The 124418-nt window shown below is 44.6% G+C and overlaps 1 protein-coding gene across 2 annotated transcripts; it reads left to right on the plus strand.

Annotated features, from left to right (window-relative positions):
* The first annotated feature begins 44915 nt into the window (after window positions 1-44915).
* Window positions 44916-104228, plus strand: LOC129827461 (TSC22 domain family protein 1-like). 2 transcript variants are annotated; one of them, XM_055888344.1, is made up of 3 exons: window positions 44916-45669; window positions 101649-101700; window positions 102558-104228. In XM_055888344.1, the coding sequence occupies exons 1-3, from the start codon at window positions 45332-45334 to the stop codon at window positions 102840-102842; spliced, it is 675 nt and encodes a 224-aa protein (XP_055744319.1). In that variant the 5' UTR covers window positions 44916-45331; the 3' UTR covers window positions 102843-104228. The 2 variants fall into 2 exon arrangements, with proteins under 2 accessions (XP_055744319.1, XP_055744320.1); XM_055888345.1 differs by lacking the exon at window positions 44916-45669 and adding an exon at window positions 88876-89133.
* Window positions 104229-124418: the final 20190 nt, after the last annotated feature.

Raw genomic sequence — 124418 nt, forward strand, 5'->3', positions numbered from 1 at the left:
GGCTCCTCCTACTAGATGTCATAGTCAGAGTAGTGGCTCCTCCTACTAGATGTCATAGTCAGAGTTGTGGCTCCTCCTACTAGATGTCATAGTCAGAGTAGTGGCTCCTCATACTAGATGTCATAGTCAGAGTAGTGGCTCCTTCTCCTAGATGTCATAGTCAGAGTAGTGGCTCCTCCTACTAGATGTCATAGTCAGAGTAGTGGCTCCTCCTACTAGATGTCATAGTCAGAATAGTGGCTCCTCCTACTAGATGTCATAGTCAGAGTAGTGGCTCCTCCTACTAGATGTCATAGTCAGAGTAGTTGCTCCTCCTACTAGATGTCATAGTCAGAGTAGTGGCTCCTCCTACTAGATGTCATAGTCAGAGTAGTGGCTCCTCCTACTAGATGTCATAGTCAGAGTAGTGGCTCCTCCCACTAGATGTCATAGTCAGAGTAGTGGCTCCTCCTACTAGATGTCATAGTCAGAGTAGTGGCTCCTCCTACTAGATGTCATAGTCAGAGTAGTGGCTCCTCCTACTAGATGTCATAGTCAGAGTAGTGGCTCCTCCTACTAGATGTCATAGTCAGAGTAGTGGCTCCTCCTACTAGATGTCATAGTCAGAGTAGTGGCTCCTCCTACTAGATGTCATAGTCAGAGTAGTGGCTCCTCCTACTAGATGTCATAGTCAGAGTAGTGGCTCCTCCTACTAGATGTCATAGTCAGAGTAGTGGCTCCTCCCACTAGATGTCATAGTCAGAGTAGTGGCTCCTCCTACTAGATGTCATAGTCAGAGTAGTGGCTCCTCCTACTAGATGTCATAGTCAGAGTAGTGGCTCCTCCTACTAGATGTCATAGTCAGAGTAGTGGCTCCTCCTACTAGATGTCATAGTCAGAGTAGTGGCTCCTCCTACTAGATGTCATAGTCAGAGTAGTGGCTTCTCCTACTAGATGTCATAGTCAGAGTAGTGGCTCCTCCGACTAGATGTCATAGTCAGAGTAGTGGCTCCTCCTACTAGATGTCATAGTCAGAGTAGTGGCTCCTCCTACTAGATGTCATAGTCAGAATAGTGGCTCCTCCTACTAGATGTCATAGTCAGAGTAGTGGCTCCTCCTACTAGATGTCATAGTCAGAGTAGTGGCTCCTCCTCCTAGATGTCATAGTCAGAGTAGTGGCTCCTCCTACTAGATGTCATAGTCAGAGTAGTGGCTCCTCCTAGATGTCATAGTCAGAGTAGTGGCTCCTCCTACTAGATGTCATAGTCAGAGTAGTGGCTCCTCCTCCTAGATGTCATAGTCAGAGTAGTGGCTCCTCCTAGATGTCATAGTCAGAGTAGTGGCTCCTCCTACTAGATGTCATAGTCAGAATAGTGGCTCCTCCTACTAGATGTCATAGTCAGAATAGTGGCTCCTCCTACTAGATGTCATAGTCAGAGTAGTGGCTCCTCCTACTAGATGTCATAGTCAGAGTAGTGGCTCCTCCTACTAGATGTCATAGTCAGAGTAGTGGCTCCTCCTACTAGATGTCATAGTCAGAGTAGTGGCTTCTCCTACTAGATGTCATAGTCAGAGTAGTGGCTCCTCCTACTAGATGTCATAGTCAGAGTAGTGGCTCCTCCTACTAGATGTCATAGTCAGAGTAGTGGCTCCTCCTACTAGATGTCATAGTCAGAGTAGTGGCTCCTCCTCCTAGATGTCATAGTCAGAGTAGTGGCTCCTCCTACTAGATGTCATAGTCAGAGTAGTGGCTCCTCCTACTAGATGTCATAGTCAGAGTAGTGGCTCCTCCTACTAGATGTCATAGTCAGAGTAGTGGCTCCTCCTCCTAGATGTCATAGTCAGAGTAGTGGCTCCTCCTACTAGATGTCATAGTCAGAGTAGTGGCTCCTCCTACTAGATGTCATAGTCAGAGTAGTGGCTCCTCCTACTAGATGTCATAGTCAGAGTAGTGGCTCCTCCTACTAGATGTCATAGTCAGAATAGTGGCTCCTCCTACTAGATGTCATAGTCAGAATAGTGGCTCCTCCTACTTGATGTCATAGTCAGAGTAGTGGCTCCTCCTAGATGTCATAGTCAGAGTAGTGGCTCCTCCTACTAGATGTCATAGTCAGAGTAGTGGCTCCTCCTACTAGATGTCATAGTCAGAATAGTGGCTCCTCCTACTAGATGTCATAGTCAGAGTAGTGGCTCCTCCTACTAGATGTCATAGTCAGAGTAGTTGCTCCTCCTACTAGATGTCATAGTCAGAGTAGTGGCTCCTCCTACTAGATGTCATAGTCAGAGTAGTGGCTCCTCCTACTAGATGTCATAGTCAGAGTAGTGGCTCCTCCCACTAGATGTCATAGTCAGAGTAGTGGCTCCTCCTACTAGATGTCATAGTCAGAGTAGTGGCTCCTCCTACTAGATGTCATAGTCAGAGTAGTGGCTCCTCCTACTAGATGTCATAGTCAGAGTAGTGGCTCCTCCTACTAGATGTCATAGTCAGAGTAGTGGCTCCTCCTACTAGATGTCATAGTCAGAGTAGTGGCTCCTCCTACTAGATGTCATAGTCAGAGTAGTGGCTCCTCCTACTAGATGTCATAGTCAGAGTAGTGGCTCCTCCTACTAGATGTCATAGTCAGAGTAGTGGCTCCTCCCACTAGATGTCATAGTCAGAGTAGTGGCTCCTCCTACTAGATGTCATAGTCAGAGTAGTGGCTCCTCCTACTAGATGTCATAGTCAGAGTAGTGGCTCCTCCTACTAGATGTCATAGTCAGAGTAGTGGCTCCTCCTACTAGATGTCATAGTCAGAGTAGTGGCTCCTCCTACTAGATGTCATAGTCAGAGTAGTGGCTTCTCCTACTAGATGTCATAGTCAGAGTAGTGGCTCCTCCGACTAGATGTCATAGTCAGAGTGGTGGCTCCTCCTACTAGATGTCATAGTCAGAGTAGTGGCTCCTCCTCCTAGATGTCATAGTCAGAGTAGTGGCTCCTCCTACTAGATGTCATAGTCAGAGTAGTGGCTCCTCCTACTAGATGTCATAGTCAGAGTAGTGGCTCCTCCTCCTAGATGTCATAGTCAGAGTAGTGGCTCCTCCTACTAGATGTCATAGTCAGAGTAGTGGCTCCTCCTAGATTTCATAGTCAGAGTAGTGGCTCCTCCTACTAGATGTCATAGTCAGAGTAGTGGCTCCTCCTACTAGATGTCATAGTCAGAGTAGTGGCTCCTCCTACTAGATGTCATAGTCAGAGTAGTGGCTCCTCCTACTAGATGTCATAGTCAGAGTAGTGGCTCCTCCTACTAGATGTCATAGTCAGAGTAGTGGCTCCTCCTAGTAGATGTCATAGTCAGAGTAGTGGCTCCTCCTCCTAGATGTCATAGTCAGAGTAGTGGCTCCTCCTAATAGATGTCATAGTCAAAGTGGTGGCTCCTCCTACTAGATATCATAGTCAGAGTAGTGGCTCCTCCTACTAGATGTCATAGTCAGAGTAGTGGCTCCTCCTACTAGATGTCATAGTCAGAGTAGTGGCTCCTCCTACTAGATGTCATAGTCAGAGTAGTGGCTCCTCCTACTAGATGTCATAGTCAGAGTAGTGGCTCCTCCGACCAGATGTCATAGTCAGAGTAGTGGCTCCTCCTACTAGATGTCATAGTCAGAGTAGTGGCTCCTCCAACTAGATGTCATAGTCAGAGTAGTGGCTCCTCCTACTAGATTTCATAGTCAGAGTAGTGGCTCCTCCTACTAGATGTCATATTCAGAGTAGTGGCTCCTCCTACTAGATGTCATATTCAGAGTAGTGGCTCCTCCCACTAGATGTCATATTCAGAGTAGTGGCTCCTCCTACTAGATGTCATATTCAGAGTAGTGGCTCCTCCCACTAGATGTCATAGTCAGAGTAGTGGCTCCTCCTACTAGATGTCATAGTCAGAGTAGTGGCTCCTCCTCCTAGATGTCATAGTCAGAGTAGTGGCTCCTCCTACTAGATTTCATAGTCAGAGTAGTGGCTCCTCCTACTAGATGTCATATTCAGAGTAGTGGCTCCTCCTACTAGATGTCATAGTCAGAGTAGTGGCTCCTCCTACTAGATGTCATATTCAGAGTAGTGGCTCCTCCCACTAGATGTCATAGTCAGAGTAGTGGCTCCTCCTACTAGATGTCATAGTCAGAGTAGTGGCTCCTCCTCCTAGATGTCATAGTCAGAGTAGTGGCTCCTCCTACTAGATGTCATAGTCAGAGTAGTGGCTCCTCCTACTAGATGTCATAGTCAGAGTAGTGGCTCCTCCTACTAGATGTCATAGTCAGAGTAGTGGCTCCTCCTAGTAGATGTCATAGTCAGAGTAGTGGCTCCTCCTCCTAGATGTCATAGTCAGAGTAGTGGCTCCTCCTACTAGATTTCATAGTCAGAGTAGTGGCTCCTCCTACTAGATGTCATATTCAGAGTAGTGGCTCCTCCTACTAGATGTCATAGTCAGAGTAGTGGCTCCTCCTACTAGATGTCATATTCAGAGTAGTGGCTCCTCCCACTAGATGTCATAGTCAGAGTAGTGGCTCCTCCTACTAGATGTCATAGTCAGAGTAGTGGCTCCTCCTCCTAGATGTCATAGTCAGAGTAGTGGCTCCTCCTACTAGATGTCAAAGTCAGAGTAGTGGCTCCTCCTACTAGATGTCATAGTCAGAGTAGTGGCTCCTCCTACTAGATGTCATAGTCAGAGTAGTGGCTCCTCCTAGTAGATGTCATAGTCAGAGTAGTGGCTCCTCCTCCTAGATGTCATAGTCAGAGTAGTGGCTCCTCCTACTAGATTTCATAGTCAGAGTAGTGGCTCCTCCTACTAGATGTCATATTCAGAGTAGTGGCTCCTCCTACTAGATGTCATAGTCAGAGTAGTGGCTCCTCCTACTAGATGTCATATTCAGAGTAGTGGCTCCTCCCACTAGATGTCATAGTCAGAGTAGTGGCTCCTCCTACTAGATGTCATAGTCAGAGTAGAGTCTCCTCCTCCTAGATGTCATAGTCAGAGTAGTGGCTCCTCCTACTAGATTTCATAGTCAGAGTAGTGGCTCCTCCTACTAGATGTCATATTCAGAGTAGTGGCTCCTCCTACTAGATGTCATAGTCAGAGTAGTGGCTCCTCCTACTAGATGTCATATTCAGAGTAGTGGCTCCTCCTACTAGATGTCATAGTCAGAGTAGTGGCTCCTCCTACTAGATGTCATAGTCAGAGTAGTGGCTCCTCCTCCTAGATGTCATAGTCAGAGTAGTGGCTCCTCCTACTAGATTTCATAGTCAGAGTAGTGGCTCCTCCTACTAGATGTCATATTCAGAGTAGTGGCTCCTCCTACTAGATGTCATTGTCAGAGTAGTGGCTCCTCCTACTAGATGTCATATTCAGAGTAGTGGCTCCTCCCACTAGATGTCATAGTCAGAGTAGTGGCTCCTCCTACTAGATGTCATAGTCAGAGTAGTGGCTCCTCCTCCTAGATGTCATAGTCAGAGTAGTGGCTCCTCCTACTAGATTTCATAGTCAGAGTAGTGGCTCCTCCTACTAGATGTCATATTCAGAGTAGTGGCTCCTCCTACTAGATGTCATTGTCAGAGTAGTGGCTCCTCCTACTAGATGTCATATTCAGAGTAGTGGCTCCTCCCACTAGATGTCATAGTCAGAGTAGTGGCTCCTCCTACTAGATGTCATAGTCAGAGTAGTGGCTCCTCCTCCTAGATGTCATAGTCAGAGTAGTGGCTCCTCCTACTAGATTTCATAGTCAGAGTAGTGGCTCCTCCTACTAGATGTCATATTCAGAGTAGTGGCTCCTCCTACTAGATGTCATAGTCAGAGTAGTGGCTCCTCCTACTAGATGTCATATTCAGAGTAGTGGCTCCTCCCACTAGATGTCATAGTCAGAGTAGTGGCTCCTCCTACTAGATGTCATAGTCAGAGTAGTGGCTCCTCCTCCTAGATGTCATAGTCAGAGTAGTGGCTCCTCCTACTAGATTTCATAGTCAGAGTAGTGGCTCCTCCTACTAGATGTCATATTCAGAGTAGTGGCTCCTCCTACTAGATGTCATAGTCAGAGTAGTGGCTCCTCCTACTAGATGTCATATTCAGAGTAGTGGCTCCTCCCACTAGATGTCATAGTCAGAGTAGTGGCTCCTCCTACTAGATGTCATAGTCAGAGTAGTGGCTCCTCCTCCTAGATGTCATAGTCAGAGTAGTGGCTCCTCCTACTAGATTTCATAGTCAGAGTAGTGGCTCCTCCTCCTAGATGTCATAGTCAGAGTAGTGGCTCCTCCTACTAGATTTCATAGTCAGAGTAGTGGCTCCTCCTCCTAGATGTCATAGTCAGAGTAGTGGCTCCTCCTACTAGATTTCATAGTCAGAGTAGTGGCTCCTCCTACTAGATGTCATATTCAGAGTAGTGGCTCCTCCTACTAGATGTCATAGTCAGAGTAGTGGCTCCTCCTACTAGATGTCATATTCAGAGTAGTGGCTCCTCCTACTAGATGTCATAGTCAGAGTAGTGGCTCCTCCTAGTAGATGTCATAGTCAGAGTAGTGGCTCCTCCTCCTAGATGTCATAGTCAGAGTAGTGGCTCCTCCTCCTAGATGTCATAGTCAGAGTAGTGGCTCCTCCTACTAGATGTCATAGTCAGAGTAGTGGCTCCTCCTACTAGATGTCATAGTCAGAGTAGTGGCTCCTCCTACTAGATGTCATAGTCAGAGTAGTGGCTCCTCCTACTAGATGTCATAGTCAGAGTAGTGGCTCCTCCTACTAGATGTCATAGTCAGAGTGGTGGCTCCTCCTACTAGATGTCATAGTCAGAGTAGTGGCTCCTCCTCCTAGATGTCATAGTCAGAGTAGTGGCTCCTCCTACTAGATGTCATAGTCAGAGTAGTGGCTCCTCCTACTAGATGTCATAGTCAGAGTAGTGGCTCCTCCTCCTAGATGTCATAGTCAGAGTAGTGGCTCCTCCTACTAGATGTCATAGTCAGAGTAGTGGCTCCTCCTAGATTTCATAGTCAGAGTAGTGGCTCCTCCTACTAGATGTCATAGTCAGAGTAGTGGCTCCTCCTACTAGATGTCATAGTCAGAGTAGTGGCTCCTCCTACTAGATGTCATAGTCAGAGTAGTGGCTCCTCCTACTAGATGTCATAGTCAGAGTAGTGGCTCCTCCTACTAGATGTCATAGTCAGAGTAGTGGCTCCTCCTAGTAGATGTCATAGTCAGAATAGTGGCTCCTCCTACTTGATGTCATAGTCAGAGTAGTGGCTCCTCCTAGATGTCATAGTCAGAGTAGTGGCTCCTCCTACTAGATGTCATAGTCAGAGTATTGGCTCCTCCTACTAGATGTCATAGTCAGAGTGGTGGCTCCTCCTACTAGATGTCATAGTCAGAGTAGTGGCTCCTCCTCCTAGATGTCATAGTCAGAGTAGTGGCTCCTCCTACTAGATGTCATAGTCAGAGTAGTGGCTCCTCCTACTAGATGTCATAGTCAGAGTAGTGGCTCCTCCTCCTAGATGTCATAGTCAGAGTAGTGGCTCCTCCTACTAGATGTCATAGTCAGAGTAGTGGCTCCTCCTAGATTTCATAGTCAGAGTAGTGGCTCCTCCTACTAGATGTCATAGTCAGAGTAGTGGCTCCTCCTACTAGATGTCATAGTCAGAGTAGTGGCTCCTCCTACTAGATGTCATAGTCAGAGTAGTGGCTCCTCCTACTAGATGTCATAGTCAGAGTAGTGGCTCCTCCTACTAGATGTCATAGTCAGAGTAGTGGCTCCTCCTAGTAGATGTCATAGTCAGAGTAGTGGCTCCTCCTCCTAGATGTCATAGTCAGAGTAGTGGCTCCTCCTAATAGATGTCATAGTCAAAGTGGTGGCTCCTCCTACTAGATGTCATAGTCAGAGTAGTGGCTCCTCCTACTAGATGTCATAGTCAGAGTAGTGGCTCCTCCTACTAGATGTCATAGTCAGAGTAGTGGCTCCTCCTACTAGATGTCATAGTCAGAGTAGTGGCTCCTCCTAGTAGATGTCATAGTCAGAGTAGTGGCTCCTCCTCCTAGATGTCATAGTCAGAGTAGTGGCTCCTCCTCCTAGATGTCATAGTCAGAGTAGTGGCTCCTCCTACTAGATGTCATATTCAGAGTAGTGGCTCCTCCCACTAGATGTCATAGTCAGAGTAGTGGCTCCTCCTACTAGATGTCATAGTCAGAGTAGTGGCTCCTCCTCCTAGATGTCATAGTCAGAGTAGTGGCTCCTCCTACTAGATTTCATAGTCAGAGTAGTGGCTCCTCCTCCTAGATGTCATAGTCAGAGTAGTGGCTCCTCCTACTAGATTTCATAGTCAGAGTAGTGGCTCCTCCTACTAGATGTCATATTCAGAGTAGTGGCTCCTCCCACTAGATGTCATAGTCAGAGTAGTGGCTCCTCCTACTAGATGTCATAGTCAGAGTAGTGGCTCCTCCTCCTAGATGTCATAGTCAGAGTAGTGGCTCCTCCTACTAGATGTCATAGTCAGAGTAGTGGCTCCTCCTACTAGATGTCATAGTCAGAGTAGTGGCTCCTCCTACTAGATGTCATAGTCAGAGTAGTGGCTCCTCCTACTAGATGTCATATTCAGAGTAGTGGCTCCTCCCACTAGATGTCATAGTCAGAGTAGTGGCTCCTCCTACTAGATGTCATAGTCAGAGTAGTGGCTCCTCCTCCTAGATGTCATAGTCAGAGTAGTGGCTCCTCCTACTAGATGTCATAGTCAGAGTAGTGGCTCCTCCTACTAGATGTCATAGTCAGAGTAGTGGCTCCTCCTACTAGATGTCATAGTCAGAGTAGTGGCTCCTCCTACTAGATGTCATATTCAGAGTAGTGGCTCCTCCCACTAGATGTCATAGTCAGAGTAGTGGCTCCTCCTACTAGATGTCATAGTCAGAGTAGTGGCTCCTCCTCCTAGATGTCATAGTCAGAGTAGTGGCTCCTCCTACTAGATGTCATAGTCAGAGTAGTGGCTCCTCCTACTAGATGTCATAGTCAGAGTAGTGGCTCCTCCTACTAGATGTCATAGTCAGAGTAGTGGCTCCTCCTACTAGATGTCATAGTCAGAGTAGTGGCTCCTCCTACTAGATGTCATATTCAGAGTAGTGGCTCCTCCCACTAGATGTCATAGTCAGAGTAGTGGCTCCTCCTACTAGATGTCATAGTCAGAGTAGTGGCTCCTCCTACTAGATGTCATAGTCAGAGTAGTGGCTCCTCCTACTAGATTTCATAGTCAGAGTAGGTGCTCCTCCTACTAGATGTCATATTCAGAGTAGTGGCTCCTCCTACTAGATGTCATAGTCAGAGTAGTGGCTCCTCCTACTAGATGTCATATTCAGAGTAGTGGCTCCTCCTACTAGATGTCATAGTCAGAGTAGTGGCTCCTCCTCCTAGATGTCATAGTCAGAGTAGTGGCTCCTCCTACTAGATTTCATAGTCAGAGTAGTGGCTCCTCCTACTAGATGTCATATTCAGAGTAGTGGCTCCTCCTACTAGATGTCATAGTCAGAGTAGTGGCTCCTCCTACTAGATGTCATAGTCAGAGTAGTGGCTCCTCCTACTAGATGTCATAGTCAGAGTAGTGGCTCCTCCTACTAGATGTCATAGTCAGAGTAGTGGCTCCTCCTACTAGATGTCATAGTCAGAGTAGTGGCTCCTCCTCCTAGATGTCATAGTCAGAGTAGTGGCTCCTCCCACTAGATGTCATAGTCAGAGTAGTGGCTCCTCCTACTAGATGTCATAGTCAGAGTAGTGGCTCCTCCTCCTAGATGTCATAGTCAGAGTAGTGGCTCCTCCTACTAGATTTCATAGTCAGAGTAGTGGCTCCTCCTACTAGATGTCATATTCAGAGTAGTGGCTCCTCCTACTAGATGTCATAGTCAGAGTAGTGGCTCCTCCTACTAGATGTCATATTCAGAGTAGTGGCTCCTCCTACTAGATGTCATAGTCAGAGTAGTGGCTCCTCCTACTAGATGTCATAGTCAGAGTAGTGGCTCCTCCTCCTAGATGTCATAGTCAGAGTAGTTGCTCCTCCTACTAGATTTCATAGTCAGAGTAGTGGCTCCTCCTACTAGATGTCATATTCAGAGTAGTGGCTCCTCCTACTAGATGTCATAGTCAGAGTAGTGGCTCCTCCTACTAGATTTCATAGTCAGAGTAGTGGCTCCTCCTACTAGATGTCATATTCAGAGTAGTGGCTCCTCCTACTAGATGTCATAGTCAGAGTAGTGGCTCCTCCTACTAGATGTCATAGTCAGAGTAGTGGCTCCTCCTCCTAGATGTCATAGTCAGAGTAGTGGCTCCTCCTACTAGATTTCATAGTCAGAGTAGTGGCTCCTCCTCCTAGATGTCATAGTCAGAGTAGTGGCTCCTCCTACTAGATTTCATAGTCAGAGTAGTGGCTCCTCCTACTAGATGTCATATTCAGAGTAGTGGCTCCTCCTACTAGATGTCATAGTCAGAGTAGTGGCTCCTCCTACTAGATGTCATATTCAGAGTAGTGGCTCCTCCCACTAGATGTCATAGTCAGAGTAGTGGCTCCTCCTACTAGATGTCATAGTCAGAGTAGTGGCTCCTCCTCCTAGATGTCATAGTCAGAGTAGTGGCTCCTCCTACTAGATTTCATAGTCAGAGTAGTGGCTCCTCCTACTAGATGTCATATTCAGAGTAGTGGCTCCTCCTACTAGATGTCATATTCAGAGTAGTGGCTCCTCCCACTAGATGTCATAGTCAGAGTAGTGGCTCCTCCTACTAGATGTCATAGTCAGAGTAGTGGCTCCTCCTCCTAGATGTCATAGTCAGAGTAGTGGCTCCTCCTACTAGATTTCATAGTCAGAGTAGTGGCTCCTCCTACTAGATGTCATAGTCAGAGTAGTGGCTCCTCCTACTAGATGTCATAGTCAGAGTAGTGGCTCCTCCTCCTAGATGTCATAGTCAGAGTAGTGGCTCCTCCTACTAGATTTCATAGTCAGAGTAGTGGCTCCTCCTACTAGATGTCATAGTCAGAGTAGTGGCTCCTCCTACTAGATGTCATAGTCAGAGTAGTGGCTCCTCCTACTAGATGTCATATTCAGAGTAGTGGCTCCTCCCACTAGATGTCATAGTCAGAGTAGTGGCTCCTCCTACTAGATGTCATAGTCAGAGTAGTGGCTCCTCCTCCTAGATGTCATAGTCAGAGTAGTGGCTCCTCCCACTAGATGTCATAGTCAGAGTAGTGGCTCCTCCTACTAGATGTCATATTCAGAGTAGTGGCTCCTCCTACTAGATGTCATATTCAGAGTAGTGGCTCCTCCTACTAGATGTCATAGTCAGAGTAGTGGCTCCTCCTACTAGATGTCATAGTCAGAGTAGTGGCTCCTCCTACTAGATGTCATAGTCAGAGTAGTGGCTCCTCCTACTAGATGTCATAGTCAGAGTAGTGGCTCCTCCTCCTAGATGTCATAGTCAGAGTAGTGGCTCCTCCTACTAGATTTCATAGTCAGAGTAGTGGCTCCTCCTACTAGATGTCATATTCAGAGTAGTGGCTCCTCCTACTAGATGTCATAGTCAGAGTAGTGGCTCCTCCTACTAGATGTCATATTCAGAGTAGTGGCTCCTCCCACTAGATGTCATAGTCAGAGTAGTGGCTCCTCCTACTAGATGTCATAGTCAGAGTAGTGGCTCCTCCTCCTAGATGTCATAGTCAGAGTAGTGGCTCCTCCTACTAGATGTCATAGTCAGAGTAGTGGCTCCTCCTCCTAGATGTCATAGTCAGAGTAGTGGCTCCTCCTACTAGATTTCATAGTCAGAGTAGTGGCTCCTCCTACTAGATGTCATATTCAGAGTAGTGGCTCCTCCTACTAGATGTCATAGTCAGAGTAGTGGCTCCTCCTACTAGATGTCATATTCAGAGTAGTGGCTCCTCCCACTAGATGTCATAGTCAGAGTAGTGGCTCCTCCTACTAGATGTCATAGTCAGAGTAGTGGCTCCTCCTCCTAGATGTCATAGTCAGAGTAGTGGCTCCTCCTACTAGATTTCATAGTCAGAGTAGTGGCTCCTCCTACTAGATGTCATATTCAGAGTAGTGGCACCTCCTACTAGATGTCATATTCAGAGTAGTGGCTCCTCCCACTAGATGTCATAGTCAGAGTAGTGGCTCCTCCTACTAGATGTCATAGTCAGAGTAGTGGCTCCTCCTCCTAGATGTCATAGTCAGAGTAGTGGCTCCTCCTACTAGATTTCATAGTCAGAGTAGTGGCTCCTCCTACTAGATGTCATATTCAGAGTAGTGGCTCCTCCTACTAGATGTCATAGTCAGAGTAGTGGCTCCTCCTACTAGATGTCATAGTCAGAGTAGTGACTCCTCCTACTAGATGTCATAGTCAGAGTAGTGGCTCCTCCTACTAGATGTCATAGTCAGAGTAGTGGCTCCTCCTACTAGATGTCATATTCAGAGTAGTGGCTCCTCCTACTAGATGTCATAGTCAGAGTAGTGGCTCCTCCTACTAGATGTCATATTCAGAGTAGTGGCTCCTCCTACTAGATGTCATAGTCAGAGTAGTGGCTCCTCCTACTAGATGTCATATTCAGAGTAGTGGCTCCTCCTACTAGATGTCATAGTCAGAGTAGTGGCTCCTCCTACTAGATGTCATATTCAGAGTAGTGGCTCCTCCCACTAGATGTCATAGTCAGAGTAGTGGCTCCTCCTACTAGATGTCATAGTCAGAGTAGTGGCTCCTCCTACTAGATGTCATATTCAGAGTAGTGGCTCCTCCTACTAGATGTCATAGTCAGAGTAGTGGCTCCTCCTACTAGATGTCATATTCAGAGTAGTGGCTCCTCCCACTAGATGTCATAGTCAGAGTAGTGGCTCCTCCTCCTAGATGTCATAGTCAGAGTAGTAGCTCCTCCTACTAGATTTCATAGTCAGAGTAGTGGCTCCTCCTAGATGTCATAGTCAGAGTAGTGGCTCCTCCTACTAGATGTCATAGTCAGAGTAGTGGCTCCTCTTACTAGATGTCATAGTCAGAGTAGTGGCTCCTCCTACTAGATGTCATAGTCAGAGTAGTGGCTCCTCCTACTAGATGTCATAGTCAGAGTAGTGGCTCCTCCTAGTAGATGTCATAGTCAGAGTAGTGGCTCCTCCTCCTAGATGTCATAGTCAGAGTAGTGGCTCCTCCTACTAGATTTCATAGTCAGAGTAGTGGCTCCTCCTACTAGATGTCATATTCAGAGTAGTGGCTCCTCCTACTAGATGTCATAGTCAGAGTAGTGGCTCCTCCTACTAGATGTCATATTCAGAGTAGTGGCTCCTCCCACTAGATGTCATAGTCAGAGTAGTGGCTCCTCCTACTAGATGTCATAGTCAGAGTAGTGGCTCCTCCTCCTAGATGTCATAGTCAGAGTAGTGGCTCCTCCTACTAGATTTCATAGTCAGAGTAGTGGCTCCTCCTACTAGATGTCATATTCAGAGTAGTGGCTCCTCCTACTAGATGTCATAGTCAGAGTAGTGGCTCCTCCTACTAGATGTCATATTCAGAGAAGTGGCTCCTCCTACTAGATGTCATAGTCAGAGTAGTGGCTCCTCCTACTAGATGTCATATTCAGAGTAGTGGCTCCTCCCACTAGATGTCATAGTCAGAGTAGTGGCTCCTCCTACTAGATGTCATAGTCAGAGTAGTGGCTCCTCCTCCTAGATGTCATAGTCAGAGTAGTAGCTCCTCCTACTAGATTTCATAGTCAGAGTAGTGGCTCCTCCTACTAGATGTCATATTCAGAGTAGTGGCTCCTCCTACTAGATGTCATAGTCAGAGTAGTGGCTCCTCCTACTAGATGTCATAGTCAGAGTAAAGGCTCCTCCTACTAGATGTCATAGTCAGAGTAGTGGCTCCTCCTACTAGATGTCATAGTCAGAGTAGTGGCTCCTCCTACTAGATGTCATAGTCAGAGTAGTGGCTCCTCCTACTAGATGTCATAGTCAGAGTAGTGGCTCCTCCTACTAGATGTCATAGTCAGAGTAGTGGCTCCTCCTACTAGATGTCATAGTCAGAGTAGTGGCTCCTCCTACTAGATGTCATAGTCAGAGTAGTGGCTACCTGCTACTAGATGTCATAGTCAGAGTAGTGGCTCCTCCTACTAGATGTCATAGTCAGAGTAGTGGCTCCTCCCACTAGATGTCATAGTCAGAGTAGTGGCTCCTCCTACTTGATGTCATAGTCAGAGTAGTGGCTCCTCCTACTAGATGTCATAGTCAGAGTAGTGGCTCCTCCTCCTAGATGTCATAGTCAGAGTAGTGGCTCCTCCTACTAGATTTCATAGTCAGAGTAGTGGCTCCTCCTACTAGATGTCATATTCAGAGTAGTGGCTCCTCCTACTAGATGTCATAGTCAGAGTAGTGGCTCCTCCTACTAGATGTCATAGTCAGAGTAGTGGCTCCTCCTACTAGATGTCATAGTCAGAGTAGTGGCTTCTCCTACTAGATGTCATAGTCAGAGTAGTGGCTCCTCCTACTAGATGTCATAGTCAGAGAAGTGGCTTCTCCTACTAGATGTCATAGTCAGAGTAGTGGCTCCTCCTACTAGATGTCATAGTCAGAGTAGTGGTACCTGCTACTAGATGTCATAGTCAGAGTAGTGGCTCCTCCTACTAGATGTCATAGTCAGAGTAGTGGCTCCTCCCACTAGATGTCATAGTCAGAGTAGTGGCTCCTCCTACTAGATGTCATATTCAGAGTAGTGGCTCCTCCTACTAGATGTCATAGTCAGAGTAGTGGCTCCTCCTACTAGATGTCATAGTCAGAGTAGTGGCTCCTCCTACTAGATGTCATAGTCAGAGTAGTGGCTTCTCCTACTAGATGTCATAGTCAGAGTAGTGGCTCCTCCTACTAGATGTCATAGTCAGAGAAGTGGCTTCTCCTACTAGATGTCATAGTCAGAGTAGTGGCTCCTCCTACTAGATGTCATAGTCAGAGTAGTGGTACCTGCTACTAGATGTCATAGTCAGAGTAGTGGCTCCTCCTACTAGATGTCATAGTCAGAGTAGTGGCTCCTCCCACTAGATGTCATAGTCAGAGTAGTGGCTCCTCCTACTAGATGTCATAGTCAGAGTAGTGGTACCTGCTACTAGATGTCATAGTCAGAGTAGTGGCTCCTCCTACTAGATGTCATAGTCAGAGTAGTGGCTCCTCCCACTAGATGTCATAGTCAGAGTAGTGGCTCCTCCCACTAGATGTCATAGTCAGAGTAGTGGCTCCTCCTACTTGATGTCATAGTCAGAGTAGTGGTACCTGCTACTAGATGTCATAGTCAGAGTAGTGGCTCCTCCTACTAGATGTCATAGTCAGAGTAGTGGCTCCTCCCACTAGATGTCATAGTCAGAGTAGTGGCTCCTCCTACTAGATGTCATAGTCAGAGTAGTGGTACCTGCTACTAGATGTCATAGTCAGAGTAGTGGCTCCTCCTACTAGATGTCATAGTCAGAGTAGTGGCTCCTCCCACTAGATGTCATAGTCAGAGTAGTGGCTCCTCCCACTAGATGTCATAGTCAGAGTAGTGGCTCCTCCTACTTGATGTCATAGTCAGAGTAGTGGCTCCTCCTACTAGATGTCATAGTCAGAGTAGTGGCTCCTCCTCCTAGATGTCATAGTCAGAGTAGTGGCTCCTCTTACTAGATGTCATAGTCAGAGTAGTGGCTCCTCCTACTAGATGTCATAGTCAGAGTAGTGGCTCCTCCTACTAGATGTCATAGTCAGAGTAGTGGCTCCTCCTCCTAGATGTCATAGTCAGAGTAGTGGCTCCTCCTACTAGATTTCATAGTCAGAGTAGTGGCTCCTCCTACTAGATGTCATAGTCAGAGTAGTGGCTCCTCCTACTAGATGTCATATTCAGAGTAGTGGCTCCTCCCACTAGATGTCATAGTCAGAGTAGTGGCTCCTCCTACTAGATGTCATAGTCAGAGTAGTGGCTCCTCCTCCTAGATGTCATAGTCAGAGTAGTGGCTCCTCCTACTAGATTTCATAGTCAGAGTAGTGGCTCCTCCCACTAGATGTCATAGTCAGAGTAGTGGCTCCTCCTACTAGATGTCATATTCAGAGTAGTGGCTCCTCCTACTAGATGTCATAGTCAGAGTAGTGGCTCCTCCTACTAGATGTCATATTCAGAGTAGTGGCTCCTCCTACTAGATGTCATAGTCAGAGTAGTGGCTCCTCCTACTAGATGTCATAGTCAGAGTAGTGGCTCCTCCTCCTAGATGTCATAGTCAGAGTAGTGGCTCCTCTTACTAGATTTCATAGTCAGAGTAGTGGCTCCTCCTACTAGATGTCATATTCAGAGTAGTGGCTCCTCCTACTAGATGTCATAGTCAGAGTAGTGGCTCCTCCTACTAGATGTCATATTCAGAGTAGTGGCTCCTCCCACTAGATGTCATAGTCAGAGTAGTGGCTCCTCCTACTAGATGTCATAGTCAGAGTAGTGGCTCCTCCTCCTAGATGTCATAGTCAGAGTAGTGGCTCCTCCTACTAGATTTCATAGTCAGAGTAGTGGCTCCTCCTACTAGATGTCATATTCAGAGTAGTGGCTCCTCCTACTAGATGTCATATTCAGAGTAGTGGCTCCTCCCACTAGATGTCATAGTCAGAGTAGTGGCTCCTCCTACTAGATGTCATAGTCAGAGTAGTGGCTCCTCCTCCTAGATGTCATAGTCAGAGTAGTGGCTCCTCCTACTAGATTTCATAGTCAGAGTAGTGGCTCCTCCTACTAGATGTCATATTCAGAGTAGTGGCTCCTCCTACTAGATGTCATAGTCAGAGTAGTGGCTCCTCCTACTAGATGTCATAGTCAGAGTAGTGGCTCCTCCTACTAGATGTCATAGTCAGAGTAGTGGCTCCTCCTCCTAGATGTCATAGTCAGAGTAGTGGCTCCTCCTACTAGATTTCATAGTCAGAGTAGTGGCTCCTCCTACTAGATGTCATATTCAGAGTAGTGGCTCCTCCTCCTAGATGTCATAGTCAGAGTAGTGGCTCCTCCTACTAGATTTCATAGTCAGAGTAGTGGCTCCTCCTACTAGATGTCATAGTCAGAGTAGTGGCTCCTCTTACTAGATGTCATAGTCAGAGTAGTGGCTCCTCCTACTAGATGTCATAGTCAGAGTAGTGGCTCCTCCTACTAGATGTCATAGTCAGAGTAGTGGCTCCTCCTAGTAGATGTCATAGTCAGAGTAGTGGCTCCTCCTCCTAGATGTCATAGTCAGAGTAGTGGCTCCTCCTACTAGATGTCATAGTCAGAGTAGTGGCTCCTCCTACTAGATGTCATAGTCAGAGTAGTGGCTCCTCCTAGTAGATGTCATAGTCAGAGTAGTGGCTCCTCCTCCTAGATGTCATAGTCAGAGTAGTGGCTCCTCCTACTAGATTTCATAGTCAGAGTAGTGGCTCCTCCTACTAGATGTCATATTCAGAGTAGTGGCTCCTCCTACTAGATGTCATAGTCAGAGTAGTGGCTCCTCCTACTAGATGTCATATTCAGAGTAGTGGCTCCTCCCACTAGATGTCATAGTCAGAGTAGTGGCTCCTCCTACTAGATGTCATAGTCAGAGTAGTGGCTCCTCCTCCTAGATGTCATAGTCAGAGTAGTGGCTCCTCCTACTAGATTTCATAGTCAGAGTAGTGGCTCCTCCTACTAGATGTCATATTCAGAGTAGTGGCTCCTCCTACTAGATGTCATAGTCAGAGTAGTGGCTCCTCCTACTAGATGTCATATTCAGAGTAGTGGCTCCTCCTACTAGATGTCATATTCAGAGTAGTGGCTCCTCCTACTAGATGTCATAGTCAGAGTAGTGGCTCCTCCTACTAGATTTCATAGTCAGAGTAGTGGCTCCTCCTCCTAGATGTCATAGTCAGAGTAGTGGCTCCTCCTACTAGATTTCATAGTCAGAGTAGTGGCTCCTCCTACTAGATGTCATATTCAGAGTAGTGGCTCCTCCTACTAGATGTCATATTCAGAGTAGTGGCTCCTCCCACTAGATGTCATAGTCAGAGTAGTGGCTCCTCCTACTAGATGTCATAGTCAGAGTAGTGGCTCCTCCTCCTAGATGTCATAGTCAGAGTAGTGGCTCCTCCTACTAGATTTCATAGTCAGAGTAGTGGCTCCTCCTACTAGATGTCATAGTCAGAGTAGTGGCTCCTCCTACTAGATGTCATAGTCAGAGTAGTGGCTCCTCCTCCTAGATGTCATAGTCAGAGTAGTGGCTCCTCCTACTAGATTTCATAGTCAGAGTAGTGGCTCCTCCTACTAGATGTCATAGTCAGAGTAGTGGCTCCTCCTACTAGATGTCATATTCAGAGTAGTGGCTCCTCCCACTAGATGTCATAGTCAGAGTAGTGGCTCCTCCTACTAGATGTCATAGTCAGAGTAGTGGCTCCTCCTCCTAGATGTCATAGTCAGAGTAGTGGCTCCTCCTACTAGATTTCATAGTCAGAGTAGTGGCTCCTCCTACTAGATGTCATATTCAGAGTAGTGGCTCCTCCTACTAGATGTCATAGTCAGAGTAGTGGCTCCTCCTACTAGATGTCATATTCAGAGTAGTGGCTCCTCCTACTAGATGTCATAGTCAGAGTAGTGGCTCCTCCTACTAGATGTCATAGTCAGAGTAGTGGCTCCTCCTCCTAGATGTCATAGTCAGAGTAGTGGCTCCTCCTACTAGATTTCATAGTCAGAGTAGTGGCTCCTCCTACTAGATGTCATATTCAGAGTAGTGGCTCCTCCTACTAGATGTCATAGTCAGAGTAGTGGCTCCTCCTACTAGATGTCATATTCAGAGTAGTGGCTCCTCCCACTAGATGTCATAGTCAGAGTAGTGGCTCCTCCTACTAGATGTCATAGTCAGAGTAGTGGCTCCTCCTCCTAGATGTCATAGTCAGAGTAGTGGCTCCTCCTACTAGATGTCATAGTCAGAGTAGTGGCTCCTCCTCCTAGATGTCATAGTCAGAGTAGTGGCTCCTCCTACTAGATTTCATAGTCAGAGTAGTGGCTCCTCCTACTAGATGTCATATTCAGAGTAGTGGCTCCTCCTACTAGATGTCATAGTCAGAGTAGTGGCTCCTCCTACTAGATGTCATATTCAGAGTAGTGGCTCCTCCCACTAGATGTCATAGTCAGAGTAGTGGCTCCTCCTACTAGATGTCATAGTCAGAGTAGTGGCTCCTCCTCCTAGATGTCATAGTCAGAGTAGTGGCTCCTCCTACTAGATTTCATAGTCAGAGTAGTGGCTCCTCCTACTAGATGTCATATTCAGAGTAGTGGCACCTCCTACTAGATGTCATATTCAGAGTAGTGGCTCCTCCCACTAGATGTCATAGTCAGAGTAGTGGCTCCTCCTACTAGATGTCATAGTCAGAGTAGTGGCTCCTCCTCCTAGATGTCATAGTCAGAGTAGTGGCTCCTCCTACTAGATTTCATAGTCAGAGTAGTGGCTCCTCCTACTAGATGTCATATTCAGAGTAGTGGCTCCTCCTACTAGATGTCATAGTCAGAGTAGTGGCTCCTCCTACTAGATGTCATAGTCAGAGTAGTGACTCCTCCTACTAGATGTCATAGTCAGAGTAGTGGCTCCTCCTACTAGATGTCATAGTCAGAGTAGTGGCTCCTCCTAGTAGATGTCATAGTCAGAGTAGTGGCTCCTCCTCCTAGATGTCATAGTCAGAGTAGTGGCTCCTCCTACTAGATTTCATAGTCAGAGTAGTGGCTCCTCCTACTAGATGTCATATTCAGAGTAGTGGCTCCTCCTACTAGATGTCATAGTCAGAGTAGTGGCTCCTCCTACTAGATGTCATATTCAGAGTAGTGGCTCCTCCCACTAGATGTCATAGTCAGAGTAGTGGCTCCTCCTACTAGATGTCATAGTCAGAGTAGTGGCTCCTCCTCCTAGATGTCATAGTCAGAGTAGTGGCTCCTCCTACTAGATTTCATAGTCAGAGTAGTGGCTCCTCCTACTAGATGTCATATTCAGAGTAGTGGCTCCTCCTACTAGATGTCATAGTCAGAGTAGTGGCTCCTCCTACTAGATGTCATATTCAGAGTAGTGGCTCCTCCTACTAGATGTCATAGTCAGAGTAGTGGCTCCTCCTACTAGATGTCATATTCAGAGTAGTGGCTCCTCCTACTAGATGTCATAGTCAGAGTAGTGGCTCCTCCTACTAGATGTCATATTCAGAGTAGTGGCTCCTCCCACTAGATGTCATAGTCAGAGTAGTGGCTCCTCCTACTAGATGTCATAGTCAGAGTAGTGGCTCCTCCTACTAGATGTCATATTCAGAGTAGTGGCTCCTCCTACTAGATGTCATAGTCAGAGTAGTGGCTCCTCCTACTAGATGTCATATTCAGAGTAGTGGCTCCTCCCACTAGATGTCATAGTCAGAGTAGTGGCTCCTCCTCCTAGATGTCATAGTCAGAGTAGTAGCTCCTCCTACTAGATTTCATAGTCAGAGTAGTGGCTCCTCCTAGATGTCATAGTCAGAGTAGTGGCTCCTCCTACTAGATGTCATAGTCAGAGTAGTGGCTCCTCTTACTAGATGTCATAGTCAGAGTAGTGGCTCCTCCTACTAGATGTCATAGTCAGAGTAGTGGCTCCTCCTACTAGATGTCATAGTCAGAGTAGTGGCTCCTCCTAGTAGATGTCATAGTCAGAGTAGTGGCTCCTCCTCCTAGATGTCATAGTCAGAGTAGTGGCTCCTCCTACTAGATTTCATAGTCAGAGTAGTGGCTCCTCCTACTAGATGTCATATTCAGAGTAGTGGCTCCTCCTACTAGATGTCATAGTCAGAGTAGTGGCTCCTCCTACTAGATGTCATATTCAGAGTAGTGGCTCCTCCCACTAGATGTCATAGTCAGAGTAGTGGCTCCTCCTACTAGATGTCATAGTCAGAGTAGTGGCTCCTCCTCCTAGATGTCATAGTCAGAGTAGTGGCTCCTCCTACTAGATTTCATAGTCAGAGTAGTGGCTCCTCCTACTAGATGTCATATTCAGAGTAGTGGCTCCTCCTACTAGATGTCATAGTCAGAGTAGTGGCTCCTCCTACTAGATGTCATATTCAGAGAAGTGGCTCCTCCTACTAGATGTCATAGTCAGAGTAGTGGCTCCTCCTACTAGATGTCATATTCAGAGTAGTGGCTCCTCCCACTAGATGTCATAGTCAGAGTAGTGGCTCCTCCTACTAGATGTCATAGTCAGAGTAGTGGCTCCTCCTCCTAGATGTCATAGTCAGAGTAGTAGCTCCTCCTACTAGATTTCATAGTCAGAGTAGTGGCTCCTCCTACTAGATGTCATATTCAGAGTAGTGGCTCCTCCTACTAGATGTCATAGTCAGAGTAGTGGCTCCTCCTACTAGATGTCATAGTCAGAGTAAAGGCTCCTCCTACTAGATGTCATAGTCAGAGTAGTGGCTCCTCCTACTAGATGTCATAGTCAGAGTAGTGGCTCCTCCTACTAGATGTCATAGTCAGAGTAGTGGCTCCTCCTACTAGATGTCATAGTCAGAGTAGTGGCTCCTCCTACTAGATGTCATAGTCAGAGTAGTGGCTCCTCCTACTAGATGTCATAGTCAGAGTAGTGGCTCCTCCTACTAGATGTCATAGTCAGAGTAGTGGTACCTGCTACTAGATGTCATAGTCAGAGTAGTGGCTCCTCCTACTAGATGTCATAGTCAGAGTAGTGGCTCCTCCCACTAGATGTCATAGTCAGAGTAGTGGCTCCTCCTACTTGATGTCATAGTCAGAGTAGTGGCTCCTCCTACTAGATGTCATAGTCAGAGTAGTGGCTCCTCCTCCTAGATGTCATAGTCAGAGTAGTGGCTCCTCCTACTAGATTTCATAGTCAGAGTAGTGGCTCCTCCTACTAGATGTCATATTCAGAGTAGTGGCTCCTCCTACTAGATGTCATAGTCAGAGTAGTGGCTCCTCCTACTAGATGTCATAGTCAGAGTAGTGGCTCCTCCTACTAGATGTCATAGTCAGAGTAGTGGCTTCTCCTACTAGATGTCATAGTCAGAGTAGTGGCTCCTCCTACTAGATGTCATAGTCAGAGAAGTGGCTTCTCCTACTAGATGTCATAGTCAGAGTAGTGGCTCCTCCTACTAGATGTCATAGTCAGAGTAGTGGTACCTGCTACTAGATGTCATAGTCAGAGTAGTGGCTCCTCCTACTAGATGTCATAGTCAGAGTAGTGGCTCCTCCCACTAGATGTCATAGTCAGAGTAGTGGCTCCTCCTACTAGATGTCATAGTCAGAGTAGTGGTACCTGCTACTAGATGTCATAGTCAGAGTAGTGGCTCCTCCTACTAGATGTCATAGTCAGAGTAGTGGCTCCTCCCACTAGATGTCATAGTCAGAGTAGTGGCTCCTCCCACTAGATGTCATAGTCAGAGTAGTGGCTCCTCCTACTTGATGTCATAGTCAGAGTAGTGGCTCCTCCTACTAGATGTCATAGTCAGAGTAGTGGCTCCTCCTCCTAGATGTCATAGTCAGAGTAGTGGCTCCTCTTACTAGATGTCATAGTCAGAGTAGTGGCTCCTCCTACTAGATTTCATAGTCAGAGTAGTGGCTCCTCCTACTAGATGTCATATTCAGAGTAGTGGCTCCTCCTACTAGATGTCATAGTCAGAGTAGTGGCTCCTCCTACTAGATGTCATAGTCAGAGTAGTGGCTCCTCCTACTAGATGTCATAGTCAGAGAAGTGGCTTCTCCTACTAGATGTCATAGTCAGAGTAGTGGCTCCTCCTACTAGATGTCATAGAGTAGTGGCTCCTCCTCCTAGATGTCATAGTCAGAGTAGTGGCTCCTCCTACTAGATGTCATATTCAGAGTAGTGTCTCCTCCTACTAGATGTCATAGTCAGAGTAGTGGCTCCTCCTACTAGATGTCATAGTCAGAGTAGTGGCTCCTCCTACTAGATGTCATAGTCAGAGTAGTGGCTCCTCCTACTTGATGTCATAGTCAGAGTAGTGGCTCCTCCTAGATGTCATAGTCAGAGTAGTGGCTCCTCCTACTAGATGTCATAGTCAGAGTAGTGGCTCCTCTTACTAGATGTCATAGTCAGAGTAGTGGCTCCTCCTACTAGATGTCATAGTCAGAGTAGTGGCTCCTCCTACTAGATGTCATAGTCAGAGTAGTGGCTCCTCCTACTTGATGTCATAGTCAGAGTAGTGGCTCCTCCTACTAGATGTCATATTCAGAGTAGTGGCTCCTCCTACTTGATGTCATAGTCAGAGTAGTGGCTCCTCCTACTAGATGTCATAGTCAGAGTAGTGGCTCCTCCTCCTAGATGTCATAGTCAGAGTAGTGGCTCCTCTTACTAGATGTCATAGTCAGAGTAGTGGCTCCTCCTACTAGATTTCATAGTCAGAGTAGTGGCTCCTCCTACTAGATGTCATATTCAGAGTAGTGGCTCCTCCTACTAGATGTCATAGTCAGAGTAGTGGCTCCTCCTACTAGATGTCATAGTCAGAGTAGTGGCTCCTCCTACTAGATGTCATAGTCAGAGAAGTGGCTTCTCCTACTAGATGTCATAGTCAGAGTAGTGGCTCCTCCTACTAGATGTCATAGAGTAGTGGCTCCTCCTCCTAGATGTCATAGTCAGAGTAGTGGCTCCTCCTACTAGATGTCATATTCAGAGTAGTGGCTCCTCCTACTAGATGTCATAGTCAGAGTAGTGGCTCCTCCTACTAGATGTCATAGTCAGAGTAGTGGCTGCTCCTACTAGATGTCATAGTCAGAGTAGTGGCTCCTCCTACTTGATGTCATAGTCAGAGTAGTGGCTCCTCCTAGATGTCATAGTCAGAGTAGTGGCTCCTCCTACTAGATGTCATAGTCAGAGTAGTGGCTCCTCTTACTAGATGTCATAGTCAGAGTAGTGGCTCCTCCTACTAGATGTCATAGTCAGAGTAGTGGCTCCTCCTACTAGATGTCATAGTCAGAGTAGTGGCTCCTCCTACTTGATGTCATAGTCAGAGTAGTGGCTCCTCCTAGATGTCATAGTCAGAGTAGTGGCTCCTCCTACTAGATGTCATATTCAGAGTAGTGGCTCCTCCTACTAGATGTCATAGTCAGAGTAGTGGCTCCTCCTACTAGATGTCATAGTCAGAGTAGTGGCTCCTCCTCCTAGATGTCATAGTCAGAGTAGTGGCTCCTCCTACTAGATTTCATAGTCAGAGTAGTGGCTCCTCCTACTAGATGTCATATTCAGAGTAGTGGCTCCTCCTACTAGATGTCATAGTCAGAGTAGTGGCTCCTCCTACTAGATGTCATAGTCAGAGTAGTGGCTCCTCCTACTAGATGTCATAGAGTAGTGGCTCCTCCTACTAGATGTCATAGTCAGAGTAGTGGCTCCTCCTACTAGATGTCATATTCAGAGAAGTGGCTTCTCCTACTAGATGTCATAGTCAGAGTAGTGGCTCCTCCTACTAGATGTCATAGTCAGAGAAGTGGCTTCTCCTACTAGATGTCATAGTCAGAGTAGTGGCTCCTCCTACTTGATGTCATAGTCAGAGTAGTGGCTCCTCCTAGATGTCATAGTCAGAGTAGTGGCTCCTCCTACTAGATGTCATAGTCAGAGTATTGGCTCCTCCTACTAGATATCATAGTCAGAGTGGTGGCTCCTCCTACTAGATTTCATAGTCAGAGTAGTGGCTCCTCCTACTAGATGTCATAGTCAGAGTAGTGGCTCCTCCTACTAGATGTCATAGTCAGAGTAGTGGCTCCTCCTACTAGATGTCATAGAGTAGTGGCTCCTCCTACTAGATGTCATAGTCAGAGTAGTGGCTCCTCCTACTAGATGTCATAGTCAGAGAAGTGGCTTCTCCTACTAGATGTCATAGTCAGAGTAGTGGCTCCTCCTCCTAGATGTCATAGTCAGAGTAGTGGCTCCTCCTCCTAGATGTCATAGTCAGAGTAGTGGCTCCTCCTACTAGATGTCATAGTCAGAGTATTGGCTCCTCCTACTAGATGTCATAGTCAGAGTGGTGGCTCCTCCTACTAGATGTCATAGTCAGAGTAGTGGCTCCTCCTACTAGATGTCATAGTCAGAGTATTGGCTCCTCCTACTAGATGTCATAGTCAGAGTAGTGGCTCCTCCTACTAGATGTCATAGTCAGAGTAGTGGCTCCTCCTACTAGATGTCATAGTCAGAGTAGTGGCTCCTCCTAGATGTCATAGTCAGAGTAGTGGCTCCTCCTACTAGATGTCATATTCAGAGTAGTGGCTCCTCCCACTAGATGTCATAGTCAGAGTAGTGGCTCCTCCTACTAGATGTCATAGTCAGCGTAGTGGCTCCTCCCACTAGATGTCACAGTCAGAGTAGTGGCTCCTCCTACTAGATGTCATAGTCAGAGTAGTGGCTCCTCCTCCTAGATGTCATAGTCAGAGTAGTGGCTCCTCCTACTAGATGTCATAGTCAGAGTAGTGGCTCCTCCTACTAGATGTCATAGTCAGAGTAGTGGCTCCTCCTACTAGATGTCATAGTCAGAGTAGTGGCTCCTCCTACTAGATGTCATAGTCAGAGTAGTGGCTCCTCCTCCTAGATGTCATAGTCAGAGTAGTGGCTCCTCCTCCTAGATGTCATAGTCAGAGTAGTGGCTCCTCCTACTAGATGTCATAGTCAGAGTAGTGGCTCCTCCTACTAGATGTCATAGTCAGAGTAGTGGCTCCTCCTACTAGATGTCATAGTCAGAGTAGTGGCTCCTCCTCCTAGATGTCATAGTCAGAGTAGTGGCTCCTCCTACTAGATGTCATAGTCAGAGTAGTGGCTCCTCCTACTAGATGTCATAGTCAGAGTAGTGGCTCCTCCTACTAGATGTCATAGTCAGAGTAGTGGCTCCTCCTACTAGATGTCATAGTCAGAGTAGTGGCTCCTCCTACTAGATGTCATAGTCAGAGTAGTGGCTCCTCCTACTAGATGTCATAGTCAGAGTAGTGGCTCCTCCTACTAGATGTCATAGTCAGAGTATTGGCTTCTCCTACTAGATGTCATAGTCAGAGTAGTGGCTCCTCCTACTAGATGTCATAGTCAGAGTAGTGGCTTCTCCTACTAGATGTCATAGTCAGAGTAGTGGCTCCTCCTACTAGATGTCATAGTCAGAGTAGTGGCTTCTCCTACTAGATGTCATAGTCAGAGTAGTGGCTCCTCCTACTAGATGTCATAGAGTAGTGGCTCCTCCTCCTAGATGTCATAGTCAGAGTAGTGGCTCCTCCTACTAGATGTCATAGTCAGAGTAGTGGCTCCTCCTACTAGATGTCATAGTCAGAGTAGTGGCTCCTCCTACTAGATGTCATAGTCAGAGTAGTGGCTCCTCCTACTAGATGTCATAGTCAGAGTAGTGGCTCCTCCTACTAGATGTCATAGTCAGAGTAGTGGCTCCTCCTTCTAGATGTCATAGTCAGAGTATTGGCTCCTCCTACTAGATGTCATAGTCAGAGTAGTGGCTCCTCCTACTAGATGTCATAGTCAGAGTAGTGGCTCCTCCTACTAGATGTCATAGTCAGAGTAGTGGCTCCTCCTACTAGATGTCATAGTCAGAGTAGTGGCTCCTCCTACTAGATGTCATAGTCAGAGTAGTGGCTCCTCCTACTAGATGTCATAGTCAGAGTAGTGGCTCCTCCTCCTAGATGTCATAGTCAGAGTAGTGGCTCCTCCTACTAGATGTCATAGTCAGAGTAGTGGCTCCTCCTACTAGATGTCATAGTCAGAGTAGTGGCTCCTCCTACTAGATGTCATAGTCAGAGTAGTGGCTCCTCCTACTAGATGTCATAGTCAGAGTAGTGGCTCCTCCTACTAGATGTCATAGTCAGAGTAGTGGCTCCTCCTACTAGATGTCATAGTCAGAGTAGTGGCTCCTCCTACTAGATGTCATAGTCAGAGTAGTGGCTCCTCCTACTAGATGTCATAGTCAGAGTATTGGCTCCTCCTACTAGATGTCATAGTCAGAGTAGTGGCTCCTCCTACTAGATGTCATAGTCAGAGTAGTGGCTCCTCCTACTAGATGTCATAGTCAGAGTAGTGGCTCCTCCTCCTAGATGTCATAGTCAGAGTAGTGGCTCCTCCTCCTAGATGTCATAGTCAGAGTAGTGGCTCCTCCTACTAGATGTCATAGTCAGAGTAGTGGCTCCTCCTACTAGATGTCATAGTCAGAGTAGTGGCTCCTCCTACTAGATGTCATAGTCAGAGTAGTGGCTCCTCCTCCTAGATGTCATAGTCAGAGTAGTGGCTCCTCCTACTAGATGTCATAGTCAGAGTAGTGGCTCCTCCTACTAGATGTCATAGTCAGAGTAGTGGCTCCTCCTACTAGATGTCATAGTCAGAGTAGTGGCTCCTCCTACTAGATGTCATAGTCAGAGTAGTGGCTCCTCCTACTAGATGTCATAGTCAGAGTAGTGGCTCCTCCTACTAGATGTCATAGTCAGAGTAGTGGCTCCTCCTACTAGATGTCATAGTCAGAGTAGTGGCTCCTCCTACTAGATGTCATAGTCAGAGTATTGGCTCCTCCTACTAGATGTCATAGTCAGAGTAGTGGCTCCTCCTACTAGATGTCATAGTCAGAGTAGTGGCTTCTCCTACTAGATGTCATAGTCAGAGTAGTGGCTCCTCCTACTAGATGTCATAGAGTAGTGGCTCCTCCTCCTAGATGTCATAGTCAGAGTAGTGGCTCCTCCTACTAGATGTCATAGTCAGAGTAGTGGCTCCTCCTACTAGATGTCATAGTCAGAGTAGTGGCTCCTCCTACTAGATGTCATAGTCAGAGTAGTGGCTCCTCCTACTAGATGTCATAGTCAGAGTAGTGGCTCCTCCTACTAGATGTCATAGTCAGAGTAGTGGCTCCTCCTACTAGATGTCATAGTCAGAGTAGTGGCTCCTCCTACTAGATGTCATAGTCAGAGTAGTGGCTCCTCCTCCTAGATGTCATAGTCAGAGTAGTGGCTCCTCCTACTAGATGTCATAGTCAGAGTAGTGGCTCCTCCTACTAGATGTCATAGTCAGAGTAGTGGCTCCTCCTACTAGATGTCATAGTCAGAGAAGTGGCTTCTCCTACTAGATGTCATAGTCAGGGTAGTGGCTCCTCCTACTAGATGTCATAGTCAGAGAAGTGGCTTCTCCTACTAGATGTCATAGTCAGAGTAGTGGCTCCTCCCACTAGATTTCATAGTCAGAGTAGTGGCTCCTCCTACTTGATGTCATAGTCAGAGTAGTGGCTCCTCCTAGATGTCATAGTCAGAGTAGTGGCTCCTCCTACTAGATGTCATAGTCAGAGTATTGGCTCCTCCTACTAGATGTCATAGTCAGAGTGGTGGCTCCTCCTACTAGATGTCATAGTCAGAGTAGTGGCTCCTCCTACTAGATGTCATAGTCAGAGTAGTGGCTCCTCCTACTAGATGTCATAGTCAGAGTAGTGGCTCCTCCTACTAGATGTCATAGTCAGAGTAGTGGCTCCTCCTACTAGATGTCATAGTCAGAGTAGTGGCTCCTCCTAGATGTCATAGTCAGAGTAGTGGCTCCTCCTACTAGATGTCATATTCAGAGTAGTGGCTCCTCCCACTAGATGTCATAGTCAGAGTAGTGGCTCCTCCTACTAGATGTCATAGTCAGAGTAGTGGCTCCTCCCACTAGATGTCATAGTCAGAGTAGTGGCTCCTCCTACTAGATGTCATAGTCAGAGTAGTGGCTCCTCCTCCTAGATGTCATAGTCAGAGTAGTGGCTCCTCCTACTAGATGTCATAGTCAGAGTAGTGGCTCCTCCTACTAGATGTCATAGTCAGAGTAGTGGCTCCTCCTACTAGATGTCATAGTCAGAGTAGTGGCTCCTCCTACTAGATGTCATAGTCAGAGTAGTGGCTCCTCCTACTAGATGTCATAGTCAGAGTATTGGCTCCTCCTACTAGATGTCATAGTCAGAGTAGTGGCTCCTCCTACTAGATGTCATAGTCAGAGTAGTGGCTCCTCCTCCTAGATGTCATAGTCAGAGTAGTGGCTCCTCCTCCTAGATGTCATAGTCAGAGTAGTGGCTCCTCCTCCTAGATGTCATAGTCAGAGTAGTGGCTCCTCCTACTAGATGTCATAGTCAGAGTAGTGGCTCCTCCTCCTAGATGTCATAGTCAGAGTAGTGGCTCCTCCTACTAGATGTCATAGTCAGAGTAGTGGCTCCTCCTACTAGATGTCATAGTCAGAGTAGTGGCTCCTCCTACTAGATGTCATAGTCAGAGAAGTGGCTTCTCCTACTAGATGTCATAGTCAGGGTAGTGGCTCCTCCTACTAGATGTCATAGTCAGAGAAGTGGCTTCTCCTACTAGATGTCATAGTCAGAGTAGTGGCTCCTCCCACTAGATTTCATAGTCAGAGTAGTGGCTCCTCCTACTTGATGTCATAGTCAGAGTAGTGGCTCCTCCTAGATGTCATAGTCAGAGTAGTGGCTCCTCCTACTAGATGTCATAGTCAGAGTATTGGCTCCTCCTACTAGATGTCATAGTCAGAGTGGTGGCTCCTCCTACTAGATGTCATAGTCAGAGTAGTGGCTCCTCCTACTAGATGTCATAGTCAGAGTAGTGGCTCCTCCTACTAGATGTCATAGTCAGAGTAGTGGCTCCTCCTACTAGATGTCATAGTCAGAGTAGTGGCTCCTCCTACTAGATGTCATAGTCAGAGTAGTGGCTCCTCCTAGATGTCATAGTCAGAGTAGTGGCTCCTCCTACTAGATGTCATATTCAGAGTAGTGGCTCCTCCCACTAGATGTCATAGTCAGAGTAGTGGCTCCTCCTACTAGATGTCATAGTCAGAGTAGTGGCTCCTCCCACTAGATGTCATAGTCAGAGTAGTGGCTCCTCCTACTAGATGTCATAGTCAGAGTAGTGGCTCCTCCTCCTAGATGTCATAGTCAGAGTAGTGGCTCCTCCTACTAGATGTCATAGTCAGAGTAGTGGCTCCTCCTACTAGATGTCATAGTCAGAGTAGTGGCTCCTCCTACTAGATGTCATAGTCAGAGTAGTGGCTCCTCCTACTAGATGTCATAGTCAGAGTAGTGGCTCCTCCTACTAGATGTCATAGTCAGAGTATTGGCTCCTCCTACTAGATGTCATAGTCAGAGTAGTGGCTCCTCCTACTAGATGTCATAGTCAGAGTAGTGGCTCCTCCTCCTAGATGTCATAGTCAGAGTAGTGGCTCCTCCTCCTAGATGTCATAGTCAGAGTAGTGGCTCCTCCTCCTAGATGTCATAGTCAGAGTAGTGGCTCCTCCTACTAGATGTCATAGTCAGAGTAGTGGCTCCTCCTACTAGATGTCATAGTCAGAGTAGTGGCTCCTCCTACTAGATGTCATAGTCAGAGTAGTGGCTCCTCCTCCTAGATGTCATAGTCAGAGTAGTGGCTCCTCCTACTAGATGTCATAGTCAGAGTAGTGGCTCCTCCTAGATGTCATAGTCAGAGTAGTGGCTCCTCCTACTAGATGTCATATTCAGAGTAGTGGCTCCTCCCACTAGATGTCATAGTCAGAGTAGTGGCTCCTCCTCCTAGATGTCATAGTCAGAGTAGTGGCTCCTCTTACTAGATGTCATAGTCAGAGTAGTGGCTCCTCCTACTAGATGTCATAGTCAGAGTAGTGGCTCCTCCTACTAGATGTCATAGTCAGAGTAGTGGCTCCTCCTACTAGATGTCATAGTCAGAGTAGTGGCTCCTCCTACTAGATGTCATAGTCAGAGTATTGGCTCCTCCTACTAGATGTCATAGTCAGAGTAGTGGCTCCTCCTATTAGATGTCATAGTCAGAGTAGTGGCTTCTCCTACTAGATGTCATAGTCAGAGTAGTGGCTCCTCCTACTAGATGTCATAGAGTAGTGGCTCCTCCTCCTAGATGTCATAGTCAGAGTAGTGGCTCCTCCTACTAGATGTCATAGTCAGAGTAGTGGCTCCTCCTACTAGATGTCATAGTCAGAGTAGTGGCTCCTCCTACTAGATGTCATAGTCAGAGTAGTGGCTCCTCCTACTAGATGTCATAGTCAGAGTAGTGGCTCCTCCTACTAGATGTCATAGTCAGAGTAGTGGCTCCTCCTACTAGATGTCATAGTCAGAGTAGTGGCTCCTCCTACTAGATGTCATAGTCAGAGTAGTGGCTCCTCCTCCTAGATGTCATAGTCAGAGTAGTGGCTCCTCCTACTAGATGTCATAGTCAGAGTAGTGGCTCCTCCTACTAGATGTCATAGTCAGAGTAGTGGCTCCTCCTACTAGATGTCATAGTCAGAGAAGTGGCTTCTCCTACTAGATGTCATAGTCAGGGTAGTGGCTCCTCCTACTAGATGTCATAGTCAGAGAAGTGGCTTCTCCTACTAGATGTCATAGTCAGAGTAGTGGCTCCTCCCACTAGATTTCATAGTCAGAGTAGTGGCTCCTCCTACTTGATGTCATAGTCAGAGTAGTGGCTCCTCCTAGATGTCATAGTCAGAGTAGTGGCTCCTCCTACTAGATGTCATAGTCAGAGTATTGGCTCCTCCTACTAGATGTCATAGTCAGAGTGGTGGCTCCTCCTACTAGATGTCATAGTCAGAGTAGTGGCTCCTCCTACTAGATGTCATAGTCAGAGTAGTGGCTCCTCCTACTAGATGTCATAGTCAGAGTAGTGGCTCCTCCTACTAGATGTCATAGTCAGAGTAGTGGCTCCTCCTACTAGATGTCATAGTCAGAGTAGTGGCTCCTCCTAGATGTCATAGTCAGAGTAGTGGCTCCTCCTACTAGATGTCATATTCAGAGTAGTGGCTCCTCCCACTAGATGTCATAGTCAGAGTAGTGGCTCCTCCTACTAGATGTCATAGTCAGAGTAGTGGCTCCTCCCACTAGATGTCATAGTCAGAGTAGTGGCTCCTCCTACTAGATGTCATAGTCAGAGTAGTGGCTCCTCCTCCTAGATGTCATAGTCAGAGTAGTGGCTCCTCCTACTAGATGTCATAGTCAGAGTAGTGGCTCCTCCTACTAGATGTCATAGTCAGAGTAGTGGCTCCTCCTACTAGATGTCATAGTCAGAGTAGTGGCTCCTCCTACTAGATGTCATAGTCAGAGTAGTGGCTCCTCCTACTAGATGTCATAGTCAGAGTATTGGCTCCTCCTACTAGATGTCATAGTCAGAGTAGTGGCTCCTCCTACTAGATGTCATAGTCAGAGTAGTGGCTCCTCCTCCTAGATGTCATAGTCAGAGTAGTGGCTCCTCCTCCTAGATGTCATAGTCAGAGTAGTGGCTCCTCCTCCTAGATGTCATAGTCAGAGTAGTGGCTCCTCCTACTAGATGTCATAGTCAGAGTAGTGGCTCCTCCTACTAGATGTCATAGTCAGAGTAGTGGCTCCTCCTACTAGATGTCATAGTCAGAGTAGTGGCTCCTCCTCCTAGATGTCATAGTCAGAGTAGTGGCTCCTCCTACTAGATGTCATAGTCAGAGTAGTGGCTCCTCCTAGATGTCATAGTCAGAGTAGTGGCTCCTCCTACTAGATGTCATATTCAGAGTAGTGGCTCCTCCCACTAGATGTCATAGTCAGAGTAGTGGCTCCTCCTACTAGATGTCATAGTCAGAGTAGTGGCTCCTCCTACTAGATGTCATAGTCAGAGTAGTGGCTCCTCCTACTAGATGTCATAGTCAGAGTAGTGGCTCCTCCTTCAAGATGTCATAGTCAGAGTAGTGGCTCCTCCTACTAGATGTCATAGTCAGAGTAGTGGCTCCTCCTCCTAGATGTCATAGTCAGAGTAGTGGCTCCTCCTACTAGATGTCATAGTCAGAGTAGTGGCTCCTCCTAGATGTCATAGTCAGAGTAGTGGCTCCTCCTACTAGATGTCATATTCAGAGTAGTGGCTCCTCCCACTAGATGTCATAGTCAGAGTAGTGGCTCCTCCTACTAGATGTCATAGTCAGAGTAGTGGCTCCTCCTACTAGATGTCATAGTCAGAGTAGTGGCTCCTCCTACTAGATGTCATAGTCAGAGTAGTGGCTCCTCCTTCAAGATGTCATAGTCAGAGTAGTGGCTCCTCCTACTAGATGTCATAGTCAGAGTAGTGGCTCTTCCTACTAGATGTCATAGAGTAGTGGCTCCTCCTCCTAGATGTCATAGTCAGAGTAGTGGCTCCTCCTACTAGATGTCATAGTCAGAGTAGTGGCTCCTCCTACTAGATGTCATAGTCAGAGTAGTGGCTCCTCCTACTAGATGTCATAGTCAGAGTAGTGGCTCCTCCTACTAGATGTCATAGTCAGAGTAGTGGCTTCTCCTACTAGATGTCATAGTCAGAGTAGTGGCTCTTCCTACTAGATGTCATAGAGTAGTGGCTCCTCCTACTAGATGTCATAGTCAGAGTAGTGGCTCCTCCTACTAGATGTCATAGTCAGAGTAGTGGCTCCTCCTACTAGATGTCATAGTCAGAGTAGTGGCTCCTCCTAGATGTCATAGTCAGAGTAGTGGCTCCTCCTACTAGATTTCATATTCAGAGTAGTGGCTCCTCCCACTAGATGTCATAGTCAGAGTAGTGGCTCCTCCTACTAGATGTCATAGTCAGAGTAGTGGCTCCTCCCACTAGATGTCATAGTCAGAGTAGTGGCTCCTCCTACTAGATGTCATCGTCAGAGTAGTGGCTCCTCCTCCTAGATGTCATAGTCAGAGTAGTGGCTCCTCCTACTAGATGTCATATACAGAGTAGTGACTCCTCCTACTAGATGTCATAGTCAGAGTAGTGGCTCCTCCTACTAGATGTCATAGTCAGAGTAGTGGCTCCTCCTACTAGATGTCATAGTCAGAGTAGTGGCTCCTCCTACTAGATGTCATAGTCAGAGTAGTGGCTCCTCCTACTAGATGTCATAGTCAGAGTAGTGGCTCCTCCTACTAGATGTCATAGTCAGAGTAGTGGCTCCTCCTACTAGATGTCATAGTCAGAGTAGTGGCTCCTCCTACTAGATGTCATAGTCAGAGTAGTGGCTCCTCCTACTAGATGTCATAGTCAGAGTAGTGGCTCCTCCTACTAGATGTCATAGTCAGAGTAGTGGCTCCTCCTACTAGATGTCATAGTCAGAGTAGTGGCTCCTCCTACTAGATGTCATAGTCAGAGTAGTGGCTCCTCCTACTAGATGTCATAGTCAGAGTAGTGGCTCCTCCTACTAGATGTCATAGTCAGAGTGGTGGCTCCTCCTACTAGATGTCATAGTCAGAGTAGTGGCTCCTCCTACTAGATGTCATAGTCAGAGTAGTGGCTCCTCCTCCTAGATGTCATAGTCAGAGTAGTGGCTCCTCCTACTAGATGTCATAGTCAGAGTAGTAGCTCCTCCTACTAGATGTCATAGTCAGAGTAGTGGCTCCTCCTACTAGATGTCATAGTCAGAGTAGTGGCTTCTCCTACTAGATGTCATAGTCAGAGTAGTGGCTCCTCCTACTAGATGTCATAGTCAGAGTAGTGGCTCCTCCTACTAGATGTCATAGTCAGAGTAGTAGCTCCTCCTACTAGATGTCATAGTCAGAGTAGTGGCTCCTCCTACTAGATGTCATAGTCAGAGTAGTGGCACCTCCTACTAGATGTCATAGTCAGAGTAGTGGCACCTCCTACTCGATATCATAGTCAGAGTAGTGGCTCCTCCTACTAGATGTCATAGTCAGAGTAGTGGCTCCTCATACTAGATGTCATAGAGTAGTGGCTCCTCCTACTAGATGTCTTAGTCAGAGTAGTGGCTCCTCCTACTAGATGTCATAGTCAGAGTAGTGGCTCCTCCTAGATGTCATAGTCAGAGTAGTGGCTCCTCCTACTTGATGTCATAGTCAGAGTAGTGGCTCCTCCTACTAGATGTCATAGTCAGAGTAGTGGCTCCTCCTACTAGATGTCATAGTCAGAGTAGTGGCTCCTCCTCCTAGATGTCATAGTCAGAGTAGTGGCTCCTCCCACTAGATGTCATAGTCAGAGCAGTGGCTCCTCCTACTAGATGTCATAGTCAGAATAGTGGCTCCTCCTACTTGATGTCATAGTCAGAGTAGTGGCTCCTCCTACTAGATGTCAGAGTAATGGAGAGTAGTGGCTCCTCCTACTAGATGTCAGAGTAATGGAGAGTAGTGGCTCCTCCTACTAGATGTCAGAGTAATGGTGAGTAGTGGCTCCTCCTACTAGATGTCAGAGTAATGGAGAGTAGTGGCTCCTCCTACTAGATGTCAGAGTAATGGAGAGTAGTAGAGTAGATGTCTGTGACAGATGAATCTGTATTCATGCAACTCATTGCACGCTTCTTTACTAGTACAGGTTGGTTTTACCGGTACAGGTCGGTTTTACCGGTACAGGTCGGTTTTACCGGTACAGGTCTATCCACCTATTTGTACTTCAGGTTTGACTGTATGTATAAATATCTCACTTCCAATAACCAATAGCTCTTATCCTGTGTAGAAATGATATTTTAATCAGGTCCTAGTCATGCTTCAAAATGAGTTAGGGGAACACATACGTTTGATTGTTTTTGTGGATATTACTTATACAGGTGATACAGCCTATACCAAAGGGCTCAAATTACAGTACTTTCAGCCTTGGGACGATTTCTCCTTGAGTTGATGGTCAAGGGACCGGAACATAGTTATAAATCATTTGTATTCTGTAAATTGACAGCAGGAATCCCAAACAGATATAGCATTTGAGAAAAACACAATCTTTTCAAACCTTGATTTACATTGAGATACGATCACATATGTCTCTCGGAATACTTAGGAACAGATTTCCCCAAAATAAAATCAAGTTGAGCTCATTTCCTGGTCATTTCGTGAGGATTTTATGTCCAAGAACTGAAATTAAATATATATTTTTGAAATAAAACATTTTGGCCGATGGGCCAACTATTGGGGAATCCTGGCCTACACATTTCTGGCATCAAATATGAAATGAAGCCAAGTTTCTGATTCTGTTGCCCGTTCACTCCAGTAATAATATTCATCACTACAAATAGACTATATTTGTCTTCTATCAGTGTATCTGTCTGATTTATGATTACGACAGTAATACGATTCATTTATTACTGCATAAAGAGTATATACAATATTTGTCACATTTGAAAGTGGCTGATCTCTTCCCTGCTGTGCCTGGGCAGACCCTCAGGATTATACAGCAGTGTCTAATCCTCTCATTGGTCTGGGAGGAGATATCACAGTCTCTCCCTGAGTTCCTCTCAACCTCTCCAACGTTTCCTAGACTTCACAGTGGAAGTGTGTGTGTGTGTGTGTGTGTGTGTGTGTGTGTGTGTGTGTGTGTGTGTGTGTATGGAAACAGGCAGGTTTCTCTCATCCTGTAGATGTGTGTGCCCTCTTCCGTGTTCAGCTGAACCTATCCGTGTGTTCAGCTCACCTACCCGTGTTCAGCTCACCTACCCGTGTTCTGCTGAACTACCCGTGTTCTGCTGAACTACCCGTGTTCAGCTTGATACCACTGACTGCTGTGTCTGTCTAGTCCCACAGCTTTGATGTAGGACTATCTGGAGTAACAGAACACAATCTGACAATCTGACTTTAGCTCAACCAATGAGTGAGTCCTGCCGAGGTCATTTCAAAAGTTAAAACGTTGTGGTGTGTAGAGAACAGTAGTGTGGTTCACAAGGGTGTCTAAAATAGATGTTCGATTTGATATTGTGTCTCATCTAACTGATGCTCCATTATCCTGAAGTATCTTAACTTTGCTGTACAGCAGGAGAGAACAGAATCTTAGAACAGAATCTTAGAACAGAATCTTAGAACAGAATCTTAGAACAGAATCTTAGAATGTGTAATGATTCCATGTGACAGTTTAGTATCCAGACCACTGAGCTAGACTAAATGCATCATGTCTGCCTGTCACTCTGTAATGCCTTCAGAAACCATAAGCTCTGTCAAATCCTTGTCTTGCTCTGAGGAAGGTCGTCGTTGACTGAAAGCTCGGCACATTAAATACTGAAACATACATCTGATTTAAGTACGCACAGACTTCTTTTCAAAGTAAGACTTGTGAATCTGTCATCAATACATTTGACCAATAACGACATGGAGACAGCTGAGATCATTTGGTGTAGAATGATGCTGTGAGATTCAGAGTTTTTATGTTTGGTATTCAGTTAGTTCTTATGTTTGAGATTCAGTTAGTTCATACGTTTGAGATTCAGTTAGTTTTTAAGTTTGGGATTCAGTTAGTTTTTAAGTTTGGTATTCAGTTAGTTTTTAAGTTTGGTATTCAGTTAGTTCTTACGTTTGAGATTCAGTTAGTTTTTAAGTTTGAGATTCAGTTAGTTTTTAAGTTTGAGATTCAGTTAGTTTTTACATTTGGTATTCAGTTAGTTCTTATGTTTGAGATTCAGTTAGTTTTTAAGTTAGAGATTCAGTTAGTTTTTACATTTGGTATTCAGTTAGTTCTTATGTTTGAGATTCAGTTAGTTTTTATATTTAGGATTCAGTTAGTTTTTATGTTTGCTTGTTGCACCCTCTAGTGTATTTTTTCATCCTCAGAATCCTTCCGTTTGTGAGGCAATGCCTCAACACCAGCAGTGCACCTTTCTTTCCAACGGGGGGCAGTAAAAACCCAGGTAGCTCAGAGTCACATACTGTACACATGTCCAGTGACATATTCCATACTGTTGGGATTGAAGACAAAAAAATAAAACTTCCACACTATCCACTCCTCCACGTTGTTCTGGAAAAGACCCAGAGCTACGTACCACATGACAAATGGTAGTAGTCAGTGGCGACCCGTCATTCAGGGCAGGTGGGGCAGAGCCCACATTTTTTGCAAAAATAAATAAATAAAAAATAATATATATATACATGTATATAAATACATTTTGGGGGGGGGGGGGCTTACCTGTTTTGTATGTTATTGTGTATTAATACATGTCACATATCAGTTTGCAAACAATGTAAAAAAATATATGTATCATTTTAAAATAAAGCTGCATACACACATGGTCTCTCTTTTGTTTTCTTGAGAAAGGCATCTCCAAACGCAGGTGTTTCAGCCTAGAACAGTGCTTTCTGTGGTGGCGGGGCGAGTCAGCAGAAAATACAAAGAGTTGCGTCGTGATTGGCTCAGTGTTCTGTCACTCATGGGGACAGTACGTCATCGCCAAGTTTAAGTCCAACATGTCAGCCCTTTGGTTCCTGCCATAGAGTTATATTAGTAGGGTAGACATCCAACATGTCAGCCCTTTGGTTCCTGCCATAGAGTTATATTAGTAGGGTAGACATCCAACATGTCAGCCCTTTGGTTCCTGTCATAGAGTTATATTAGTAGGGTAGACATCCAACATGTCAGCCCTTTGGTTCCTGTCATAGAGTTATATTAGTAGGGTAGACATCCAACATGTCAGCCCTTTGGTTCCTGCCATAGAGTTATATTAGTAGTGCCCTTCCAAGAAGGCTCTAGGTCATTGGCCACAGATAAAATTATGTCAAATCACGTTATATCTACAGTAGCTTTGAATGGACAACATGATTCTTTCAAAATCTTAGCTAGCAGTCATCATCATGAATCAAGTCGACAATCTACTGACAAATCCTTTTTAATCCTCGTCATATGAAGAGAAATAATGAAGAGTAATGATAGATAAAATGTATCGGTGCTCATCGGCCATTGGACATAGAGATAACACACGAAGTTGGAAATCGCAAATCCAGTCTTTTGGAAGGAATCAGTGGCTAACTGCAAGTGTTACATAGAAACCACTAACGTTAGCCTGCTATTCAATGGAGTGGCTGTGTGGTTTTTATCTCAGAATTCCCACCATAAATCCACAGACTTTGATGAAAGTTTTATGACAAAATTTGCCCACAAAGGACCGCTGTGCCACCTTCAAAAGTTGGGTCCAATAATGTCTTGTATGCTGCTGCATAAATGATGTAATATGCCAGGGAGATATGTATACTGTAGCTAAGAAAGTAATACTAAGTGTATGTTGTGTAGTAAGCTGTTAGTAGCACATGTGCCTCACGCTAATAATTTGGTCTATTTTCACCAACACGGTATTGTAAACACATCATTCGTGGCACGGTGTGTGCTTGTTTTTTTTTGTACAGCTTTGACAGGTCTACTGATAGTAGTGGTGGTGCTTGGCTTCCACATGCAGATTCAGCACACACAACATTCCATAATAGAACTGTGTTATTTGACGTGTCAAAATAAAATATTATTTAATGCATCAAATAGTGTTATGACGTGTATCTTTTAAGACACGCAAAGACCCAAACGGCGTTCAAACTGCCTCACCCTAATAATTTGGTATATTTTCATCTCTTAATTTCGCCTACTGTTCTAACTTGGTGGTGCACAAATAGCCTATAACCTGTTTTAGAAAAATGGCATCATTGAATATTATAAAAGCTTTCATTGTCTGTTTATATGCCCCCTTCATTTATCCTACGGTTCTGACTTGTACAGGGATTACACTGTAAGAACGGCCTACGTTCTGAATTCTGTCGCTGTACATTTCAAAAGTGCTGAACAAATAGTTATTGACTATGTCCATTTTAGCTCGCTGATTAATGTCTTAATTCAAATTATGGATTTCCTCTTATATGCTTGTCGTCCCCTTATGCCATAGTTTGTACATGTGAATTGTCAGTAGATGTCACGCCCTGACTATAGAGAGCTTTTACTCTCTATGTTGGTTAGGTCGGGGTGTGATTAAGGGTGGGTCATCTTGGTGAATTATATTTCTATGTTGGCCTAGTATGGTTCCCAATCAGAGGCAGCTGTTTATCGTTGTCTCTGATTGGGGATCATATTTAGGTAGCAATTTTTTCCATTGTGCTTTGTGGGATCTTGTCTATGTATAGTTGCCTGTGAGCATTATATTACCTTCACGTTTCGTTCGTTTTGTTGTTTTGTTCTTTGAAGTTTCCTATTCCAAAATAAAGGATGGAAACATACCACGCTGCATCTTGGTCTACTCCTTATAACGATCGTGACAGTAGAAACCACATTTGTTTAAGCAAGTCAGCCATATCAGCTATGTTTTTTTAAAAGGCAGTAAATGAGGCTGAATGAACTGTTTCACTGCCAGACAAGGCTCCACTGAAAGCCAGGCGTGGCAGTGGTAAGGTGTTCGGACTCTGCTGTTTGGACAGCTTTATATAGGCCCTAACAGTTTGCGGGCACTGTTTGTCAATGTTATAGTGCACTTAATGTATTGTTTAGTGTTGTGTTGTGTAGTGGCTTTGCTGGCATGCGTCCCAAATTATTTTTGGTGGTTTGCCCCATCAAGATTTACATGCTAAAATGGCCACTGGTAGTAGTGCACTAAAGAGGGAAGAGGGAGTGATTTGGTACACATCCCAGATGTGATTAGAAGACCGGTTCAATATTGGGACTGTGGTCTTACTACAACACCATGGTGGGCAACACCATTGGTTAGCCATATCATCATACGATTTCAATGTAGCTTCCTTTGATAATTTTACCTTTTCAAACTTAAATTTGAACATCAAATGTAGTTGATCGACAGGCTGTTTTAGATGTAGCTTCCTGACAGAGTCTGATTGTAGTTGATCGACAGGCTGGTTTGGATGTAGCTTTCTGACACAGTCTGATTGTAGTTGATCGACAAGCTGGTTTGGATGTAGCTTTCTGACACAGTCTGATTGTAGTTGATCGACAGGCTGGTTTGGATGTAGCTTCCTGACACAGTCTGATTGTAGTTGATCGACAAGCTGGTTTGGATGTAGCTTTCTGACACAGAGTCTGACTGGGAAAAGATGAGACAAGAGTCCTTCTACAGATCATGGGTTGCGTTCCACGTGTCACCGAATGGCACCAATAGGGCTCAAAAGTAGTGCCCTAAATAGGGGATAGGGTGCCTGAGCCAACTCAGTAACTATTGACATGTTTTGGAATGACAACCTATATCTCAGATCCCATGTCTCCTCCCCTTCATCTACACTGATTAAAGTGCATTTAACAAGTGACAACAATAAGGGATCACAGCTTTCATCTGGATTCACCTGGTCAGTCTATGTCATGGACAGAGCTTTGTACACTCAGTGTATAGCGAGGAGGACTTTGGCTGAGCCTTCATAACTGGGTCAACAAATTAAGCAGTTTTGTTGTGGTCCCGTCACCCCAGTATGAGGGGTAATGTTGTGGTCCCGCCACCTCAGTATGAGGGGTAATGTTAGGGTCCTGTCACCTCAGTGTGAGGGGTAATGTTGTGGTCCCGTCACCTCAGTATGAGGGATAATGTTACGGTCCTGTCACCTCAGTGTGAGGGATAATGTTACGGTCCTGTCACCTCAGTGTGAGGGGTAATGTTGTGGTCCTGTCACCTCAGTATGAGGGGTAATGTAATGGTCCCGTCACCTCAGTATGAGGGGTAATGGTACGGTCCTGTCACCTCAGTATGAGGGGTAATGTTGTGGTCCTATCACCTCAGTGTGAGGGGTAATGTTGTGGTCCTGTCACCTCAGTATGAGGGGTAATGGTACGGTCCTGTCACCTCAGTATGAGGGGTAATGTTGTGGTCCTATCACCTCAGTGTGAGGGGTAATGTTGTGGTCCTATCACCTCAGTTTGAGGGGTAATGTTATGGTCCTGTCACCTCAGTATGAGGGGTAATGTTGTGGTCCTGTCACCTCAGTATGAGGGGTAATGTTGTGGTCCTATCACCTCAGTGTGATGGGTAATGTTGTGGTCCTATCACCTCAGTGTGAGGGGTAATGGTACAATCCCGTCACCTCAGTGTGAGGGGTAATGGTACGATCCCGTCACCTCAGTGTGAGGGGTAATTGTACGATCCCGTCACCTCAGTGTGAGGGGTAATGTTGTGGTCCCGTCACCTCAGTATGAGGGGTAATGCTGTGGTCCTGTCACCTCAGTGTGAGGGGTAATGGTACGGTCCTGTCACCTCAGTATGAGGGGTAATGGTACGATCCCGTCACCTCAGTGTGAGGGGTAATGTTGTGGTCCCGTCACCTCAGTATGAGGGGTAATGTTACGGTCCCGTCACCTCAGTATGAGGGGTAATGTTACGATCCTGTCACCTCAGTATGAGGGGTAATGTTGTGGTCCTGTCACCTCAGTGTGAGGGGTAATGTTGTGGTCCCGTCACCTCAGTATGAGGGGTAATGTTACGGTCCCATCACCTCAGTATGAGGGGTAATGTTGTGGTCCTGTCACCTCAGTGTGAGGGATAATGTCCATCGTCAAGATGACGTTGCACCCTCTTTTGCGCCTTTTTGTTAGGTTGAACCCTGCCTTGTCGATGGAGATGTACTCCTGTGGGTCAGCCATGGCATCCAGCTCAAAGATGCTCTACAGAAGTCAAAAACACATATTACTTTACTACAAATACAGTTCTGTAGTGTACTACTGTAATGGAATGAAAGATTATAGTAATGTGTTATAGTAACTCTAGTACACGCAGTACTGTGTTGATATGCTGTAGAGATGGGTCATACTCTAAATACAGTAAAAATTCTGTACAGTATAGCAATTACCTGCACATACTGGACTCTTTGTTCCTTAACTCTGTTTGAATTCCTTTCAAAAGGCACACGGTACAGCTGCTTTGTCCTTGGAGGAGGTTCTTCTGAACGATCCGGTCAACGGTGGAAATGCTGATGCTGTCAAATCCTTGGAAGACTACCTGGTCCTCAACTATTTAGGTTTGAATTTCCCTCAAAACGGAGGGTATTATTGGCAATCACCATATTCGCCAGGGCAGTCTCCTGGTCAGCTATGAGAAGTCTCCGCCAACCTCCAATAGATGGCCGCCTCTCAGTTCTGCAAAAATAACATTTGACCATTACTGACCTATGGTGATGAATTACTGACCTATGGTCATCCTTTACTGACCTATCCATTACTGTGGTAAAAACTACACTGAGAACAAAGTGGAGATTCAGTCTCGATGTACTACAGCTGTCCCGCCCTGACCTTAGAGAGCCTTTTTATTAGAGAGCCTCTTAGAGAGCCTTTTTATTTCTCTATTTGGTTAGGTCAGGGTGTGATTTGGGTGGGCATTCTAGTTTTTCTATTTCTTTGTTGGCCCGGGTATGGTTCCCAATCAGAGGCAGCTGTCTATCGTTGTCTCTGATTGGGGATCATACTTAGGCAGCCTTTTTTCCACCTTTAGTTTGTGGGATCTTGTTTGTGTGTAGTTGCTTTCTGCACTGCATATAGCTTCACGTTTCGTTTTGTATTTGTTGTTTTTTTGGTGTTGATTTAATAAATTAAAGTGTACGCCTACCAACGCTGCACCTTGGTCCGATCCTTCCATCGATGAACGTAAAAACAACATTACATGAATCACAGTGACAACAAGGCAAAAAGACCTCTTTTCCCTTCTGAAAGTACGGACAATGGATGCAATCGTGTAACGGTTTAGGTTGAGTAGCACCAGCTGTCCAGCTTCTCTCATAGTCCTCCCATGTATGAGCACATGATGAACTAGGGCGGCACGGATTTCATCTGAGATTACTTGGCTTTGTTGTTGTTGTCGTCCTCGTCCTCGTCCTCTTCCTCTCTGTTGTCTTGCAACTTCGGTATTGTTAGGATCCATTGTTCCAAGGCCCTATTTATTGATCCTGCAATTCTGATTTCACTAATATACACTTCTCAAAAAAATAAAGGGAACACTTAAACAACACAATGTAACTCCAAGTCAAAGTGTTCCCTTTATTTTTCTGAGCAGTGTATAATCACACCCAGACCCTCCCCTATAGGTTCAGATTTTGTGGCCGGAGTCCGCACATTTGGGGGGGGGGGGGGGGGGGGGGGGGGGGTACTGTCACGCCCTGACCTTAGAGAGCTTTTTATGTCTCTATTTTGGGTTTGGTCAGGGTGTGATTTGGGTGGGCATTCTATGTTCTATTTTCTACATTTTTGTATTTCTTTGTTTTGGCCGGGTATGGTTCTCAATCAGGGACAGCTGTCTATCGTTGTCTTGTGAGGCCTATAGGCATCCTAGAGCAAAACAACCAACATGTACGTGTTGCTGAGAGTCACACCTTCGTGAGAGTCTCAACACAGAGGGGTCATGTTAGTGTGTAACTCAAACTGTTCGGACACTACAGACAGAAGTTGGCAGATCGGCTGTACCAACGTCAGACTAGTCCAAGGATGCTTGTGGGCATCTTAGAGCAAAACGGAGAACATCGTTTGCAAGAATCTCATCTTTCCATAGAGGGGTCATAATGTAGGACAAATCATTTGGACACTACAGACGATTTTGTGAGACCAATTTCGGGATGTCTCATGGTCTGACAAACACTGTTGTAGCTCTGTCACCATTCACCACAGATGTGGAAGTGCGACATAGGCCAATGATGTCTCTAGTTTAAACTGAAGGATTTTGATAGAGATTTTCTATCATGCTAATTCGATTTCCATATGTATTCATGCTCTCTCTTTCTCTTTCTCTCTCTCTGTCAGTCTCTTTCTGTCTCTCCCTCTGTCTGTCTCTCTCTCTCTTTCTGTCTCTCTCTCTCTCTGTCTCTCTCTCTCTCTGTGTCTCCCTCTCTCTGTGTCTCCCTCTCTCTCTCTGTGTCTCCCTCTCTCTGTGTGTGTCCTTCTCTCTCTGTGTGTGTCTCTCTCTCTCTCTGTGTGTCTCTCTCTCTCTGTGTGTGTCTCTCTCTCTGTGTGTCTCTCTCTCTCTGTGTGTCTCTCTCTCTCTGTGTGTCTCTCTCTCTGTGTCTCTCTCTCCCTCTCGCTCCCTCTCTCTCCCTCTCTCTCCCTCTCTCTCCCTCTTTAATAATAACAATCGTGATGTAGCAGAGAGCAGAGAAAGAGGAGGGCCAGTCGTTTACCAATCACAAGGGTTTCCCCCCCTCCCTCCCTCCCTACCTCTGTCTACCAATCACAAGGGTTTCCCCACCTCCCTCCCTCCCTCTGTCTACCAATCACAAGGGGTTCCCCACCTCCCTCCCTCCCTCTGTCTCTAAGCACGCAAACGGTGGACAAAAAAAAGTGATAAGCAGCTTTGAAACACGTTCCCGCTGAATCAGGGTGAGTGTGTTCGACACAGACACAGACAACACAGCATTGGCTAACTCTCTCTCCCCCCACAGACACAGAAGCGAGTGTCTCACAACCAAAGTAAACAAAGCCTTATTAACGTGACGAGTTTGAGACTCAGGGAGACCCGACTGACTGCCTACTCTCAGGGAAGAGGAGGAAGCTGGTCGACACTTGACTTACCAACACCCCAACCCAGAGAACCTGGAGGGAGGCAATCCTTCCCTCTGCATACGCTGAGGAATACACCCTACACACAACAACAACTACAAGCCTGAGAAGAAGAGAGACCAGTGCCAAGGTCTCTCTCTCTCCTGCTGTGGAGCTCTGTACTTGTCTCTCCCGTCCCTCAAGGTGTTCTGCTGACCTGCCTGCCTGATCTGCTGTCATCATGTCAGAAGGAGAAGAATGTCGCTCTCCCATCGGTCTGGACTGCTGCTCCTGCTGCCTGGACCTGGCCAACTGTGACGACCCAGCTGGAGGTGGGGGTGAGGGCAGAGGCCACAGCACCCCTCTGATGGGTAGCCCCACGTCGCTCAGCCACTTCCGCCACTTCCGGGAGCAGCTGACGTTCCAGAACCAGAACGTGAACACGGACAAGCTGAACAGCATGATGAGGCTGGACTCTCTGGAGTCGGTGGTCAGAGACCCCTGTTACCTGCTCAACGAGGGCATCTGCAACAGCAACATCGACCAGACCACGCTGTCCATCCTGCTGTTCTTCCACAGGTACTGTTCTTCACCTCTATACACCACCCATCCTCATTCTCACGTTGTTATGTCATTCTGAGGGTGCTTCTACACCTTTAATTCATCCTGTTAAGTTGTTGATACATGAAACACCTCAAAACATCTCTTCACATTATCTCACTCATTACTGTGTAATTATCACGGTGTCATTATTACTGTGTCATTATTACTGTAATTATTAATGTGTCATTATTACTGTAATTATTACTGTGTCATTATTACTGTAATTACTGTACAAGGTAATCATTATTGTGATTACTCATTGTTATATTGTGCTTACAGCAGTAATCCTAACCGGCCCTAGGCATTGCCATAATCCTAAATGCAGTGTAAGTGCAATGTAACAATGAGTAACTTCAATACTGTCACTGTATTTACAGGTACAATAATAATCATTCAATACTGTCACTGTACTTATGGGAACAATAATAATCCTTCAATACTGTCACTGTACTTATGGGAACAATAATAATCCTTCAATACTGTCACTGTACTTATGGGAACAATAATAATCCTTCAATACGGTCACTGTATTTACAGGTACAATAAAAATAATTCAATACTGTCACTGTACTTATGGGAACAATAATAATCCTTCAATACTGTCACTGTACTTATGGGAACAATAATAATAATTCAATACTGTCACTGCACTTATGGGAACAACAATAATCCTTCAATACTGTCACTGTACTTATGGGAACAATAATAATAATTCAATACTGTCACTGTACTTATGGGAACAATAATAATCATTCAATACTGTCACTGTACTTATGGGAACAATAATAATCATTCAATACTGTCACTGTACTTATGGGAACAATAATAATCATTCAATACTGTCACTGTACTTATGGGAACAATAATAATCATTCAATACTGTCACTGTACTTATGGGAACAATAATAAACCAGGCACTGTTATGTAAAGAGAGACCCTTCCTCCTCCTCATCACCTGAACTGAAAGTGGTTAAACCATCCCTTCACCCTTTCTGTTTTACGATACCGTTTCACTTTCTGATGATGTACTTTTTCAATGTTCATTTACAAGGAATGTATTGGTGTTATGCCTGTCATAAACACAAATGACAACAATAATGTCATCTACACAGTCAAAAACAATAAGTTGACCAATGAGGATCTTTAAAACCTTACCTCTAGACGTAACTGTAAACACAACGCATCACAAAGACCTATTTGTTTTTGTTCTAAAAGACAGCTTGTCCTATTGGACTCAGTATTCATTAGTTTGGGTGGGTTGCAGAAGGCTTATTAACCTATACTACGGTTAGTTTAATTCAGGGTCACACAGAGCAGTTTCTTAGTAGTCTTAAACAAATCTACTTTGAAATAAAAGTATACACCTCACACACATGTTTATGGGCTGATATAGAGTTGAAATGTATTCTATTTTCAGTTTGCATCCCAATATAACACTTTATATACATCACAGAAGACTGAAATATAACAAAACCGTTTGACATAAAATCACCGGATTTTTGGAAGGTTCTATAAAATAATGTTTATTAAATAATTAAATTATGAATCCTATTAATAACATTCCACACTCATGAAGCTACTAAGTCATTTGACTACAGGAAAGAGATCACATGTCAATGCACAGGACTTACTCCTCTCTCATCGTGGCCAAATTGTAAATATAAAACCACAGGTTAGTTTGGAAACATGCTGACGTGTTAGTGGGGATTAAACAAGTCATGCAGCAGATTACTGCCAGTTCACATCTATGTTTGGCAACCCTAGGAATGACTTCAACTCAGTTCAAATTCAAATGACCAACATGACCATTGGAACTATTCCATAGCTTCTGCAGCCATCATTGCTGTGCTTCTGATTCATGAAAGTACTAACAGTACTGTCTATACACACTGAAAGTACTAACAGTACTGTCTATACACACTGAAAGTACTAACAGTACTGTCTACACACTGAAAGCACTAACAGTACTGTCTATACACACTGAAAGTACTGACAGTACTGTCTATACACACTGAAAGTACTGACAGTACTGTCTATACACACTGAAAGTACTGACAGTACTGTCTATACACACTTTGAAAGGTACAGATTGCAAGTGGCAAGTGGTTTCTGAGCAGTAAAATGTGAAGGCCTACTGAGAAATATCTTAGCTAGGACAGGGAGGAAGACATTATGTCGACAACGAGCACCGTCATCAACGGCGACGCCACCTTTGACCTCCATATACATTGATCTGGGAAGCATTCATGTCTGCGAAGCAGAGATATTGGTTAAAAATTAATGTCAAAGAAAAGTTCAATTATATATTTAAAACATATTTCTAAATATATATTACACGTAACAGATAATTAAGTAATAAAAAACATGTTGGACTTCTTCTCATTGGTGTGACCTAAGTATTCTCCTTTGACATCAACTTCACCTGAAGCATCAGGGTTCTTGGAAATGTCTGAGAACCACGAGACTACTTAGATTAGAAGGTATTCTGTAACACTTCAATCGTAATGAGTTGTTACGCCTTAAAAATTAATTTTAAGACTTGTTGTGGACGTGTATGACCCTGTTAGAATATCGTTTACGTCTTACAATGATCCTCACAACAACAACAACAAAAACTGCCGTTTTGAATCAGTCGAAATGTTGACACAGAGAAACAAAAAAGTCATAAATAATTATACCTGCAGGCTTTAATTATCAAGTCGTCAAATCATCAAGCCCAGTATGATTGGTGTAAGAACTCAAACAAGTCTAAACACAATACACATACTGTAGCCGATTTGGGTGAGAACAGTTTTTATAGATGTGTTTACATTAGGTGTGTTGCTCAATAGAGTGTTATGAGAAACGCTGCCAAACTTCTGTCGCCATTAAGACTGAAGGTTGGTTATCAGTTGGCTGCCACTGTCATTTTCACAGCTTTATTCTTGTCAAATATGTAACTCACTTCATGGCAGCTTTATTCTTGTCAAATATGTAACTTTACTTCATGGCAGCTTTACTCTTGTCAAATATGTAACTCACTTCATGGCAGCTTTATTCTTGTCAAATATGTAACTTTAATTCATGGCTCCTTTATTCTTGTCAAAGATGCCAGTATAAATAACTTCATGACAAAGTCACCAAGAGTGTCCAAGTAACTCAGCTGTTAAAATCTGTTTTAATTGTGTTGGCGGTCACTTCTCTTCTTGACATTGACTGTACTAGCTACAGTGTCTTCAGAAACTATTCATACCCCTTGGCTTATTGCACATTTTGTTCTGTTACAGCCTGAATTCAAAATGAGTTAAATATTATTTTATTTTTTACCCATCTACACACAATACCCCATAATGACAGTGAAAAACACGTTTTTGAATTGTTTTGCAAATGTATTGAATATGAAATGCAGAAATATCTCATTGACATAAGTTCACACCCCTGAGTCAATGCTTTGTAGAAACACCTTTGGCAGTGATTACAGCCATGTGTCTTTCTGGGTAAATCTCTAAGAGCTGTGAGTCTTTCTGGGTAAGTCTCCAAGAGCTGTGAGTCTTTCTGGGTAAGTCTGCAAGAGCTGTGAGTCTTTCTGGGTAAGTCTCCAAGAGCTGTGAGTCTTTCTAGGTAAGTCTCTAAGAGCTGTGAGTCTTTCTGGGTAAGTCTCTAAGAGCTGTGAGTCTTTCTGGGTAAGTCTCTAAGAGCTGTGAGTCTTTCTGGGTAAGTCTCTAAGAGCTGTGAGTCTTTCTGGGTAAGTCTCTAAGAGCTGTGAGTCTTTCTGGGTAAGTCTCTAAGAGCTGTGAGTCTTTCTGGGTAAGTCTCTAAGAGCTGTGAGTCTTTCTGGGTAAGTCTCTAAGAGCTGTGAGGTCTTTCTGGGTAAGTCTCTAAGAGCTGTGAGTCTTTCTGGGTAAGTCTCTAAGAGCTGCGAGTCTTTCTGGGTAAGTCTCTAAGAGCTGTGAGTCTTTCTGGGTAAGTCTCTAAGAGCTGCGAGTCTTTCTGGGTAAGTCTCCAAGAGCTGTGAGTCTTTCTGGGTAAGTCTCTAAGAGCTGTGAGTCTTTCTGGGTAAGTCTCTAAGAGCTGCGAGTCTTTCTGGGTAAGTCTCTAAGAGCTGCGAGTCTTTCTGGGTAAATCTCTAAGAGCTTTCCGCAACTGGATTGCGCAACATTTGCCCATTTTATTATTTTCAATATTCTTCAAGGTCTGTCACATTAGCAACGTTCAAGAAACCAGACAACCATTTTTCAGAACATGCCATAGATTTAAGTCCATGTAACTTATTGTGACTTGTATAGCACATCTTTACCTCTGAACTTATTTAGGTTTGCCATTGGGGGTTGAAAAATTAATGACTCAAGGCATTTCAGCATTTCCATTTTTTATGAATTAGTATAAAGTAAAACATTTAAAAAACATAATTCTGCTTTCACATTACAGAGTAGTGTGTGTGTAGGCTACTGACAACAACAACAAAAAAGTAATCCATTTTAAAATCAGGGCTGTAACACAACAACATGTGGAGAAAGTCAAGGGGTGTGAATACTTTCTGAAGGCATTGTACGTTTATCTCTTGTGATGATATATAAAAAACAGAGATAAGAGGAGAGTACATTGGAAGATCTATCACCATTCCACCCTACTGTGTGTGTGTGTGTGTGTGTGTTGTTTGCAAAGGGAACACTCTGTTCTTGATGTATTTATGATAGCTGTGGGTGTGTCGGACTTATAGGACTATTACAAAACAGGGGTTAATAGAAGCCTTTTGGCTAAAGCCACTGTGGTCAACTGGTCCTTCCTCTCTCTTCAGAGTTGAGCAAATTTCCTGCAGAAACGAAGATACTTGTTTATGCCAGGCGGTACTTTATTCATCCCTTAGATGACATACTATAAACACATGATTTATACTTGTATATGATGAAGGGGTGTTAAATGCTGCAGGGCGGCCATATTCTCTGAGTGTACAAAACATTATGAACGCCTGCTCTAACCATGACACAGACTGATCAGGTGAATCCGGGTGAATGCTATGATCCCCTTTTTGATGTCCCTTGTTAAATCCTCTTCAATCAGTGTAGATGGAGGGGGGAGACAGGTCAAAGAAGGATTTTTAAGCCTTGAGACAATTGAGACATGGATTGTGTACGTTTGCCATTCAGCGGGTGAATAATGGCATGACAAATTATTAAAATGCCTTTGAACGGGGTATGGTAGTAGGTGCCAGGCACACCGGATTGTGTCAAGAGTTTTTCACGCTCAACAGTTTCCTGTGTGTAACAAGAATGGTCCGACACACAAAGGACATTCAGCCAACTTGACACAACTTTGGGAAGCATTATGGTCAACATGGGCCAGGAATCCCTGTGTAATGCTTTCAACACCTTGTAGAGTCCATGCCCTGACGAATTGAGGCTGATCTGAGAGCAAAAGGCAGGGGGAGAGGGGTAACTCAATATTAGGAAGGTGTTCTTAATGTTTTCTACACTCGGTTTACAATGGTCTGGATTGCAATGGGATGGTGAAAGAATGGTACATAGGGAGTAAAACATGTATTTAGGACAGAAGTCTACAGATAGAACGGTTTCTTCCCTCCACCTGGAACCTCCCTATATCTGCAGACTTTGTAGCTGGCACAGTGTGAGGGTGTGTACCCTGGCGTTGCCCACATTGACCTGTGGTGACACGATGTTGGTAGTGAGACAGAAGGTAGCTGTAACGAGGACATCAGTCTGCAGACAGAACACTCAGCCTAGTACCTGGAACCTCCGTATACCTGGTCTTTGGACCTGGCACGAGTACCCGTCTCCTCATCCTGCCAACGCAACTGTTGGATATGTGTGTGTATTGTTTTGTACTGTTAGGTATTACGGCCCTGTTTGAGCTAAAAACATAAGCACCTGCGATAACATCTGAAAAATATGTGTACACTATGCGACTAATAACAATTTGATTCGAGACTCAAATAGAACCGTTTGTTCTCAAACTCTCAACCATCTTGATTTTTTTTCTGTGGAACTAGTTTCTTACCAAGACAGATTAATCATTAAGGTGGATTAAGGTGTAACTAGGAGCTCCCTCATGTAGACTACACCCACAGACACACACACACACACACACACACACACCCAGACACACATACACAGACACAGACAGCCACACCCACAGACACACATACAGACACCAAAAAAAAAAAAAAAAAAAAAAAACACACACCGACACACACACACACACACACCCAGACACACAAACCCAGACACACACCCACAAACCCAGACACACACACAGACACCCAATAAATAAAAAACACAAACACACACAAACAGGCAGATGGACAGATGGACACATGCAAAACTCTGTGAAAATGAGAAATGTGATTCTGTGAAAACAATAAATAATTAAGAGTAATGAAATGTACAATAGTCATCTCGTGTTAGTGAATTAAAAAGGGGAAGGAGAAGAGTAGAGCTGGCTGAGTTGACGTCTACAGGATTAAGACCTTCTTCAGATATGTGTTTCTGGGCCAGGAATGAATGTAAAAATGACTCAAAGACTTTCCAGTTGTGTGTTTGTAAGTGGTCCTTCTGATGAGTCCATCCTAACCACTTCACATAATTATGTCTCACCAGTCATTTAGTTCACTGGGGGGGGTTTGTTAGAAGTCTATGTCTATGTCTGCTTCCCAAAATGGTTCCCAATGTGTCCTGGTCAAAAGTAGTGCACTATATAGGTCATACGGTGCTATTTGAAATGTAAATGAGCAAGTGGAACAGTGGGCTGCGGCAGCCATGTTACGTAAAATCCTTGGTAGGGTCATGAGAGGCTGCTGGCTTTCTGGCTCAAGAGGCTTTTCCTTGCTTTCCTTTGAATGTGGCTTTGAAAAAAACAGATCTGTGATCCAACAGGATGAATGGGGGGGGGGGGGGGGGGGGGGTAGTTGGCTTTGAGGAGCTCTGACTGCAGGCTCTGAGGCTATTGGCTTTAGAGAAGGAACACTAGCTTCTACCGTTGGCAGTGTTAGTGAGCTAGCGCTTGTTATAAACTCATTGACATGGCCATCTCAAGCAGTGAGACCCACGTTACATTAGCAACAAAGCATTTTGGAATCTGGTAGTTGGCTTTGAGGAGCTCTGACTGCAGGCTCTGAGGCTATTGGCTTTAGAGAAGGAACACTAGCTTCTACCGTTGGCAGTGTTAGTGAGCTAGCGCTTGTTATAAACTCATTGACATGGCCATCTCAAGCAGTGAGACCCACGTTACATTAGCAACAAAGCATTTTGGGAATCTGGCCACTGTCCAGTCAGTGAATTTGCATGCTCTCCAGAAGGGAAAGAATGCACTCATCCTGTCACAAGAGTTGAACGTGGACAGCAGGTCCCTCGATGAAGGCAGACCCATTTCAATAGATGTGCCTGATTTCTAAAAGGTGAAGAGTACACAGTGAACTCAAACACAGCTAACTTTGAATAGCAGCAGCTCCTCTCGTCACATGACATCTCACAGACTGTAGTTTGGGACTGTGGATGTAGTACAGTCTATATGTGATCTACAAACGTACTGTTGACAGACTTACACTGAACATTTATTTAACAAAGTACAAACAAGGTTGCCCTACAGAACCAGATACGATTTACAATACGGGCGGCAGTTAGCCTAGCAGTACGGGCGTAGCAGTTAGCCTAGCAGTACGGGCGTAGCAGTTAGCCTAGCAGTACGGGCGTAGCAGTTAGCCTAGCAGTACGGGCGTAGGAGTTAGCCTAGCAGTACGGGCGTAGCAGTTAGCCTAGCAGTACGGGCGTAGCAGTTAGCCTAGCAGTACGGGCGTAGCAGTTAGCCTAGCAGTACGGGCGTAGCAGTTAGCCTAGCAGTACGGGCGTAGCAGTTAGCCTAGCAGTATGGGCGGCAGTTAGCCTAGCAGTATGGGCGGAAGTTAGCCTAGGTCAATAACCTAAAGGTTGCTGGTTCAGATCACTCAGCTGACTAGGTGGGAACAAAATCTGTTGTTGTGCCCTTAAGCAAGGTACTTATCCCTCTGGATAAAAGTTTCTGCTAAATGACTAAAATGTCAATTTAAAATGAATGTACAAACCAGGGGCATCAATTGGGTAAGTCATGAAACCCTAGCTCAACACATACAATTAAAAACAGGCTGTATTTATATATTATTTTTTTTTACCCCTTTTTTTCTCCACAATTTCATCTCATCCAATTGGTAGAAGTTACAGTGAAGTTAGAAGTAGAGTAGTACTGAGTAGACACTGTCACTAGAAGTAGAGTAGTACTGAGTAGACACTGTCACTAGTAGTAGAGTAGTACTGAGTAGATACTGTCACTAGTAGTAGAGTAGTACTGAGTAGATACTGTCAATAGTAGTAGAGTAGTACTGTCAATAGTAGTAGAGTAGTACTGAGTAGACACTGTCAATAGTAGTAGAGTAGTACTGAGTAGATACTGTCAATAATAGTAGAGTAAAGGGGCCTCCAGGGTGGCACAGTGGTCTGCGCCACCAGAGTCTCTGGGTTCGCGCCCAGGCTCTGTCGCAGCCGGCCGCGACCGGGAGGTCCGTGGGGCAACGCACAATTGGCATAGCGTTGTCCGGGTTAGGCAGGGTTTGGCCATAGGGATATCCTTGTCTCATCGCGCTCCAGCGACTCCAGTGGCGGGCCGGGCGTAGTGCGCGCTAACCGTGGGGGCGGGTGCACGGTGTTTCCTCCACCTCCGACACATTGGTGCGGCTGACTTCCGGGTTGGAGGCGCTCTGTGTTAAAGAAGCAGTGCGGCTTGGTTGGGTTGTGCTTCGGAGGACGCATGGCTTTCGACCTTCGTCTCTCCCGAGCCCGTACGGGAGTTGTAGCGATGAGACAAGATAGTAATTACTAGCGATTGGATACCACGAAAATTGGGGAGAAAAGGGGATACATTTTTAGAAAAATAAAAAATATATATAAATAGTAGTAGAGTAGTACTGAGTAGACACTGTCAATAGTAGTATAGTAGACTGTCAATAGTAGTAGAGTAGTACCGAGTAGACACTCTCAATAGTAGTAGAGTAGTACTGAGTAGATACTGTCAATAGTAGTAGAGTACTGAATAGATACTGTCAACAGTAGTAGAGTAGTACTGAGTAGACACTGTCACTAGTAGTAGAGTACTGAATAGATACTGTCAACAGTAGTAGAGTAGTACTGAGTAGACACTGTCACTAGTAGTAGAGTAGTACTGAGTAGATACAGTCAATAGTAGTAGAGTAGTACTGAGTAGACACTGTCAATAGTAGTAGAGCAGTACTGAGTAGACACTGTCACTAGTAGTAGAGTAGTACTTAGTAGATACTGTCAATAGTAGTAGAGTAGTACTGAGAAAACACTGTCAATAGTAGTAGAGTAGTACTGTCAATAGTAGTAGAGTAGTACTTAGTAGATACTGTCAATAGTAGTAGAGTAGTACTGAGTAGACACTGTCAATAGTAGTAGAGTAGTACTTAGTAGATACTGTCAATAGTAGTAGAGTAGTACTGAGTAGACAATGTCAATAGTAGTAGAGTAGTACTTAGTAGATACTGTCAATAGTAGTAGAGTAGTACTGAGTAGACAATGTCAATAGTAGTAGAGTAGTACTGAGTAGACACTGTCAATAGTAGTAGAATAGTACTGAATAGATACTGGCAATAGTTTTAAAGTAGTACTGAGTAGACACTCTCAATAGTAGTAGAGTAGTACTGGATAGATACTGTCAACAGTAGTAGAGTAGTACTGAGTAGATACTGTCAACAGTAGTAGAGTAGTACTGAGTAGATACTGTCAATAGTAGTAGAGTAGTACTGAGTAGATACTGTCAATAGAATAAAGAGTCTAGTGAAATGCTGACCTCACCCTTCGTTTGTCCTTGAAGAGATAAGCTAATAATAAGACTGTTTAATCTCCAGGGGTCGTGTGAATCAGCTGCTGTTCCGACTGTTCCCTGTAATTCACTGCCTTGTGACCCAGTCTACGGGTCCCAGCTCTGTGTTGACGTCTCACCATGCCCCACTTGATCAATAAGCTTCTGTTTACATCTAATACAGTTTTTATACAATCACTTTGGCACTAATTTCGGGGACCTTGATGTCCTTTTTCAAAACTCTAGACACAAAACTCACAACCAATGATCAAAATGCAAATTTTTCAAAACTCTAACACTTTTTCCAATTGCTTGGATACAATACACATAAAGATAAGATAATTTGTTCCTTGAACTAAAATCGCCTGTTCAAAATGACACAACTTAACATCAAAGTATTACCATTTCAAAATGCAATTCACACATTACATCTGAAATGACTGTCTATTCATTTCATTACAATGATCGAACTATCAATTGATACAACGGCTCAAAATGATAACTGTGTTACTCTTAATGCATAGTTTTATGGAAACTGACAAACAATTTTCCATCTTTAGATCATGAACGTTTCAGGATAACGAGATCCATTGACAACAATTACTGTGGAACATGAACCAATTGGACTACAATATCTATGGATGTAATGTTTCATCTTCATTCTTTATCAGACACGGTTTCTATGGTCCCAGCCACCACTTTTCCAGACCATGTTTTCAGATTTGACATTCCTGTACACTCACCAGCCACTCCATTAGGTACACCTATCTGGTACTGGGTAGGACCCCCTTTTTCCTCCACAACAGCCTGAATTATTCACGGTGTTGTACATTAAGAGATGCCCTTCAGCACACCACTGTTTTAAACAGCTGTTATTTGAGCATGTTTGGCCTTTCTGTTATGTTGAATGAGTCTGGACATTCTCCTCTGACCTCTCTCATTAACAAGGTGTTTTTCCCCACAGAACTGCTGCTCACTGAATGTGTTTTGTTTATCGCACTATTCTCTGTAAACTCTAGAGACTGTAGTGCGTAAAAATCCCAGGAAGGCAGCTGTTTCTGAGATGCTGGAATCACCATATGTGGCATCAACAATCATACCACGGTCAAAGTTGCTTAGATTACTCATCTTGCCCGTTCTAATGTTTCGTCGAACAACATCTAAAGCTCTCTACTCTATATACTCTATATATTGAGTTGCAGGCAGCCAAATGATTCGCTGTTCGAATGTAACCTTCCTTGATGAGCTAAATCAGGTCTGTAGAGCTGATGGCATGACCTATGTCATTGTGTGGGATAATGTCAGGTTCCACCATGCTCAAATGGTGCAAGCATGGTTTCAGGCCCAACCACATTTTACCACCCTTTACTTACCCCCATACTCTCCTTTCCTTAACCTGATTGAGGAATTTTTCTCCACATAGAGGTGGAAGAGTATATGATAGACGCCCTCACGAACAAGCCGCCCTTCTCCAGGCCATGGATGACGCATGCAATGACATCACGGCAGACCAGTGTCAGGCCTGGATTCGCCCAAAGATTCTTCCCAAGATCTTTGGCTAATGAAAACATGATGTGGATGAGAACCTGTGGCCAAATCCATAAGACAGTGATGATGGAAAAATAGAAGTACAGTAATCAAGCCTTTGTTTTGCTATTTACAGTAAGCCAGGTGAGGAACGGTTGATGTTTTACAGTAAGCCAGGTGAGGAACGGTTGATGTTTTACAGTAAGCCTGGTGAGGAACGGTTGATGTTTTACAGTAAGCCAGGTGAGGAACGGTTGATGTTTTACAGTAAGCCAGGTGAGGAACGGTTGATGTTTTACAGTAAGCCTGGTGAGGAACGGTTGATGTTTTACAGTAAGCCAGGTGAGGAAAGGTTGATGTTTTACAGTAAGCCAGGTGAGGAACGGTTGATGTTTTACAGTAAGCCAGGTGAGGAACGGTTGATGTTTTACAGTAAGCCAGGTGAGGAACGGTTGATGTTTTACAGTAAGCCAGGTGAGGAACGGTTGATGTTTTACAGTAAGCCAGGTGAGGAACGGTTGATGTTTTACAGTAAGCCAGGTGAGGAACGGTTGATGTTTTACAGTAAGCCAGGTGAGGAACGGTTGATGCTTTACAGTAAGCCAGGTGAGGAACGGTTGATGTTTTACAGTAAGCCAGGTGAGGAACGGTTGATGTTTTACAGTAAGCCAGGTGAGGAACAGTTGATGTTTTACTGTAGTTTTTTTCTTTTTTTGTAGCTAATTATTTTTGCTTTGATTCAAAGAAACCTATGTTGTGATTTTATTGCATTTCATCAATATATTTCATATTTTGTTCAATGATTCCACTGTGTCTGTAGTATTCTCTCTACTAGTCCTTTTACAGTGATGTATTTACGTGTACTAGCATAATGAAACATGTATCACATATTTCGTACTACAATATTTAATGATTGTACGAACAACTACACAGTGAAACTATCGGTATCTTGTGTGTGGGTGATCTAAATGAATGTTCCTATGGTATTTCATGATTAATGAGTTATTTGAACCAATGATTCTGCAAGTGCAAGGTTTCTTTAAAGATATGAATGCAGAATGAAATGTATTGAACATTGGACAGCCTGTGTTTACAAGTGATGACCGTTTTGAGTTTTGTGTCTAGAGTTTTGAAAAATGACCACAAGGTTCTGAAAATAGTGCCAAAGTGATTGTATACAACTGTAATGACAAACTTGCCAATTCTTGCTCTGTTGATGTACAGGCTTACAAATAAGATTGATTGATACTTAGAAAATATTTGGTAGAGCAGGAGGGAAGTGATAATGAGTTCTTCTGTGAAGAACTCGTCATCTCCGTGAAGAACTCGTCATCTCCGTGAAGAACTCGTCATCTCCGTGAAGAACTCGTCATCTCCGTGAAGAACTCGTTATCTCCGTGAAGAACTCGTCTTTATTTTGAGGACACAGATTACTTTTTTTTCAGTTGGACTATAGTGCAAACTTTTTCTTGAAAACAAATCTTGAATGGCTCAACTCTGCCACACTATCATGACTTCAGTCTTGGGCAGAATTCCACAAAAACAGTCCCACCCATTGGTACAGTACCCACTGTACCCAACAAAGCACAGTACAAAGCCAACACCCCCATATGTAATAGTAATCAGTATTCCAAGTCATATCAAAAGGTTCTACATTTTTTTTTTTGGGGGGGGGGGGGGGGTTTGCCAACTTCAAAAAGACGCAAGGGAGTGCCGCCACCACTCACCCATTACAATCTATGTCTCATTGTGATTGGTCTGCTTGTTGGTGCCACACATTCAGATAGCACGTTCTAGTCGGGATGGAAGGGATTGTGTTACTTAAATTCAGTGCCAGAGGTTGAGTGGTGATAACTGGCTGTAATGTGTGTGTGTGTGTGTGTGTGTGTGTGTGTGTGTGTGTGTGTGTGTGTGTGTGTGTGTGTGTGTGTGTGTGTGTGTGTGTGTGTGTGTGTGTGCGCAGTGGTAGAGTGGTGATAGCTGGCAGTAGTGCTGGGCGACACACCAGTCTTATCTGCTTGGACTCAGGCTCAGTCTGGCACGCATTAAAGATAATGAAACCGGCTGTAAACACAACACGCCCCTGTCAACACACAGAACACCAGCCATCCTGGCTGTCAACACAACACACCACCATCAACACACAGAACACCAGCCATCCTGGCTGTAAACACAACACGCCCCTGTCAACACACAGCCATCCTACAGTACCTGGGTATTTAGGGCTAATACAGTGGGGCAAAAAAGTATTTAGTCAGCCACCAATTGTGCAAGTTCTCCCACTTAAAAAGATGAGAGAGGCCTGTAATTTTCATCAGGACGATCGGGTTCCACGCAAGATCGTGGAGCCCCATCATCCTGATGAAAATTACAGGCCTCTCATCTTTTTAAGATCGAGGAAGATTATCAGTGGTCTTGTATGTCTTCCATTTCCTAATAATTGATGATTTGACAGTTGATTTCTTCAAACCAAGCTGCTTACCTATTGCAGATTCAGTCTTCCCAGCCTGGTGCAGGTCTACAATTTTGTTTCTGGTGTCCTTTGACAGCTCTTTGGTCTTGGCCATAGTGGAGTTTGGAGTGTGACTGTTTGAGGTTGTGGACAGGTGTCTTTTATACTGATAACAAGTTCAAACAGGTGCCATTAATACAGGGTAACAAGTGGAGTACAGAGGAGCCTCTTAAAGAAGAAGTTACAGGTCTGTGAGAACCAGAAATCTTGCTTGTTTGTAGGTGACCAAATACTTATTTTCCACCATAATTTGCAAATAAATTCATAAAAAATCCTACAATGTGATTTTCTGGATTTCTTCCCCTCATTTTGTCTGTCATAGTTGAAGTGTACCTATGATGAAAATTACAGGCCTCTCTCATCTTTTTAAGGCGGAGAACTTGCACAATTGGTGGCTGACTAAATACTTTTTTGCCCCACTGTATAATGATGATATAAGAGTCTTGAAACGGTTTTCCCTTTTCAGTTAGCCAATCAGGAGATATTGCCAAAACTTGAGAAAGTTACACTTAACAGAACCAGTGTGCTATCTATCCCTCAGGCTGTCACGTAGATGACTCAAACAGTGCACTACGTACGGAATACAATGCCATTTTGGAAGCGTTCAGTACACGCAGATTATCCCTGTCCTGTTGGTACAAACAGGCGACAGGGCAACATGCCTGGCGACAGGGCAACGTGTTCGCAGGGGGGTAGACGTAGTCTGGTCCTAGATAAGTACTGAAGCTCTTCATTCTGCCTGGCGACACCCCAGTGATGTCACAGTCCATTGCTTGGAAAAGATGCTGTAACGAGAAGAAAAAGAATGACTTCTGTATTCCGTTCTACATGTTTATGGAGTAATATTTTCCCTAACAGGAAATATGACATATACATTTGCAGTAATGTGTTGTTAAGTTGTTAACATGCATGTCACTATAAAACTTTGTTATTTTGGGGTCATTGTATTTTTAATATAGATTTTTTTTTGTAAACAACTTTCCACCTCAGTTGTTTTCCTGGACTTGGACATATAACGATTGTAACGAAGTCCCCAAAACACAAGTCTCTTGTCACGGCATGAGACAGATCAAATTAAATGACAAGAGAACAGAACGTTTCTCGTGCTGTGGCTCATAAAACAAATTAAACAACAGGCCTCCTCATTAAACGATCTCTCAGGCCTCCTCATTAAACTATGTCTCAGGCCTCCTCATTAGACTCTGTCTCAGGCCTCCTCATTAGACCCCCCCTCAGGCCTCCTCATTAGACTCTGTCTCTGGCCTCCTCATTAGACTCTGTCTCAGGCCTCCTCATTAGACTCTGTCTCAGGCCTCCTCATTAGACTCTGTCTCAGGCCTCCTCATTAGACCCCCCCCTCAGGCCTCCTCATTAGACTCTCTCAGGCCTCCTCATTAGATTCTGTGTCAGGCCTCCTCATTAGACTCTGTGTCAGGCCTCCTCATTAAACTATGTCTCAGGCCTCCTCATTAGACTCTGTCTCAGGCCTCTTCATTAGACTCTGTCTCAGGCCTCCTCATTAAACTATGTCTCAGGCCTCCTCATTAGACTCTGTCTCAGGCCTCCTCATTAAACTATGTCTCAGGCCTCCTCATTAGACTCTGTCTCAGGCCTCCTCATTAGACTCTGTCTCAGGCCTCCTCATTAGACTCTGTCTCAGGCCTCCTCATTAAACTATGTCTCAGGCCTCCTCATTAAACTATGTCTCAGGCCTCCTCATTAGACTCTGTCTCAGGCCTCCTCATTAGACCCCCCCTAGGCCTCCTCATTAGACTCTGTATCTGGCCTCCTCATTAGACTCTGTATCAGGCCTCCTCATTAGACTCTGTCTCAGGCCTCCTCATTAGACTCTGTCTCAGGCCTCCTCATTAGACTCTTTCAGGCCTCCTCATTAGACTCTGTCTCAGGCCTCCTCATTAGACTCTGTCTCAGGCCTCCTAATTAGACTCTGTCTCAGGCCTCCTCATTAAACTATGTCTCAGACCTCCTCATTAGACTCTGTCTCAGGCCTCCTCATTAGACTCTGTCTCAGGCCTCCTCATTAGACCCCCCCTCAGGCCTCCTCATTAGACCCCCCCTCAGGCCTCCTCATTAGACTCTGTCTCTGGCCTCCTCATTAGACTCTTTCAGGCCTCCTCATTAGACTCTGTCTCAGGCCTCCTCATTAGACTCTGTCTCAGGCCTCCTCATTAGACTCTTTCAGGCCTCCTCATTAGACTCTTTCAGGCCTCCTCATTAGACTCTGTCTCAGGCCTCCTCATTAGACTCTGTCTCAGGCCTCCTCATTAGACTGTCTCAGGCCTCCTCATTAGACTCTGTCTCAGGCCTCCTCATTAAACTATGTCTCAGGCCTCCTCATTAGACTCTGTCTCAGGCCTCCTCATTAGACTCTGTCTCAGGCCTCCTCATTAGACTCTGTCTCAGGCCTCCTCATTAGACTCTGTCTCAGGCCTCCTCATTAAACTATGTCTCAGACCTCCTCATTAGACTCTGTCTCAGGCCTCCTCATTAGACTCTGTCTTAGGCCTCCTCATTAGACTCTGTCTCAGGCCTCCTCATTAAACTCTGTCTCAGGCCTCCTCATTAGACTCTGTCTCAGGCCTCCTCATTAGACTCTGTCTCAGGCCTCCTCATTAGACTCTGTCTCAGGCCTCCTCATTAGACTCTGTCTCAGGCCTCCTCATTAAACTATGTCTCAGGCCTCCTCATTAGACTCTCTCTCAGGCCTCCTCATTAGACTCTGTCTCAGGCCTCCTCATTAGACTCTGTCTCAGGCCTCCTCATTAGACTCTGTCTCAGGCCTCCTCATTAGACTCTGTCTCAGGCCTCCTCATTAGACTCTGTCTCAGGCCTCCTCATTAGACTCTGTCTCAGGCCTCCTCATCAGACTCTCTCAGGCCTCCTCATCAGACTCTCTCAGGCCTCCTCATTAGACTCTGTCTCAGGCCTCCTCATTAGACTCTGTCTCAGGCCTCCTCATTAGACTCTGTCTCAAGCCTCCTCATTAGACTCTGTCTCAAGCCTCCTCATTAGACTCTGTCTCAGGCCACCTCATTAGACTCTGTCTCAGGCCTCCTCATTAGACTCTGTCTCAGGCCTCCTCATTAGACTCTGTCTCAGGCCTCCTCATTAGACTCTGTCTCAGGCCTCCTCATTAGACTCTGTCTCAGGCCTCCTCATTAGACTCCACGTCATTTACCAAAATTCATTGTAGAAACTAAGAGGACACTAGAGAAGACTCTTTCCATTCCTGACGCTGTGTTTTTGGGTGGAGAACAGTTGGGCAAGTAGTGTACTTCACAAGAATTCAGCAATCGTTTCGTCAGACTTGTGTGAAATATGTCACTCTGTACCCATCGAAGAGAGTTCTCACCCCTCCCAAAGCATGCCACTTTGCATCAGAGGGCGATGGTCATGCAGAGATGTGCTGCTCTTGTAGAAGCTCCAAGAACATGTGAATGTGAAATATTTACAATGAAAATGTGAACACTTCTAGTCTGGTGCCAGATCTGTTTGTGCTGTCGGGGGTAACTTTGGAAAGAGAGCACAAACCGATCTGCGACCTGACATGAAAGTGTAATTATGAATCACTACATTGGACTGGTCCAAAGTGAAGTCTGACGAGTGAAGATGTAATTAAATCTTCAATGTAATGAATCCACTTTCCTGTTGTCTTTCCACGGTTCCATAGCTTCCCACTCCTATTGTCTTTCCACGGTTCCACAGCTTCCCACTTTCCTGTTGTCTTTCCACGGATCCATAGCTTCCCACTTTCCTGTTGTCTTTCCACGGTTCCATAGCTTCCCACTCCTGTTGTCTTTCCACGGTTCCATAGCTTCCCACTTTCCTGCTGTCTTTCCAAGGTTCCATAGCTTCCCACTTACCTGTTGTCTTTCCACGGTTCCATAGCTTCCCACTTTCCTGTTGTCTTTCCACGGTTCCATAGCTTCCCACTTACCTGTTGTCTTTCCACGGTTCCATAGCTTCCCACTTTCCTGTTGTCTTTCCACGGTTCCATAGCTTCCCACTTTCCTGTTGTCTTCCCACGGTTCCATAGCTTACCACTTTCCTGTTGTCTTTCCACGGTTCCATAGCTTCCCACTTTCCTCTTGTCTTTCCACGGTTCCATAGCTTCCCACTTTCCTGTTGTCTTTCCACGGATCCATAGCTTCCCACTTTCCTGTTTTTCTTCCACGGTTCCATAGCTTCCCACTTTCCTGTTTTTCTTCCACGGTTCCATAGCTTCCCAATTTCCTGTTGTCTTTCCACGGTTCCATAGCTTCCCACTTTCCTGTTGTCTCTCCACGGTTCCATAGCTTCCCACTTTCCTGTTGTCTTTCCACGGTTCCATAGCTTCCCACTTTCCTCTTGTCTTTCCACGGTTCCATAGCTTCCCACTTTCCTGTTGTCTTTCCACGGTTCCATAGCTTCCCACTTTCCTGTTGTCTTTCCAGGGTTCCATAGCTTCCCACTTTCCTGTTGTCTTTCCACGGTTCCATAGCTTCCCACTTTCCTGTTGTCTTTCCACGGATCCATAGCTTCCCACTTTCCTGTTGTCTTTCCACGGTTCCATAGCTTCCAAATTTCCTGTTGTCTTTCCACGGATCCATAGCTTCCCACTGGGGTGATCCAGGGAGAGAGTTTCTCAGGATAGGCTGCAGTGCACAAAAATACCTTTCTATCACGTAACTGGATGAAAGGTGTCATACAGGAGACGTTAAGTTGATGGGGAAGTATGAACACGTTGAAGGAAATTAAGTAACATTTCACTTGACTGAGGAGAATATTGTAACTATTGTCAATATGGTGGTTAAAAGACAGGGTTTAGATCACGACTGTTTCTACACTGAATAAAAATATAAACGCAACATGTAAAGTGTTAGATCCATGTTTCGCGAACTAAAATAAAATATCCCAGAAATGTTCCGTACCTACTAAAAGCTTCTTTCTCTCAGCTTTGGAAGTTTGAATCAACAGAGATACAGAGACGAGATCCTGAGGTCCGATGTCGCGCCGTTCATCCGCCGCCATCACCTCGTGTTTCAGCATGATAATGTACGGCCCCATGTCGCAAGGAGCTGTACACAATTCCCCAAAGCTGAACATGTCACCAGTTCTTTCATGGCCTGCATACTCACCAGACATGTCACCCGTTGAGTATGTTTGAGTATGTTTGGGATGCTCTGGATCGACGTGTACGGCAGCGTGTTCCAGTTCCCGCCAATATCCAGCGACCTCAGCGACCTCACACAGCCATTGAAGAGGAGTGGGACAACATTCCACAGGCCACCAATAAACAGCCTGATCAACTCTATGTGAAGGAGATGTGTCGCGCTGCATGAGGAAAATGGTGATCACACCTGATACTGACTGGTTTTATGATCCAGCCTCTTTTTTTGAAGGTGTCTGTGACCAACAGATGCATATCTGTATTCCCAGTCATGTGAAATCCATAGATTAGTGCCTAATTTATTTATTTAAATTGACTGATTTCCTTATATGAACTGTCACTTAGTCAAATCTTGAAAATTGTTGCATGTTGCGTGTATATTTGTGTTTGAGAAATGGAGAAATGGGACACTACTCCTAACCTGTCACATTGTCCCCGGGACATTGACTTTGATCCAGTCTGTCGATTTCATTAGTAAAGGTTTCTTTAACTAGCTGTTTTTATGTGTTGTGGGTATTAACACTGTGTGTGTGGGGGGGGGGGGGGGGGGGGGGGGGGGGGGGGCTGCTACCCTCCGACCTGTCCGGTTTGGTTACACCTGCCAGGGATACTGTATATACCACTCTGGTTTAACTCTAAGGGTCGTTGGCCTCTTGCTCTGGCTGCCTAATCTGCTTTGACAAGGTGACAGACGAAGCCTTATTGGGGTCAACTAAGGTCCTACGGTCCCACTACACTGGCACCTTTCTCTTGGTAGAGAGGCCATCACATCACAAGGCAATTGTGTTTTGTGCAGTCAGTCAGCGAGTCAACGAGTCAGTCAGTCAGTCAGCCAGCCAGCCAGTCAGTCAGTCAGTCAGTCAGTCAGCTCACCTAAAGTACTAGGAGTTCAGCCAAGACCGCTACTATCAGAGGAAGGACAGCAAAATAACAGCTGTGTGAGGTGATCCCTCCCTCCCTCCCCCCCTCCCTCCCTCTCCTCCCTCCCTCTCCTCCCTCCCTCTCCTCCCTCCTTCCCTCTCCTCCGCCCCATCTTTCTCTTCCTCTTTTGTCATTTCTCTATTTTGGTGTTATTTTTGCTACCCTGTCAGGCACCTGGAGTTACAGGGTGAGGTCTCTCCTCACTTCTCTAACAGACACTGCTGCTACTGCTGTTATCAGATGATCTGTATGTCTCTGTAAAATAGGATTTTATTGGTATAATACTAGTTTTTGGTGCATGTCTGCATAGAGGAGAGCCCTAGTCTAATCTGTTTGATACAAAAACTATCTTCTAGAAGTGTTAGGTTGCATTCGGTGTCACCAGTTCCAAAAAAAGTGACAAACACAATATCCTGAAAATGTACTGATAATAACAAAAATAATTCCCCTTATTTTTTGTACCATAAACAGGAAATTCAGTGACAGAATGTGGTCAGTAACATCTTGAAAATATAATATGTCACTTCCATGACCCTGTGTCATCCAGGGTCGGCTTATTAATAGTGGCCTTTCTCTCTCTCTGTATCTCAACTTCCTTGTTGTCCCTATGACACGGTCACGCTATGTTCCATCCTGTGTTCTACTAACCAATCACCATTCATCTACAGAGAGAGAAAAAAAAGAAAAGTGTTGTTGTGGAAATTCTTACACAGGAAACTCAAAGTCAATATTAAATGAATCACTCTTTTGTTGTCAGCAAGCCGAAGAGGTCACGGTTAAACTTAGATGCATAAGTACCTGTCTGACGTGAGCTTCATAAAGGGTCCTTCCTTACATAGAACCTTATTTACTGCTATCTAAACATACATAACCATGATTCATTGGATCAGTTCACACATGTTACTGGCTCCGTCTCCTATCTTAACTTAAAGCACATATTCTGGGCGTTCTGCCAAATGTTCCTCCGGAGGGGGCCCTACCCCTCCTCTCTTGACCAGACACAGGCAGAAACCAAGGAGTGTTTATGACACCAAAGATAAGATGCACAAAGTCAACGTCATTCATTACAGTGTTTGGTGGGTGTTGAGTTGTGTTTGGGGGCTGTTGGTTGTCTAGGTGGCTGTTGAGTTGTGTTTGGGGGCTGTTGAGTTGTGTTTGGGGGCTGTTGAGTTGTGTTTGGGGGCTGTTGAGTTGTGTTTGGGGGCTGTTGGTTGTGTTTGGTGGGTGTTGGTTGTGTTTGGGGGCTGTTGGTTGTGTTTGGGGGCTGTTGAGTCGTGTTTGGGGGCTGTTGGTTGTGTTTGGTGGGTGTTGGTTGTGTTTGGGGGCTGTTGGTTGTGTTTGGGGGCTGTTGAGTTGTGTTTGGGGGCTGTTGGTTGTCTGGGTGGCTGTTGAGTTGTGTTTGGGGGCTGTTGGTTGTGTTTGGGGGCTGTTGGTTGTCTGGGTGGTTGTTGGTTGTCTTGGGGGCTGTTGAGTTGTGTTTGGGGGCTGTTGGTTGTCTTGGGGGCTGTTGAGTTATGTTTGGGGGCTGTTGAGTTGTGTTTGGGGGCTGTTGGTTGTCTTGGGGGCTGTTGAGTTATGTTTGGGGGCTGTTGAGTTGTGTTTGGGGGCTGTTGGTTGTGTTTGGGGGCTGTTGAGTTATGTTTGGGGGCTGTTGGTTGTCTGGGTGGCTGTTGAGTTGTGTTTGGGGGCTGTTGGTTGTCTGGGGGGCTGTTGAGTTGTGTTTGGGGGCTGTTGGTTGTCTGGGTGGTTGTTGGTTGTGTTTGGGGGCTGTTGGTTGTCTTGGGGGCTGTTGAGTTATGTTTGGGGGCTGTTGGTTGTTTTTGGGGGATGTTGGTTGTCTTGGGGGCTGTTGGTAGTGTTTGGGGGCTGTTGTATGTCTGGGTGGCTGTTGAGTTGTGTTTGGGGGCTGTTGGTTGTCCGGGTGGCTGTTGAGTTGTGTTTGGGGGCTGTTGTATGTCTGGGTGGCTGTTGAGTTGTGTTTGGGGGCTGTTGGTTGTCTGGGTGGCTGTTGAGTTGTGTTTGGGGGCTGTTGGTTGTCTGGGGGGCTGTTGAGTTGTGTTTGGGGGCTGTTGGTTGTCTTGGGGGCTGTTGGTTGTTTTTGGGGGCTGTTGGTTGTCTTGGGGGCTGTTGGTAGTGTTTGGGGGCTGTTGGTTGTCTTGGGGGCTGTTGAGTTATGTTTGGGGGCTGTTGGTAGTGTTTGGGGGCTGTTGAGTTCTGTTGGGGGCTTTTGGTTGTCTGGGTGGTTGTTGGTTGTGTTTGGGGGCTGTTGGTTGTTTTTGGGGGCTGTTGGTTGTGTTTGGTGGGTGTTGAGTTGTGTTTGGGGGCTGTTGGTTGTCTTGGGGGCTGTTGAGTTATGTTTGGGGGCTGTTGAGTTGTGTTTGGGGGCTGTTGGTTGTCTGGGTGGTTGTTGAGTTGTGTTTGGGGACTGTTGAGTCGTTTTGGGGGCTGTTGGTTGTCTTGGGGGCTGTTGAGTTATGTTTGGGGGCTGTTGAGTTGTGTTTGGGGGCTGTTGGTTGTCTGGGTGGTTGTTGAGTTGTGTTTGGGGGCTGTTGAGTCGTTTTGGGGGCTGTTGGTTGTCTTGGGGGCTGTTGAGTTATGTTTGGGGGCTGTTGAGTTGTGTTTGGGGGCTGTTGGTTGTCTTGGGGACTGTTGGTAGTTTTTGGGGGCTGTTTGTTTTGTTGGGGGGCTGTTGGTTGTCTTGGGGGTTGTTGAGTTATGTTTGGGGGCTGTTGAATTATGTTTGGGGGCTGTTGGTTGTTTTTGGGGGCTGTTGATTGTCTTAGGGGCTGTTGGTTGTGTTTGGGGGCTGTTGGTTGTGTTTGGGGGATGTTGGTTGTGTTTGGGGGCTGTTGGTTGTGTTTGGGGGATGTTGAGTTGTGTTTGGGGGCTGTTGGTTTTCTTGGGGCTGTTGAGTACTTTCTTGGGGCTGCTGAGTTGTGTTTGGGGGCTGTTGGTTGAGTTTGGGGGCTGTTGATAGTGTTTGGGGGCTGTTGGTAGTGTTTGGGGGCTGTTGAGTTGTGTTTGGGGGCTGTTGAGTTATGTTTGGGGGCTGTTGAGTTGTGTTTGGGGGCTGTTGAGTTGTCTGGGTGGCTGTTGAGTTGTGTTTGGGGGCTGTTGGTTGTGTTTGGGGGCTGTTGGTTGTCTGGGTGGTTGTTGGTTGTCTTGGGGGCTGTTGAGTTGTGTTTGGGGGCTGTTGGTTGTCTTGGGGGCTGTTGAGTTATGTTTGGGGGCTGTTGAGTTGTGTTTGGGGGCTGTTGGTTGTGTTTGGGGGCTGTTGAGTTATGTTTGGGGGCTGTTGGTTGTCTGGGTGGCTGTTGAGTTGTGTTTGGGGGCTGTTGGTTGTCTGGGGGGCTGTTGAGTTGTGTTTGGGGGCTGTTGGTTGTCTGGGTGGTTGTTGGTTGTGTTTGGGGGCTGTTGGTTGTCTTGGGGGCTGTTGAGTTATGTTTGGGGGCTGTTGGTTGTTTTTGGGGGATGTTGGTTGTCTTGGGGGCTGTTGGTAGTGTTTGGGGGCTGTTGTATGTCTGGGTGGCTGTTGAGTTGTGTTTGGGGGCTGTTGGTTGTCCGGGTGGCTGTTGAGTTGTGTTTGGGGGCTGTTGTATGTCTGGGTGGCTGTTGAGTTGTGTTTGGGGGCTGTTGGTTGTCTGGGTGGCTGTTGAGTTGTGTTTGGGGGCTGTTGGTTGTCTGGGGGGCTGTTGAGTTGTGTTTGGGGGCTGTTGGTTGTCTTGGGGGCTGTTGGTTGTTTTTGGGGGCTGTTGGTTGTCTTGGGGGCTGTTGGTAGTGTTTGGGGGCTGTTGGTTGTCTTGGGGGCTGTTGAGTTATGTTTGGGGGCTGTTGGTAGTGTTTGGGGGCTGTTGAGTTGTGTTGGGGGCTGTTGGTTGTCTGGGTGGTTGTTGGTTGTGTTTGGGGGCTGTTGGTTGTTTTTGGGGGCTGTTGGTTGTGTTTGGTGGGTGTTGAGTTGTGTTTGGGGGCTGTTGGTTGTCTTGGGGGCTGTTGAGTTATTTTTGGGGGCTGTTGAGTTGTGTTTGGGGGCTGTTGGTTGTCTGGGTGGTTGTTGAGTTGTGTTTGGGGGCTGTTGAGTCGTTTTGGGGGCTGTTGGTTGTCTTGGGGGCTGTTGAGTTATGTTTGGGGGCTGTTGAGTTGTGTTTGGGGGCTGTTGGTTGTCTGGGTGGTTGTTGAGTTGTGTTTGGGGGCTGTTGAGTCGTTTTGGGGGCTGTTGGTTGTCTTGGGGGCTGTTGAGTTATGTTTGGGGGCTGTTGAGTTGTGTTTGGGGGCTGTTGGTTGTCTTGGGGACTGTTGGTAGTTTTTGGGGGCTGTTTGTTTTGTTGGGGGGCTGTTGGTTGTCTTGGGGGTTGTTGAGTTATGTTTGGGGGCTGTTGAATTATGTTTGGGGGCTGTTGGTTGTTTTTGGGGGCTGTTGATTGTCTTAGGGGCTGTTGGTTGTGTTTGGGGGATGTTGGTTGTGTTTGGGGGCTGTTGGTTGTGTTTGGGGGATGTTGAGTTGTGTTTGGGGGCTGTTGGTTTTCTTGGGGGCTGTTGAGTACTTTCTTGGGGCTGCTGAGTTGTGTTTGGGGGCTGTTGGTTGAGTTTGGGGGCTGTTGATAGTGTTTGGGGGCTGTTGGTAGTGTTTGGGGGCTGTTGAGTTGTGTTTGGGGGCTGTTGAGTTGTGTTTGGGGGCTGTTGGTTGTGTTTGGGGGCTGTTGGTAGTGTTTGGGGGCTGTTGATAGTGTTTGGGGGCTGTTGGTAGTGTTTGGGGGCTGTTGAGTTGTGTTTGGGGGCTGTTGAGTTGTGTTTGGGGGCTGTTGAGTTGTGTTTGGGGGCTGTTGGTTGTCCGGGTGGCTGTTGGTTGTGTTTGGGGGCTGTTGAGTTGTGTTTGGGGGCTGTTGGTTGTCCGGGTGGCTGCACTCACAGACACTGGCTCCTTTATCTTTCCAACAGTGTGTGACTAAGCTTGTAGTCTGTGGGCATGGTTGGTTTAGTGGTGCCTGTCTGTTGAAATGAAGGGTACGTGAGATCCATGGCAGTTCAGCTCAGTTCTTTGGGAGGAAGGCAGAGAAGACATGGTAAATACGGTCTGCTGCAGAGTAACAATGGTATCAACAATGGTATCAAGGAAGAGACCAACATTCTACATTCTACAGGCCAACATTCTACAATATAGAGGTCTACATTCTACTGGCCAACATTCTACATTCTACTGGCCAACATTCTCTATTCTACTGGCCAATACTTTACATTCTACTGGCCAACATTCTACATTCTACAGGCCAACATTCTACAATATAGAGGTCTACATTCTACTGGCCAACATTCTACATTCTACTGGCCAACATTCTCTATTCTACTGGCCAATACTTTACATTCTACTGGCCAACATTCTACATTCTACAGGCCAACATTCTCTATTCTACAGGCCAACATTCTACATTCTACAGGCCAACATTCTACAATATAGAGGTCTACATTCTACAGGCCAACATTCTACATTCTACAGGCCAACATTCTACAATATAGAGGTCTACATTCTACTGGCCAACATTCTACATTCTACTGGCCAACATTCTCTATTCTACTGGCCAATATTTTACATTCTACTGGCCAACATTCTACATTCTACAGGCCAACATTCTCTATTCTACTAGCCAATATTTTACATTCTACTCGCCAACATTCTACATTCTACTGGCCAACATTCTCTATTTTACAGGCCAACATTCTACATTCTACAGGCCAACATTCTACAATATAGAGGTCTACATTCTACTGGCCAACATTCTCTATTCTACTGGCCAACATTCTTTATTCTACTGGCCAATATTCTACATTCTACTGGCCAATATTCTACATTCTACAGGCCAACATTCTCTATTCTACAGGCCAACATTCTACATTCTACTAGCCAACATTCTACATTCTACTAGCCAACATTCTCTATTCTACTGGCCAACATTCTACAGGACAACATTCTCTATTCTACTGGCCAATATTCTACAGGCCAACATTCTCTATTCTACAGGCCAACATTCTACATTCTACTAGCCAACATTCTACATTCTACTGGCCAACATTCTACAGGCCAACATTCTCTATTCTACGGGCCAATATTCTACAGGCCAACATTCTCTATTCTACTGGCCAATATTCTACATTCTACTGGCCAACATTCTATATTCTACAGGCCAACATTCTCTATTCTACTGGCCAATATTCTACATTCTACTGGCCAACATTCTACATTCTACAGGCCAACATTCTCTATTCTACTGGCCAATATTCTACAGGCCAACATTCTCTATTCTACTGACCAATATTCTACATTCTACTGGCCAACATTCTACATTCTACAGGCTAACATTCTCTATTCTACTGGCCAATATTCTACATTCTACTGGCCAACATTCTACATTCTACAGGCTAACATTCTCTATTCTACTGGCCAATATTCTACATTCTACTGGCCAACATTCTACATTCTACTGACCAACATTCTACATTCTACTGGCCAACTGACTAACTCACCTTGATTCACCCTGCCGTAGGCATTCTGACTGTCAACACTACTACTTAACATAATACTCTTCACTTGAGCCTCAAATAGCCCTTAACCAGACGCCACCGAGTACATGACGCAGAAAGTTGACAGACATGCTAATTATTAAGCGTGGGCAGGGCATGGCCATACTGACAGACTGCTTAACTCGTGCCAGATAAGATTTAGCTGGTGCTCACAATAGAGAAGGCTTGTGTAAAGACATGGAAAACAAGGGAATGGGATGGTAGAGGAGTGTCAGTATGGCTTGGCACTGCTTTCCATTGACACAGTTCAGATTCTGTAAATGTTTTTTTACTTTGTATGACTGTATTTAGAAATTTAAGCTGGGAGTCAGAGGTAGTAAAGTGTCCACAGAGGTTCTGGTGTTGTCCCTGTAGAGTAAAACTGTCTGACTGTTCTCTGGTCCTGGTGTTGTCCCTGTAGATTAAAAACGGTCTATCTCTAGGCTCTGTTGGCTCCGAGGCAGCAGAGACACCCAGCTGTGTGCTTTTCCTGTGTGGTGGAACCATCATTACAGTGTTGTCAGAAAGATTACCACCAGACTCACCAAACCACACGCTGCCTGGCTGCTCACTGTCTCTGGATACCATTGATGTTCAGACAATTAGTTACATAACAGCAATGACTGACAGGTAGCATGCCTGTGTTGACAAACATAGGTAAATACTAGTTCACTAATAAACCATAGCCTTATTGGATTGAAATCATACAGCTGAGATTTGACTTGAGGTTTTGGGTGAGTGGGGTCATTAAGTAGCAAATGGGTGTGGCTTACAAATAGCCCCACCTGGTTCTCAGTTCTGCACAAAAATAACAGTTAATCTATTAATTGTTCCTGAACTACTTGTGTAATGTTTTCATGTATCAACGTACCTGTTAAGGCGGAGATTCATCACGTGTGGGTTAGACGGGAACAGACGCAAGGCGTTTTTAGGTTACACAATGGTGTGCATGTCTGTGCAATGGTGCGCAGAAAGTTCATCCAAGCAGCTAGTCTCCCTGACACTCAACCCATATTTGGTCACATATTAGATTAACTTCTATTAATATTACATTCATCAAGTCATTTAGTATTGATCAATTCGTTTATGAAATCATTTCAATTTGGTATTCAGAACATTGTGCTCTAATAAATGACTTAATAAGTCCACATCACACATTCTACCAATGCATTGGCAGAACTGTTTAATGGGTTTATGCAATGTTAAAAACCAGCAACATGATCACATGAACAGTCTAAGACCCCGGTTCTGATCAGATGTTAACATGATCAGAGGTTCTGGTCCTCTGTTGGTGTTTTAAATCACTCAACAACATCTGCACAGCGTCATATTGTTTTGTTAGACTGTATCTGCACAGCTTTATACTGTTTTGTTAGACTGTATCTGCACAGTTTTATACTGTTTTGTTAGACTGTATCTGCACAGCTTTATACTGTTTTGTTAGACTGTATCTGCACAGCTTTATACTGTTTTGTTAGACTGTATCTGCACAGCTTTATACTGTTTTGTTAGACTGTATCTGCACAGCTTTATACTGTTTTGTTAGACTGTATCTGCACAGTTTTATACTGTTTTGTTAGACTGTATCTGCACAGCTTTATACTGTTTTGTTAGACTGTATCTGCACAGCTTTATACTGTTTTGTTAGACTGTATCTGCACAGCTTTATACTGTTTTGTTAGACTGTATCTGCACAGCTTTATACTGTTTTGTTAGACTGTATCTGCACAGCTTTATACTGTTTTGAAAGACTGTATCTGCACAGCTTTATACTGTTTTTTTACTGTCGACTTCATCTGGAAGAATTTATAGCGTGTATGCAATTGTCTCTTTCTTTAAAAAGTTAAATATGCGCAGATAACGCTGCGGCTATGAAAAGGTGATGACGTAAAACCTCTATATCAAAGTCAACCAACCAGGAGAGGACGTGCGCAGGACAAGTAGAGATGAGTTGTTTAGAGATATTTGGTCACGTAGGCAGAACCGAGAGCCAGCTAGCTGTCAACATGTTTGAGTCCCAAAGGACACACTGTTCCCTATATCTTGCAATACTTTTGACAAGCTCTGGTCAAAAGTAGTGCACTACATAGGGAATATAATTTGGTACACAGTCATTATCTTCCCCCAGCATCGGAGAGCTCTGTCAGTGGTTCCCACAAACATGTCAGGAGGATTCCAGAGCATGACGGACATGCTAGCTACACTCTACAGAAGGGTTCAGAATATATAAAGATGCTAGCTACACTCTACAGAAGGGTTCAGAATATATAAAGATGCTAGCTACACTCTACAGAGGGGTTCAGGAGATATAAAGACACTAGCTACACTCCACAGAGGGGTTCAGGAGATATTAAGGGACTAGCTACACTCCACAGAGGGGTTCAGGAGATATTAAGGGACTAGCTACACTCCACAGAGGGGTTCAGAAGATATTAAGGGACTAGCTACACTCCACAGAGGGGTTCAGAAGATATAAAGACACTAGCTACACTCCACAGAGGGGTTCAGAAGATATAAAGACACTAGCTACACTCTACAGAGGGGTTCAGAAGATATAAAGACACTAGCTACACTCTACAGAGGGGTTCAGAAGATATTAAGGGACAAGCTACACTCTACAGAGGGGTTCAGAAGATATAAAGGGACTAGCTACACTCCACAGAGGGGTTCAGAAGATATAAAGGGACTAGCTACACTCCACAGAGGGGTTCAGAAGATATAAAGGGACTAGCTACAGTACATTCCATTTCACTATGAGTCTGAATATGCACTGTCCTGGCACAACCTGAGTATGGAATCATTCAAATTAAATTTGTAAAAGTACTGTACAGATGATCAAGTTAAATGTAATCAAATCAAAGTGAAGGAGCATGTGAGGGAGCGCCAGCCAGGTACTATACATCTACACTGTCTGAAGCCCCATACAATTTAGATTATCTTGTTTTAATCTGAAGCCCCATACAATTTAGAAAGTCTTGTTCTTACCTGAAGCCCCATACAATTTAGACTATCTTGTTTTAATCTGAAGCCCCATACAATTTAGAAAGTCTTGTTCTTACCTGAAGCCCCATACAATTTAGAAAGTCTTGTTTTAATCTGAAGCCCCATACAATTTAGACTATCTTGTTTTAATCTGAAGCCCCATACAATTTAGAAAGTCTTGTTTTAACCTGAAGCCCCATACAATTTAGACTTTCTTGTTTTTATCTGAAGCCCCATACAATTTAGACTTTCTTGTTTTAATCTGAAGCCCCATACAATTTAGATTATCTTGTTTTAATCTGAAGCCCCATACAATTTAGAAAGTCTTGTTCTTACCTGAAGCCCCATACAATTTAGAAAGTCTTGTTTTTACCTGAAGCCCCATACAGGAGAAGTACAGGGGCTTGATGTTGACTTGCTTTGCTCTTATACTTTTAAAACCTGGAGAAACAAGCCCCAAAGGACCGTTTGTTTTTACGTCCTCAGGTTTAAAGATAATTGGGTGAGAATATCCTTTCTCGTAAATATACTGTAGATATTGCTCCTTCGTCTCCTTTTGTGGCGAGAAGTCCCACAATTAGGCAGGAGCCTTTGTGCCAAACAACAAACAGTATTAACATTGAAGCTACGTCTTAAGCCTGTAGAGATCAACGCCAATTTAAAAAGATAAGGCAAACTCCTCTGCAGGGCAACCTATCAATGTCAGTAGTGTTTCTCTAGAGCCAGAGATCAAGGAGAAAGTACTCCAAGTCCACACCACCTTGTTGTATTCCGTGGTTTTTCTCTCCACACCTTTAGACAATGATGATATCTGTATTCTGGATTCATTTGCGTTAATTTCAAAGCTCAATGCTTTTATTAAGCAAATAAGCAGTTGTCGTCTTTATTTTTGGTGAGAAGACAGTGTCTGCGTCCTAAGTAGATCCTGGTCAAAAGAAGTGCACTATAAATGGAATCGAGTGCCATTTTTTGGGACACATTCAGTGACGCATAGCCAAGAGAATCTGATTAAAGGAATGACATGCTCTCATCTGTTTTAAGATCAAAACAGCAGAGTCTCAAAGTACGGCCTTGTCATCCCGTTGAAACGCTGTGTTGAGAGAACTGTACTGTATCAATTTATCATAGTTGTTCTTGTAATATTCTGGCTGGTGACGTTAGTCACATTCATCTGGGAAAGTACAGGGAGAGTTAATTAAGGTTGATGTTCTTCAATAATCAATGGGTGTATAACATTCATTAAAAAGGACCACTGAACCCAATAGAAATATATACCAGAGTGTGCCTTCTAAATCAGGCTCTCTGGAAACAGGGCCTGATTAAAGGGGGTATTTTATACTGTTCAATGGTCGCTAGTCCACTTTTCTACGTCAGAACTACGCCTCTACCACCACCCCACCAATTCTGCACGTCCACCAAACGGCGGAGGCAGCTTCCTGTCTGTGTCGCTAATGGCACCGTGTGCCTTACGTAATGCCCTACTTTGATCAGAGCCCTATGAACCCTGGTCAAAAGTAGTGCACTATATAGGGAATACGGTGCCATTTGGGAGCTCCCTGTGTCTTTAGGGCTGAAGCAGAGGGGCTTTGAACTCAGGAAAGGAGAGGCACGGTTCCTGTAAACTCCGGAACAGCCTCCCTCCCCATCGAGCTCTTACAGCTCCAGAGTTTGTGCGTGGATATGGCGTTTGGTGGGCTCCAGAGGTGATACGCTGTTCTGTAGAACAATAGTTAGACTTTAGACCCATTCTCATTGGTGGCGGAGAGGAAAGAGAGCAATTTACCTGAAACCCCATATAACTTAGACCCTATTTTTTAAAATGTATTTATCCAGGCAAGTCAGTTAAGAACAAATACTTATTTACAATGATAGCCTTCCCCAGACAAACCCTAACGGCGTGCACCGCCGTTGTGCACCGCCATATGGGACTCTCAATCATGGTCAGTTGTGTTAGAGGTTGGAATTGAACCAGGGTTTGCAGTGACACCTCTAGCACGGAGATGCAGTGCCTTAGACCAATGTGCCACTCATGAGCTTACATGAAGCCCCATACAATTTTGACCCTATTGATGATTGAGGGGTGCAGCAGAGTGGCTTTGAACTCAGGAAAGGAAAGGCACGGTTCCTGTAAACTCCGGAACAGCCTCCCTCCCCGTCGAGCTCTCAGGAAAGGAAAGGCACGGTTCCTGTAAACTCCGGAACAGTCTACCTCCCGTTCGAGCTCTTAAAGTAACGGCTTTAAATAAAGCGGCAGCAGCGGTTGATGCCAACTGATTTCGCCCTCTAAATGGTACTCATGCTATACCGTAATTCCAATTTATTTGGGCATTCAGGGTCTCCATGTTTATCTTCCGCGTTTCTGGGATTTTTAATCTCTCCCCTGTGAGATGGTCACTGGTCACTATCTGTGAGAGTGTACAGTAAAGTACCTGCAGCTGCAGTTTCAGAGTTGACAGAGATATTCTGTGTTGACAGAGATATTAGTTGGCTCTAACGGGGAGATGTATGAAAAGGGAACTTTCCACTCTTGATTGGCTGACAGAGATAGGACTTGATGCCTGACGGGGACATGTAAAGGGAGTGTTTCTCAGTCTGTCACAGTCATGAGGACAGAGCACTCTTTCACAGTTGACATAGATATTAGCTGAAAAGATGGAGTGGCAGGGCTTACATAGTCAGTCGCCAGTAAGACGTAACGCACTGCAGGGCCTTATGTAAAGTCCATATACTGTTGAAGTCAGAAGTTTACATACACCTTAGCCAAATATATTGAAACTAAATTTTTCACAATTCCTGACATTTAATCCTAGTAAACATTCCCTGTCTTAGGTCAGGTAGGATCACCACTTTATTTTAAGAATGTGAAATGTCAGAATAATAGTAGAGTGAATGATTTATATCAGCTTTTATTTCTTTCATCACATTCCCAGTGGGTCAGAAGTTTAAATACACTCAATTAGTATTTGGTAGCATTGCCTTTAAATTGTTGAACTTGGGTCAAACGTTTCAGGTAGCCTTCCACAAGCTTCCCACAATAAGTTTGGTGGATTTTGGCCCGTTCCTCCAGACAGAGCAGGTGTAACTGAGTCAGGTTTGTAGGCCTCCTTGCTCGCACACGCTTTTTCAGTTCTGCCCACAAATGTTCTAATAGATTGAAGTCAGGGCTTTGTGATGGCCACTCCAATACCTTGACTTTGTTGTCCTTAAGCCATTTTGACACAACTTTGGAAGTATGCTTGGGGTCATTGTCCATTTGGAAGACCCATTTGTGACCAAGCTTTAACTTCCTGACTGATGTCTTGAGATGTTGCTTCAATATATCCACATAATTTTCTTTCCTCATGATGCCATATATTTTGCGAAGGGCACCAGTCCCTCCTGCAGCAAAACACCCCCACAACATGATGCTGCCACCCCCCTGCTTCACGGTTGGGATGGTGTTTTTTGGCTTGCAGGCCTCCCCCTTTTTCCTCCAAACATAACGAGGGTCATTATGGCCAAACAGTTATATTTTTTTTTCATCAGACCAGTATTGGTCTATATCTATATATCTATATATATCTATATATAATATCTATATTGTGCACTACTTTTGACTAGAGTCCTATGGGTCATCATATTCCCTATATAGTGCATTACTTTTAGTAGGCTCTTGACTAAAGCAGTGCGCTAAATAGGGGAATAGGACACCATTTAGGACATTAGGACACATTCTCTGTCTTTAGTGCTCCCCTGGGTTGGTTATCACGCAGGCTGTGGGTACTGTACTGTAGACACTGAACAGCACCATTCTCTGAGACCCTACTGTACTCACAGCCATGTTCATAGCTGTATCAGATTCCCATATGGCCCAGAGCAGCCTCTGTCTGGAATGAAGAAGCGATTCTATAGAACTAGATACATATGGGCCTGTATTCATAAAGTGTCTCACAGTACGAGTGCTGATCTAGGATCAGTTTAGTATTTTAGATCATAATAAAGAAGCGATTCTATAGAACTAGATACATATGGGCCTGTATTCATAAAGTGTCTCACAGTAGGAGTGCTGATCTAGGATCAGTTTAGTATTTTAGATCATAATAAAGAAGTGATTCTATAGAACTAGATAAATATGGGTCTGTATTCATAAAGTGTCTCACAGTACGAGTGCTGATCTAGGATCAGTTCAGCCTTTTTAGATCATAAGAAAACATCCTAGATCAGCACTCCTACTCTGAGAATCCGTTATGTCCTGGACTGGCTATACAGTAAGACTTTACCAAATATGTCTACAGAATTACTATTTCCTCCCGGGTGGAAAGTGGTCTGGGGTCCACTAGGGTCTAGACCACACTGCATCGCAGTGCTAGCTGCGCCACCAGAGTCTCTGGGTTCGCGCCCAGGCTGGGCTGGGTTCGCGCCCAGGCTCTGTCGCAGCCGGCCGCAACCGGGAGGTCCGTGGGGCGACGCACAATTGGCATAGCGTCGTCCGGGTTAGGGAGGGTTTGGCCGGTAGTGTAATCCTTGTCTCAGTATGTAAAAAAAAAAAAAAAAGTAATGAAATGTAAAATGTAATGAAATGTAAAATGTAATAAAATGTATGCACTCTACTGTAAGTCGCTCTGGATAAGAGCGTCTGCTAAATGACTAAAATGTAAATGTAAATGTATTTCATACCACTTAGTATGGTAGCTGTTCCTCTGTTAACACTTAGTACGGTAGATATTATTCCTCTGTTACCACTTAGTACGGTAGCTAATATTCCTCTGTTACCACTTAGTACGGTGGCTATTATTCCTATGTTACCACTTAGTAAGGTAGCTATTATTCCTCTGTTAACACTTAGTACGGTAGATATTATTCCTCTGCTACCACTTAGTACGGTAGATATTATTCCTCTGCTACCACTTAGTACGGTAGATATTATTCCTCTGCTACCACTTAGTAAGGTAGATATTATTCCTCTGTTAATACTTAGTAAGGTAGATATTATTCCTCTGTTACCACTTAGTAAGGTAGCTAGTATTCCACTGTTACCACTTCATACGGTAGATATTATTCCTCTGCTACCACTTAGTACGGTAGATATTATTCCTCTGCTACCACTTAGTACGGTAGATATTATTCCTCTGCTACCACTTAGTAAGGTAGATATTATTCCTCTGTTAATACTTAGTAAGGTAGATATTATTCCTCTGTTACCACTTAGTAAGGTAGCTAGTATTCCACTGTTACCACTTCATACGGTAGATATTATTCCTCTGTTACCACTTAGTAAGGTAGATTTTATTGCTCTGTTACCACTTAGTAAGGTAGATATTATTTCCCTGTTACCACTTAGTACGGTAGCTATTATTCCTCTGTTACCACTTAGTAAGGTAGCTATTATTCCTGTTACCACTTAGTACGGTAGCTATTATTCCTCTGTTAACACTTAGTAAGGTAGCTATTTTTCCTCTGTTACCACTTAGTAAGGTAGCTATTATTTCTCTGTTACCACTTAGTAAGGTAGTTATTATTCCTCTGTTACCACTTAGTAAGGTAGCTATTATTCCTGTTACCACTTAGTACGGTAGCTATTATTCCTCTGTTACCACTTAGTAAGGTAGCTATTATTCCTGTTACCACTTAGTAAGGTAGCTATTATTCCTCTGCTCCCAGAAGTGATACCATATCAATGAATCTCATCCTCTGATGAAGCTCTTTATCTAATTTACTGCCAGAGGAGAAATTCATGCAGATAAAACCCACAATTTAATATTACTGATGAAAATGTTCACGTGGCCCAATTGGAAGTCTATTCCCTGTTTAGTACATTACTTTTGACCTGAGCCCTTTGGGTCCTGGTGAAAAGTAGTGCACTATCTAGGGAATGGAGTGCTATTTGGGCCACCACAGAAACAAATGTAATAATCAACGACGGTGACTTCCTTGTTCGTCAGAACAGGTCCATATTGGATCGGGGAAAGGTCTGACTCATTTTGTTGCAAACATAATAATCATTGTGGTGTAGACGGAAGGTACATGTGATTTGTAAATCTCATTGAGCTCATTTATCATTTGAGTTCCCTCCTGTCCATGGCTTCTCTTTCACCTTGGGGACAAATGCTCTCAGTCAGTGAGGAAAAGACAATGACGATCCTAGCAGTTACCGTATATCTTGGGCGTACCAAATGTCACTCCATTCCCGATACAGGGCAATACAGATGTAGTAACTTAATTTGAGCCAGTTTGCTACAGCAGGAAAATAATCCTACAGCTACAGGAAATGTGAATTGTTACGTGGATTATAATTAATGGACATTTTTGTAGGGGTTTGATAAAAAAATTTGTGAGGGAAAATCAAGTATATTAAAATATATCAAATGAAATATAATCTAAGCAGAAAACTACTGGTGGTGTAGAGCTGAAATGGACAGTTACAAGTGGGGGTGTAGAGCTGAAATGGACAGTTACAACTGGTGGTGTAGAGCTGTAATGGACAGTTACAAGTGGTGGTGTAGAGCTGTAATGGACAGTTACAACTGGTGGTGTAGAGTTGTAATGGACAGTTACAACTGGTGGTGTAGAGCTGTAATAGACAGTTACAACTGGTGGTGTAGAGCTGTAATGGACAGTTACAAGTGGTGGTGTAGAGTTGTAATGGACAGTTACAACTGGGGGTGTAGAGCTGTAATGGACAGTTACAAGTGGGGGTGTAGAGCTGTAATGGACAGTTACAAGTGGGGGTGTAGAGTTGTAATGGACAGTTACAAGTGGGGGTGTAGAGTTGTAATGGACAGTTACAACTGGGGGTGTAGAGCTGTAATGGACAGTTACAAGTGGGGGTGTAGAGCTGTTATGGACAGTTACAACTGGTGGTGTAGAGCTGTAATGGACAGTTACAACTGGTGGTGTAGAGCTGTAATGGACAGTTACAAGTGGTGGTGTAGAGCTGTAATGGACAGTTACAACTGGTTGTGTAGAGCTGAAATGGACAGTTACAACTGGTGGTGTAGAGCTGTAATGGACAGTTACAACTGGTGGTGTAGAGCTGTAATGGACAGTTACAACTGGTGGTGTAGAGCTGTAATAGACAGTTACAACTGGTGGTGTAGAGCTGTAATGGACAGTTACAACTGGTGGTGTAGAGCTGTAATGGACAGTTACAACTGGTGGTGTAGAGCTGTAATGGACAGTCACAACTGGTGGTGTAGAGCTGTAATGGACAGTTACAAGTGGGGGTGTAGAGCTGTAATAGACAGTTACAACTGGTGGTGTAGAGCTGTAATAGACAGTTACAACTGGTGGTGTAGAGCTGTAATGGACAGTTACAACTGGTGGTGTAGAGCTGTAATAGACAGTTACAACTGGTGGTGTAGAGCTGTAATAGACAGTTACAACTGGTGGTGTAGAGCTGTAATGGACAGTTACAAGTGGTGGTGTAGAGCTGTAATAGACAGTTACAAGTGTTGGTGTAGAGCTGTAATAGACAGTTACAACTGGTGGTGTAGAGCTGTAATGGACAGTTATAAGTGGTGGTGTAGAGCTGTAATGGACAGTTACAACTGGTGTTGTAGAGCTGTAATGGACAGTTACAACTGGTGGTGTAGAGCTGTAATGGACAGTTACAACTGGTGGTGTAGAGCTGTAATGGACAGTTACAACTGGTGGTGTAGAGCTGTAATGGACAGTTACAAGTGGGGGTGTAGAGCTGTAATGGACAGTTACAACTGGTGGTGTAGAGCTGTAATGGACAGTTACAACTGGTGGTGTAGAGCTGTAATGGACAGCAAATTATTTATTTTTTTAACAATGATGGGGATGGCTTGGCAAAATCAGGTGGGAGTGAGTTCCAGATCACATGTTCTCTGTACGTGATTCGTAAATGAAAAGTGGTTGTTCTTGAATGTGGGTGGCGTAACTTGTGTTTCTTGTTGAGTGGTCATGGAATTCATACATGATCCTCAAAAGGTTCTACAGCTGCATCATTGAGAATATCCTGACAGGTTGCATCTGGTATGGCAACTGCTCGGCCTCCGACCGCAAGGCACTACAGAGGGTAGTGCGTACGGCCCAGTATATCGCTGGGGCTAAGCTTCCTGACATCCAGGACCTCTATATCAGACGGTGTCAGAGGAAGGCCCTAAAAATTGTCAAATACTTCAGACATTTTTTACTTATTTATTTTTTACTTAACATTTATTTGTATTTTTATTAACTTCTTAAAGCATTGTTGGTTAAGGGATGGTACGTAATCATTTAACTGTAAGGTCTACCTACACCTGTTGTATTTGGCGCATGTAACAAATACAATTTGATTTGATATGATTTGATGGTAAGAATTGTTTTTGAAGAAAGAGGAGTAAACAAGTTGAGCAACTGAAAGATAGTTCATCTGATGAATATTCAGGAGTTGTTTGAAAAGTGACGCTGAATGGATTCTAAAACCGTCAGACGATGTCACTCTTACAGAGTGTTTCTGCAGACGACAGGCTGATAGTAGTTTGGTATGTTGTGTACTGGTCCATGTAATATTACAGTAACTGATGAATGTTACGATCGTTGCACTATAGAGACTTGAGAGCAGTGCTTACAGTGCCTTCAGAAAGTATTCAGACCCCTTGACTTTTTCCACATTTTGTTACGTTACAGGCTTATTCTAAAATGGATTAAATAAATAAAAAATCCTCAGCAATCTACACACAATACCCCATAATGACATCACAATACCCCATAATGACATTACAATACCCCATAATGACATTACAATACCCCATAATGACATTACAATACCCCATAATGACTTCACAATACCCCATAATGACATTACAATACCCCATAATGACATTACAATACCCAATAATGACTTCAGAATACCCCATAATGACAAAGAGAAAAACAGATTTTTAGATAATTTGTCAAATAAAAAAAATGTATAAGAAGAAACCATATTTACATAAGTATTCAGTCTGTTGTGACCTGAGGTTGGGTTTTTCAGAGAAAATAAGATGCCACATATCTCATTACAGAACACAGGGTTTTAACTGAACATTGCTAGATTGGGACAGATTCATTAATTGTATTGGGCATTCATCAGTCACAGGAATTGTGTCCGCTAAAGTAGGACCAATTTCTGTGAAAAACAGAACTAAGTGATCCGTCGCTTAGGAATTAATTGGAAAAGGGATTTAGGTTTCATCCTTTTATTGAGAAGGAAATTGATAGTGCTCCATAATGCTCTTATATTGTTCTGATGCTTTGAGAGTTCACTGTCATTTTTTGGGGGCGGGGGGTTGTTTTAATAATTCAATTCTACATCTGTATTTTTGACGAAGAGCCCTCAGGGAATAGGGTACTATTTAGGACGCTGCCCATCCCTACATGTACTTTTATTTTATCCTCCAGATTCTCTATGCAGAAGACTTGGTCATCGTAGTTCATGGTGACAGCACAGGTGCCAGCTAGTAGATAAGTGAGGTTGTAGTTTTGACAAATGAGCCAGTCAGTGCCAAGGGGATAACCGTGGGATTGTTCCATCCAGACACTACTTGATATTGAAGCAGAAGTTTTTTTGGGCCGGGGGGTTTCGTCAGACGGTTTGATCCAGATCTTCTGCTGACTAGACAGAGACAGACAGACAGTTTGGGGGATCCTCCAGCCTAAGTCCTGCGCTGTCCCAGTCACCATGTCACAGGTGTTCCGGTGAGGCACCCTACTAGAGGAAAGGATGGAGGGAGAGGAGGGACAACCTCAGAGACCAGTATAGAGTAGACAGAGACCAGTATAGAGTAGACAGAGACCAGTATAGAGTAGACAGAGACCAGTATAGAGTAGACAGAGACCAGTATAGAGTAGACAGGGACCAGTATAGAGTAGACAGGGACCAGTATAGAGTAGACAGGGACCAGTATAGAGTAGACAGGGACCAGTATAGAGTAGACAGGGACCAGTATAGAGTAGAGAGGGACCAGTATAGAGTAGACAGGGACCAGTATAGAGTAGACAGGGACCGGTATAGAGTAGACAGGGACCAGTATAGAGTAGACAGGGACCAGTATAGAGTACACAGGGACCAGTATAGAGTAGACAGGGACCAGTATAGAGTAGACAGGGACCAGTATAGAGTAGACAGGGACCAGTATAGAGTAGACAGGTCTGGATGGTCTCAGCACACTTTGTACCACTCACTTGGATGTCAGCACTTGTGAAGCCTCCTGTTCAGAGAAGGCGTCCACATCTGAGGTAAATCTGTACTGTGTGTGAACAGACAAACACAAACGGATGACTTTGACCTCTGTGGTAACCTTTTGTTCTGGAACATGACTCAACTCAAGGCAGCTCCTGTTTTTTTTTCCTTTTTCTTCACAGCGCCACAAATATGTTTCCTAAGGAGGAAGGCTGAAGGCCATTACATTTTAGCTATTCGTGTTTTCAGATCGGTGTGTCATGGAAGAGTCTTGCTTTGTAACAACAACACTGTCTGTGTATAGTGTAGAAACTCTAGCATTTTTCCACTGCTTTTTCAATTTAAACAAAATACTAGGAGGATATACTTGTAATTCATTCCCATTGGTAAAATGTTTGTATTCAAAAGGTAAGCAAAGCAACTCAATAACATGACTGAAATAGCAACTTGAAAGAAAACCCCTGTAAATAAATGATCATTTGGTCATGGAACCATGTACGTTTTTAATCCCCCTCTGAAGTCAAATTAGCCACATATCTGTCAATACAGCGTACTGGGCTCCATAAAACCATGACGGAAAACCCAGAGAACGAGAATACATATAGTAACTACCCGGTATATTTATATTCTTAAGAGTATAGCTGTACAATTATAACTAGAACAGTAAAAAAGAAGAACTCAGCAAATAGTTAATCTATTTGTACTCGTGTGTCACCTCTATCTGTACAATCAACTGATGTGTTGCCTCTGACCCGATCGTACAGAGTAACATGACTGACCCGATCGTACAGAGTAACATGACTGACCCGATCGTACAGAGTAACATGACTGACCCAATCGTACAGGTTTGTCATAATACTGAGAGACAGCTTCAAGAGGTCTGTCATAATACTGAGTAACAGTTTCAAGAGGTCTGTCATTATACTGAGTAACAGTTTCAAGAGGTCTGTCATAATACTGAGAGACAGTTTCAAGAGGTCTGTCACTATTGTGCCTCTGGTAGTTAGCCAGACCTTCTAAAACCTAACCTTTCCCATAGCTATCAATCATGCACCTGGTCACGCCACCTCCCACAGTAACAGATGAATTACCAGTTGTGTGAAAGGAAAGACCTGTTGACCTTCCACAGCTCAGTTAGTGGCAACTACAGCTACTCTACGGACTAATAAGACAGACACAATTTATCATCTTCAACCTTGTGTAATGTAATGCCCTTGTTTTTGACATGATGTCTGTAACGTGTGTTGTCGTCGGATGAGGAGGAATCGGACCAAAGCGCAGCGTGCTGAGTGTTCATGGCTTTTATTGAAACAGAACACTTAAACAAAAACAACAATGAGAATACACGAAACCGAAACAGTCCTGTCAGGTGAAGAACACTCAACAGAAAACAACTACCCACAAAGCATCGGTGGGGAAAAGCTACCTAAATATGGTTCCCAATCAGAGACGATGATAGACAGCTGTCCCTGATTGAGAACCATACCCGGCCAAAACAAAGAAATACAAAACATAGAAAAATGAACATAGAATGCCCACCCAAATCACACCCTGACCAAACCAAAATAGAGACATAAAAAGCTCTCTATGGTAAGGGCGTGACAATGTCCTGCTTCAGCTTGTTTTAGATGTGAATAACAACTGTAACAGGTAGGAACAGTACTTCCACAGTACAATATATATCTCTCCATTTTTATTAGCATTTTGCCCAGGTACAAAAGAGTGCCAAATCAAACTGTGCACGCCCCACTTCTTTCGAACTGGACTGACTCACCTCTTGAGACAACCCTGACATTTTCCAGGGAATTACCATTGATCTGTCCCCGTGTTCCCACCATGTCAGGAAATATATCTGTTTCATTAGTCTGCATTACAATATGTTGGCACTGTGGGATCACAGTGTGTGATCATCATCATTCAGAATGACGTGTCAAATGTCAATCTAGCTACAGTTTACATCTGACATCGTATGTTATATTATATCTGATATTATCTGACATATATCTAATAGTTTTACATTAGATCTTACATCCAAATAATGGCAAATCAACGACTTGAGCTTGAACGTATTACAACTGTTTTGGAGGCATTATACTGAGTGACAGTTTAAAGAGGTCTGTCATAATACTGAGTGACAGTTTCAAGAGGTCTGGCATAATACTGAGTGACAGTTTCAAGAGGTCTGTCATAATACTGGGTGACAGTTTCAAAAGGTCTGTCATAATACTGAGTGACAGTTTCAAGAGGTCTGTCATAATACTGAGAGACAGTTTCCAGAGTTCTGTCATTATACTGAGTGACAGTTTCAAGAGGTCTTGCATAATACTGAGTGACAGTTTCAAGAGGTCTGTCACTATTGTGCCTCTGGTAGTTAGCCAGACCTTCTAAAACCTAACCTTTCCCATAGCTATCAATCATGCACCTGGTCACGCCACCTCCCACAGTAACAGATGAATTACCAGGGGTGTGAAAGGAAAGCCCTGTTGACCTTCCACAGCTCAGTTAGTGGATTCTACAGCTACTCTATGGACTAATAAGACTGACACAATTTATCATCTTCAACCTTGTGTAATGTAATGCCCTTGTTTTTGACATGATGTCCTGCTTCAGCTTGTATTAAATGTGAATAACAACTGTAACAGGTAGGAACAGTACTTCCACAGTACAATATATCTCTCTACATTTTTAGTAGCGTTTTGCCCAGGTACAAAAGAGTGCCAAAGGAAACTGTGCACGCCCCACTTCTGTCGAACTGGATTGACTCACCTCTAGAGACAACCCTGACTTTTGGATATAAAACATTTTTTTATTATTTAACTAAGGAAGTCAGTTGAGACAAATTCATATTTACAATGACTGCCTATCCCGGCCAAACCCTAATCCGGACGACGCTGGGCCAATTGTGCGCCGCCCTATGGGACTCCCAATCACGGCCGGTTGTGATACAGCATGGAATTGAACCAGAGTCTGTAATGACGCCTCTAGCACTGAGATGTGGTGCTCTAGACCGCTGTGCCACTCGGGAGCCCCAACATACTCTAGAGCTTGGCTACGTGTTCCATGTCACAGAACAATGAAAGACTAGTGTTCCACTACAAACACAAACAGGGTTTCATTCAACAATAGAGATCGTTATGACGATTAGCTATGCCTCTCTGAGACAGTTAGAGAAGATTTACTCCAGTCTGTTGCACAAAAGATTCCATCAGTAATCATTACATAAAACCGTTTAATAAATGTTTCAGATTAAAGAATTTTCCCTCATTGTAAATGAGGTTCACATTCAGTGCATGGACAGCTGTTGTGTTAGAATGGTTCCTGATGGTATGGGCCTAATACGGCCTTGGAACATCACACGATGAGTGCCACTGTGTGCTGCGTTGTGCGTAGGCTTTGGCCCACATCCAGAGGTGTCCTCGTCAGTTTTCTCTTTGTGTTTTGAAAGAGAGAGAGAGAGATCGCTGAAAAAACAGAAACAATGGTGAATAACAGAACAGTGAAAGCATCCCTGTCTCACCACTATCCTCTCATTTGTCTGTTGGTCGTTGGGATGGGAGCCTGTTGGTCGCGTCCCCGCGTTGTCCCACTCCCTAGCCAGGCCAGAAGCAGACCACCTCTCCCATCCCCTGCGCCAGCCCAGCAAACCATGCAGCGACAAGCCGAGCCGCCTGCTGCCGTCCCAGCCCCACTGCAGTCACAGAGACGTCTGAGCAGCGTTGCGAGAGCCATGAACTACCACTACCAACCCCCCTACTCACCTAGTCTGTCCCAGAGGGGGTACCGGCGGTAAGTGGTGGTCGGAGCACGTTCAAAGTGTGTTCAGAACATTTTTGGAGCGTGTGGATGGTTGAATGTGTCATTACGTTGTCAAGAGAAAGGGGATTGGTTGGTTTGTTGAGAAGGTACAGGGACAGTCAGGAATAGTAGGGAAGGTTGACATTTGGTTGATTTGTAACTGTTTAATAAACACTGGGGAAGTTATATTCCTCTGTAACATTGACTAAAATTGGTTTGGAAGGTTGGATGTATAACGTAGTAAAATACTTCTGTCTGTATATAAAATACTGAACCATTCTGTTTGATAAGAAAGGGGAAAAAACTGCCCATATTATTCCTTCTTAGAACTTTGTTTTGCTGCCAGTAGGACAGTGGATCCATTGTCTATGGGTGAAGAACATGCATTGTGTTTACAGAGAAGAAGAGTCTGTCAGAGACATCTCCCCTTTTCTCTATGTGACTGATGGCTTGTGATTTGGTTTTCATTGTATATCTCACTCCCACTTGTCAGTCCATGTCTTTATGCTATTCTCTGCATCGTAGAGGCTTACCTTCAGGATGATTAGTTATGGTTTTTCCCATGAATGCTAGGCACAGGATATTGATGAAATCTGTTGATTTTTCCACATAATGTGAAACTCCTAATTCCTCTGGGCTACAGAGGCGAATAGAGATTGTAGACTACGTCCTAAAGATAACAGTGCACTACACAAAGCCCTGCTCTGGTCACCATGGGGTTCCAAAGCCCTGCTCTGGTCACCATGGGGTTCCAAAGCCCTGCTCTGGTCACCATGGGGTTCCAAAGCCCTGCTCTGGTCACCATGGGGTTCCAAAGCCCTGCTCTGGTCACCATGGGGTTCCAAAGCCCTGCTCTGGTCACCATGGGGATCCAAAGCCCTGCTCTGGTCACCATGGGGATCCAAAGCCCTGCTCTGGTTACCATCGGGATCCAAAGCCCTGCTCTGGTCACCATCGGGACCCAAAGCCCTGCTCTGGTCACCATGGGGTTCCAAAGCCCTGCTCTGGTCACCATGGGGATCCAAAGCCCTGCTCTGGTCACCATGGGGATCCAAAGCCCTGCTCTGGTCACCATGGGGATCCAAAGCCCTGCTCTGGTCACCATTGGGATCCAAAGCCCTGCTCTGGTCACCATGGGGATCCAAAGCCCTGCTCTGGTCACCATGGGGATCCAAAGCCCTGCTCTGGTCACCATGGGGATCCAAAGCCCTGCTCTGGTCACCATTGGGATCCAAAGCCCTGCTCTGGTCACCATGGGGTTCCAAAGCCCTGCTCTGGTCACCATGGGGTTCCAAAGCCCTGCTCTGGTCACTATGGGGATCCAAAGCCCTGCTCTGGTCTCCATGGGGTTCCAAAGCCCTGCTCTGGTCACCATGGGGATCCAAAGCCCTGCTCTGGTCTCCATGGGGTTCCAAAGCCCTGCTCTGGTCACCATGGGGATCCAAAGCCCTGCTCTGGTCACCATGGGGATCCAAAGCCCTGCTCTGGTCACCATGAGGATCCAAAGCCCTGCTCTGGTCACCATGAGGATCCAAAGCCTTGGGCTTCTGGAGGTCACCATGGGGTCCCAAAGCCTTGGGCCTCTGGAGGTCACCATATGTATCCAAAGCCTTGGGCCTCTGGAGGTCACCATATGTATCCAAAGCCTTGGGCCTCTGGAGGTCACCATATGTATCCAAAGCCTTGGGGCTCTGGAGGTCACCATATGTATCCAAAGCCTTGGGCCTCTGGAGGTCACCATAGGGATCCAGATGAGAGACTAAATTGTTAGAATGTGTTGTGCGTGGCTCTCAGACCAGGACATCTGATGGAAAGTCTGGCTCAATGCCTAACTGGCTGTATCATGACTCATAGATCCAGGGATGTGTACCAAATGGCACCCTTTTCCCTGTATAGTGTTCTATGTATGACCAGAGTCCTATGTGCCCTGGTCAAAAGTAGTGCATTCTGGCGAAATATACTGCCCTTTGGGAGGCTCTGTAATGAGTCATAGATCGTGCTGGTCCCTTTAGGCTGGAGCACACTTATCTTAATGGACGCTGGCTGACACTTTATCTTATAGCGTATAAACGCTAGGAGGACTGAGGGTAATATGGCTGAGGAGAATATAAACAGTAGGACTCAGGGTAATATGGCTGAGGATAATATAAACAGTAGGGCTCAGGGTAATATGGCTGAGGATAATATAAACAGTAGGGCTCAGGCTAATATGGCTGAGGATAATATAAACAGTAAGACTCAGGGTAATATGGCTGAGGATAATATAAACAGTAGGACTCATTGTTGGTCAAACACCAGTACTTTGTTTACATTCTCATGGTGAGAGGTATAAGAAATACAGCTTTCTCTCTCTCTCTCTCTGTCTCTCTCTCTCTGTCTCTCTCTGTCTCTCTCTCTCTCTCACGCTCTCTCTCTGTCTCTCTCTCTCTCGCGCTCTCTCTCTGTCTCTCTCGCTCTCCTTCTCGCTGTCTCTCTCTCTCCTTCTCGCTGTCTCTCTTTCTCCTTCTCGCTGTCCCTCTCTCTCTCTCTCCTTCTCGCTGTCCCTCTCTCTCTCTCTCCGTTCTCCATCCCCCCGTCTCTCTCTCCCTGTCCCTGTCCCTCTCTCTCCCTGTCCCTCTCTTTCTCTCTCTCTCTCTTTCTCTCTCTCTCCCTCTTTCACTCACTATCCCTCTTTCACTCACTATCCCCCTCTCTCTCTCTCCTTCTCCATCACCCCTCTCTCTCTCTCTATCTCTCTCCCTGTCCCTCTCTCTCCCTATCCCTCTCTCTCCCTCCGGCATTTAGATAGGAAACAGTACAGTACAGCTTTTTAAAGTACCAGTACTAAGCCATGACCCCTGTGACTACCACCCAGGGTTAATAAACTTTTCCAGTCTGGGATCCAAATGACAAATTATGTGTTTTCCTGGGACCCAAGCTCAGGAAAATATGCAACTGTATGTAAATATTGGTACATTTCATTTCCCTTATGCCTAAAACAAATGCAATATAGACAAAAACAAATAACAATGAAACGAAATAGCCATATAAATAGCTAGTCATGTTTATTTCCCCCATTAAAAACTCATATCTACATATCAGTCTAGGTTGGAACTGTTCAAATTCAATGCATTCTGAACTGGAACGAACTGATTGATCACATCACACTGATGAAGAACAGAACACACACACACAGGCTTTTTGATAGAGCAACCCTAAGTAACAGTACAGATGAAAACTGACCAGGCCTACTATACATCTTACTGTAGAAATGATCAGGCCTACTATACATCTTACTGTACATCCTACTGTACATCTTACTGTACATCCTACTGTATATCTTACTGTAGAAATGATCAGGCCTACTGTACATCTTACTGTAGAAATGATCAGGCCTACTGTACATCTTACTGTAGAAATGATCAGGCCTACTGTACATCTTACTGTAGAAATTATTGTTGAAAGAAAGTCTAGGTTGGAACCGTTGCTGTTAAAATACAAATCATGATTTTTTTCCCCTGAACTGGAATAAACTGATTGATCCTGGGCTGTCTAGAAGAAAAATAATCTAGAAGAGAAAGAAATGCACACCTATTTAGGGGAGATGCTGGCTAGCGGAGTAGAACACCTGTTTAGGGGAGATGCTGGCTAGCGGAGTAGAACACCTATTTAGGGGAGATGCTGGCTAGCGGAGTAGAACACCTATTTAGGGGAGATGCTGGCTAGCGAAGTAGAACACCTATTTAGGGGAGATGCTGGCCTGCGGAGTAGAACACCTATTTAGGCGAGGTGCTGGCTAACGGAGTAGAACACCTGTTTAGGAGAGGTGCTGGCTAGCGGAGTAGAACACCTATTTAGGTGAGGTGCTGGCCTGCGGAGTAGAACACCTATTTAGGCGAGGTGCTGGCTAACGGAGTAGAACACCTGTTTAGGCGAGGTGCTGGCTAGCGGAGTAGAACACCTATTTAGGTGAGGCGCTGGCTAGCGGAGTAGAACAACTATTTAGGTGAGGTGCTGGCTAGCGGAGTAGAACACCTATTTAGGTGAGGTGCTGGCTAGCGGAGTAGAACACCTATTTAGGGGAGGTGCTGGCTAGCGGAGTAGAACACCTGTTTAGGAGAGGTTCTGACTAGCGGAGTAGAACACCTATTTAGGGGAGGTGCTGGCTAGCGGAGTAGAACGCCTATTTAGGAGAGGTGCTGGCTAGCGGAGTAGAACACCTATTTAGGGGAGGTGCTGGCTAGCGGAGTAGAACACCTATTTAGGGGAGGTGCTGGCTAGCGGAGTAGAACACCTATTTAGGAGAGGTGCTGGCTAGCGGAGTAGAACACCTATTTAGGCGAGGTGCTGTCTAGCGGAGTAGAACACCTATTTAGGCGAGGTGCTGGCTAGCGGAGTAGAACACCTGTTTAGGAGAGGTGCTGGCTAGCGGAGTAGAACACCTATTTAGGCGAGGTGCTGGCTAGCGGAGTAGAACACCTGTTTAGGAGAGGTGCTGTCTAGCGGAGTAGAACACCTATTTAGGCGAGGTGCTGGCTAGCGGAGTAGAACACCTATTTAGGCGAGGTGCTGGCTAGCGGAGTAGAACACCTATTTAGGCGAGGTGCTGGCTAGCGGAGTAGAACACCTATTTAGGCGAGGTGCTGGCTAGCGGAGTAGAACACCTATTTAGGCGAGGTGCTGGCTAGCGGAGTAGAACACCTATTTAGGCGAGGTGCTGGCTAGCGGAGTAGAACACCTGTTTAGGAGAGGTGCTGGCTAGCGGAGTAGAACACCTGTATAGGAGAGGTGCTGGCTAGCGGAGTAGAACACCTATTTAGGAGAGGTGCTGGCTAGCGGAGTAGAACACCTGTTTAGGCGAGGTGCTGGCTAGCGGAGTAGAACACCTATTTAGGAGAGGTGCAGGCTAGCGGAGTAGAACACCTGTTTAGGAGAGGTGCTGGCTAGCGGAGTAGAACACCTATTTAGGAGAGGTGCTGGCTAGCGGAGTAGAACACCTATTTAGGAGAGGTGCTGGCTAGCGGAGTAGAACACCTGTTTAGGAGAGGTGCTGGCTAGCGGAGTAGAACACCTATTTAGGAGAGGTGCTGGCTAGCGGAGTAGAACACCTATTTAGGAGAGGTGCTGGCTAGCGGAGTAGAACACCTATTTAGGAGAGGTGCTGGCTAGCGGAGTAGAACACCTGTTTAGGAGAGGTGCTGGCTAGCGGAGTAGAACACCTATTTAGGAGAGGTGCTGGCTAGCGGAGTAGAACACCTATTTAGGAGAGGTGCTGGCTAGCGGAGTAGAACACCTATTTAGGAGAGGTGCTGGCTAGCGGAGTAGAACACCTATTTAGGCGAGGTGCTGGCTAGCGGAGTAGAACACCTGTTTAGGAGAGGTGCTGGCTAGCGGAGTAGAACACCTATTTAGGAGAGGTGCTGGCTAGCGGAGTAGAACACCTGTTTAGGAGAGGTGCTGGCTAGCGGAGTAGAACACCTATTTAGGAGAGGTGCTGGCTAGCGGAATAGAACACCTATTTAGGAGAGGTGCTGGCTAGCGGAGTAGAACACCTATTTAGGAGAGGTGCTGGCTAGCGGAGTAGAACACCTATTTAGGCGAGGTGCTGGCTAGCGGAGTAGAACACCTATTTAGGCGAGGTGCTGGCTAGCGGAGTAGAACACCTGTTTAGGAGAGGTGCTGGCTAGCGGAGTAGAACACCTATTTAGGAGAGGTGCTGGCTAGCGGAGTAGAACACCTATTTAGGAGAGGTGCTGGCTAGCGGAGTAGAACACCTGTTTAGGAGAGGTGCTGGCTAGCGGAGTAGAACACCTATTTAGGAGAGGTGCTGGCTAGCGGAGTAGAACACCTATTTAGGCGAGGTGCTGGCTAGCGGAGTAGAACACCTATTTAGGCGAGGTGCTGGCTAGCGGAGTAGAACACCTATTTAGGCGAGGTGCTGGCTAGCGGAGTAGAACACCTATTTAGGCGAGGTGCTGGCTAGCGGAGTAGAACACCTATTTAGGCGAGGTGCTGGCTAGCGGAGTAGAACACCTATTTAGGCGAGGTGCTGGCTAGCGGAGTAGAACACCTGTTTAGGAGAGGTGCTGGCTAGCGGAGTAGAACACCTGTTTAGGAGAGGTGCTGGCTAGCGGAGTAGAACACCTATTTAGGAGAGGTGCTGGCTAGCGGAGTAGAACACCTGTTTAGGAGAGGTGCTGGCTAGCGGAGTAGAACACCTATTTAGGAGAGGTGCTGGCTAGCGGAGTAGAACACCTATTTAGGCGAGGTGCTGGCTAGCGGAGTAGAACACCTATTTAGGCGAGGTGCTGGCTAGCGGAGTAGAACACCTATTTAGGCGAGGTGCTGGCTAGCGGAGTAGAACACCTATTTAGGCGAGGTGCTGGCTAGCGGAGTAGAACACCTATTTAGGCGAGGTGCTGGCTAGCGGAGTAGAACACCTATTTAGGCGAGGTGCTGGCTAGCGGAGTAGAACACCTGTTTAGGAGAGGTGCTGGCTAGCGGAGTAGAACACCTGTTTAGGAGAGGTGCTGGCTAGCGGAGTAGAACACCTATTTAGGAGAGGTGCTGGCTAGCGGAGTAGAACACCTATTTAGGAGAGGTGCAGGCTAGCGGAGTAGAACACCTATTTAGGAGAGGTGCTGGCTAGCGGAGTAGAACACCTATTTAGGAGAGGTGCAGGCTAGCGGAGTAGAACACCTATTTAGGAGAGGTGCTGGCTAGCGGAGTAGAACACCTATTTAGGAGAGGTGCTGGCTAGCGGAGTAGAACACCTATTTAGGAGAGGTGCTGGCTAGCGGAGTAGAACACCTATTTAGGCGAGGTCCTGGCTAGCGGAGTAGAACACCTATTTAGGCGAGGTGCTGGCTAGCGGAGTAGAACATCTATTTAGGCGAGGTGCTGGCTAGCGGAGTAGAACATCTATTTAGGCGAGGTGCTGGCTAGCGGAGTAGAACACCTATTTAGGCGAGGTGCTGGCTAGCGGAGTAGAACATCTATTTAGGCGAGGTGCTGGCTAGCGGAGTAGAACACCTATTTAGGCGAGGTGCTGGCTAGCGGAGTAGAACATCTATTTAGGCGAGGTGCTGGCTAGCGGAGTAGAACATCTATTTAGGCGAGGTGCTGGCTAGCGGAGTAGAACATCTATTTAGGCGAGGTGCTGGCTAGCGGAGTAGAACATCTATTTAGGCGAGGTGCTGGCTAGCGGAGTAGAACACTTGAAAATAAAGGAGAGCCGCACACTCTAGGAGCTCAGATGCAAAAATTTGAATTACCAACGTTTCGACAGACAAGCTGTCTTCATCAGGGAATAATCACAAACACTGCGGGATGACTCGTTTATATAGTGTCAAAAGACACACAGGTGTCTGTAATCATGGCCAAGAGTGGCCTAATATCATTGGTTAATTCTCAAATAATAAAATGGCATACAAAGAGCAGCATACAAAAAACAAATAGATAGCATACGATCATAGATTCATTTTAGACTACACAAGCTTACAAACAATTACAATGGCAAAGTCACAATAATCACAAGAATGGCTTCAGATCAAAGTCTACGTTGAGACCGAAGGGAGCAAGGGTCTTTAAATTAAAGATCCAGGCAGCCTCTCGTTTTAACAATAAATTATCAAGGTCACCCCCTCTCCTAGGGAGGGTGACATGTTCGATGCCAATATAACGCAGAGATAAAATCGAGTGGCCTACCTCCAAAAAGTGGGCCACAACTGGGTAAATCAAGTTATTAGCACAATTAGCCCAGCGTCGTCCACGTTTGGCCGGGGTAGGCCGTCATTGTAAATAACGATTTGTTCTTAACTGACTTGCCTTGTTAAAAAAGGTTCAATTTAAATAAATTAAAAGATTTATAAAAAATAATCACATGGATGTAGACCAGAAAACACACACACACACACACACACACACACACACACACACACACACACACACACACACACACACACACACACACACACACACACACACACACACACACACACACACACACACACACACACACACACACACACACACACACACACACACACACACACACACACACACACAGTCCTAATGAGAGGTGTGCTGCTGGTTGGGGTTTTAAACAAGCATTCTGGACTCAGTTGTTGACAGTGCAGCATTGAGGTCATGCTCAGCATTGAGACTGTTTCTGAACTTGATTTATTAAGTATGTGAGAGTTGAGAACCCTGACTGACACAGAAACATGGTGCCAAACTGGACCAGAACATCTACTGCTTCCTCAGTCAGGCAGGAGACCACTTCCTGCTGTAGATTAACAACCCAGACCTGTGTGTGGGTTTGCCTCAAAAAGTATCTTGCTTCAATCAGTTGTTTCAAGTTAAGAAAAAAAATGATGATTTTAACAGCAATGGTTCCAACCTAGACTTGGTTTCTCCAATACTTTCTACAGTAAGATGTACAGTAAGCCTTTTCATTGTTCATCTTCATCTGTACTGTTACTTAGGGTTGCACTAACAGTAGCTAGCTAACTTGCTTTGGCTAACGTTAGCTATTAGCTGTGTACCTGTGGCCAGGGGATTGTTTGAAAGAGAAACTCACATCTACTACTATGAGATAGGACTTCCTTATTTCAGCTGATCGTCACCTTCTATAAAATGACAACAACGCCCTGTTTCCTGAATCCCTGTTTCCTGAATCCCTGTTTCCTGAAGCCCTGTTTCCTGAATCCCTGTTTCCCGGATCCCTGTTTCCTGAAGCCCTGTTTCCTGAAGCCCTGTTTCCTGAATCCCTGTTTCCTGAAGCCCTGTTTCCTGAATCCCTGTTTCCCGGATCCCTGTTTCCCGGATCCCTGTTTCCCGAAGCCCTGTTTCCCGAAGCCCTGTTTCCCGAAGCCCTGTTTCCTGAAGCCCTGTTTCCTGAATCCCTGTTTCCTGAAGCCCTGTTTCCTGAATCCCTGTTTCCTGAAGCCCTGTTTCCTGAAGCCCTGTTTCCTGAAGCCCTGTTTCCTGAAGCCCTGTTTCCTGAAGCCCTGTTTCCTGAATCCCGGTTTCCCGGATCTCTGTTTCCTGAATCCCTGTTTCCTGAAGCCCTGTTTCCTGAATCCCTGTTTCCTGAAGCATTCTGCCCTGTTCTGAAAGAATTCCCTGTGTTTACCGTCATGCTGTGGATGTTTGGTCAGGACTTGTCGTTATATGAATTTGTTTGTATTCTCAACGTTTGTATGAAAGAGAGAAACTCATTGGTGTATTGGCTTTTCATGACGATTGAGCTCAGTCAGAACTTGTTGCGAGCATGAGTCCATTTGGCGAGTAGGAATCAGTGGCGGTTCTGGGGGGGGGGGGGCAGTGCCCCTGTGACAACAATTTTGGACCCCCTTGTGGAAACCCTAAATGTGGAGTATGAAATAATTTTTACATAACACATTTTTACATCCGTTATTAGACAGTGGCAACGATGATGATTATGAACATGGTCTTTTGCCTGCTAATGCAGTGAAGAAAACAATATGACAACCATAACGTCTAATGTAACTGGCCCCTCTAGCAGTACAACTGGCCCCTCTAACAGTACAACTGGCCCCTCTAACAGTACAACTGGCCCCAGCTTGGCCCCCCCCAGTTGAAATGGTCTAGAACCGCCACTGGTGGTAATGACAAGTCAGTGGTTTACAGCGTATCAACTGCTATTGAACGACAGTGCTGCAGGGTGTGTTGCGGAGCGATCTCCAAGAAAACTGAACAGAGACCGCTGCTAAGCAGAGAACGCACGGAACAACTACACTAGGGCTGCAACTGGCACTTTATTCACTACCCTATGGGCCGCTGGTCAAAAGTAGTGCACTACCCTATGGGCCTCTGGTCAACAGTAGTGCACTACCCTATGGGCCTCTGGTCAAAAGTAGTGCACTACCCTATGGGCCTCTGGTCAAAAGTAGGGCACTACCCTATGGGCCTCTGGTCAACAGTAGTGCACTACCCTATGGGCCTCTGGTCAAAAGTAGTGCACTACCCTATGGGCCTCTGGTCAAAAGTAGTGCACTACCCTATGGGCCTCTGGTCAAAAGTAGTGCACTACCCTATGGGCCTCTGGTCAAAAGTAGTGCACTACCCTATGGGCCTCTGGTCAAAAGTAGTGCACTACCCTATGGGCCGCTGGTCAAAAGTAGTGCACTAAATAGGGAATAGAATGCCAGTTGGGACACATAAAGCCCTGTCTGGTACTAAGCCTGGCAGCTCCACAGCGTGAAATCACCAGTGACAGGTACTATTGATACCAATACGTTGAACAAGGCTCTGTGAGATCTGGTTGGTGTAGAGAGACTAAACTGGAGTCTCACCTTGCTAATTGGATCAGAGGGTTACAGATAAATGATGTCTTTCCTCACAAAATGGTTTACAGTACACCTTTTTTTTTGTCTTATATGAACTAAAATTAGCAACACAACGGGATGTTGGAGGTGTTAAAGTTGTAACTGTGTTGCAATGCAGTGAAAGCCCATAGCAACAAGGCAGCTAGTATGGTGCATGCACAGGGTAGAGCTATGTATGGAGGACAGCATTGGCCCCTATAAGATGTCTTTATGCTGAAACTCTTGCCTGATAGTGAGAGTCTTTTAGGACAGCAAAACCACACTGCGTATTACAAATCAGCTCTAATATTTTTAATTCCATTGTTCAAAAATGCTAAAATGCTCGCCAAGTAGGCTTGTTTGTTTGTCCTCCTAAAATATAACACTAGTAAAAATTATGAACTAGTGAAAAACTTCAACTGTCGGCCACCAGGGGGTGGCAGAGTTCTAGAGGAAAGGATGGAAAATAACCAGAGCCTTGCATTGGGTGGAAAAGTACCCTTATGGATGAGGAGTTCCCCAAAACTTCCTTTTGGAACATGCTGCAATGTCTTCTACTATTACACCTGCAGATAACACAGAGTCAAAACAACAAACATTATGTAGACATCCTGTTATAAACCAATAACACAGGCGTTACTAGTGCATTCAATATATCCAGATTCTAGTTTGCCTCTATAGGCTATGTTTCATAATATCGCCATACTGTTTGTTGCACATGGTCACTGACAAAATGTATGATTGAATGAAAAATAGCAATAATTAGGTATACGAGGCTTATAATAATTATACATAATTCCGTTGTAGCATTCCTTTAAAAATATTTTCAGTTGATGCAAAACAACAACGAAAAAAACAAGCCAAATTATTCCTAGTCTGTACATGACATGTTATACAACCAAAACCATTCACTCAAAACAGACGCATAAAGAAACATAAGCACACACTTCATTTGTGCATTTATTTTTGCTTATTTGCTTCAGCGTGTAAATGAATTCGGTCTGCGGGACAACTGAGTGCTTACTGTGTTTTGTAGGAGTTCAGAACGGGGGCAGATGGGCACTTATGCCACGGTGGATTTGCATAATGTATTCTGGCGTCAGGTGACGTCAGGATTCAGTTCAGCTATAAGGGCCGCCGGTGGCAGAAATAGATTCACTCGCTGAAACATAAAGTGGCTCATATCACCGACATCAACCTACCGCACTACGCTCAACTGAAGTCACAACTAAAGCAACCGAATCGAGTCTTGCAGTCACTCGAGTGATTAAGCTGAATACAGTCACCCCGGATTTGTATCTATCTAGGTAGATTTATCTACTCAACCAGTCGCAAACGTGGCGAGAAGCATAATCCAAACGGGTCTACTGCTGAACATGAGTACGGAGATCTTCAAAACGCCAATGGAGGTTGCTGTCTATCAGTTACATAACTTCAGCATCTCGTTCTTCTCCTCATTAGTAGGAGGAGATGTGGTGTCTGTAAAACTCGACAACAGGTAAATAGATAACCGCACTTGATTTAGTGTGTTATTGATGCGTAATTTGTGCGTAATAGATTTCATTATTTAATCAAAATTGTTGCAATTCGAGATTGAGATAGTCACATGTATTTATTTGCAAATAGACACAACACATCCAGGCTATGCCGGTATTCGTTATGATATCATTAGAATTACCGTAATGCTGTGCAGTCTGAGTAATGCAATTTGACTCCAGCCTGCCGCATGTATCCTCCGGGTGCGTCTTCAAACACCAAAGTAGATGGAGTGGATTGAATATCTTGAAACAATCTCGATATTATGTCATCCTTTGCAGCGCGCAACAATGTATCTAGCTAGCTAGGTTGCAACAACAACAACAACAAAAAATGCAGAATTGTAGGATAAGGGTGGTGCAGGCAGGCTGTTATTTTCATATACTTGTCCAATCTAAAATAGGATCAGAGTCGTAGCAACGTTCATTCGTGGACATAAATAGCCTAAACACAAATTAAACAAACATTTGTGATGGCTTTACATGGCAATTGCATCTAAAAAAAATATACTCTAAATAAGTTGACTCTTGGTGCTGGATCTGATGCCATAAAGGCAGTATGGTGTCAGCACGAGAGCATAATGCCCCGTTTTGTTCGTTTTGATCAAATGCTTTGATTTGATATGTTGACTTATGGCATCTCTTCTTCTCTCCTCCACAGTGCCTCGGGTGCTAGCGTTGTTGCCATTGACAACAAGATAGAACAGGCAATGGTATGTATCAGCAGCAGAATTATACACTTTATCATTCATATCATCGCTCATAATAAGCCAATAACCCTTAATAGTAGACTGGGGTATTCTGTACCCCACCATATTCATGCACTTTGCCCATAATAATCATATACTGTACAGTACGTTGGTCATCATAGCAGACTAATCTTTAGTCAACTACATAAGTATATTAGCTTGGCCAGGTCGCAGTTGTAAATGAGAACCTGTTCTCAACTGGGCCTACCTGGTTAATTAAAGGTGAAATTAAAAAATAGTACAGTAGAAGATTCAAGTGTTAATGGCACAAGCACAAGTAGAGTGAAATGCCTTTCTTGTCAACTCAAAACCCAACAATTCAATAATCAATAACAATGTATTACTAGAACAAAACAAACACAATAAATACACTAAGTAAGTAAGTGTACTAACAAGTGAGTTTTACATACCATATTTACAATATGCAGGGATACTAGAGAGATGGAACTATACGTGCCTGCAGCATTGGGTGGCTACAGGGCCACGTGATGTGGCATGTGACTATGTTCTTTCTGCTGCGTTCTGAGTCAGACAGGGAGTCGGGCAGGTACAACAGTCAAACTATTAAATATTTAGTTTATTGATAAACTTTAGTACCTTAATACAGGCCATATGGGTACAAATCTCTGTATCCAAATGGCCTGTTACTACAAGTTACCACAGGTGTTTGTAAGGCACGGGAGGTTAAGCTTGTGCTATAAATCACCCTAAATGGATAGATTTAGTTTGTATGAGTTGCACAGAACTCTCTTTCTCTCTTGCTCTCTCTCTCTAAACAGACGTTTCTAACAGTAGATCTCATTCCTTCTCTCCTATCTTAGGATCTGGTGAAGAACCACCTGATGTACGCAGTCAGGGAGGAGGTTGAGATCCTCAAGGAGCAGATCAGAGAGCTGGCTGAGAAGAACAACCAGCTAGAACGTGAGAACAGCCTTCTGAAGAACCTGGCCAGTCCAGAACAGATGGAGAGCTTCCGGGAACGGGTTCCGTCCGACTCAGACGCTCTGGTTCCCCTGCAGCTGGACAACCAGTACCAGCAACAGGCTCAAATTGGACTCCATAACCCTGACCAGTCCTGCCACATCAGCGCTGGCTCTGCTGTATAGGTGGTTCTGCCTTGGTCCTCCAGTTGTAATCGTCGCTGCCAACTTCAGTGAAGCTGTCTGTAACAGATGATGAAACACAATTGATGAACGGAGCACATGACAAAATGCTCTAACTAGCGGCTATAGGCTGAAGCTATAAGCTAAAATGAGCCTTTCCTACGACATCTAGACTCTTTCTCTTTAGACAAAAGCGCTAAACGAGAGGGCTCACATGTAGCCAGCCGGAGAACGCTTGCATTGGGACAGAGGGGAGGCTCCGGCCTTCTTGGGCCAGGAGGGCCAACCCCTTAGCCATTCTCTACCACCCCTGCTACAGAGGAAGGAGAGGGCTAAAAGACAGGGCTGGCCCAGGGACCTGATCCTGGGGATGCCTCTCCACGCCAGAGTGGCCCGTCCTCCAGCTTTCCTCTCCAGGTCCAGCCAAGGAAAAAGGAAATCTTCTCCAAGACCGACAGAGAGACGGTCCTCCAGTCTCTGCTAGACCCCACCCCACCATGTGGATTTCTTCTTCTGATAGCACAAGTTCTGGGGAGTCAGTCAGACCATATCTCAGCCATCTTGTGACTGCTTCCACCTGCCACCATCTACTGATATTCTCTGTCAATATTCCTTAAGAAGAAGCAACGTGTCTTCAGGGAACCAAACCTGAGCTCCAGTACAACGAGGAGAAGGAGGATCTAGGAGATCCTGGACTGTTGCTGGGAGAGAGAGGCCTGTTGCTTCTCTATCTCAACCTCACTGCTGATAACTGATTACCATAATCATGATTCAGAACATCATTGCTTGTATTCTCTGCAGTTGGGGTGTGCTGCTTATGGGGGAAAATCCTGCTATTTTACTTTTCTTCTGATTCTGAACAAAATGGAATACTTGTTAATAGGAGCATTGTAACTGTTCAGTTAAATGATTTATTATGGGGAGGGAAGTATCTACTTCCCAGTATGCCTAGCTCTCTACATTTTACTAACATGTTCAGAGTAGTGGGCTGGAGATGAATTTGAGCAGCTGATTTTTCTTCTAAAGGCTGTGAATGCGATCCTGACCTAGCAGGCATGTTCTGCGTGTTCAGATGCCAACCTCAACTTGAATCAATGGCATGACTATAGTGCCTATCTCCAGAAGAGGAATACCAACATTTCCACAATGGACTTTTGTGTTTTCTAACTACCAAAGACGTTGTCTCATTACTACTCCAAACGAAACCAAGCAACCTGGACCATGTGTACATCGTTCACAGGGAGAACTCTTGTTAGCAGTAATGTTTTGTTTTTTGATAAACGTTAGGTATTGTTGCTGTATTGTGTCCATGAAACAGGTATATATTTTTTAAATGATGTAATGGATACAAAATGCACATTTGCAATAAACCCTATGTTTACACTACAACTATGTTTCCCTTTCACTTGTTGTTACTCAAGGGCATTGCATCTACACGGACAGTAACATGATTATATCATTTTTAAGCAACAACGCACGAGGGGATGTGGTATATGGCCAATATACCACGGCTAAGGGCTGTTCTGATGCATGACGCAAAGCAGAATCCCTGCATACAGCCCTTAGCCGTGCTATATTGGCCAATATACCACAAACCCCCTAGGTGCCTTATGGCTATTATAAACTGGTTATCAATGTAATTAGAGCAGTAAAAATACATGTTTTGTCATACCTGTGGTATACGGTCTGATAGACCACGGCTGTCAGCCAATCAGAGTTCTTGACTCAAACTACCCAGTTTATAATGAACTATTTAACATACAACAACTCGTGTTAGCCATGCGATTAAGAGCTTCAAGACCCACTGCTATTTGGATTTAAGTTCTTTAAGATCTTATCTAAGTTTTTATGCGAAAGTGAATCATTTACACATAGGCTTACATCTTAAAGCTGTTAAAATATTTTTTTCCCCCCCAAGAAAACATTTTACATCTAATTAATGATCATTTTAACAGAGGAACTAAATGATTCTTACAGGTGTAGGTCAAATGAAAATCAACAAAATTTTCTTAAATCTTTTTCCAAAGTAGCACGTATTAACTTTTCAAACAACTACGTATGTTAAATGTAACCTCAGCCTCTATGTAAGACTAGAGACCTGATGTAACCTCAGCCTCAACATAAGACTAGAGACCTGATGTGACCTCAGCCTCAACATAAGACTAGAGACCTGATGTGACCTCAGCCTCAACATAAGACTAGAGACCTAATGTAACCTCAGCCTCAACATAAGACTAGAGACCTAATGTAACCTCAGCAACAACATAAGACTAGAGACCTGATGTGACCTCAGCCTCAACGTAAGACTAGAGACCTGATGTAACCTCAGCCTCAACATAAGACTAGAGACCTGATGTGACCTCAGCCTCAACATAAGACTAGAGACCTGATGTGACCTCAGCCTCAACGTAAGACTAGAGACCTGATGTAACCTGTCTTCTCCAGATGTATGGTCATAAAACTGGTCTAGACTGGTTCAACCAATTAAATTGTCCCATTGACCATTTGTTGGCACAAAAACTTGGTGAGTGTTAACCTGTCATTGAGTCCATCGGTAAGGAACACAATGCAGAACTACTGAGCTGAATCAATGTCCGGTTCTGTGAGAATCTGAGGATGTTCTCCAAACTGAATTAGTTGGGCCTAGTCTCCGGGGGACTAGAACTGACAAGACCTGTATCAGGGTTTATGAGATCACCTTTACATGGTGTTGGGCTGCTTGCTTGTTTTTTTATAGAGTTGTAATTCCAACTGACTTCATTCTCAATTTCACAAGCTGGTACTTGGGTCCTGTCCTTGACTGACCGTCAGATGAAGTATGAATGGTATGGTACAGGATTAGTTTCTCTTAGCTCAATTATAGGCCGGAAAAAGTCCTGGAATGATTCATGATCTGAATGACAGTTAATTCTGCTTGGCAAATATTTAAATTTGAATCCATTTTTTTTACTGTCACATGTTTCGTAAAACAACAGTGAAACAAACAATAGTGAAATGTTTACTTGCGGGACTTTCCCAACCATGCAGAATCCTCCCCAACTTTATGTGGAGTTATTGATGTTACGAAACACACCTCTTATGAAAGCAAAGAAACGTTTGACAGGGAATATGTGCCAGAGGGAGTCTGCTATGTTAACGAGTACAGACGTAAATCACAGTCCAGTTTCTCCGGACACTCCAGTCGAAACATAACATGACTTGGAACAAGTCAGTCGACTCGCTAACAACGATGTATTTTCCACCAATACTGTTAAATATCACTGACCAGAAAATGGCCTTATGGGATGGAATGTTACTTTAATGTTACTTTTGATTGGAGTTGCAGGATGATTTCCTGCCTGCATGGGAGCCTGTGATTGGTTGTTAGGAGTTCTGATGTTATGCAACGAGAACACATCTGTTTCAGTTGGAAATATGGTGGATGTGTGTGGAGCGCGAGTCGGGCCCAGCCTGTGGAGCGCGAGTCGGGCCCAGCCTGTGGAGCGCGAGTCGGGCCCAGCCTGTGGAGCGCGAGTCGGGCCCAGCCTGTGGAGCGCGAGTCGGGCCCAGCCTGTGGAGCGCGAGTCGGGCCCAGCCTGTGGAGCGCGAGTCTGGCCCAGCCTGTGGAGCGCGAGTCGGGCCCAGCCTGTGGAGCGCGAGTCGGGCCCAGCCTGTGGAGCGCGAGTCTGGCCCAGCCTGTGGAGCGCGAGTCTGGCCCAGCCTGCGGAGCGCGAGTCGGGCCCAGCCTGCGGAGCGCGAGTCGGGCCCAGCCTGCGGAGCGCGAGTCGGGCCCAGCCTGTGGACCGTGAGTCGGGCCCAGCCTAAATGTGGTTAGGGTTTTGCATGCAAAGAGATCATTTGTTCGCATGCCTTGGCTTTCTGCAGACATATACAACATGTTTGTCACTCTCTGATAGCTATTTATTCTTAATGTCAACCCTTCGCCTGGTCTACCAGAGAACAGTAGGACAGAATACTAATTTAAGTGGGCTATTACGAAAACTCAATGCAACTTCACTCTCATAGGCCTAGTCTTTCCACGAAGAAAAATAAACTATAGTTCAGATGACTGTTGTTTTGTCCATTGAAAATAGGAATATTACAAGACATGTTATATCCCATTAGAAAGAGTGGTATTCGTCAGCACAGATTAAGTTAAGACAAAGACATGGTATTTCATGATAAACCTTTATTCACACGGACTTGATTCATCTTGACGCGGAACTACATGGCGAGGTCTATGAACTGAATGCAAATCCTAAGATTACTGAAGGGTTATGTCCTAAATGGCACCCTGTACCTCTATGTAGGGCACAACTGTTGACCAGGACGCCACTGTAAATAGGGAATGCAGGGGGTCATTTGGGACACTGCCAAGAAAAGGGGGATGGAACACAGAACAATGCATGGTACCATGTTGAGACTGGTCACAATCTGTCAAGTTAATCGGTATTTACTGCCATAGTAACACAGCTAACACTACCGCCGTGTGTGTTGGTGCCATAGTAACACAGCTAACACTACCGCCGTGTGTGTTGGTGCCATAGTAACACAGCTAACACTACTGCCGTGTGTGTTGGTGCCATAGTAACACAGCGAACACTACCGCCGTGTGTGTTTCTTCAGAAATAACAAAAACAAAAAGGCACAGCTGTGCATAAAACCCTGTAGATGTGAATTTCAATAATCCTTCCAGTTGTGTTGATCCCTCAAACCCAAAATGTATAATTTAATGCAAATATTTTTTAAACTGAATTGAGCCATGTAAAGTGCAGTTGCATAAGTGTGAGTTCAGTTTTGGAAATGTATTTTTTTTTTTCGTGACTCATTAGGAATTCTTCCAACATTGGCATGTATAGGACTAATTAATTCAATATTTCATTTTAAAGGTGCCTGCTGCAATCTCTTCTGTCTTCAAAAATCCAAATATGTAGGTGAACGACCCAGCCTTCATGTCTGGCACGTAGGCTGTGCCCTAGATAAGCAACGTAGACACTAGGTCTGTGCCCCAAATGGCACGTACACCATTATTAACAGCAGGTAGAACAAGGTGCAGTGAAATGATTTGCAAGTTCCCTCAACAGTGCAGTACAAATATCAATATCAATATAACCAAAGGTCAAATAATAAAGTACAAGTAGAGGTAGGAAAGTAGTACACGTAGTGATAAAAACTGATATGTACACAATAGGATATACAGTATATATCATAAATGTGCTATGTCACGTATGACTGTATTTACAAATAGGCCTATGAAGTGGATAGTGTCCTGGTCGAGCAGTTGAATAAAATATTCTATAAATATATAGCGAATAGGCAGCCACTTGGGACACATCCTAGTAGTGACCAAAATTGCCACACATATTCTGTTGTTTCTACTGCGCGTGTAATGGTGTCCGAGGTGAAGGGAAAAAAATACGATGTGAGTTGTTTGAAGTCATTTCTTGTTGTTGTTGTAATATCCTATTCATGGCAGTTTCACCAATTTAGGATTCCAGCTGGCTGGATGGGTGTGTCTACGTGAGCTAGTAATTATGATATAGAATTAGGCTGAGGGGGGCGGCGACTTGTGACGCTATTTTGGTTGGCTCAAGGCAGCCATGTTAGGAATGTGGCCAGCCAAGCTCAATAACATATTATTCCAAAACAAGTTTGGGGTTTAAAGGTGATGCCTCAGTTCAGGGTACCACCACAAAAGTTAGGAGATTTTGGAGGGAGGGGCCTCTCTCTCTCTCTCTGTCTCTCTATCTCTCTGTCTCTCTCTCTGTCTCTCTCTCTCTCTCTCTCTCTCTATCTCTCTCTCTCTATTACATAACAAGTCTAGCAACTTGCTGCTGTCACATCAATGTGAACCTAGGCCAGTTGTTCTTCCTTGTCTAATTGTACTGGAAAGCACACAAAAACCCACCCCATCCAAGATCAGCTGTTGGCCTGGTTCCCACCGGTAGTCTTCCTTTTAGTCATTGTTAATTTGAAAAGCAAACACACTGAGAGGCCTTGCGAGCGCAATACGCTGAGACACATGGGACGGGAGGACATGTCATAGACATGTATAGATTGGACACCGATATTGCAGACCCACACACACAAACTCATCCCAGATTTGGGGATAAAAAGGGACTTTATTAAATGAACAAGGTATCAGAGTTCAAACTCAAACCGTTCTAAAGTGGACATCAGCTGAGTGTTCAATTGGATATAGGCAAGCTCATATCTGGGATTACACTCCATTATTAAAGTAACCAGTGTTCCATTATTAAAGTAACCAGTGTTCCATTATTAAAGTAACCAGTGTTCCATTATTAAACTAACCAGTGTTCCGTTATTAAAGTGATCAGTGTTCCACTATTAAAGTAACCAGTGTTCCATTATTATTAAAGTAACCAGTGTTCCATTATTATTAAAGTAACCAGTGTTCCATTATTAAAGTGACTAGTGTTCCATTATTAAACTGACCAGTGTTCCATTATTAAAGTGACCAGTGTTCCATTATTAAAGTGACCAGTGTTCCATTATTAAAGTAACCAGTGTTCCATTATTAAAGTGACCAGTGTTCCATTATTAAAGTAACCAGTGTTCCATTATTAAAGTGATCAGTGTTCCATTATTAAAGTAACCAGTGTTCCATTATTAAAGTGACCAGTGTTCCATTATTAAAGTGACCAGTGTTCCATGTCTATATACACAGGGCAGCAGCCTATAAGGTGCAGGGCTGAGTAACTGGGTGGTAGCCGACTAGTGATGGCTATTTAACAGTCTGATGGCCTTGAGATAGAAGCTGTTTTTCAGTCTCTCGGTCCCAGCTTTAATACACCTGTACTGACCTCGCCTTCTGGATGATAGCGGTGTGAACAGGCCGTGGCTCGGGTGGCCATGGCTCGGGTGTCCGTGGCTCGGGTGTCCGTGGCTCAGGTGACTGTGGCTCGGGTGACCGTGGCTCGGGTGACTGAGGTGCTTGATGATCTTCTTGGGCTTCTTGTGCCACCGGGTGCTGTAGATGTCCTGATGGGCAGGCAGTGTGAAACCGGTTGATGCATTGGGCTGGCAGCACCACCCTCTTGAGATGGTGCAGTTGCAGACGGTGCAGTTGCAGTACCAGGCGGTGATACAGCCCGACATAGGTGCTCTCATAGGTGATACAGCCCGACATTGGAGCTCTCATAGGTGCATCTGTAAAAGTTTTTGAGGTTCTTAGGGGCTAAGCTGAATTTCTTCAGCCTCCTGATGTTCAAGTGGCGCTGTTGCACCTTCTTCGCCACAGTGTTTGTGTGGGTGGACCATTTCAGAATTGTCAGTGATGTGTACGCCGAGGAACTTGTAGCTTTTCACCTTCTCTACTGTGGCCCCGTGGACGTGGATGGGACTTGCTCCCTCTGCTGTCTCCTGAAGTCCACGATCAGCCGTACAGGAATGTTGTTTGATGTTTGATGTTGAGACCTTTGGGTCTGAAATAAGTGGAATTGTTTCTTCACAGGTGCCAGGTAAGTTTCACTTCACACAACAAGACTGAGGAGTGAATTCTTCTTCTAGGGCTACGTCCCAAATGGCACCCTATTCCCTATTTAGTGCACTACTAAATAGGCCCTACAGGCTCTGGTAAAAAGTAATGCAAAACATAGGGAATATTGTTTATTCTGGGACACGAACTAGGTGTCTGACGCTAGCAAATGTTCTCATGCAGGAAACAATAACAACATAGAAAGTAGGGCTTTGCCCTTGGTGTTGTGGAGAGGGACGAGCTGTGTTCCGTATGAGGGCAGCTTCTTTCATTCCTGGTCTTACTCTGACTGTAGCAGTTTTGAAATCTTTAACTCCAATACTACAACAAGAATCCCACATGCTTGTACTTTCTGTTCTTCTCAGCACCAAACAAATGCTGTTTTTGGACCTCAAATAGAATTCTCTCAAAAAGAATCCATTTGGAATGTTATGTAACTGTCTTTTGATTCCATAGAACTGTTCTTTAGTTCCGATGTTGGTTGTATTGTAAACTCTTCCGACCTCCTGCTCCAGTTCAGTGCCCTCCCTGGTCCTGACTCTGGGCTCTCAGGAAGCACTGGATGTAAACATGGAAGTGAATGAACTTCAGACAGTACTGTACTGTATATAGCCTCACTGTGTGTTGGCGGAGGGAAGAAGAGAACAGGAAGTTACCTTCAGGGTTGTTGTTGTGGTTCAATGTTCTCTACCGAGTTAATTACACGTTGTATATTGTGTAGTGTATATTTAGAACAATTAAAAACACGTGGTGGAAAAGTGACGTAATCTAAGAATATTTTGAATGTTTTGTGACAACAGCATTGACTGCACATGACATTGACAATCTCAGATACATCCGAGGGAGAAGCTATTGAGGTTGGTAGCTAAAATAGTGAAAGATCTGGCTGCAAATTATCTTCCATAGGGATTGCCGGTGTTTCAATAAGTTTAAAGCCAAAACAAGATCCAAATCAAATCAAATCAAATGGTATTAGTCAATTGCTCCGAACACAACAGGCGTACATTACAGTGAAATTACTTACAAGCCTCTAACCAACAATGCATTTAAAAAAAAATACAGATAAGAATAAGAAATAAAAGTAATAAGTAATTAAAGAGCAGTAACATAACAATAGCGTGACTATATACAGGGGGGTACTGGTGCAGAGTCAATGTGCGCGGGCACCGGTTAGTTGAGGTAATTTGTACTTGGGTATTTGGAATTTTTCCTTAGGTATTTGGAATTTGGTATTTTATTAGGATCCCCATTAGCTGTTGCAAAAGCAGCAGCTACTCTTCCTGGGGTTCCACACAAAACATTAAACATAATACAGAATGACATAATACAGAACATCATTAGACAAGAACAGCTCAAGGACAGAACTACATACATTTATAAAGGCACACGTAGCCTACATATCAATGCATACACACAAACTATCTAGGTCAAATAGGGGAGAGGCGTTGTGTCATGAGGGGTTGCTTTATCTGTTTTTTGAAACCAGGTTTGCTGCTTATTTGAGCAATATGAGATGGAAGGAAGTTCCATGCAATAAGGGCTCTATATAATACTGTACGTTTTCTTGAATTTGTTCTGGATTTGGGGACTGTGAAATGACCCCTGATGGCATGTCTGGTGGGGTAAGTGTGTGTGTCAGACCCCTGATGGCATGTCTGGAGGGGTAAGGGTGTGTGTCAGAGCTGTGTGTAAGTTGACTATACAAACAATTAGATATTTTCAACACATGAATGTTTCTTATAACAATAAGTGATGCAGTCCGTCTCTCCTCAACTCTTAGCCAAGAGAGACTGACATGCATAGTATTAATATCAGCCCTCTGATTACATTGGAGAACAAGACGTGCTGCTCTGTTCTGGGCCAGCTGCAGCTTAACTAGGTCTTTCCTTGCAGCACTGGACCACATGACTGGACAATAATCAAGATTAGACAAAACTAGAGCCTGTGGAACTTGCTTTCTGGAGTGTGGTGTCAGAAAAAAAGCAGAGCATCTCTTTATTATGGCTAGACTTCTTTGCAACCATTGAATCTGTATGTTTTGACCATGACAGTTTACGATCTAAGGTAACGCCAAAAAATGTAGTCCCCTCAACTTGTTCAACAGCCACACCATTCATTACCAGATTCATCTGGGTTCCAGCACTTAAGGAGTTATTAAAGTGACTATGCATAGATGAAAACAACAGAGAGTAGCAGCAGTGTAAAATAGGGAGAGGGTGAGGGGCGCAGTGCAAATAGTCTGGGTAGATATTTGTGTAGGTGTTCAGGCTTGGGGGTAGAAGCTGTTTAGAAGCTTTTCGGTACCGGTTACCGTGCGGAAGCAGAGAGAACAGTGTATGACTAGGATGGCTGGAGTCTTAGACAATTTTTAGGGCCTTCCTCTGACACCGCCTGGTATAGAGGTCCTGGATGGAAGCTTGGCCCCAGTAATCTACTGGGCCGTTTGCACTACCCTCTGTAGTGCCTTGCGGTCGGAGGCCGAGCAGTTGCCGAGTCAGGATGCTCTCAATGGTGCAGCTGTAGAACCTTTTGAGGATCTAGGGACCCATGACAAATCTTTTCAGTCTCCTGGGGGGGAATAGGTTTTGTCGTGTCCTCTTCACGACTGTCTTGGTGTGCTTGGACCATGTTAGTTTGTTGGTGATGTGGCCACCAAGGAACTTGAAGCTCTCAATCTGCTCCACTGCAGCCCGTCAATGACAATGGGGGCTAATTTCTGGGATAATGCCCGGTCCTCTTTTTCCTGTAGTCCACAATCATCTCCTTTGTCTTGATCACGTTGAGGGAGAGGTTGTTGTCCTTGCACCACACGACTAGGTCTCTGACCTCCTCCTTATAGGCTGTCTCATTGTTGTCAGTGATCAGACCTACCACTGTTGTGTCATCGGCAAACTTAATGATGATGTTGGAGTCGTGCCTGGCCGTGCAGTCATGAGTGGACAGGTAGTACAGGAGGGGACTGAGCACGCACCCCTGATGTTCCCCTGTGTTGAGGATCAGCGTGGCGGATGTGTTGTTGCCTACCCTCACCCCCTGGGGAGGCCCGTCAGGAAGTCCAGATGGAGGTGTTGAGTCTCAGTGTCCTTAGCTTATTGATGAGCTTTGAGGGCACTATGGTGTTGAACGCTGAGCTGTAGTCAATGAATAGCATTCTCACATAGGTGTTCCTTTTGTCCAGGTGGGAAAGGGTATTGTGGAGTGCAATAGAGATTGCATCATCTGTGGATCTGTTTGGGCGGTATGCAAATTGGAGTGGGTCTAAGGTTTCTGGGAAAATGGAGTTGATGTGAGCCATGACCAGCCTTTTAAAGCACTTCATGGCTACAGACGTGAGTGCTACGGGTCGGTAGTCATTTAGGCAGGTTACCTTAGTGTTCTTGGGCACAGGCACTATGGTGGTCTTCTTAAAACATGTTGGTATTACAGACTCGGTCAGGGAGAGGTTGAAAATGTCAGTGAAGACACTTGCCAGCTGGTCAGCGCATGCTCGGAATTCATGTCCTGGTAATCCATCTAGCCATGCGGCCTTGTGAATGTTGACCTGTTTTTAGGTCTTACTCACATCGGCTGCAGAGAGTGTGATCACACAGTCTTTCGGAACAACTGGTGCTCTCATGTATGTTTCAGTGTTATTTGCTTTGAAGCGAGCAAAGAAGTAGTTTAGCTCGTCTGTTAGGCTCGTGTCACTGGGCAGCTCTCGGCTGTGCTTCCCTTTGTAGTCTGTAATGGTTTGCAAGCCCTGCCACATCCAACGAGCGTCAGAGCCGGTGTAGTACGATTCGATCTTAGTCCTGTATTTTTGCTTTGCCTTTTTGATGATTTGTCTGAGGGCATAGCGGGATTTCTTATGAGCTTCCGGGTTAGAGTCCCGCACCTTGAAAGCGGCAGCTCTAGCCTTTAGCTCAGTGCGGTTGTTTCCTGTAATCCATGGCTTCCTGTTGGGGTATGTACGTACTGTCACTGTGGGGACGACGTCATTGATGCACTTATTGATGAAGCCAATGATTGATCCATCTGAGGAATCGGAAGAATCCCAGAACATATTCCAGTCTGTGTTAGCAAAACAGTCCTTTAGCTTAGCATCTGCTTTATCTGACCATTTTTAAGGCGATCTAGTCACTGGTGCTTCCTGCTTAAATTTTGTAATGTAAGCAGAAATCAGGAGAATAGAATTACCTAGAGCCGTAAAAACCAGACAAAGAAGATCCATGTTGCTGGGTGGGGAAGGCTGGCTGGAAAATCCATGTTGCTGGGTGGGGATGGCTGGCTGGAAGATCCATGTTGCTGAGTGGGGATGGCTGGCTGGAAGATCCATGTTTCTGGGTTGGGAAGGCTGGCTGGAAGATCCATGTTTCTGGGTTGGGAAGGCTGGCTGGAAAATCCATGTTGCTGAGTGGGGAAGGCTGGCTGGAAGATCCATGTTGCTGAGTGTTGAAGGCTGACTGGAAGATCCATGTTGCTGAGTGGGGAAGGCTGGCTGGAAGATCCATGTTTCTGGGTGGGGAAGGCTGGCTGGAAGATCCATGTTGCTGGGTGGGGAAGGCTGGCTGGAAGATCCATGTTGCTGGGTGGGGAAGTTTAACCCTTTATCATGGTTGGTGTCTTGACGGATTTGTCCAAAATCGTGGAATGTAAAACATTACTTTTCAGTCCTTGCATTTATGGCAGTGTAAGTTGTCTTTATATCATATATTAAGCTTTAATCAGTTGAAAAGGACATTCAACTTTAACCCTGTATGAATCCTGGATCTAGCTGTCAGACAGTTTTTAAGATCTCAGAAATGCAGTGTAACTATGTAACACTTTGTGTTTCCTCTTAGGTGGTGAAAACAGTTTTCAAGGGCTAACAAATCCAAAATGAAAAATTTGAAAAATGTAATGCTTCTAACCGAAAGAGTTACTTTACCTAAATCGATACTTTCATTAATGGGGTTCCAAAATAATTATGCATAATACTTGTTGGATTCGCATTTGTTGTCAAGCTTTTTAATTACGCCGGGATATTTTCACACATCAGCATGTGATACAGGAAGGAATTTTCCGAATGACAGCCAAGTGACGAACAGCTGTTGTGATAGAGCATGCGATGGAACAACAGCCCAAGTGCTGGAAAGAATGTGTTTGAGAGGAATGTGCAGAATACTTTGGTGTATCATTCGTTATGCAGGTGAATACAGTTGTGCCTGGATCCACATTGGATCTAACATCCCTTGTGACTTGATGTTGATCATCTGTTGTAGTCTGCTTGATTTACAACAGGGTCTCTCTAGATTTAACAGAGAAAGGATCAAGGTAATGAGTTCATGTTTTCATGTGTTTTTTTGTGCCTCGATTGGACACATTGTCTACTGTGCGCAATTGTGTAGGATAGACTATTGTGTAGAATAGACTGTTGCTCAACACCCAATGCTCTTCCTATTAATTATTCTGGATATAATGACAACAAATTACATAGTCTAGTGGGCTTCTTTACACTTTGATCTGGTAACGAAATAACATGACACGTTGTTTTTCTTCTTCACGTTACACCTGCCATTTTAAACACTACAAGGGGTTTGAAGAGCGTACTTGAACTTGAATTTGGAGCTCAGAAATTCTGCTTTAGGCCTTTCCTCAATTTGGTGCTTGAAAAGTCCTTGTAATTATTGCAGCCAAGTTCTCCTGCTCCCTTATTAATTATCTGTGATTTTATTTCAGTTTTTTTTTGTGAGAGATGTGGCCCCTTTTGTTTGTACACGTGGAACTGCATAAAAATTATTTATATTTTTGTTTCAAACCATTTTTTAATTTTGATCCCAATGTCACACACTGCCCCCTTATTCATTGAAATATCCCTAAATATAACGACTAGCTAATAAGTTATAAATATAGAGACTATCTAATAAGTTATAAATATAGTGACTAGATAATAAGACAGAAATAGTGACTAACTAATAAGTTATAAAAATAGCAACCAGCTAATAAGTTAGAAATATAGGGATTAGCTAATTACTCATAAATATAGTGACTAGTTAATAAGTTATAAATATAGAGACTAGCTAATAAGTTATAAATATAGAGACTAGCTAATAAGTTATATAGTGTCTAGCTAATAAGTTATAAATATAGAGACTAGCTAATAAGTTATAAATATAGAGACTAGCTAATAAGTTATATAGTGTCTAGCTAATACGTTATAAATATAGAGACTAGCTAATAAGTTATAAATATAGAGACTAGCTAATAAGTTATATAGTGTCTAGCTAATAAGTTATAAATATAGCAACTAGCTAACAAGTTATAAATACAGAGACTAGCTAATTAGTTATATAGCAACTATCTAATAAGTTATAAATATAGCGACTAGCTAATAAGCAATAAATATAGTGACTAGCTAATACGTTATAAATATACTGACTAGCTAATAAGGTATAAATATAATGACTAGCTGGCCATGCCATATATAGTGCCCATGGGGCTCTGGTCCTGTCACCACTTCCGCCGAAGTCGGTCCCTCTCCTTGTTCGGGCGGCGTTCGGCAGGCACGTCACCGGCTTTCTAGCCACCGCCGATCCACTTTTCATTTTCCATTTGTTCTGTCTTTGTCTCACACACATGGCTTCACTCAACCAATTAGTTGTTTATTATTTAACCCTCTGTTCCCCATGTTGTATCCGTGAGTGATTGTTTATTGTAATTCGGTCCCTCTTTGTGGGCTTGTGATGTTACTTTGTAAATTTGTCTTTTTGAGTAAAGTACGTTAATTACTCATATCTGCTGTCCTGCCCCTGACTCTCTACACCAGCTACACACAGGACCCTTACAGGTCCAAGGTAGTGTACCAGGTAATAGGGTGCCAGTATGTCTTCTCCCACTATGTCTATTTAATGTGTGTCCGCACTGGAGGCATGTCCTGATGTCTATTATAAACTGGATGGTTCGAGCCCTGAATGCTGATTGGCTGACAGCTGTGGTATATCATACCGTATACCACCGGTTTGACAAAACACTTATTTTTACCGCTCTATTTCCGTTGGTAAACAGTTTATAATAGCAATAAGGCACCTCGGGGGGTTTGTGATATATTGCCGAAACACCACGGCTAAGGGCTGTGTCCAGGCACTCCACTTTGCATCGTGCCTAAGAACAGCCCTTAGCCGTGGTATATTGGCCATATACCACACTTCCTCGGGCCATATTGCTGAAACATACAACAGTGATGATGTGATGAGCAGTTGAACCCATAGACGCTGAAGATATTTGCACAGGCACACACACACGCACACATGCACATTTTAGTGTACCATATGCATGCTTTGGCACATTTGAGTCACAGAGGCTCCTTTTTCTCACAAGTCCTATGAAAGATCCTGTTTTGTACCTTTTCCCACGCGCGTAATGTCTTATGAAAGATCCTGTTTTGTACCATCAGAAGACTTGCAACATATTCTACATTTCCCCAAATAGATTTCTCATGAAAGCAGAATGAGTAATTTATGTGAAATAATGTATTTATTTCACAACAGGCGTTCCCAGTGTACTAGGCCTTCGGAAAGTAATCAGACCGCTTGACTTTTTACAAATTTTGTTACGTTACAAATTCAATTAATTGGACATGCTTTGGAAAGTCACACGCCTGTCTATATACGGTCACACGGTTGACAGTGTATGTCAGAGCAAAAACCAAGCCATGAGGTCGAAGGAATTGTCCGTAGAACTCAGAGACAGGATTGTGTCGAGGCACAGATCTGGGGAAGGGTACCAAAAAATGTCTGCAGCGTTGAAAGTCCCCAAGAACACAGTGGCCTCCATCATTTTTTTGTAACCACCAAGACTCTTCCTAGATCTGGGCCCCCAGCCAAACTGAGCAATCGGGGTAGAAGGGCCTTGGTCAGGGAGGTGACCAAGAACCTGATGGTCACTCTGACATAGCTCTAGAGGTCCTCTGTGGAGATGGGAGAACCTTCCAGAAGGACAACCATCTCTGCAGCACTCCACCAATTAACCCTTTATGGTAGAGTGGGCAGACGAAAGCCACTCCTCAGTAAAAGGCACATGACATCCCGCTTGGAGTTTGCCAAAAGGGACTTAAAGACTCTCTGACCATGAGAAACAAGATTCTCTGGTTGATGAAAACAAGATTGAACTCTTTGGCCTGAATGCGATCGTCACGTCTGGAGGAAACCTGGCACTATCCCCACAGTGAAGCATGGTGGTGGCAGCATCATGCTGTGAGGATCTTTTTCAGAGGTAGGGACTAGGAGACAAGTCAGGGTTGAGGGAAATATGAATGGAGCAAAGTACAGAGAGATCCTTGATGAAAACCTGCTCCAGAGCGCTCAGGACCTCAGACTGGGACAAAGCTTCATCTTACAACAGGACAACGACCTTAAGCACACAGCCAAGACAATGCAGGAGTGGCTTCGTGACAAGTCTCTGAATGTCCTTAAGTGGCCCAGCCAGAGCCTGGACTTGAACACAATCTAACATCTCTTTAGAGACCTGAAAATACTTGTGACAGAGCTTGACGGAGCTTGAGAGGATCGGCAGAGAAGAATGGGAGAAACTTCACAAATACAGGTGTGCCAAGATTGAAGCGTCATACCCAAGAAGACTCGATGCTGTAATCGCTGCCAAAGGTGCTTTAATTAACAAAGTCTAAGTAAAGGGTCAGAATACTTATGTAAATGTGATATTTCCTTTTTTTCTTTTCTGATTATTGTGCAAAAATGTCTAAAATCCTGTTTTTTCTTTGTCATTATGGGGTATTGAGTGTAGATTGATGAGGAAAAACGTATATTTAATACAGTATAAGGCTGTAACGAATAAGGCTAGAATAAGGCTGTAGAATAAGGCTGTAACGTAACAAAATGTGTAAAAAGTCAAGGGGTCTGAATACTTTCCGAATGGCACTGTACACAGCATAGAGCCATTTGAATGTCACAAACCAGCAAACCAGCTAGCTCAATAGACAACGCCTAAAGAGAAGATTTCGCGTGAATGCTCACTTAGAAATGAACATAAAGCACATTTTATTAAATTGAATTGGATATCCATCAGAGGAAAACGTATGACACATTTTTATTGAGACGAATATCAAAACCATTTGTTTATTTTATCAAAACCGTATGTTTCTTTCCCTCTTCTGTCTGTCTTTCTCTGGCGCTTCGGACAGGGAACTATCTCTTGAACAAATGGGCGTGAACATTTCTTATTAAGACATCTCTTATACGTAACTCACAGTCTGAAACCTATTCCTATTTAGTGCACTATGCAGTGCGCAACAAAATAAAATGTGCCATTTAGGACGCATCCTTCATCACAGGCCCGTGCCTGTCCTCTGTCACATTTCACTGAACAGCACTGTCTCAAAACGTCTTTACAGAAAACGTTGAAGTATTTGTCTACAGGTGCAGAATCAGACATGCTGGTTCCAATAGGAACTCCTCAGCCAGGAACTCCTCAGCCAGGAACTCCTCAGCCAGGAACTCTTCAACCAGGAACTCCTCAGCCAGGAACTCCTCAAACAGGAACTCTTCAACCAGGAACTCCTCAGCCAGGAACTCCTCAACCAGGAACTCCTCAGCCAGGAACTCCTCAGCCGGGAACTCTTCAACCAGGAACTCCTCAACCAGGAACTCCTCAACCAGGAACTCCTCAGCCAGGAACTCCTCAGCCAGGAACTCCTCAGCCAGGAACTCCTCAACCAGGAACTCCGCAACCAGGAACTCCTCAACCAGGAACTCCTCAACCAGGAACTCCTCAGCCAGGGACTCCTCAACCAGGAACTCCTCAACCAGGAACTCCTCAGCCAGGAAAGTGGCGCTTGCTGATTGTGTAACAGATCCAGTAGGCGTTTTCTACAACATCTCTCAGCATGTTAAAGTTCTCACATTTGATTATTTACATTGGATTGATTGTTACAATCACAAGATGGTAGATCAAAATGTGGTGACAGAAAAATACCTGTTTGACACATTATGTCTCCTTTCACACAATGTCCTAGATTCAACTTAATTTTAACCAATGTAATAAATGTGTTTACGGCTTGTCACAAAGGTATACCACTAAAACATATAATTGTATCGTGACAATAGAGGTAAAGCGTTGACACCCAAGGGAGCTAGAGGAGTGGAGAGTGGGGTAACACACACACACACACACACACACACACACACACACACACACACACACACACACACACACAGTGGAATGGAGGGCGAAGTGTGTTTACTCTAGTATCCTATAATGAGAATAATTATCCCACACCTCCCACTATGGAGCGTGACTGTTTGAACTCAATGTGTGAGAGAGAGAGAGAGAGAGAGAGAGAGAGAGAGAGGCAGAGAAAAAGAGAGAGAGAGAGAGAGAGAGAGGATGGAGGGCGATAGAGACAGAGAGCGAGATAGAGAGAGCAGAGAGAGCAGAGAAAGAGAGCGAGAAGGAACCAGGACACAGTGTTCTCTGAGGAGTTTAAGGCCTTCCTGTGGTTTCCCGGGTTGTGCACTTCTCAGGGCTACGCTACAGACGTTTAGAAGTGCCAGGCCGAGCCCAGCATATAGGATAACGGACACTAGTAGACGACTCCATGTAGCTAGCTACGCTGCATACATTTAACCATGCCGAGGTAAGACTTAGACAACACAGAGTAGACGACTCCAAGCAGCTAGCTACGCTACATACATTTAGACGTGCCCGAGGTAAGGCTTAGACAACGCAGAGTAGACGACTCCATGCAGCTAGCTACGCTACATACATTTAACAATGCCGAGGTAAGGCTTAGACAACACAGAGTAGACAACTCCATGCAGCTAGCTACGCTACATACATTTAGACGTGCCCGAGGTAAGGCTTAGACAACACAGAGTAGACGACTCCATGTAGCTAGCTTCATCAGAGACACAAAAACAACATCATAGAGCTATATACGTTTAGACGCGCCAGGCCGAGCCAGCCGTAGCTATGTTAGATAACTCAAGCAGACGACTCCGTGCAGCTAGCTAGGTTACAGATGTTTAACATGCCAGGATAAGGCTTAGAAAACACAGAGTAGACCTCACCTTGCAGCTAGCTACAATCATTTATAAACCCATAGCTATGTGCATTAGATAACGCCTAGATGACTCCATGCAGCTAGCTAGGCTCAGGTCGAAGGATTATTACCGTGGAAACGACATGCCACCCCTGTTTGTTTTCCTGACTTTATGTAACGCTTGTTGGCTTCTGACGGCAGGGAAGTCTTATCTACGTACCACGGCCAACACACACCTTTTCTTAGAAACACTTGTACAGATGAGGGATCTTAATTTGATCACAATTTTGTTGCTGAGAATTTTCCCTTGCGGCAGTAAACTTGAAATGTACTTGAAATGTAAGGTTTAAAAAAGGTTCTAAAGTTTGTAATTTCCACTTTAAAATGTCATTGATTTGCCCCCAACGAAAAATAAAGGCAAGACATTATTGACACTATAATACAACTTTATTTGATTCATTAAGATACATTGAAACACAAGCATCTCACCTAATAAATGGATCTTTCTGTCACGATCGTGTGGCGGATTAACGGACCAAAATGCAGCAGTTGGAAAATAAGCCATCTTCTTTTATTTAACAACACGAAGATGAACACGACACAAAACTCTATACAAACGAACAAAACAACAAAACGACCGTGAAGCTACAAACGTTGTGCACATACATACAGGCTACAAACGTTCTACATAGACAATTACCCACAACCAATGAGAGCCTATGGCTACCCTAAATAAGGCTCCCAATCAGAGACAACCGAAATCAGCTGTCTCTAATTGGGAACTCATTCAGGTAACCATAGACTCTCCTAGATAACTAACCAACATAGACAACACTAGACATATACACTCAACACAAAACCATCTACTACACCCCATAACCCCTTTACCAAATAAACACCCAAAACCAACAAAACATAAACATTACCCATGTCACACCCTGACCTAACTAAAATAATAAAGAAAACAAAGAATAATAAGGCCAGGGCGTGACACTTTCTAACTAGCATCGTATACTTTTCAATCTCTCATTTGTAGAACTTGAACGTCAAACCTCCTCAGCTCTGAAGGCTGTGAATACTGAATTTTCCACATAATGCTATATCCTTGACGCATTGCTTAGAATAACCAAACAAGCATTACAGTTAAGCAACTTAATAATTTAACCCAAAGCTCTTCTGGGGCAGCATATAGCCGAGCGATCAAGAGCGGAAAGTTGCTGGTTAGAATCCCCAATCCGGGAAATTGTAAAAATCTACCCTTGAGCAAGGCAGTTAACCCCCAACAATGGCTCCATGATTATGTTGATTAAGCAGCCACCTGCACTTTTTTACTTAATTCAGAGGGGTTGGGTTAAATGTTGAAGACACATTTCGGTTGAATGCGTTCAGTTGTGCAAACTCACTGGGCTATCCTCCTTTCCCAAGTAACACATGAAAACTAAGATATGAAAAAGCTGCAATTGGGTGATTTCAAATGTTTTGCATGGAAATTCTTCCCAGGCGTTGTATTTGCATAACAGCTGTTTAATGTCAGTTATGACATAATCAACACTTTGTGGTTAATACTCACACACCTTGGCCTGTCGCCGCAGGTCTCAGATCCGTGTACTGGAATTCTGTGGACATGGTAGTACACATAACTCAACGAGGTAGTACCCATAAATCAAATTGGTGACAGATGTGCGTGACGACTTCTGTTCCATATGACAGTGTTGTTCTAGCATAAGAGAGTATCACATGATTTGGCATTATGGAAAAATTACCATTTACAATGTCATTACTCCACAATATATTTCCGTGCAGAGTTTATTTAAAAATCAAATTATACAAAAACTATTTATGTCATATTTGTCACGCCCTGACCTTAGTTCCTTGTTTATGTCTCTATTTTGGTTTGGTCAGGGCGTGAGCTGGGGTGGGTAATCTATGTTTTGTTCTATGTTTTGTATTTCTAGGTGTTTGGACTGGTATGGTTCCCAACCAGAGGCAGCTGTCTATCGTTGTCTCTGATTGAGAACCATACTTAGGTAGCCTGTTCCCACCTGTGTTGGTGGGTAGTTGTTTTCTGTTTTGTGTATTGCACCTTGCAGAACTGTTCGTTTGTCGTTTTGTTGTTTTTGTTCAAGTGTTCGTATTTATTAAAAGTATTATGCATACTTACCACGCTGCACCTTGGTCCTCTTTTCCTTCTCCCGACGACGTTCGTTACCATATTGATATTTTCTCATGGAAGAATCCTGACACATTTTTACAACAAAATAACATACACAGAGTGTACAAAACATTTGGAAGACGTTCCTAATAATGAGTTGCACCCCCTTTTGCACAGCATCAATTCTTCAGGGGCATGGACTCTACAAGGTGTCGAAAGCGTTCCACAGGGATGCTGGCCCATGTTGACTCCAATGCTTCTCACAGTTGTGTCAAGTTGGCTGGATGTCCTTTGGGTGGTGGACCATTCTTGATACACACTGAAAACTGTTGAGTGTGAAAAACCCAGCAGCGTTGCAGTTCTTGACACACTCAAACCGGTGCAACTGGCACCTACTGCCATGCCCCGTTCAAAGGCAATTAAATATTTTTGTCTTGCCCATTTACCCTCTGAATAGCACACATACACAAGCCATGTCTCTATTGTCTCAAGACTTTTAAATAATTTTGCTTAGGGGCTAGAAGCAGAGCACACCATGTCTGTCGTTGTCATCTTTACCAGTCATGTCAGTTTTATTCATCAGCCATTAGCCATATATAACACGATATCATAAATAAGATATATCAGTCCTATTCCGCCTCATGAAAATAACAACAATAATAATCTTTATTACTAAAGGGAAAGGGGAAAGGCAGATACCTAGTCAGTTGTACAACTGAATGCCTTCAACTGAAATGTGTCTTCCTGCATACTGCCACTGGCTTTGTTGACTACTACTTTTTAGAGGGAAAACGTACCTACTAAGACTGTGATATGTGGTTGTCTCACCTAGCTATCTTAAGATGCACGCACTGTAAGTCGCTAAATGACAAAAATGAACAAATGTATGCCATTGGCTCTTCACGAAAGGAACAATACAACAATATATGTTGAATTCGG

This window comes from Salvelinus fontinalis, chromosome 29 (genome assembly GCF_029448725.1).
Source record: "Salvelinus fontinalis isolate EN_2023a chromosome 29, ASM2944872v1, whole genome shotgun sequence".
Taxonomy (NCBI): domain Eukaryota; kingdom Metazoa; phylum Chordata; class Actinopteri; order Salmoniformes; family Salmonidae; genus Salvelinus; species Salvelinus fontinalis.

Coding starts and splice junctions, on each gene's coding strand:
- LOC129827461 (XM_055888344.1), top strand. CDS start 45,332: ATGTCAGAAGGAGAAGAATGTCGCTCTCCCATCGGTCTGGACTGCTGC. Junction 45,670..101,648: donor ATCCTGCTGTTCTTCCACAG/GTACTGTTCTTC, acceptor TCTCCTCCACAG/TGCCTCGGGTGCTAGCGTTG. Junction 101,701..102,557: donor ACAAGATAGAACAGGCAATG/GTATGTATCAGC, acceptor CTCCTATCTTAG/GATCTGGTGAAGAACCACCT.